Source organism: Pagrus major, chromosome 3, assembly GCF_040436345.1.
Source record: "Pagrus major chromosome 3, Pma_NU_1.0".
Lineage (NCBI taxonomy): Eukaryota > Metazoa > Chordata > Actinopteri > Spariformes > Sparidae > Pagrus > Pagrus major.
This window is the reverse complement of record NC_133217.1, coordinates 22,161,895-22,306,073: the sequence shown is the minus strand read 5'-3', so window position 1 is coordinate 22,306,073 and position 144,179 is coordinate 22,161,895. Positions and strand designations below refer to the sequence as shown.

Below are 144,179 nucleotides of genomic sequence, written 5' to 3'. Positions count from 1 at the left end.
ACAGGAATATGAAAAGACAGATTAGGCTGTCATCATGACCACTGCATTACCTCGTGGCTGTGACTTACATGTTTGTGGGGTTAGATGGGTGTTGACTCATCATGTCCTGGTGAGCGTGACGTGAACGTGAACCCTTGAAACATGGCTGTCAACTGCATCTGCCTTCTCAGGTCGCTCATACTGTGAGCACAGGGATCCAGGGACAGACAGTGCTTTCATTTCAGCGACAAAGGGTGCAGGGTCATGGACGATCTCATTAAAAAGGAGGTCCATAAGCTCAGTGACATATTCTAAAACAAAAGGAGAGAGCACAAAACATAGCACATTGTTAGAGTAAGTAACACAGTCTAAACTTTTGGCACAATGGCAAAAATATAGAATTTTTGTGTTTACAGCCTAGATATTTATACCTTGTCACTCAAGTCTTCCCAAAATGTTGCCAGCTGGGTGAAAGGGTTTTGAATTATACATATTATTATAGAGATGACAACTTAACCTGTAGTATAGCTTGTCTTCACCATGGACACAACATGTTCCCCTCTCTTGGCCTTGGGAAATTTAATATGGAACCGCAGTTCTCCTGAAGCAGTCCTTGCTTGGCTACGTGCAGAATTCTCATTGAAATGCAATGCAGCCAGGTAAAGCCTGATAAAAGAAGGACTTGTATTGGATTACTACAAAAACATTTCAAGTGCCACGGTCACTAGTGTAGACATAAAATGTTATAATGTTTTCACTTGTCAGTTTTTCACTTGCATAACGCACAAGTCAAATTGCATTCTGGAATCTTTTAACTACACAGTATTGACATGATTACAGCACAATTTACCTGCAGAGCATTCCCAGGTATGAGAAGGCCACATTTTTGGGTGCGAAGCACAGAATCAGGCTGTGGAATCCCTACAAGGCGGATGTTTGATAGAGAGGGCTCAGCTTCTTTACATCACTGAGAACGCGCTTGTTCATGAGCACCTTCTCCAGCCTGTAGGTTGGCTTTGTTGCTGGAGGAGGAAAAAGTTGCAAATGTGTTGATTAGTGTATAGCTGCTGAGAACATATTAGACAAGTATAAGTAAAATACATAAATGCTGTTGAATAATGGGATACCAGGCTTCAGCCACTTCTTCTTATCATTGGAAGGGGCGTGGAGGCACTCAGGGAACAGTGGGTTGTCGTGAACATGCACATTCTGAATGTGGTTCAGAAGTGACGTCCACTTTGCCACTGTTACCTCTCCGCTAGGTGAACTACATGCTGACCAGTAGAGGTGATTTTTTATGCTTTTTTGCCACGATTTCACCTTGTGGCAGTCCTCCTTGGAGATGGCTTCCATCTTCTTGGTGAGGACAGTTTGTAAGGATGAGAAGATAATTTTCATACAGTGGGTGTTAAAGTTGCACAGGATTAGCAGTCATACAAATAATAAATAAACTACATTTTCCATATTATCTCACCTTTACATATATGCCACCCATCATAAAAGTGGTCAATGTTTGGTTTCTGTTCCCAAATGAACTTTTGGACCTGCGTGTGTCGGTCTGTCATCAAGGAAGCCACTTTGATTTTTCAAGGAAGTCCAGACTCCGGATCAGCCCTTCCTTTTCCATACACTGCTTCCCACTTCATTGCTCTGTGGATCAACAGACATAACAAAGTTACTTCATTTAAAAATAACAACAAATGTTCAGGAAAATCATCTACTTAGTCTCTGTTTACCTGTACAAGTTGGATATCAACAACTTTGTTTGTTTTGAGATCCATCAAGGAATATGAGCCATACTTTGCACAATGGCCAGGACTGTCAGCACGCATGTCACCAGCAAGAGATACAGTTTCCCTCTGTTTCAGTTCTTCAAGCTGGTTGGTCTGGTGTGATCGCCATTTATGCAGCACGGAAGCCAGAATGTAGTTATGCACATGATTACGGTGTGTCATTCTTGAGAAGGTTCTCACGTGCATTGCATTCAGCACCTGTAATGTAAAATCAGAGTAATCAGTCGCACTCAAACAATGTTCACAACATGCACTACATCTCTAAGTAGCACTGTGGGATACACTGGCCCTAGAATCGGAAATGTGAGTAGAGCAATATTTTAGCAAGGGGGAAAAGAGAAGCAGACATGTATATAAACACACCTTGAGTTTTTTACATTATTTCATTGTTGTAACAAACCTTGTTAGTCTGGATGAAAGAAGAGCCTGTGTAGTATCCAGCGGCTGACAGGTGCAGATTCCCTGCAGGAGAGCTGCCCAGAAGTGGTTGACTCTTCCACTGTCTGCTGTAGAAACAACTCTGGTAGAGGCACTTCTGGGCCACAGAAAGGAATGTTCCTTTTACAAATGTCCCTACCTTGCACACTGTTGAGCAGGTGGGGCAGATTTTAAAAAGCTCAAGCAGACACTCCTCGTACACCAAATACTTCACCATGTCCTGCACTGGCTTGGTTGGTGCTCTATTGACAAAGACAACCACAGGCAACAGTTGTTACAAAGTATTATACATATCAGAAATTAAATGCTGATGTGAGAATTTATATGTTGACAAAGTCATTGTTACTATTATGTAAGATTAGTAAGAATCTATAACAAGCAAAGTTATCTTACTGTTCACTGGTGGTGTCAACTGACTCAGACATGGGGAGGTAGCTGGAGTCATCAGGATCTACAAAGCTCACACTAGGTTCAGACTCCTGAATAGATGGAAACTCCAAGTGAGGACGCTTTGTTGGTGGGTTCTCAGGTACGGCTTTCCGGTTTAGTGGAGTTGAAGATTGTAGTGGAAGAAACTGGAATGTTGTGTCACCCACAGCAACACTCTTAGTCGATACTGTAGCCTGAGAACCTGGAAAATATATATATATTCAAATTATGATTTGTCAAAACGAGATAACAGTAAAAATGACTTGTCTAATAAATCTTGCAGTGATGGAATGTCAATAATACATTTACTTTACAGTTATTTGTACATTACTTGGGCATTTATACTTTAGGCTGTTTTATCTATATCTACTCTTACTTTTCAGAATAAAATTTCCTGTACAGTGAATCTCCACATGATTATGTTGAATGTCTGTGATAAACTGAAGGATTGTATGTAAGCAGATACAATTTTCCTAAATTTTAAATAAAATGTAATATAAAACCCTATTTTTATCAGCTGGAAAGTGCATTGTTACTGAGCTGACATCACGAACAGACCTTTTATAGATACGTGGTTCTCACAGAAAAGCTAACATTTTACAGCAATGAGTACTCTTACTTTCCATACTTCTTTCATACAGTTACTTTTCTGATAGTTATTTTCATCAGTTGTGAGGGATAATACCAGCTGTGGAGTAGCTTTAGTTTTGAAATAACTGAATCATGTATGCTGCATGTGCACAGAAAATGATAACTCACATATTGACTCCGTCTAAGCTAGCTGCTTCCGTCCGTGAAAAAAAAACGCGCTCAGGTCGCTCATTTTAGGTGTCCCTCGGTCCATGTTTTACAATACACACAAACGTAAAACCCCAGTCTACATATAATTCCTTGTCATAGCTATATTGATGCACATAAAATATTACCTGTGGATTATCATTGTGCTGTCAGATGGACTCTGGACTCTCTCTGCTGTCATGAGGCCAAATCATGTCATGATTACATGCAATAACATTTGCTAACATTACATGGGCATGACAGGATGCGCAATGTAAAATCACTTTCAGGATTTGCACCTTCAGCAAAATGCATTTAATTAAACGAATACAATATTTTTTTTTTGTGATCAAGTTTTTATTATTTCATTTTTTCTTTTTTTAATTTTTTTACAATACATTATAATAATAATACAATATACCCACATTAAATCGTATACACAGCCACATAATTCACAAACATATACAACCATTCATCTCGTAAGCATATTGCGGGCAGTGTAGAAAAGAGAAAAGAGGAAAAAAATATAGTAAAAATGTGAGCTATTGTCCCGCCCTTGTCCCACCCATACCTCCCTTACCCCTCTGGCTTACTCCCTTCCCCTCCCCTTGCTAGATTCAGTCATATCTGAACATAAAAAAGGAAATACATAGCAAATAATTTGATTAATTAATAACAGGAGAATTGTATCCCTCCCTCCCTCTCCTTTTTAACTATTAATAACAAAAGCCTGCACAGGTAAAAGAAAATAATGATAACAGTCATGAGAAAAAGGTGATCCCATCAGTTCACACTGCTAGTAGTATCTTCCCAAATACCTACGTACTAAATACAGGTACACATCCATTCGCACCAATCCATATGCAAGGAATAACCTAAACATTTATATCTTCATATATGTATGGGAGATTAAACCTTATTGACCAACCAGTTTCATCTATGAAGCTTAAGTCTAACCTTCTCAATTGCCCTAGACAGGACCTCAATATTGCTTGCTATAGCTCCATTCGATCGAGCAATAGAGAGTTCTAGAGAAATAATGTCATAAAAAAGAGCAGTCCATTGAGAAATATCGAGTGCGTGTGGTGGTCTGTATTAGCATTTTTTTTGTTGCTGTCAGGCCTAAAAACAGTAGTCTTCTCTGAGTGAACTTAAGCAGTAATTGAGAGTCATCATTTAATAGCAAAACAATTGGGTTACAAGGGATACTGACCCCCATTATATCTCCCATCAGGGATGTTACTTGACATCAAAAAAGCTCCACATCCGGACATTGCCACATCATATGAAAATAAGTTCCTATTTGTCTACGATTACACAAGGGGCAGGTGGGAGTGGAGCAGAGGTGAAGTTGACATCGTTTCCGGGGGGGTGAGATAGAATCTATGAATAAATTTGTAATGAATCATTTGATGATTGAAATTCCGTGACGTAACTTTAATATTCCCCCATACTCTCTTCCAGTCAATAACTTGGTTATATTCCTTCAAGTCAACATTCCATACTTTGGTCACCCCCAGTGTATGACTTTTAGCTTCTTGCATTTTTTGGTATAGAGTGGATACCAGACCTCTAGATTTAGATTTAATGCCTAAAAGCTTAAGAAGGGGATGTTCAGAAAGAGAAATATTACAAGGAACTCCATGAGCTAAGATAGCATTCCTCAATTGTAGATAAAAGTAAAAAAACGAATACAATATTTATAACATAAGCACACACTTACACTCTCTGGCGGGCACGTAATGCTAGTGGCGGAGATGAGAGGACGGAGGATGCAAGCCGGGGAGGGAGAGGCTCGGTTCGGCCCCACTGACCAGCGTCAATGGACTCTTTAGAAACCAGACTTTACCTGGTGATAGTTGCTGTAACTATCGGGGGTAAAGTGGACACTGCAGAGACGGGTGTTGGTGGTGATTTTGAACTCTCCACAGTAGCTCCTCTTGACAAAATCGATCCACCGTTTCCTTACGTTGTCGTCGGTAGGAAACTTAAATAAGCTAACTAAGCCGTTACCCTGCACACTGTGGCATCAAGGAAAGATGCACGAGCGACGTAGAGGAGACATGACTGGTTAGCTGACTGGTTGACTGGTTAGCTAGCTGCAAACTATCGTAAGCGATGCTATCTGAGACTCGAAAGCGAGCGGGAAAACCACCTAAGCTAATGCGCTTGAACGTATTTATACCGCTTCTGCAGCAGGGCGGGGTTTATGCTAATCATGCGTTACGTAATGCGGCTATGATTTCTAACCTGCCCATTAAATCCTGAACACAGACATTTTGAAACACAGTTTGGAATCCTAGCTCTACAATAAAATTCTAAATGATTGAATGGCTTTTTACGTGTTTTAAGGAAAGACATTTATGACCTTTTTAATGTGTTTAGAAGAAAATGGCTGAATTTGCTTTACACAGACTTTAAAGGAATAGTTCACTCTAAAACAAAATTCACTTGCACTACGGAAGCTGCACCGGACAAGATGAACGAGACTCGCGATAGATACACACCGGTATTTACTTCCTGCTTTGAGCGACCAAGCGACACACAAACACAAGAGGGATGTGCCTGCACTAGTGATTTGAAACTTTGACACACAGCAGGATGTAAATACCGGTGTGTATCTATCGTGAGTCCTCGTTGAGTTTGTCTGGCGCGGCTTCCGTAGTGCAAACGCTGTGAGGGAGACTCGCGTGCACGCGGAGCGTGCCTCCAGGCAAATATAGCATAGTGACTGTTTAGGCTAGAAAAATGTACTAAATGACATCGTTTCAAGTAAACTCTGGATGTCACCACTTCAGGACACTTGGATTGCAGCGGATGAGCAGTATGGAGGACTATCACAAAGTTTTTGTGTAATTTTATGGACCTTTTCGTCTCGACACCATTAACGCCCGTTATATAGATTATTGCTGCAGGAGGGTACCCCCGCGGGTCTCCAGCTGCACTTTGAGTAATAAGAAACTACATCGGACTTCTCATCAGCATGAGGGTGAGTCGATAATGACTGAATTTTTTTCTAGAGTGAACTATTCCTTTAATCCAGCTTGCTTCCTCGCCATGGATTAAAGGCCTTACAGCGTCCTGCGGTGGCTGTTCAAACAGTGGCGTCGACGTGGGCAAAGAAAACGGGTCAAAGCGGGCGTTTTCTGAGAGGGAAACCTCCTTCTGCAGGGATGAGAAGGCTGGGGTTGCGCATCTCTTCTCCGGATCTGGAATGTGTTTGCTAAACACGAGGCAGTTTTGGCTCGTCCAGCGAGGTTAAAGACTGTGGCCTAGGCGGGTAAAATCCAAATATTTGTGTGCTCCTTTTTTGTAACAGCTGCACAGATGAAAGCTGATGCGCCCAGCAAAACGTTACGATGGGACTGCGATGAAATGAGCGTGTAGCTTTTTTTATCTTTGTGTATCCAGTCGCTGCAGAACTGATGATGTGCGCTCTCAGACAATGGGAGATGGGAGTTATCAAACCTGGGAGGACTGTGACAATCAGGCGCCACCTACTGGACATTAGAGTCGGTGCACTTTCCTTTGCTTACCAGGCTTTGTTAGTGCAAGGAGGCCGCATTTAAGCCTTGGTCTACACACAGGCCGCTCTATTGTCGGAACCATGTGGTGAAGGTCCCATCAAACCCAAGACACTTGGTTAAATTTGTGGCAGCAGTGTTTCTTTTCCCACAGGCCGCTGTTTCGCTCAGTCACGACATTTTTATACACAGTTTTCTTAGCTTAGCTTCCTTGACTAGTAGGCCAAACAAAGCTAAGTTACAGACATGTGGTGCAGAGACAAGGACGCTTTTAAACCTGGCACAGGGATGTATGTGGGTGGTAATGGGAGAGTTTCCTCTGCAGGGTGAGATTTGAGATTCATGTCAGAGCAACGGTAGAAAACAGCAGTGAGCTAATAAGCAACTGCTGCTGTATGACAACACTGAGGGGACACATGGCCTCAAATTCATAAACAATGGTGTCATTGTCCATCACAATGTTTCACTGTAGACATCGTCATATGCCAATTCGGCAGACATTGTCCAACCCTATATACATAAACATACTGTCACCCTTTTTTTCTCTCTCTTGTCTTTCCTTTTTTTGAAACCAGATTTCCTTTTGGAGCATGACCAGGGTGCTCCTCTCAGGGCTCACTGCATGACTTCTATCTGCTAGCAAGCACCGCTCTGGCAAGCACTTTTGCACTCAGGTAGGCCCATTTCATGCAGATACAGGGGGGTGGTCAATATGGATATTTACTTTTTGCAAGTAAAGACGAAGAGACCGTTAGTTTTATTACTATATTTTGAATCAAATATTATATTAATTATGATGGCTTAATAATTCAATATTGTTTTTTGTTTTTCTTACCAAATTTTTGGGGCCCTCTGTCAGTCATGGGGCCCTTAGAATCGTACCCCCCATATGGCGCCAGTGCCTGTTCCTATGTACACATTCTCCATGGCCTCTGGTTTGTCCTGAGATTTGTATTTCTCTTTAGTTTTTTCTTGGACTTTCCTTAGTCTGCCTTTTGTGGCTTGCTCTTTGGATTTGGATTCTGGTCGGCTTGATTTTTTTGGTTTTGGCCACTGGGATGGACTGTAATTTGTGCTGCCTGCATGTTCCAGTAAAGTCACTGTTTTTGCCCAACTGCTGCCTCTATACTGTTATTTCTGTGTGTGGATCTTCTCTGACTTGTAACAGTAGTGGGGTGAAGGTGTTGGTGCTAGAAAAGGGTGAGAGGTCACCAAAAACAATTAGTTACCATTGTTTTTGCTGCCATTTGTTCACAAAGAAATAGAGAAACTGAACATGTGAGACCAGAGATACTGTATATAAACACATAATCCTCCTTTTCTCATCTTCCTAATCACTTTCTACTTTTGTGATCGTAGCTGCTGGAGTTACAAACCCAAAGCCATGTTAAATGCAGCTTTGAGTATAACTCTATTCAGAAGTAGAAGGAATGGGGTTTCTTTATCCACTGTTCAAGTCCAGATACCAGGTGAATCTACATGGATAAGCTGTAGATCATAGGCAGCTGTAATGACACATTCAAGTGTTCTTTCTTCATACAGCTGTGCTATGATATATGGCTCTTTCTGAAAACATCCATCTCTTCCAAGTGGTGGAAACCAAGGAGGAAATCAATAACCTGCAATGAATTAGAGTGATGTGTGCTGAAATGTAATACACACCTTGTAAAAAGCATCACTCAATTTTGGCTCACAAGGCTGCTGAAAGCTTGCAGCAGAAAGAGGTTCATGTTCATATGAATAAAACTGGTTGACTCTACAGGTTGTTTGAGCATTTTGGTCAAAGTGTAAATGTCTTTCAACTTCTTTAAAGAAGTTGTGTTGTAGAACTAACAGCTATCCTCCTTGTGTCCTCTTTCCAAAGGAAAACACAGCTCTCCCAGCTCAAAATGACACAAGGAGGAGAGGGGCTTCCTATAGAGCCTGGGTAGTCACAGTGACTTAAGAGGTTAGCTTAAGTCAGCCTGTCAATGTTTACTTTAAATTCAGGGACATTAGAACTACTATGCAGTTTGAATGATTTATTTCAAAGACAAATACCAATGTATGTGAATTGAAAGTAATTTATATATTGGATGGGTAGTGTGTCCTGTGGCCTCGATAATCTATTTGCAGCCAACTTGATGTCTTGTGAATCGATGCACATATCTTTTTTGCACATATTCATTCATGCAGTTGTCTATAAAAAACATCTGAACTGTACCCTCGTCTCAGTGGAGAAACCCCCCAGCTTTGAAGTAATGATGTTCAAAATCACTCTTAATACCCCCCTGTGTGCTGTATTATTATCTATTGCCCTCCTAAACCAAATGAATGTCAATCATGCAATCCTACTAAACACACTTAAAAACTGGATTGGCCTAGGTGGGACTGCTCTTAACTGATTTTCATCCTACTTATTCAAGTCAGTATTCAAGGTCACTATAGACAACTGTACTTCCTCAACTGCTCTAGTGTCATGTGGGGTCCCACAGGGCTCAGACCTTGGTCCAAATTTGTTTAGTTTGATTTGTTGCCCCTTGGCCATGTAATTTGCCATTTGTGTCGTACCATTGCTACGCTGATGATTCTCAGATGTATGTTTTGTTCAACCCTGAAAACCATAACTAGGGCTGGGCGATAAAACAATCTGATCATTTACATGATAAAATTTTCCATGATAACGATGATAAATTTATGACATTTATTTTCGATAGTTAATTTTGAGTCCGTTTTCCTCTACCGAGAAAAAACTACACCAACAGCCAATCGCACAGCAGAGAAACAAATGCATGTGGTTGATACATTTTTCCAGCCCCTCCCACTCACAACTGCTCAGAATGATGGTGACCACCTGTGTGTCTACACAAGAAAATGAGTGGTCCGACTAGCGAAACCGAGAGGACACTGCAAAAGACGAAGAAATTTTACTGAAGAAAGGTCATACCACTTTGGTTATTTGGAAATAGTTTGGCTACCTGAAGTCTGACAAAAGACAAACCAGCATTAGGTGCAAAATGTGTCTGTGACCAGTCCTCAGCAGAACTGGAAACACCACCAACCTTTTCCATCATCTCAAAAGGTACCGTCTCAAACAGTACTCCGAAAGTGTGAGTTTGAGCTATCATGCTAGTGTCACCCTCCCCTCAAGTAGCCAACAGCCCAGCCCCACTGCTTCTACTAGTCAAACTTCAGTTCAACAACCAACAATTGCCACTGCTTTTTCAGACATTACCCCATATGAAAAGAAACCGAAGTGACACAAAGACATAACCAGCACAGTTACTTACTGTATCGCTAAAGATATGATGCCTATAAGCACGGTGTGGTCTGGTCCACGTCCGAACCACATCAGGTCTTACAGAACAGAAGGCATTAAAGCTGAACTGCACAACTACCTGCAAGCTCAAGAATGTGCAATATTCAAAGAATACAGTAGCATAATCATCCTCAACATTTACCTTTTTACTTATTTTCTTTAATCACTGTTCAGTTCAGTATACTACCTCTAAAATGTTTGAGACACATTTGAAACAAGCAATTTGTTGTACATATTTATAATTTTATTTATTCAGTGTTTAACATAAAGCCATTTGGTTGGTTGGTTCTGTTCAATGTTTGTCACCTATTCATTCTGTATTTTATAAACCATAATTAACTTTCTGGTTTGTTTTGGGTTCTGTCCTAAGGAAAATACTCTTAAAACTGTCAATTCAACATTATTATTGTTAAATATACTGTATATCGTGATAATTATAGACATCGATGTAACAGTTTTGGCTATATCGCCCAGCCCTATAATAACCTGGACTCTTTCCAATGCTGCCTTGCCGCCATTAAAGACATGGATGTCCTCCAACTTCCCACAGCTTAACACAGACAAGACTAAAATACTGGTTATTGGTCCAAATCATATTTCTAATACTGTCACCCCTCACCTTGGACCACGAACAACAAACACAAAACAGTCATCTAGAAACCTAGACGTTGTTTTCAATCACCATTTCCACTTTAATCACCACATTAACAGTCTTATTAGAATTTATTTACAAATAAGAAATATTGCCCAGGTCAAACCTATGCTACCCAGAAACACAGTTAAACAACTCATTCATGCCCTCATTTTCTCCCATCTAAGATTACTGTAACTCATTATTCACCTGTCTAAACACAGCAGTTGCCAGCCTACAGCTGGTACAAAATACTGCAGCAAGACTTCACCCCAGTCCTGGCTGAATTACACTGGTTACCAATCCATTACAGAATTCAACTAAAATTTTACTGATTCCTTTTAAAGCCGTAAATTGTCTTGCTCCACTTAACTTGTCCGGACTGAAAACAAAAGGGGACCGTGCTTTTATGGTTCTCGCCCCAACACTAGGAAACACCGGAAACTCCCCCTAAATATCAGAGCAGCTGAGTCAGTGCCTCAATTTAAAAAGCTTTTGAAAGCACACCTGTACAGACAAGCATTTACATAATGTACTTTCAAAGTTTTAATGTTGCTCTGATGTGCCTCATTATATTCTGCGAAGCACCTTGTAACTTCGGTTTTAAAAGGTGCAATAGAAATAAAGTTTATTATTATATAGTTTATATAGTTTGAGTTTACATTTTAATATTTGGTTTGGGGAGCCAGCCAGGTCTCTCTCCTGGCATTTAAGATTTGTCAGTCAGGCTTTTTGTTTAGACTGTAGTTTTCTTTATATGAAATGTTTCAATTAAACTATGCAATGTACATCAAACAAAATACACAGCCTACACATTGAATGACCCAAGAAGAACAACACAAAACACAAAACCCCCACCACATTCGCTTAAATGCCCACAAACCCTCAAAACCCACAGTCCCAGAATACACAAAAAACTCCAACTTCAAAAATTCCACTTCAGGTTTTCTTTGTTACTTTTAGGCCCATTACCAAAGAAAAAAGAAAATAAAGTCCAATTCAGTTCAGCACGTAAGCAAAATTTAATTCGGTTCCATTTAGGAAAGCAAACAAAAAGAAACTTAAAAAAAATAAATAAAAAAAAAATTTGTAGCACTTACGGAGTCAGTCAGTCCAGTCCAGTCAGTGTGAATTCCAGTCTGGGTTTTTGGGTTGTGGATTATTGACCGGTTTCCCTAAACAGCAAAGCAGAGTGGATATGGAGCGAATGTATAGGATGGATCGTTAATGGATGAATCAACGGTATCGGCAGGGATTAAACAACCTCACTGAGTTTTTTTACCGCACAAAACGAGCGTGTTGCTCCAGTTGTTCCTATCGTTCTGCTCTCCTCCTCTCCTCCTGCCTCAAAGAAACTGAATCCTAGATAAAGGAAGTGAGTTGAATTGCAGTGCGAACCAGGAGACAAATTGTGATGTGATTACATTCAGGCTGTCACACGTGTCGCATTGTAGATGATTTTATGACAGTTTCTATGACTATCAGCCAAGAATCAAGCCATTGAGGGCATACTATCTGAAGCTGAAAACCAAATCAAGGCAAGTGTCTAGTTATAATGAGTCAGGTCGAGTCAATGGTGATAAGACTGAAAAATCAGTTTACAAGCTACTGGACCTGCATTGATGGTAAATCTGGTATACAGCATTGAATCAGCATGTTCTTGCATGAGATTTATGCATGATTTATGTTACCAAAAGAGATTTTGAACACACTCTGTGCGGTGATGTCATCCTGCAACTTCAGCGCTACATGGACCCACATGAGGAAATCAAATTCTAGTCATTCTAGGTCATGCAGCACCGATGCAGCACTCACTTTATCTTCTCTGAATATTTCCACCATTAGGTGGTTATAGGGTGGCCTTTCGCCCGGCTTTAGGCCGGACAGTCCGGCTTTTAAATGCCCTGTCCGGCTGCAGGCGTAGCCTTAAGCCGGACACTCATTTGTCCTCCTTTTGAGAAAATAACAAAAAAGGTCTGCCTTTTGACACATTACCTTGTTAGTTTAATACTTATTGGCTAAAAATGTGTGTCAAAAAAGCTGTGTCAAAATAAGTAATTTCATCATTACATTTTCGTGTCATGACCTATCAACACATGGCTAATTTTAATATTCAAATGAGCCATGTGTTGATTTGCCACAACAGGGCTCACACAGTTGCTACCACCAGGCTGTCAATCAAGCTCTCAGCGACAGAGAACGTAATGTTAGCTAACGTCGATTGTTGGACTGAAATTCTGAAAATGCCGAAGCGCAAGACCTCCTTTAACCCAGAATGGGCAAAAGATCATGGGTTTGTGACAAAAAGTAGAAAGGATGAGTTTCATTTTTTTTGTACATTGTATCGAAGCGACGTAGATGTCAGCAGCAAAGGGAAAGCAGCTATCGACCGACATGCTAGCACTGACAAGCATCGAGCTAACAATCGAAGTGCAGTAGGTGCCTCTTCTCGTAGTTCATTTTTTCACGAACGTTCATCACCTCAGGATGACAAAATCGCTGTTGCAGAACTTACTAAAGTTTATCATGCTGTTAAACACCAACAGTCATACAGGAGTGTAGACTGTGGAACAAAAGTGGACAGAGAGATCTACGACTCCGCAATAGCAAAAGGAGTGACCTGTGGTAAAACAAAAGCTAAGGCTTTGTGCGAAAATGTCTTGGCGCCTTACTCTGTCCAGACATACGTGGACTACATTAAAGAAAATGATCTGCACTACTCAGTGGCAACAGATGCATCAAACAAAGGTACGTCCAAGTGTTTCCCTATTGTACTGAGATATTTCCACTTTGAAGAGGGCATACAACATGCGCTGTTGGATTTTTACAGTGACAGCAATGAATCGTTGGAAGCTATAACAAATCAGCTGCTGGAGAAACTTAAAATGCTAGGCCTAGATTTGGGAAAGATGTCGGCATATGCAGCAGACAATGCCAGTGTTAACTACGGAAAACACAACAGCGTTTATCAGAAACTGAAACTGGCTCAAAAGGATGTGCTTGCTGCAAACTGTTTAGCCCATATCCTACACAATGCCACAAGATATGCTGCAGGCAGCTTGGATATTGATGTTGAGAATGTGGTGCTGAAAGTATACAGCCATTTTAGCATCTCTGCTAGCAGAACGGCACAGCTGAAGGAGTTCTGCGAGTTCGTTGAAGTAGAGGAATGCAATCTGCTGCGGCACATTGTCACTAGATGGTTGAGTCTGCTGCCATCTCTGGACAGAATCCTGAAGTACTGGACGGCCCTGACCAGCTACTTCCAGAGTCTGGGTGAAGAGGAATGCCCCAAGGTTTTGTGGAAATTCTTCAGAGAGGAAGGGACTGAAGTTGCCAAAGTTTATTTTCTTTTTCTCACATTCTTAAAGTGTTTTCAGACTGCATTGAATCACTTGAGGCCAAATCATTCAGCGTCACCTCTTTGTTTTTGGTAATGACTGAACTGAAAGGAAAACTGGAGAGAAGGCTTAAGGATAACTTCTTTGGCTTTGCTGTGAACAACAAACTGAAGCAGCTGACTCCTCATCAGGCTGGGAAGTGTAAGGCTGATTTCCTTGCATTCTATGAAAGAGCCAAGAAATATGTGAGTGAAAGATATGACTTCTCTGAGAACAGCTTTCATAGTAAAGTGTCAAAGCTTAGCCTGACCAGTACTGTGTCTTTTGAAGAATACTCTGATGCTGTCCAGGCCTGCAATCTGAAAGACATTGATCTAGATGAACTCTATGAGGAATATGGCGTGGTGGAAGCTGAACTCAGTTCTCCAGAAATGGAAGGTTGCCACAGTGAGGAGCAGTATCTGAAACTATTTTCCAGAGCAGATGTCCCACTTGAGAATCTGAGGAAGGTCAGTCCCTACATCTTCTCCATCCCATGTAGCAATGCACATACAGAGCGTGTATTTTCAATGATGACCACAGCCTGGAGAAATGAGAGAAATCGACTGGAAGTGGACAGTGTCAAGGCAGAGCTGCAGATTTGCATCAATTTCACAGACCAGTGCACAGAGATATACAAGAAATTCCTTGCGAACAAGAAACTCTTGGAAGCAGCCAGGAAAGGGCTGAAGTATCGCAAATCAGAATCAGAATCAGCTTTATTGGCCAAGTATGTGAAACACGAACAAGGAATTTGACTTGGTTTTTCTTCGCACACAATGTACATAGATGTAAGCATGAACATAAACAAACAAACATTCAACTAGAAAGAACAAGAACAACAAACAACAGTAAGTTAAAAAGTGTTCAGAGGTCTGGTCTATTATAAATATATATTTAAGTATATATATATATTGTATTATTTACAGTGAGGATTTATGTTGTTCAATGTATGTACAGGTAGTAAATATATATATATATATATATATATATATATATATATATATATATATATATATATATATATACACACATATATATACATACATACATACATACATATTTTATATATATATATATACATATAAAGTGCAATTTAGTCTGTACATGTAAAGACTGTGAGTGGATGGTTTTGGAGTCAGGGGGTTACTGACACTGGGTGACTGATCCAAGTGTTCATCAGTGTGACTCTGGATGAGTATAGGTCCTGGATGGTGGGCAGTTTAGCACCAATGATTTTTTCTGCAGTCCTGATTGTCCGTGTCAGTCTGTTCCTGTCCTGTTTGGTGGCTGATCAAAACCAGACGATGATAGAGGTGCAGAGAACAGACTGGACTATTGCCATGTAGAACTGGATCAGCAGCTCCTGGGGCAGGTTGAACTTCCTGAGCTGATGCAGGAAGTACATTCTCTGCTGGGCCTTTTTGATTATGGAGTCTACGTTGGGAGTCCACTTCAGGTCCTGGGAGATGGAAGATCCCAGAAACCTGAAGGTTTCCACAGCAGACACAGAGTTATTGAAGATGGTAATAGGGGGTAGTGTAGTAGTGACTGTCATCTCCACAGTTTTGAGCGTGTTCAGCTCCAAATTGTTCTGACCACACCAGAGGGCCAGCTGTTCCACCTCCCGTCTGTAAGCAGACTCGTCACCATCCCAGATGAGGCCGATGAGCGTTGTGTCGTCTGCAAACTTCAGGAGTTTGACAGATGGGTCTCTCGAGGTGCAGTCGTTTGTGTATAGGGAGAAGAGCAGTGGGTAGAGCACACATCCCTGGGGGGCGCCTGTGCTGATTGACCGGGTGCTGGATGTGATTTTCCCCAACCTCACCTGCTGCCTCCTGTCTGTCAGGAAGTTTGTGATCCACTGACAGGTGGAGGCTGGGACGGTGAGCTGGGTGAGTTTGGAGTGGAGGATGTCTGGGATGATGGTGTGGTTGAACGCCGAGCTGAAGTCCGCAAACTGCAGGGGGTCCAGTAGGGGGCCTGTGATGTCTTTCAGGTGGCTCAACACCAGTCTCTCAAAGGACTTCATGACCACAGACATCAGGGCCATGGGCCTGTAGTCATTTAGTCCTGAGATTGCCGGTTTCTTGGGAACCGGGATTATTGTGGAGCTTTTGGGGGGGATGGTCTCCTGTAGTTGGTGAACTCCTGTAGACCTCTCCACACTGACACAGTCTTGTTAGCTGAGATATGCTGCAATATAGGGGCGGCTGTAGCTCAGTGGGTAGAGCAGGTGACCAGTGACCAGAAAGTTGCTGGTTCGAACCCCGGCTCCCCTGGGCGGAACTGAGCTACATGCCGAAGTATCCTTGAGCAAGATACTGAACCCCGAAACTGCTCCTGATGCGCAGTTGGCCCTTTTTGTGGCAGCCTCTGCCATCAGAGGGCCCTGCGATGAGCTGGCGACTCGTCCAGGGATATACCCTGGCCTCCGCCCCTATGAAAACTGGATTTGGCCCCAGTAACCCCCGCAACCCCCTGAAAGGGGGGATAAAGCGGTAACATCTCCGCGACCTTCACGGAAAAAAGCGGTCAAGATAATGAACTGAACTGATTATATAATATAAAAGATTTTCAATTTATTTATTTCTGTTTTTTTTTTTTCTGTCTTATTTAACAGCAAAATACTGATGGTAATGATGCTGATGAAGGAGCTGAGGAGATGGGGGAAGCGACTTCGCCCAAGAAGCCCAAGAAATCCAGCACCTTGTAGTCTCTCCTTGGGGCATTCTACTTACCAACAGTAAAGGAAAATGCACAGAAAACTCCAGCAACGAGGGCTGAAGATGAAATCAGAAGATACAGCGTGGAAAAACCTACGGGGCTGAATGAAAATGCTCTGACCTGGTGGAGGTCAAATGAAAGGGAGTATCCACTGTTGACTTGTCTTTCGAAGCAATACTTTTGTGTCCCAGGGACCAGTATTGTGTCGGAGAGGGTGTTTTCAACTGCGGGTGATATTGTCACTGCAAAAAGAAGCTGCCTAACCCCAGATCATGTCAATGAGCTCCTTTTCCTAAACAAGAATCTCACAATAACCAAGTGAGAACAATCAAGTCACAATAACAGGACTTGACTTTAGACAGTTTAAGTTTACTTTCAGTTTTGTTACCATTGTTATTATTTTTGCACTTTAAGAAACAATTCCTTAATGCAATTTGCAGTGATGGAATGTTGTAGTTCAAGTACACTTTCACTTGCAATTCCTTTCTAATATCAAAATTGCACTTTTGAGACTTGAGACAGTGTTGTTTACAGTTCAAATTTAAACTGTCCAATTTACAAGTTTGCACTTAAAACCTGTTGTTTATGGTGAGAAGAAAAAATAAAGTACATTTGTATTTTGTAACACAGTTGAGCCATTTCATTATTTAAGAGCAGACTGAACCAAATCGAATCGAATCGAATCGTGATTAATCGATTCAGAACCTTGTGAATTGAAATTGAATCGATTTAGGAAATTGGCCACGATACCCAGCCCCACTGTATATGGATATAATAATAGCTTATGTCTGCATTTAAATTGTGATATATGGAGAATTGAAAATCCACATCAAATCCAGTCCACTTGGAACAACAGAGATCTGTCTAAAAGATCCAGGATTGATTTTTGGCTTGTGTCGAGTTATTTAACAGAACAAGTAAAAGAAACAGAAACATCAATGTTTTCAGACCACAGAATTATTTCCTTAATTTTACAAACACTATTTCAATTAAAACTATGTCAAACTACTGAAAGCTGAATAATAATTGGTTGTGTGATAAACTCTTTAAAGAAACAGCAATAGAGATCAATGAAAACTGGAGGAAAGCTCAGGCAGACAAAGTATATGGCAAACATTGCTAAATTTCAAATTTGCAATATGTCTATCAACAGATAAAAGGAGCTAACTAAAGAAAGATGACTTAAACAAGATGCAAATTTAAAGGCTATAATTTCTATCCTCTCTTTATAACCTCTCTCAAGCAGACATTGATAAGTAAACAAAATTACAATCTGAGCTGGACAAAAAATGTGGTTCGAGGTGTTGACAAAACAAAAGAAGAATGTGATCAAGAAATGTCTTTAGGAGAACTTATATTATAATGGTAAACTGAAACACAATAAATCCTCAGGCAAGGTTGGCCTTACTGGAAAAAGGTTTTTCAAGATCAAATGTCTGAATTTTTTACTGTGTTTTTAAAGGAGGCTATAGAAATCTGTAAGCTTCCCTCATCTTTGTGCCAAGGCTTAATTACTTTGATACCTAAACCTAATAAGGATCGATTAATGCTTGATAATTGGAGGACCATTACCTTGATCAATAATAATGCAACATTATTTGCTCAGACATTTGCACAGAGACTAAAATTGTGTCTAGACACAATTTTTGACAAATGTCAGTGTGGCTTTATGCAAGGAAGACACATTAGTAGCAATATTCGATTGTTTATAGATTTGGTTAACTACAATGATCACATAACAGACAATAGTTACATTTTATTTATAGATATGTATAAAGCCTTTGACACTGTAAACCACAAACTATTTGATATATTAGACCTTTTGGGTTTTGATCAAAACTTCAAAAGGGTGATAAAAACTTTATATAGTGACTGTAATAGTTAAATTAAACTTCCATGGGGAACCACACGCAGGTTCAACATCTCCCAAGTCATAAAACAATCAGATCCTGCAGCACTGTTCTTATTACTATTAGTCATGCAGGTAATGGCTTTACATATTCATGAAGAATCATTTCAAGGCATCACTATTTCAGGACAAGAAATCAAATGCTGTCAGCTTGCTGATGATACAACCATCTTTCTAAAGGATCAAAATGAGGTCAAAAAATGTCTTCTCTGGGATATCAGAGTTGACTTTAAACATTAAAAGTTTGCATTCTTTTTCCACTTAAAAAATGTTATATTTACACAACAGAATTCGAAGGTGTTCCAGTTAAAGCTGGGGCCGGTAAGATGGAAAAACCGTCAAGTCCAGGCTAGATCTTGAAAGTATCCAGCCAATAAACCCCGCCCCCTGCACTCAGGCCTCTCTCCAAAGCCACTCCCCCCAAACCATGAATGTGCACTGTCTGACAACTGCCAAATTCGGCAAGTCCTCATGAGTGGTGGCAATGAGAGTGTATCAGTGCATTATTTTCATCAGAACATCTAACTACAAGTAGCTACCTCATGTCTCATTCACCTGTAAGTAAACACCTATTATCATCATATTGAACGTAAACAACCAACATAGCCATTGCTAGCACTAATAGCCATCAAGCTAGCTTTGTAAGCATTCAGAAATTGTTTTGAAAGTGTATTTTGATGTTGTAACGTTTTGCTGGTTAGCTAGCAGCAGCTGGGTATGGTAACGTTAGATATGGCAAAGCTAAAACAACAACATTAGTGTGGGCCTGCTACATGCTTTTTGTTACCCTCAGTGATTCAAAGACAAACATGAATATTGTATTGGACTCATGATAATATGATGTTTTGCATGTTAGAGCTTCCACAATGAGAGGATCATTGACGATGACACGCCAGAACGAAGCACATCATCACGTCAGAGAGGGCGATGGGAGGGCAACCAGCAAAAAGCACCAGGAAGTGGAGGCAGAGGCTGTGGACGTGGGAGTGGAGTCAGATCAAGGAGCGGATGTTCTCAGAAAAGATGACATACATCAAGTAGAAGATCTTCAAGCTCAATGGATTACACAGGAGCAGTTTTCTAAAGTAGAACATTACTTGTTTTTTTTTTTTCCTGATAAACACCACCTACAACTAAACTATATGTGTTCGTACAGTATATTGACCAGGCATGTAACTTGGACACACAAGTGCCCTAATCAGAATCACATTTTTTGCCAAGTAGTTTTCCACAATTTGAATTTTTGTTTTGGTGCATAACAATAAACACAGTAAGTAGAAAAATGTAAAGAAAGATAAAGGGCTGGTACTTCAAGTCAAAAGCATGAATAGATAAAATGAAAAAAACATGTTATATAAACTGGGACATCTGTACAGTTTTGTCCAGAAATGTCTAAAGTATTGACCAGTGTATATGTTCACAGTAGGGATGCAACAATATTTGGTATTTTACCGAACCGTTCAATATGCCCTGTTCGGTTCAACACACGGCAAAACGGCAAACAACGGTATTTCGGTACGTTTCGGCCCGTCACAAAACTTTATCAAAACTTTGTGCAGCCACGCATGCTGTGTGATCCCCTCAGGAGCAGAGGCATGAGAGCAGCACAGTGTTCAGGCTCAGTGCCATGCGCTTCTCATGCCGCCTACAGAGCCAATCAGAACGTCCCTGAACTTCCTAGGAGCCAATCAGCGCATGCAAAAGTTGAACGCTGAGGAGTGCTGATTGGCTCCTGGGAAACTCAGGGACGTTCTGATTGGCTCTGAAGCCAGCATGAGCAGAGTATTGCACTGAGCCCGAACAGTGCAGAAACAATGGCGAGTGAAATAGACTCCGAAAAAAAAAAGTCTGAAGAGGCACCGTCTTCGTATAGGTCTGCGCTGTGGGATCATTTTGGATTCAGCGTTGACTACGATGAGAATGGGAAAAGGACTGTCAACAAACAAACCACGGTGTGCAAGCATTGCTTTGCAAGCATCGGATATCCAGCAGGTAACACAACCAATATGTCCTCTCACTTACGTCGCCATCACCCGTCTCTTTCACTTGGAGCAGCACGGAGCAGGTCAGTGTCAGCTTCGATGGCTAACAGAGCGCAACCGACAATTGCTGCGGCCTTCCAACAGCTGTATGCAACAAACTCCGAAAAACACAAAACAATAACGAAAGCAGTGGGCGTCTTCATAGTGAAAGACATGCAGCCGTATTCAGTGGTTGAGGACACCGGATTTCGTCACATGATGAAAACAGTTGAACCTCATTATCATGTACCCTCCCGCACCTATTTTACTAGTAAAGTGATCCCAGAACTTTATGAAGTATGCCGGGGGGATATTGAAAACGAACTGAGACAAACACCCTACCTTGCTCTCTCCACCGATCGCTGGACCTCCCGAGCAACAGTAAGCTACCTGACAGTGACTGTACCCTACATACTTGATTGGGAAATGAGGGTCTTTGTGCTGCAGACTTATCCACTGTATGAGAGCCACACAAGTGAACACCTGGCTGAAGAACTAGTGCATGCAGTTACTGAATGAAAGCTAGAGAGAGCAAATATCCCCATTCCTGTAACCACAGACAATGCACAAAACATTGTGAATGCCATCCGTAACGCAGATGCCTTTGGACCACACATTGGCTGTTTGCACACAGCCTGAATCTTGCAGCGAAGAAAGTTGTGTCCCTCAACTCAGTGTCACGCCTCCTGGGGAAGGTCAGAAAAGTGGTGACATTTTTCCACAAAAGTACCACTGCTCACAAAGTTCTGGCTGACAAACAGCTGATATTAAACATACCACAACACAGATTGATCCATGATGTCACAACCCGCTGGAATACAGTACATAACATGCTTGAACGGTATGTGGAGCAACAGCCAGCCATTTACTCTGCCATACTTGACAAAGCTGTGAAAAAGTCTGTGAGAGACATATCCATGCTGACTGACAGTGAGCTGAAGCTGGCAGAGGAACTCATTCAGCTGCTTAACCCTCTCAAGAAAATGACAACTCTGATGAGCAGTGAATCAACTCCCACTTCATCCATGATTCTCCCGCTCAAAACAATGACACTGAAATCCATGGCACCAGATCCTCAGGACAGTCCAACCATCCGGGAGGCCAAGTTAGCAGTCACCTGGGATTTGGAGAAGAGATACACTGATCCAGATCTTCTAGACTACCTGCACAGGGCCACAGTCCTTGACCCATGGTTCAAGTCTTTACCCATCCTTGATTAAGCCATCTGTGACCAAGTCTACAAGCATCTCACAAGTGAAATTATGGAGCATCAGGTATTTGATCTAATTAAATTGTTTTATATATATTGTTCTTATTGTTTTCATAATGTGAATTAAAATGACATAACTGATTTTATTTATTTATTTATTTTTTTTGCAGTTTCAAGCAGTGCAAGAAGGCCCAAGCAACAAGCAAGACCAGGCATCATCAGTATCCCCTCCTCAAAAGAAGACTGCCATGTCAGAGTTATTTGGGGATCTTCTCAAAGCAGAGCAGCAGACCAAAGCATTTCTCCAAAAGATTGAGGAGGAGGTTTCCTCATACAAAGCGGCTGGTGGCCTTCATGTGGATGCTGATACTTTCTGTTGGTGGAAAGAACATCAGGTCACATTCCCCCACATTTCAAAGATTGCACAACGGTACCTCTGTGTCCCTGGAACCTCTGTAGCAAGCGAAAGAGTCTTCTCCACTCGCCTTGATCCAGAGCATGTTGATATGCTCATCTTTTTGCAGAAGAACCTCAACATAAAGAAATAGATCTTTAACTGACTTGATGTTGCACTTTGTGTAATGTTTACAATTTTATATGTTACCTATTTATAACTGAGGGATAGCAGGTCGTCGGTACATACTGCTTATCTAACTTATAGGATCTGTGCTTCCTGCATGGAGCATTGAGCGTTTACTCGACACATCTGGTGGTACATGAGATGTCCAAAATGTGCTGAAATACTCGGCTCTCCTCTGCCCTGCTGACTCCTACTGTCAGATGCGCTTTCAAGTTTGTGGGTGTGTGGCTTTGGACGGAGCACTGATGGGAGGGGGAGGAGGGGGTGGAGCTTAGAGGAGGTTCTACTTTCAAATCTTGCTAGCTCTCCAACGTTACCAGCTATAGCTTTAACGTGATGCACTAATAATAACAACTGAATTAGGCAAGACTCTTGTTAACTGAATTTTTTACACATATAAATAAATAACACTACAAAAATAGGAATTGGTAGGTGCATTGTGTGTTTTCCACATTCTGTTTTGGTCAGCTGACAGTCAGATCATGAATTGAAATGCAAAGTCTATTTTCTCTAAAAATGTATTAATGTAGCACACATTAATAGTCCACCTCTCTCATACAGCTCGTCTGGCTAATGTCCAAACAGCCCAGGGTAGCAGTGTGTGTGTGAACACTGCTGTATGGATTAGATCCACAGTACGTGTGAATGTTGGTCTGCGTTAACAGTAACGTTAAATGTAAATACGTATCATACGGCAGTAGTCGTTCATAGCTAGCTAGCTAACATTAGCTACAAACTAATGATGCTGTTGATGGGCTATTATATATGACAGCATCCTAAGGAGCTAATGTTAGCTACGTTGACTACATAATGCAGAGTAATAATACATGTCCCCCAACCAAAACAAACCAGCTCATTACCTGTCCAACAAAGACACAGCTACCATAGAGTCCGTTTTCAGGCCTTCCACTCCATAAGTTGTCTCCATTGTTGAACAGCCACTCCAATGTTGACTCTTGTTTCACCTCTTGAGCTATCCAACTACTTTTTGTTTGTAGCCTTCTCCAGTTCGGTCTTTCTTGTCTTGCTCTGTTTGGCAGTACAAGCTGCTGTAGGTACAGCTGCTAATGAAAAGTGTGTCTGTACTTTCTCTGCCATTCTTGTCCGTAAACAATGAGCTCACTCCACCACATGTATCCCTGACTGCAGGCCCGTAGACCTCAATGTGGGCGGAGTCAAACGTTTGACCCCGCCCACTGCCCAATGTTTGACTCCGAAGAGGGACAAGAAACCATAATGAATGTGGCGAAATGCAGGGATTCAAACACAATGAACTTAATCTTTGGTTTTACTAATCATGAAACACAATATTGACACGTTTCACAAAATAACAGATTAACTACCTATCAAAACATTAAATTACCTTAATTATTAATAAAATGATAAAAAAGTAATATATTTTAATGTGTATTTATTATAATCAAATGTAACCTGAGATACTTTTTAAATGTTATCAAAATTAAAGGGATCACTAGACTTTTTTTTTTTTTTTTTTTATTGAACAACAAGTTATTTAACAACAAATAACCAAAAACAAACATTAACATTAACATAAAACAAGCAGGCAAACAGTAAAAATGTTAATGTTAAAGCATTACGACAGCATTGTTCAACCTCACACATCAATTTTGGTGTGGGCCCCCAAGTATTTTTGACTACTTGTGTAGGTGTTGCTGGACCACAAAATAATTTTTCAACAGCAAACACCCCATTTTTAGGATCCACACACTCACATGCCAAAAATCTGTCCTTTGAAACAGTCTCAAAGGAATGTGTATGCTTTCTTAATACATGTTTAAACATTTTTCCTGTTTAATTGGAGTTTACAGTGTGGACAAGTTACAGTTCTCCACTTGCCAGTGGAGATTGCTGGTTGCTCTTGGGGGTCTTCAGGGCCCACGGTAGCCTGTTTGGCTAGCCTTATTTGCTTCGCAATAGCAGCAATGAAAGTGTGTTGTCTTTCGACAACTCAAGCCACATTTGATGATTGTGAACTCTGAAAGAGACATAACAGTAAAGTAACAAGGAGACAAGGAGTTAAGGATAGACAAGGGCAGGAGACAGTTATATATTACAGTGAAGGGCTGGGCAATTACTCGAACATTAAGAAAAATTAACACAAATGTGAAATTGGTTCATGTTAGTTACTCATAGTCCAGAGAAATATAGGCTGAATATATGCATAGAGGAACTATAAGTAAAACTGAAAAGAAAACACGCATAATGCGTTTATTGTAATACCATATAATAATATTACAGAGACTCATAAAGAATCCTATTTCTGAGTTGTATAGTTGTGATTTTAAAATCAAAAAGACAAGATATGCTCTTAATAACAAAACAAAAAAAATCACTGTTATATTCATAGAGCATATTTACTGTACATGTAAATATAAAGTATGAACGATGAGGGCAGTGGGGGTCACATCGCACAGCCCTTAATTACAGTGTATTCAATAACTACATTTCAAAAGTAGTACCTTTGTGCCTCACTGAGGCATGGCCCTCAATGTGGTTGTCCACTTGATAGTTTGCAGCTGCTTTGTACTTGCAAAATGGACATGAATACAGGTCACTGCTGCTTTTTTGATTTAGGGAGGTCATCTCCAAGTATCACTGTAATGTGTCTCTATACATAAAAAAAAAAAAGCATAGCATGATTACAAAGCCACAAAATACTGACTATGCATTCAATTTCATTCTTGTACTCTGATTAGTCTCTTAGAAGACTCAATCACTTAGTTATGTTATGTATCATTAAAGTGCATATCCCACCGAATGCACTCTAATATTAGTATTAGACCAGTTCGGTGTTGTGAACAAGCTTGTACACACATGTAATTAAAACGTTAGCATAGCTAAATGGCACCCACTTGTATGTAAGCTAACGTTAGATGTTTAATTGCACACGTGCTTAAATGTTAGTTTAAATATAACATTAGATCATGTGCAGCTAATTCACATAACCTAACGATACACCTAAAATTATATGAACAATATTATAAAAGTCACACTTACTTCCATTATTTATAATACCAAAGCAGGCATCAGAACCAAGGACAGAGACAGGAATAAATGGGAAAACCGAGCAGGAAGCATCACGATGATGGCGGAGTCAAATGTTGGAGAGTGGGCGGAGTTAAACATTTGACTCCGCCCACATTGAGGTCTGCAGGTCTGCAGTCAGGGGCTTCTCCTCCACCACAGCTCCAGCAGTGTGGTGCGTAGACTCCGGTCATGTGCAGTGAGTGGTGGGCGGAGTCAGCAGAGGGTGGGCAGGTAAGGACAGATTGATAGGTAGACTGTCCATACAAAATCTTTGGGCCGCTAAAATTGAAAGGATGACGTTATTACAGGCCTGTCGCTGCCACAGACCATGGATTTTTCTCCTTTTTTCCAAAGCATATTATATTTTGATTGCTGTCTGGATGTTAAGAGATTTTATACAAATATAATTAAAAATGCTTCAGAACACAATTACCAACCCCAGCTTTAAAGAAGAAGTTACTAATTTAGGAATTAAAAACCAGGCAGACAGCGTTCAATTCAATTTCCAACCTCTCATTCCAAGAATTAAAAATAAATTTAATATGTGGCTTGAGAAATTATCACATTTAATTTATCCAGCCAAAGTGTAAGATGTTCCTAAATCATTTACCAAAACAATAGATTCTACTTTATTCAATTTTATATTGAAAAACAAGCCTCACTATTTAAATAGAACTGTGTTATGCAATCCATACAATCAAGGGGGCTTTCACCGGCAGGCTCCATTATATCGGCTTCTTATTTACAAACACAGCTTTTCTCCTCACAAACATTTAATATGAAACAATAAAAATATGAAGTACAAAAATAAGTCAATCTTTCTCGAAAGGTGGGACCAAAATAACATTTTGTTAATGTCACAGTTGATTAATGAGAATGGTCAATTACTTACACATGCTGAATTCCTAAATACATTTGGTTTTCCAGTTCCTGCTCCACAATACTGCATAGTATTTGACGCTGTTCCTGCTTGTTTTAGAAGATTGTTGCAAGGTACTAATGTTTCTGATGAACAGATGTTAAACGCAGATGTTTTACTGAATGGTGTTGATATAAAGGGCAACAAATGTAACACACAATTCTTAGACATATGATACATTGCCCTGCAACTTCTCATAGTAAACACTATTGGTACAATCACTTTGAGAACATCAACTGGAACTCAATTTGGACCTACTACAACAAATGTATTGTACGCAACAAAGCCTGTGAAGTGTACTTTAAAATTATACACTTAATTTTGTGATGGCCTTAGGTAGGCCTGTCACGATAATCAATTAATCAATTAATCGTTTGATAAATTCAAATGAGCTTGATAATTTTGCCGGCCTCGATAATTTCCATTTGCATGCTTGTTTGTTTTCCTCGTGTCAGTCACTAGCCCCATTCACACTGCCGTTTGCATGCGGGGTTCCTGCGCCAATTCTCCGCATCCGCCTTTGTGTGAAAGTTTCAGATGCGGTGAGGGGTGAAATTTCGCTGCGCCTCCGGAGGTATCAGAGGCGCAGTATTGGCGAACTGAGCTGGCGGCGCGGAGCGAGGGTGTGTCGATCTGATGGTGTTGGTGTCTGATAACTGTACAGATCCTTCACTCAACAAAATAAAGATAAATGTCCCACAAAGCAACGTTACAGGACCAAACAACAGTAACGTAGTAACTGGTCGTGTCTTTGGCAACTTATATGAGGAAAAAAATGCCGCAGTTATTCGTGGGTAAGTGTCTGTCAGCCTGCCGGTCCGACCGACTCTTCGTCACATTTCTGGCCGAAAAACAGCGTCACGGCAAAAAACTTTAACTCACCAAGTGTTACCTGCGACGGTCAGTTACTGTTGTCATGGTGACGGTCAGCCCTCCCGACCAAGACTCAGTGAACTTCATGAACCCTGAGAGTGAAATAGTCAGACAGTGTCCAGTTTACTGATGGCGATTATGTAATTAATTAATTAAATTATAGAAAAACGTAACTTTGTCACTTTCCAGGATGTTTGGTGGGTCAGGATCTCAATCACAACACATTATAACAGCATCCATATAATTATAAACAGACAGCTGGTACAGGTTTAGATTAACAGGTGGACACCGGGGAAACACCTTGAAAAAAAACATATACGTCATCATCATGACGTGTACGTCACGCCTCCACATCACTACAGACAATAGTGCTAACATTGTTGCTGCAATAAGGAAGCGTGGCTGGCCATGGCTTAATTGCTTTGGCCACAACCTCCATCTTTATTTATTTTGGATATTTAAAATGTCTTCTTCACATTCCAATGTTAAATATTCTTTAGAAATAAAGGTTTATTGATCTTTGAAAGGGTGTACTTGCATTATTTTGCCATTATCATTATATTAGTTGAAAAATGGTCTCAAAGCGACAATATTATCGTTTATCACAATAATTTCTAGGACAATTTATCGTCCAGCAAAATTTGTTATCGTGACAGGCCTAGCCTTAGGCCAATATCTGTGATGTCCTGTTTCCCTCTTTCCTGCCTGTGCTCCTATTTGGCCATATTCTTCCTGATGGTCTGGCCCCGCCCACCTCGTTGAGGAATTGGTGTCACATGTTCAGAGCTGTTATAAGGTGGGTGATTCCAAGACTGTAGCTGTGTCACAATTCAGGGGCTGCATCCTTCAAAGGGCGCATTTTAAGGCCAATTACGTCACAACGCAGCGTGAAGGCTATCCCAATTCGAAGGCTCCTTCAAATGCAGCCCACAAATGCAGCCTTCTTTCCCTCTTTTCGAGGACGCACCGCTACTAACCTCCGCGGCCTCCCATATTCCAAGCTCTTTGCGCGCAGCTGCTCAGTCCCGAAACAGAAGAGGGAAAGCAAGAGAAAATGGCGACATCAAATGGCGCAGACATGACATACAAATTTAAGTAATGGATTTATACTCGGTTGTTACTCATTTGAACATCCAATGCCAGATATGTTAAACTTCAAGGGACTATAAAACCTCCAAATTTCAACTTTCAGTTAAAAAACGTGATGCTGGTAATGCTATGGTAAATATAGTTGCTATTCACCAGTGGGTTAATGTTTATTTTGTAATGTTGATAATTCAATTTAGATTTGACACATTTTGTCATTCATTTTTGTACACGTTTGATAGATTTGAACCAAAACAGACTTTAATGCATCTCTTCATTCACAATCGTGACGTAAGGGTAAGGGTGGGAACATCTGGTGACGCAACCAGGAAATACTCTGAAGGCTAGACCGTCCCATTTAACAATGGTGGACGCGGCTTTCGAAGGTTGTAGCCCCTGAATTGAGACACAGCCTGTGTGCGCTCTCCCTCCTGGAAGGCTGGTGCCTTTTTTGGGCACTCCATGTTGGTTTTGTTGGGTTGTGATTATGTTTAGTTAGCCTTGGTTCATGTTACATAGTTTAGGTTAGCACCCACAGTTTCATTTCACCCATTACCCACCTTTCACTACTGACTTTACACCTCATAGTTTGCTTCTGTTGGGTTATCTTTCATAAATTATTTGTTTAGTTAAGAGGTTACTGTGTGGACCTACCTTCTTTGTTGTGCTACTGACTGAGCATAACAATTTACCCAACAATCTACTTTTTTAAAAAGATATAGAAATTATATTTCTGAATCCTGTGTATTCTGTAATACTGGCACTGAAACTAAAACATCTATTTTATGAATGTAAAATGTTTTTGAAATGTTATGTAGAACCAAATTTAACTTGAAGAAAAGAGATATAATCTTCTTTAATGAAGAAAACGCAGTTTTGCCACTTAAAGTTGACTAAGAGACCTCATAATATTCACCAGTTCAAACATGATATGAAATTGTACTTGAAAACTCAAAATGACTGACAAATCAGAAAGCCATAAGGACAATGTGCATTTATAATGCCTTGAAATCTTATATGTTTATATCCCCCTTCCTGTTTGTTTTTCTTCTGTTTCTGTGGTTTTTGTTATTTCTTGATGTAAAATAAGCTGAGATCATGGTGACAGCTAGACTAACTCAGCTAGCTCCCTTTGCAGTGGAATAAACACACGCTGTAGGCAGCAACCAGTCTCAAACTCACTCACTTACTCATGTGTTGGTTGACGAACTGTTCACAGTCCAGCAGGAAATAAAAACACTATAAACACGGCACAGTCCGTAACCACGCCCACTCGTTTCTGTCTCTCACTCTTGCTCTACGCCATTGTCCTCCCGTAGCGCTCTTTTTCTTTCCTCGACAGGTGAACCGGAAATACAACTCTTTAGGGTCATTTTTTTCTAAAACGCAACAAGAATTACTTTTAGCTTTTTAAAATACAAAACAAAGCATGAAATATCTTTTTAAAGGCACATATTTAACTAGAAATTGTTTGTGCATTTTAACTTGAAATTTCATTCAAATTTACCTACTTAACACAAACTTAACTATGACAACTGACTATTATTCAGGTCTTATCAAGAACTGGAAATAACCATACCTTTTTAAAGGGAGAACAAATATATATAACTGATATTTATCAGGTTATTACATACACTCGAAAATGTTCTTCATGGTTCGTCTGGGCTTTCACCGAAATTCATTGCACATATTTAAATCACTAAGTATCATATTTTGATTTCTTTGGGGGTGTCATCCCGATAACATTCAGTCCGAGTTTCATGACTTCATTTATTTATCTTATTTTGTATCATGATTTACATGACTCGTGCATTATCATGTTAATCTATGTTTGTTTCTATGTTTATGTTCCAATAATACTTAAGCCTGCCGGCCTTAATTTTCATTGTCACATGACTTTCATTTCTGTCTGGTCCCTTACACTGAACATTCATTCATATTCATGGTCCCCCTGACCTCACGCATTTTTCATGGTATTTCTGACTGGTCGGACCTTAATTTCTATTTAGTCGCCGGACCTTTCATTTCTGTTTGCAATTTATTTTCGTTGGCCCACCGGCCTTAATTTCTGTTTGGTCTTATGACTTTTGATTCTGATTGGTGCTTATGTGACCGTTTATTTATTTGTTCATATTCATGGTTGTCGTGACCTCACACATCATTCATGATATTTGCAGTTAATTTCCATTTGTCATTGCCCTAATTTTCATTTGGTCGTATGATCTTTTATTCAGTTGGGTCCTCACCGACCTTTAATTATTCTGATCATGTCATAAGCATTAAGTTCTATGCAATCTATTCAGGGGGACAGGTCATAATATTTACATCTTTCTTCCCAGCCATGCATGTCTCTATCTGATACTGTTATGTTACTTCCGCTACAAATATGTGGTAAGTATTGATATTCATCTAAAAATTCTGTCCCGTTGTTCTTTTCTAATCTTCACTTTTCTTTAAAGAAATCTACGCACAGCTTCATCACCTCCCCAAATATTACTTCATCATAATGGAGTCGAACCACCAAAGACTTTCTCATTCTCTTTTGTACACACGGCAATAATATAAGATATTAAGATAAGATATTTGGGACAATTTACTGGACTGAATTGTAGGTAATATAGGTGCCAGATTTTGACAACAAAGAATAATGCAATCAAATTTTTAAAAAAGACGGTATCTCTGGTTCTGCTGCTCAAATTTAATCCTTTTCTTTAAATGATCAGCGTAGTCTGTCTTTATTATAGTGGTGCAATTCTGGAGTCAGTGGAGTACTCTTTCAATATTACTCCCCATACCTTTAGCGACCTGCCTGGCAAAAATGTTTGCTCATAATGTTCTTCAAGCAGCCTAGAGACAGAGCCAATCAGATCCAACAAACATGAGTGACTGTGTAAGCTGATCCAGGTGTGTTTCAGTTGTCACATCCTTGGAAGGGAACAGGGCAACACAGCATTTTGTTAAAACATTTGAGCTGACTCAGGGGTTTTAGCTCCCAGCCCCTCTCCGCATGTCACTCAAAGGTGCTAATGAAGCATCAGGTTGTTAGCCCTGCCTCCTCCCTTAGCCCCAAAACCACATCTACCCTTCTGTAGGGCTATGAGTCAACCAGGATGTTCCAACAAAAATAGAATTCAGCCATTTATACTTTGTACAGTATATGAATAATTTCCACACTGAGCTCCAGTTTAACAACTGTCAGTGCAGAAGTGTGTCAGCCACAGAGAGAAATTAAAAAAAAACATCTGCCCCGATTGTTATGCCACCCTTCACTGTTGCTGAGCAGACTTTGGTTGGAGGCAGCATACAGTCAGTGGCACATGGGATGAATTATTGGTTGAGAGGGGAAATGGAAGATTAAATAGTGCTTGAAGCAGGGTGCCTTATTCAGTAATTTTCTGCTCAAATGTTTAAGCAGAGGAACAGGGCAGTGATAAATAAAGATTGTGTAAGGAGGACACAGAAGGAGGATCTGTGAGGTGGACAAAGACTGAAACAAATTTCAGCATCTGTGCAGAACACAGGCCAAGTTATGTAACAGCTTGGAAGGAATACAGATGCATGTACAAATGATAGCTGGGATTTTATTGGGCTGCTTCTAATTAGACTCAGTGACAGTGTGTTTTAGCAAAACAAGGGCGAGGGCTGGGGTGAAGCAACCTGCATGGAGACGAACATTCAAAAGAGGAATGTTTATTCACCATTTGTTTCTGAATGATTTAATCAATCATGTGAATTGACTTGACTGCAGGAGACTATCTTGAATTTGTCCAATAAGAAATTACAGTCATACTGTCTCTAAAAGTAGCCTAAATACATCTTAGATGCCATGAATTGTTCTGAGCATGGGCGTAGGAAGCATTTAAAATGTGGGTGGAGCAATTTTACCTAAGGTTTTAGGGGTTCTCCTTGAGAATGTTTGTGTATTTGTATAAAGTGTATTTGTCACACCATATTCTGGTTTATCTGGCTATAGTAGCAAGAGAAAAATTATCAGTTGGCCTACATTTTACAGGAAATGCCCCAGATCACATATTTGAATATATTAAAAAGTTAAAGTATGTAAACTGATTCAGTGACTAATTTATAATAGCTTGAATAGCTTCTTAAATAAAAATGGTGGTGAAGGCACTAAAATAAAGCTCTTCACAATTGAAATATCCACATAATGAAGTTATGATTGCAATATATCAACCTAAATGATGCAATGATGGAAGCACAGTGCTCTGTAAAGTGTACCAAGTAGATAGACCAATGTGTTTTCAACATAGGAAAAGTGTGTGTGTGTGTGTGTGTGTGTAGGGGGTCCAAACCACTAACTTTAGAAAATGGGTGGGACTTGTCCCAGAGGTTTTTCCAGATGTCCCTCTCATGTATTCTGTTGTCTCTGTGTTTTCTTCTTTGGTGCCAGGTTTTGAAAAGCAGTTTACTGGTCTAGCATTGCTATCCTATAACACTGTTGGACTCTTGGACAGTGTTACAACCCAGCTCATTAGGGGAAGGAAGCAACATAAACCATATATGAAAGTGGGAATTTAAATAATTTATTCGCCACAATTTATCAAAGGAGAAACAATACAAAAACTGAGGATGCTGGACGGGGGGAAAAGGTGGACGGTGGATGCTGCTCAAAACAAATGAATATAACCAAAAAAGACTCTGATTCCAGAGTTATGCCAATTTTAAACAGACAAACAATGAAAATAAAACCCACCCCGACCTCGTCTGGTAATGGCGATAAAACAGAACATACAAGGTGAACAGCACCCCTTAACTCTAGTGAAATCTAATACAAATAATAACCTAACGTGTGTGTGATCTCAATAGCGAAACAATCTAGCCCTGGCCTAGTACCCTGACACCATCCACAGCACACAACCGTGTCAAACAAAGCGAGGCGAGCTGGCCACCGGGATCAGTCGCCACGACTGACAAGCCGACGGACCATTTGTAAACTCCAGTCCCTGATTGTCGCCCTCGGATTGGTGCTCCTGCACCAGACGGAGCCGTGCACCAATCAGGATCTGCCACTGGCACTGGAGACGAGGGAGGAGCCTGGTCCGGGCCGGAGAGCGACTGAGCAAGAGAGAGAGACCAAAACGAGAGACAAGACACATACACACACATACACACACATGCAGGGCCGTAACACCCCTCCCCTTAAGACAAAAGCTAAAAAGCTTTTGATAACACCAGATAACCAGAGTGGGTGCGTTCATGCTCTGGACAGTGCATCGGCCAACACATTTTCTGACCCCTTTTTATGCGTAATTTCTAGGTTGTAGTCCTGCATAAACAATGCCCACCGCATGAGTCGCTGGCTGTGATTATACATGCAGGACAAGAAAACAAGAGGATTATGGTCGGTGTAAACTATGACCGGCAAGGGGCTGGATCCAACATATACCTCAAAATGCTGGAGTGCTAACAGCAGAGCAAGGGTCTCCTTCTCTATGGTAGAGTAGTTTAGTTGGTGCCTATTGAACTTGCGTGAGAAATAACACACCGGATGGTCAACTCCCTCAGCATCCTCCTGCAGCAGGACCGCCCCAGCTCCAACACCGCTGGCATCCAGCTCCAACACCACTGGCATCCACCTCCAGCTTAAACGGTCTGGAGAGGTCAGGAGCAGCGAGCACAGGAGCATGACTTAACAGGGACTTCACACTGTCAAAAGCATACTGACATTCATGAGACCACTTAAAATCTGACTTAGGGCTTAGTAGACTGGTAAGCGGTTGGACGATGGTGGAAAAGTTTCTGCAGAAACTCCTGTAGTACCCAGCCATGCCCTGGAAGCTGCGAAGGGCTTTTCTGGAGACCGGGACGGGACAGTTTGTTATTGCAGATACTTTGGCGTCCACAGGGCGCACCTGACCCTGGCCCACCTGTCTCCCTAAATAGGTGACAGTGGCCTTTCCAAAGTCACATTTCGCCAGATTCAATGTGAGGGATGCTTCCGCGAGGCGAGTGAATACTTGCTCAAGTATCTTTTTGTGTTCCTCCCAGTGATGGTGTATATAATTAGGTCATCCAAAAATGCGTTGCAATTAGTCAGCCCCGCTAAGACGGTATTTACCAGCCTTTGGAAAGTGGCAGGCGCGTTGCACATACCGAATGCCATGACGGTGTATTGCAAAAAGTAGTCGGGAGTCACGAAAGCCGAAATTCTGGAGGCGTGGTCGGTTAAGGGCACCTGCCAGTAACCTTTGAGCAGGTCTAGTTTGCTGACGTATACGGCTGAGCCCAAGTTATCAACACAGTCCTCCATCCGAGGCAGGGGATATGAGTCGGGGACTGTAACAGCGTTCACCTTTCGGTAATCGGTTATAAAATGTGGAGAACCATCCGACTTATTCTCTACCAGACAGGGAGAGCTCCAGGAACTGGAACTGTGTATGGCTAAGCCGTGTTGTAGCAAGTAATCGGCCTCCCTTTTCATCACCTTCCGCTTTACTGGATTTACCCGGTAAGGATGCTGTTTGATGGGCTTGGCATCCTTTACATCAATATTGTGCTTGAGAACGGTAGTTCGGGTTGGAACATCATTAAGGATGCATGGAAAACGGTCTACCAACTCGAGTATATCGCGCTGCTGCACCTCTGACAGATGTCCTAATTGAGCCGGCAAAACTTTTACCATCTCGGAGTTTGACAAACAGGCACTATGATGAGTGGAATGACGTGTCATTAAATCGTTGTCGGACGAATCAGCAGTGCTGTCTGTTACAATCAACGCGCAACTGCTGGGGACTACACGTGACTGAGCTGTTTCAGGCATTTCTTTGGAGTGATATGGTTTCAACATATTGATGTGGCATGCGCAAGTTTTCCACCTTCTTTCTGGTGTCCCAATAACATAGTCGGTGTCACTGAGACGCTCACAGATGTCATAAGGACTGGAGAATTTGGCTGAGAGCGCCGAGCCGGGAATAGGCAGCAAAACCAAAACTTTATCGCCAACTTGGAAATGACGGGGGACAGCACAGCGGTCATAATGATGCTTCATCACCGATTGAGAAGCAGACAGGGACTCCCTGGCTAGCGTGTTAGCACGGTGCAAACGCTCACGGAACTGACTGACATAATCCAACACATTTTTTTTAGCGTCAGACTCAGTCGCGAGGAGTTTTTCTTGCAGGGCTTTTAGTGGACCACGGGGCGTGTGCGCAAAAATGAGCTCTGCAGGACTGAATCTTAAGGATTCCTGAGTGGCCTCACGAACCGCAAACAACACAAACGGGATTCCTTCATCCCAACTTTTCCCAGTTTCTAGGCAATATTTTCGTAGCATAGACTTTAACGTCTGATGCCACCGCTCCAGCGCGCCTTGGGACTCCGGATGGTACGCACTGGAGACTGCGTGTCGCACATCAAGAGTTTTGAGAACTTGTTTAAAAAGTTTCGATTGGAAATTTGTTCCTTGATCGGATTGGATTGTGCGTGGGAGGCCGAAGGTGGAAAAGAATTTGGTCAGGGCTTTGACAACGGAGCTGGCTGTTATTTTGTGCAGTGGGACTGCTTCAGGAAAACGGGTGGCAGCGCACATGATGGTAAGGAGATATTCATTTCCGCTTTTGGTCCGAGGCAAAGGCCCAACACAATCTACTATCACTAGCTCAAACGACTCTCCTAACGCAGGTATCGGATGCAGTGGGGCTGGGGGAATAACCTGATTGGGCTTACCTGCCAGCTGACAAACGTGGCAACACCGACAATATCTAACCACATCAGCTTTTAGACCAGGCCAGAAGAAGTGTCTGAGGATGAGTTGATACGTTTTATTCATGCCTAGATGTCCTGCCCATTGACTTTCGTGAGCCACACACAGAACATGATTACGGTACTCAGCAGGTACTACTATCTGGTAGACTGCACTCCAATCTTTGTTAACAGTGGCGGAAGGAGACCATCTACGCACCAAAATGTTGTCGTTTAGTAAATAAACCACTTTCTCACCCTCGGCTTTGTCAGCACTCACCACATTTGAAAAACACCTCTTTAATGTTGGATCAGCCCCTTGAGCAGCACCCAAACGTTCCCGTGTCACCGGTAAAGATATGCTCTCAGGAAGTGGCATCCCTGGGCTGGTGATTTGCACCTGCTTGGCGCCGTTTTCATGTTCTCTGGGGGTCGCAGCATTACTCTCCATCTCGTTTTCCGCGGCAGCTTCTCCTGAAAAAACGGGCATAAGTATGCTGTCAGATAGCAAAACATCATTATTTCTGCGTGCTTGCGCACGAGTGCCTGCACAGGAGGGAAACAAATCAGTGTGTTTTTGTGTTACTTTGCCTGACTCCATGCTCTGGGGAATGTCTAACACTTCCAGCCCAGGAGTCACTTTGCCACCAGCTATGTCGTTGCCCATTAAAAGAGTTATTCCTGAGATGGGCAGGGCAGGGAAAACAGCTACAGGGAAGAAACCAATGACCAATTTGGATTATATGTGTACGCGGTGTACTGGCCGAGGGATATAACCCATCTCGATGCCACGCAGCACAATACCATAACCGCATGCGGACTGCTCTGAAAAAGACAATGCGCTGGAGAGTATGACAGACTGGGAGCCGCCAGTGTCGCGCAAAATACGCACTGGACACTGGTCACCCGACTCACCTGACAGCGATACAATCCCGTCAAATATGAACGGTTTAAAACAGCCATCGGGGTGATTACAGTCACTGGTGGGAATGCGCGGCTCTGATTTAATTAACCCAATGCCTTTTGGTTGCGACGCACTCGATGAGGGCTGCGGCTGCTCTTTTCTTTTAAGAGTCAGACAGTTGGCGATGACATGTCCAGTTCTGTGGCAATAAAAACACTCTCTCTCTTCTTTCTTTTGGTTGCTCAACTTAGGGGAATTGGTCTGCACAGCCGGTGCGTAACGAGGCTTATCAGCCGAGACTGATGGAAAAATAGACTTGTGGGTAAGCGCATATTCATCGGCTAGTACAGCTGCTGAAGACAGTACATTTACCTTCTGCTCATTTAGATACACCACCACACGGTCAGGCAAACATTTCTTAGACTCTTCCAACAAGATCAACTCCCGTAATGATGCAAAATCATTGGCTTTGCATGTGTTACTCCACTTATCAAAAAGGATTCCCTTTTCCCTGGCGAACTCAGCATAAGTCTGAATCGGGCCTTTTCTGTGGTTTCTAAATTTTTGTCTGTACGCTTCAGGGACCAATTCATAAGTGCGCAGAATAGCAGATTTTACCGAATCATATGTTAAACTATCCCCCACAGGAAGAGCGGCTAAGGCTTCTTGTGCTTTCCCATGTATTTTGCACTGGAACAAAAGAGGCCAAATTTCTGGCGGCCACTGTGGCGGCAATGTGCTCAAAAGCACCAAAATAAGAATCCACTTCAGATTCACGAAATACTGGCACCAAAGCCACATGCTTACTGACATCAAATGCACTATAAGGTACAGTGGAGGTAGATGAAGCTCTCACACCGGCATCAGTAGGTACGTGCAGCACCTGCGTCTCCTTTGAGACTCGAGCTCCAACTGACGCAGCCTGACAGCTTTGTCAGCTTCAATTTCCAGCTTTCTGATTTCGAGCTGGTATTGCAACTGAGCCTGCCGGTTTTGCGCTTTCTCTTGGGCTTCCATTTGGAGACGGGCAAGGCGCCCCGTCTCTGGACCCAGAGCTGGCAGAAGAGAGAGGATCATAGCGAGGCAGCGTGAACAGAGTTTTCGTCCGATCGCCTATCCCACCCTCCAATCCCGAGACTGCTTGCGCACCGGGAGGTTCGTGCGTTTGACTACCAGCCATCACAAGCTGGGTGTAGTCCTTCAGCACAGCGGACTCTGACTGCGCTGGCAATGCAAGAAGCTCCATCTCCACCAATGTATCAACAACTAGAGCCTTAAGTTCTTTCTTAAGTATCTGTTTTGGGTACGCAATACTGAAGTGACTTGCTATTTTGGCCAAATCATCTTTGCGGCATCTGTCAATTTGGATAAGGGAAGGATTGGCTAAGAAAAACTCCAAATCAAACAGGGAAATGGTGTGTAGCTGACCCTTCCTCCTCCGACAAACCTTGGCTATGAACAATTTATTTAATTTTTTTTTTTTTTTATAAGGGATAAACTATCCCGGACGAGCCCCCATTTATGTTACAACCCAGCTCATTAGGGGAAGGAAGCAACATAAAACCAGATATTAAAGTGGGAATTTAAATAATTTATTTGCCACAATTTATCAAAGAGAGAAACAATACAAAAACTGAGGATGCTGGACGGGGGGAAAAGGCCGGTGGATACTGCTCAAAACAACAAATGAATATAACCAAAAGAGACTCTGATTCCAGAGTTATGCCAATTTTAAACAGACAAACAATGAAAATAAAACCCACCCCGACCTCGCCTGGTAATGGCGATAAAACAGAACATACAAGGTGAACAGCACCCCATAACTCTAGTGAAATCCAATACAAATAATAACCTAACGTGTGTGTGATCTCAATAGCGAAACAATCTAGCCCTGGCCCAGTACCCCGACACCATCCACAGAACACAACTGTGTCAAACAAAGCGAGGCGAGCTGGCCACTGGGATCAGTCGCCACGACTGACAAGCCGACGGACCATTTGTAAACTCCAGTCCCTGATTGTCGCCCTCGGATTGGCGCTCCTGCACCAGACGGAGCCGCGCACCAATCAGGATCTGCCACTGGCACCGGAGACGAGGGAGGAGCCTGGTCCGGGCCGGAGAGCGACTGAGCAAGAGAGAGAGACCAAAACGAGAGACAAGACACATACACACACATGCAGGGCCGTAACAGACAGTTTAAAAACAAATAATCAAAACCAATACAGCAGAACCAGAGATATCACCACACATTGTTCCTCCTTTTCAAAAGCTGGTGCCTACATCATCCCCAATAATGAAAATAACAGAGAGAAAGAAAGTATTACCAATCTGCAATTACATGGATGAGGATGAATAATAAATATAAGGTTAATAATAATAACCTCTTCTTATGTAATACTGCTTTTTATTAACTGGGATATTTTAAATGATGCATCATAACTGCACATGTTCCAAATTCTTCTTTCAGTCACAAAAAATTGGAGCATTCAGAGCACAGTCTTCCATGGATGATTAATTTTCCAGTCTGTAATTTCATTGCAACTTCACAACTCCTTCTGTGATGGAATTAGTGGAACACATACTATTTAACAGTTGTGTCACTGCCACGATCAGGAAGAAAATGCAAACTATCACTTGCTGCTGAGAGAAAACTGGTCAGGATAATCTACCAACAGACAAGTCAGTAATGAATAAGAAGCTGCTGGAAGACAGGTGTCACTGTCCACAGTCAAGCATGTTTTGCATTTCCATGGACTGAGAGGCTGCTTTGCAAGAAAGAAGCCCTTGCTCCCAATGCGGCACCTTAAAGCTCAATTGAAGTTTGCCGTTGATCACAAGGACAAAGAAAAAACCTTTTGGGGAAAACTCTGTGGACAGATAAAACAACAACTGAGTTGTTTGGCAACAAGACCAGCAAAAAAACCATACCTACTGTCAAGCATGACTGTGGTAGTATTATGCTGTGGGGCTATTTTGCTCCTGGGGGATCTGGTGCTCTAAAGAAAGTAACTGGAATAACAAAGAAGGACGATTATCTCCAAATTCTTCAGAAAAACCCCAAATTATCAGCCAGAAGATTGAGACTTGGGTGCAGTTGGGTGTTCCAACAGGACAATGATCCCAAACACACATCAAAAGTAGTAAAGGAATGGCTAAATCAGGCTAGAATTGAGAGTTTGGAATGGCCTCCCCAAAGTCCTGATGCAGTAATTTGTGCAAAAGCAGCCCCGTGCTTAAATGAATGTACTTATCAGAAGGTCAAAACTGCATTTTTGATTTTCAGGAGCTGTAAGCTGTAGTCATCAAAATTAAAACAAAAAGAGGTTTGAAATATTTCACTTTATGTGTAATGAATCTAAAATACATGAAAGTTTCGCTTTTTGAATTAAATTACGGGAAAAAAGGATCCATGATATTTAAATGTTTTTAGATGCCCCTGTATATGTGTATAGATGTACTATAGATTGCATAGTTTATCCCATATCTTTTTACCTTGTATTCCATGTGTTTATGGCTTGTGTTGCTCAATAATAAATATACAATAAAACTAAACTTTCATATGTGCATACTATTTCATACCTACTGTACTCCCATCTGAGCAGAGTCAGATCAGGGCCTGTGGTCTTGTCTGTTTTGGAGTGCTTGTTTAAGTATCCGGTGGGACTTTTACTTTGCCCAGCACTTCACTCTCTCCACACTGGCTATGATGTCATCTTCCGCCATCACATGATTTTTTTACTTAAGAGAAAGATTGAAATTCTACAAGAATACCATGCATGGCATTGCTGTTCCCTGTGTAGCTGTGTAATCTGATGAGGTCCTTAATGGTTCCACACTGATTCCTTTGATGAAAAAAAAAGCTGAATATCTGATCCGATAATCAGTCAGGCTGATAATCGGTGGACCCATAGTATACAATATGTCAGAAAATTAGTTTTGATACTGAAGAACATTTATATCATATCAAATACTTTTAAGACCTCTACGAAATATTTGTATGGGTGACTTTTAAAAAAAAAAAAATGTATTAAAGTAATATTTTAACAGAATACCTTTACTTTTATTCAAGTATGGCTTTTGGGTACTTTTTACAACACTAAAGGGTTGCTAGAAGCAGTTCTTCCACAACAATTAAAGTATAAACTAATAAAGTATATCTTCAGTATTTATGTCTGTAAGTCAACTTACAGCAACCTGTACATCTACGTCCATCTTGTCCAAAGCTTTTTTCAGTTTGTGGTCAGTTTTCTGTTGCTATATTTCATGGATGTACCTACCTACAACTTTTAGTATTACTTCACCAGACTTTTTAATCTTGGCGGTGTGGAGAGTGTTATAAAATAATAATTTCCCAGAACCATTGCTTGAAGGAACATCAGGTGCCATATAGGGAAAATAATTCTGAGACTGTTTTGTAATTAGACTTCAAACTTATATACAAACACATCTCTTGGAGGTCTTGCTTGCCAGATTGCCCCCCACAGACACACATTGTAAAGGTGTGAAGGAAGCATACTAACATCTTAAAGCCCTGCTGCAATATCTACAAACAGTGATGGTCTAAAAAATTGAATATTTGTTCTAAGGCTAGTTCAACTGGAAAGTTCCAGGGGTTGGGAGTGGGGTTGCAGTGGCAGACAGCCAGGCTCTTCTCAGGAAACCGAGGCAGGCAGGGCGGGGTTCCTCTTCCCTTATCACCATATCCTGTCCTACGCTCTAACGACTGCGATTGACGTCATCAATCAGCTTGTATGAACATTCACACCCGTCCTGCTGAATACAGACTCTTCAGATGGATGGTTGTGCTTGCAAAGTCCATTTCCTCAGCTGTTACAAAGCAAGGGATCAAAGAGTGGACAACTGAATGTGACTGAAATTCACAAGCTCATTGGTATACTTGTGAGAAGAGAGGGAAAGTGCAAGATCCCGTTGTTTCTATCTTTATCCAAGCTAATATTGTAGTTATATTGTGTCTGACTGTCAAGAACTGGAAAGTAATTGTAAACAGCTGCTGTAAAATAGGAATAGGTATAGGAGTCCAATTTTTATTGAATTATCCAATGAACACAAGTTTACATTCTACAAACACTCTTATGTATGAGATCAAACAGCATACAGTGGACTGACAGGCCCTTGAACAGAGATTGTCCAGACTCAATGGATTAAGGCTTTTGGCTTTGTCCACAGTAATATTTTTCATCGTAAAACAGCATTTTAAAACAAAAATGATATTCATCCACAAGAGCATTTTATCACCATATCAGTACTAATCATCCATACTAACATGCATATCACATGACCATACACAACCAGTTTTGACAGCAAGGTCAGCAATGCCTGTAATTTGTATAATATGTTAAGGTGATAAAGTTATGACGTATCAGTGAAGGACATGGGACTAATAAGACCCAATCAAGAATCGAACGTCGGTATCTGGGCCCCAGCCTGTGGCTGATACCAGCACTGAAAGAATTGGATTTAAGCTGCAGTCAGCTACTTTTATAGATAACTGTCTTTTGATGATTTCTGAGAAATCAGAATGTCTAATGCATCATTTTTTCCTTTAAAAAACTTTAGATTGTGTGTATAATGGAAAGAGGTGAGATGAGAGGAGATGAAGCTGATTTAAAGTGTCTATGATTAAAAAAGTCACACATTTTTTCTTGGTCAATTTGCAGGTACTTTTCGGAAGGTCCCTAACATAATCTGGTCATTTTCCTGTATGCTGTCAAGTTGTGCAGGATTTTCGGAGAGCCAGGTTTTAATATCGGATTATGAGCAGAGTGTAACTCTGGATCTGTGAGACTCAAGGATGACTTTTACTGTGGTCTAAATACAAAAAAAGTAAACGATAGTGACGTCATCCTTAAGTGTCCTAGATCCATGGTTACATTCAAATCTACACCTGTCTAAAGTGGAGATGTTAAGACTGACAATACTTTGTGCCTCAGATCACCCACCTGCTCTCCCACTAATCCAATGTTAATTAGAGCCCAGGATCAAAGTGAGGAGTCGCAGTCAGATTCAGTACAGTTCCAGGAAGTCAGGCGGGCTGATATGGATGTTTGGGAACAAGTGACCCCTGAAGCCCCCTGCTAATGTGCTAAAGCGTATTGGTCATCCTCCAGCCAACGGCCATGGGAAGAGGGAGAGGCTTAACTGGGCACCCCACCAAGCCCTGTGTGAGCTTTGTGTAATGGAAAATATACAGGGCCACTGGGCACACAGCCATATTACAGTGGAGGAAGGATGCTGCAGATGCAGGAAGGGTAGAGGACCAACTGTGTTCAAAGTCAATCCCTGATGAGGATTTCTGCTATTCCATCCATCATTTTACTGTTACTGATACATCCAGAAAGCATGATGATAAAAACATATTTTACTTTATACATTCAATTTAAAGTTAATCTCCATTATTGACCAGGAGGCAGTGTGTGTATGAAGTTAATGTGTGTGCGCCACATGTCACTCTCAAGACCCACCAGAAACCCCAGACAGTTGAAGTGAGTTTAAAGAAATGAGACCATAATTGTTTATGTGCTTCTCCTCTGGCCCTTCCTCACCCTAATCCCCTGCCTTCTTGTGTTTGTGCCTGGTATTGTTCTCAGAGCAGACCCAGTCTGAGCCAGAACTGCCCCCACTGAACACCAAGATAGACAGATACCAAAAGTCAACCAAAGCAGTAACACGTGAAACCTACTGTTTTCTCTCATTGAGAGACACTTTATAGAATTCATACCAAACTCCATTCAAAATCTTACAGTTTAATATGGACTTGCTTCAGTCAACAAAATCTATGAATTATGTGGATCATCCAGTAAATTTGTGCTGTACAAAGCAAAGTGAAACCAGAGCCTTTCTTTTCCAGATAAGAAAACTACAGATATTTGTAAAACCACTAATCCCTAAAAATTCAGACCAGCCAATGTAGGTCATGCAATACATGTGTTTAGCATTTATGAACACCAGGTCCTGTAATCCAAAGACCTTTGTAGGTTCAACATTACCAGCAGCGTTGCCAGTTGTACAATTTATACTATATTTGTACAATAATTTTGCCCTTTCTTTGATGTACAGTCAATACCTTTAAAATTCCCTACATGTACAATCATTTTGTTATAGTTTCACCTTGTTTTACCTCATAGAATGATAATACATAGCTTCTGTAACAAGTCTGATTATTTATTAATGTTTAAGTAGCTATGATAGTCACACACAATTTTTCATCCTATACAGCAGAAAAACAAAAAAAAATGTCATTAATAAAAACAGAATTGCACTCAGTAGAGCGCATACCTCTGCCAAGTCCTAACAGTCCCCTTTAATTCAAACAAGCATCCAATATCAAATTTGATAACCCTGTATCACTCTAAATTTGAAACCACCCATAATTGTGCAACCATAATTTAGGATTAGGGTCTTAAATTAGATCAGATCTAGGGTCCACATCAAATTGCACTCACTCATAGATACAAGCCAAAAATGTCTGATTTTTTTCATTAAGATCCATGCATTATTCCCAGAGAAAGGAAAATGTCACAATGTTAAAGAAATTGAGAAAAAAATTCTGGATCTGTCCCTTTATCTGGATCCAAACCAAAAGTCAAAGGAGTCTGTTCTGAGCTGTGACCTATCCTCCATCCTCCAAATTTCAGACCCACTGCTGATTGATTTTCTGGTTGTTGGCACCTGGCAACACTGCTCACTGCCTTGATAGACTGATTGAGTCCAAACATGGCTGTAATAATGGCAGGACAGGGGGGGCAACTGACATAAATGTTAGCAAGCTAAAAAGTTGAAAAGATATTTGAGGAGAGTGTTGTTAAATGTCTCTCATCACAATGCATTTGTCAATAATGATTACAGGACAACAGCTATGCCAATTCTAAAAACTGTAATGCCATGTACAGGACAAGATGCTGAAACAGTCATGTTCCTCCAGGTATGTGCAATATTAAATATTCACACATTTTTGTGATGAAGATTGGGTTCAATGTGTTCTATAGACCAAACCACTGTCATGTCGCACTACAGTCACTTCCCTGTAGACAACTGGTGGCTAATTTGCGGTACGTAGAGATTTCTGTTGTCATTTTCAGCCGCAACTCTCACATTAGTAGATATAGTTAAACACAGTGGTCCGACCTATCTGGCTTATTTTGCTTTGCTTTGCTTTGCTAGCTAGCGATGTTGCTTTGCATCTTGGACTAACTGCTAGTTTGGGGTAAACTCAAACTGTCATTACTTTGACCCAACGGGCAAATTAGGTCTTAAACCTAACATCAGTGAAATATTTGTAATGAGATATTGAAGCATCAAACATGCATTTTAGATGAATTATTTGTATACACTTTGAATAAACATAATGGAAAAAAGACAATTAAATTGTAAGTAAGCTGATGTGTGATGCAGGGGTTCACTACCTGGAAGTTATTATAAACAAACATGGTGATTGGTTCTATACCAGAAAGAATATATCAGGGCTACACATTACTCGAAACAAGTGGCATCTTTTAACATTCTTTAGAAGCACCGTAGTCTCAGTAATAAACTTTTCATGAGCTTTTACCAAAAAAATATCAATAAATAATTAACTCAAGGTCAATGAGTTAAGATATTGTTTTTAAAGTTAAAAGTTCTATTTTCAAAGACAATACTGAATTTACATACTCATATACATATAATTTTTATTAACTTTTTGACAGGGAGGTTCTTGACTTTTGGGATCTTTAGTAAATTCTAATATCCTCTCAGTATAAAGAGCACACTGCAGTTTGGATTTAAGCTACATCATTCTCAATCCCTCTGGATTTGCAGTCAATATAAATGCACACAGTGTTTCTAAAGTTTAGAATCTGAGAGGATAAACTGGTACACAGTGTAGAGGAACATGACTGTACACTTAGCTCCAGTAAAAGCAACCACCACTGGTGTCTGTATGTTTTACTCTGTTATCTCTTAGTAAGTGGCCTGCCTCACCCTTTTATCTTCTTTAGTGGACAGTTTGTCAGTTACACATAAACCTGCACCCTGTTGCTCTGGACTGATCAGCAGCTACACTGACAAGATAAACAAACAAAACACTGATTACATCACCATCCTTTTGTAGCTTTATTCCAAGTGAACAAAGTGGATGAAACACAGATATGAACACCCTGCTAAAGACATGGGAAGAGAGAAACCTGGGAACAGTACCCAACATATTTTTTATATATGAAAAACGCTTCTTTTGAAGCAATATTTAATTTCTTTCACTTTCAGAATTGTACAGAATTCTGTCAGTGTCCTTTTGAAAGTCAGGAAAAGGACCATTAAAGTGCATTCAGACGCCGGCTTGGATGAACGTGAATGTGTCGTCACATATAGGTGAGTCTGGCTCTGACACCAACCTGGCTCTGAGGGCTGATGCTCGACAGGCAGCTGAGGATTATTTATGCTGAACCATATGGGCCTGTTAATCAACAGAACAACACAATACACATTTACAGGGAGCTATTTCGGTGATGAAGTCACAGCCTCCCCCAGCCAGTGTCACCTTTTACAGCCACACCAGGATAACTGATAGTTCTCTGTTGTTGAAATCACCAGTTTTGTCATTAACTGTTTACTCATGGTTTATCCACTTTCCTTACATTTGTTCCTCTATGACTAGAATAAGTAGCCAACTACAGAGCCTTTTATTACAGTTAATATTACGCATTACATGACACTTTATGTTTTCTTCAGAGTCACTGAATAAATTAAAGATTTTAGATGTTGATGGAATAAAGACTGAAGAAAAATGTGTTGGGCTAAATCCACTGCTGAAAAATAAAATGCAATTAGATTAGCTTGACAAAAATACGTAGGCAACAATAGCTATCTAACAAGCATGGTAGCCAAATCATGGTCATCAACAGCAATTAAGTTATTTCAATGTAAGTGAGTGAGTTAACTACTGTTAGCTAACAAAATGAAATCTAACTTGCTATTAGTGCAAATTAAGTTACGGTAGCTCACTAAGCTAACATTTTAAGAACAACGTGTTATGTAAGTGATCAAAATATTTGAAATTACTCCAGATATTCCATTTGTTAGCTTTTTAGCTAGAATAAAACCTCACTGCTATTTTGTCACTGAAATATTTCCTTAGCAGCACATATAAAATTGTCAAGTGACATTTAGGATTTTAGTGGCATCTTTTGTTAAATGAAAAAGGGTTTGGTAGAACAATGTGCTTCTATTCCTTTAAGTAGAGCACTGAAAAAGTATAATTTTTATCATGGTATTAAACCTCAGTTATCATATCAGCACCATTACAGGAATAATTCAAATGATACCCAGCAAGCTAACATTCCTTTACTGCTGTTAGCTCACTAGCTTGCTCTTCAGGTATCAAGCAACAGAGACAGGCTGACTTATATTGCCAATAACAGTAGCATATTTCTGATTGTTATTTTCTCTAAATTACCTAAATCGTGTCTTTGGCATTTATGCACTTGTTATTTAACAACAGTAATTATTAGCTGTTGCATGGTCTGTAGATGCGAATAACAGTTGTACTCGTGTTGTAGAGGTAATGCATTAATTACTGCAACAAGTCTCCAATCTGGACAGGAGGAGCAATCAGCCATGCCCGCACCTCGAAAAAGTGTGCCTGCACTGCATTATGGTCCTTGGAGGACACTATTCTGCTATTGATATCATGTCTGTATAAGTTGATAACTCCATAAAGAAATCCTTGCCCCTTTTCATTCAGAAGGATTCCCCCCAAAACTCAATGTTAGATGTGATTAACATGTTCTGCTATCAATGTGGATGTGAACATCATGTGACAACATGTTTTAGGGTCATTGTGTATCCTGTTCCAGTCAGTCATTACTCTTCATGTAAACTTGAGGACCAAACTCCTATAGGGCAACATGGTTATAAAATACTTGTCACTTTATTGTCTTATGCAATTTGCTCTAAATGGTCCTGTCTGCAAACTCATCACAAGCTTTGGTAAATACAAATATAAAGATTGATTGTTTCTGAACAAATAAGCAGCATATATTCTAACAATTAAAATAAAATAGAGAAGTCAAAGCTAATTTTCCACTTTTAAGAGTTCAGTGTAAACTTCATAGCTTGCTGTCGTACAGCATAATACTGGACTTTCTTTAGATTGACTTGTTGCCGATTGCATTATTTAAATCCAAAGCCCACTGGGCAAAATCAATCCCACTGTCCTCTGTGGCAGCCAAACACTGGCTGACCTGAACAAACAGTTCCACTCAATGGACAAACTCAGCCAATGAGACTTCGAATGACAGCCAAATGACCTGTCACAATGGACCAGCAGACTATACGCTGCTTACAGTAGTTCTTGTGAAGCTTAAGATCAAGCTCACATATTATATTTCCCACTGGTACAGCACATCATCTCTTCTTCTTCTGTTGCCGCAGCATCTTTCTCCTCTTCATAATCATGGCGTGCAGCTTCTCCAGACCTTCCTGTAGTCCCTCTCCGATGATAGCACAAGCAGGCTGAAGGTGCCAGGGTGTGGCTGTGCTCAGCTCTCCCAGAGCCAACATGCTCTCCATCTCAGCCAAACTGAGGGAATTCCTCAGGTCCTGTTTGTTAGCCACCACCAGAACTGGCACGCCCTGGTTCTCTGCCAGCCGCGTGATCTTGTGCAGCTCTGTTTTGGCTTCCTCGATGCGCTCAGCATCCACTGAGTCCACTACGAACACAATGCCATCAGCACAACGTGTGTATGAGCGCCACAGAGGCCGCAGCTTCTCCTGACCTCCTACATCCCAGAAATGGAAGGATGCATACCGCCGGCTACCTGAGAGCGACACTTTGATCTTCTCCGTGTTGAAACCTTTAGTTGGGACAGTGTTCACAAACTCATTGAAACGCAGGCGGTAGAGAACAGTGGTCTTCCCTGCACAGTCCAGTCCTAGAATGACAATGTGGAGCGCCTGTAAGGGCGGCAGGAATGGGAAGTGCAAGTGATGATCTGATAATCCGTTCCCCATCTTGGTATAAAGAGCAGGAAGAATTGTCACCAAATAATATTCGCTCACTCCACAGGGACTGCAGCGGGAGCCTGGGGAGAAAAGGGGGTGGGTCAAGACCGTATGCATAATGACTCAAAGCACACAAACACCCAGCACTCTTTTGCTTTACCACACCCAACAAGTGAATATCCTTCCCTTTGGACTACACATCCTCACATTATCCTGGCACTGAGAGATGAATGAGAAATAACACCGTAGGGTGGATAGCAGCCCATTTGCACCACAGCAGCCAACGGAATTCATATGCTAATTCCTATTCACTACGTGAATCTGTAAACAGGATGAGGGGTTTTGAATTATAACCAAATCCCAGATTCAACCATCATCCAGTGCTCAGTGACGGGCAGATCAGAGGAGGGCTATTTTTTTAACAACGGAGCAGACTGACATGGAGATATAACAAAAAAGGCGTTGCTCGGCAACATCGCCTTCTCGCATGCTCAAAGGACACGGCGAACTTCAATTCTAAAAATCTGAATATAATAAAACCTTGCTCATTAACGATACACAAGAATCGTAAAATATAATCCCTCAGTTGTAACAAATCATACAGATGTTATAGTATATTCGGCATACATATGGCCCTCGTAAATGCATTCACTTGCAATAAAATCATGAGTTTTGTAATTGGTTTACAGCGACTGCTCCCGTCCCGTCCACTGAGAACTGTTGAGGGAGAGTGAGGATACTGTACACACGTGAATTGTCAAAGTAGCCATTTAAATGAAATTCACAGTAACTCTGTGTATAAGATTTGACCCGAATTGCAGAGCAACCAATGGCATGAAAGAAATATCTATACTTTTTTCGATATGACAGGTAAATCTAGCGTTATATCCGAGGAGAGTCAGTCGCGTTTATTTGCAAGTTTTTTAAATGGAGTCTGGCGCGTACTTTTCTCCAAGTCCTATACTAGACCGGACCAGACTGGACTCGCGGCTATGATGCCAACAAGTGTTGAAAAATCATAAAAGTTAAACTGGTTTTATTTGGCCCAGTGTGGCTGACAGGGCCTGCATATAATATAACGTTAATGAAACGCAACGTTAGCCAACATGGCACTGACTAGTGGTTGACAGTATTTATTTCATTCAGGCAAATTTATTGTAGCTGCCTATAACGTTAAATGTCATTTTGACAGCTGTTATCACGGTGTGTTCAACACTGAAAAGGAAAGGAAACTTACCTTCGCCAACAAGGTTAGTCCATTACAAACTGTCTATGTCCAGCAGCGACGCTCTCCTTCCTCTTTCTGATCATGTTCTCACTCATTGAGACATCTGTCTGAAAGGACTCCGCTATGTGTTCATCAGCGGCGTCAAGCACGACAGAGTAAACAATACCATTTCCGCCAACGATTTTCAAAACAAAGCCCTTGCTGTGTTACTGAGGCTGCATCCAAATGTTCGGACTTTGTGGGCGCGTTCGCGGGAAGTCCGCGAGTCTTGAGGGCCGTCCAAACCCACAATTTATCCGGCCCACAAGGGCTCTCAAGCGGACTCGCTTTAGACTTCCAGAGAGTGAACAATTCATTGCGATATGGGCGTGGCGTTGTAGAACTTATTATGAATGTGTTAAGCAGTTACTTTATTGAAACGTTGCTTGAATCGTCTAAGCCAGAAAAAATATATATTCACATCATGATACAGAAATATGTAGGAGTAAAGGTTATAGGTATAGCTTAAAGGTTATAGAGATAAGCAAATTGATTGTATTTTTGTTGTCTTTAGGGCTGTCTATCAGTGGTATATTTTCCTCGCGGATAACGCATTTGCGGAGTTGACGAGATGACTGTGGGTACTTCTCATTTCACTTAAACCATCCACGTTCCCCTCACTTGCCTCCTCTCCTGACGTCTTAGTCCCGCCCATCGAGGATTTAAATTTAAATTATAACACAGAACTAAAACTTGTCAGAGTTTTAAATAATCAATAAAGTTAAGCTGTAATTGCGCACAGCTCTGCTAAGAGAGAGACGCACTTGGATCGTTTCTTATAGTGCAGGCCACTATTTGTCTACTTATTAATGGTGGTTTGATTTCATATAGCCTATAATCTGATCAGGTGGACAGGCTGTAATTTCCAAATTTACTTAGCACTTTTATTCTGAAGGAGTGATGATAATTCTTCGTTTCTCACTTGGGTGACTTGACGCAACCCTATTTCGCGGTCTGATTGGCGGTGAACAACGCCTGCCGCGGTCACGCGCACACGTGAAGGTGCATAAATAGACGCTCACACACGTCACCTGTTTCTGTCACTCCAACAGTGGAGACCTCCAAAGAAGTACAAATTGAATTGAGGCCACAAGCCTTTTTTTTTCTTTCTTACATTTAGTGTCTCATATTTTTAGATAGGTCTACAGAAGACCTGTCCTATTTATGAATACTCTTCAATTTGGTTCAGATCATGTCTTTTTAACATCCGTTAGTCCAGGCCCACTTTTGTACGTCTCAAGGACGTTCAGACAGGCTTAATATTTGGATGTCTGACTAGTAACCCTTATAGACGTCTGTATACGTGCAACACAGGTTCAATAATTAAACATATGGCTAGTGGACCACTTGGACGTCCTAAGTGCTGTATTGTAGGCAACTGGACTTGTTTCAGTTTGTTGAAGACGTTTCACCTCTCATCCAAGAGGCTTCTTCACTTCTAACTAACTGGAGGGGAGTTGCAGGCTTTTAAACTCTGTGTGGGAGTGTCCTTACAGAGTCTTTAAGGACACGTGTGAGCTCTGAGTTTCAGAGTCTTTAGGGCCACTTGTGGGTCGTTGATCCAACCGGCCTTCATGTGGGTTGCTAAGGCTAGGTGAGCTCAGGTGTGAATGGTTGTTAAGCTGCCTGGGGAGGGAACTCAGTACTGCATTGTAGGTGGATGATAAGAAATGCCGTAGGCCACCTCCTCTGTTCAAAGATCGATCTCTGCTTTCTTCACTTTTTCTTCCCTCTTTCCTCAACTTATGAGCTAAAAATTGCTTGGACAGCGCCAACTAGCTGAAATACCTGGTATATGAATATTAAAACATTAACATTACTGTAAACACTCAAGATTAACTCCAACTCAATAATTTGCATAACCCAAAAGTAAAATACCCAGATAGCAAAAACCTTTTGGCATCATTTTGGCCCAAATCTGGCTGGTCATTTTGGCAAGATTATGGCCAGGCTAAATGGCCCAAAATAGGCAAGCCAAAATCAAACCAAAAGGATGCCAAAACTCACCCAAAACTAATTGTGGCCTTCCAAAATACAGCCATAATTGTCCCAGAAGAGCTCCAAATCCCCACAACCCAGCCAAAGCTAAATAAACCCACCACCCCGCCACCCCCACCCCTCCCCTCCCCATGTCATAATTATTTACTGCTGTATTTGAAAAACAAATACGAAGATTTAAATCATTTGTTCTTTTTTATTATTAGTTGTATGGCCAGGTACACAAAGAGAATGCAGGCCAAAAACAGACAATAACAATAATATTAAATATAACAACTGTATAAACACGGCAAGGCAAGTCAAAAACTTAATTTAATCATGTCAGGCCGAGACTCAATACAGGACTCAATTGCTGAGGTGTCAGTGAGCGATTTTTATTGTTTTTAGACAAGGCTCTCGAGAGAGTGATTTCAAAACAATATTGCTATGAAAATTACTCAAAGAGAGTCTATCGGGAGGGAAAAACTAGGCTAGAACAAAAACTCACTCCAAGGGAGGAAAAACTGGCTATCTAAATCAAAATCGCTCTTAAGGAGGAACTCGAAGTACAAAATCTATCTAAATCAAAATCACTCTTAAGGAGGAACTCAAAGTACAAAATTTATCAAAATCAAAATCACTCACAAGGAGGAAATAAAAAGGCTTCAAAACATTAACCATAAACACAATGAACAGAAAATCACTCACGAAGGAGGCTGACAAAAGAACAAACCTAACGACTATGAAAATTTAACAGAAAATCACTCTCACGAGGAAACAACAAAAACTCACGAAAACGCTTTGGCTTGATTCAGGACTATGGTAGGCTTCTGTGGTCGGACATGGAACGAGACACTTTGGCACAAGACAAAGGGGAACGCAGACTTTTAACACATGAGGGAAATGGGACACAGGTGGACACAATCAGGAATCAGGGGAGACGGGCAGGTGACACAAGAGGAAGGGCAAGTGATCTGAAACGAGAGGAGAGTTAGATTTTCAAAATAAAACAGGAAATGACCAGACAATAACCCAAGACGAGACAACCTCACCGCGGTGTGACAAATCACATCAAAGAACGTATTTGAGATAACTCCGATATATAGAACATATAGCAACTGCTCCTTTCTAACCTAATACTACGGTTTCATGAAAATTACTTTTTGTACTAACCTTAAAATGAAATTTTGGTTTGTTTAATATAACTAAAATTACAATTTTAAGTTGACTGAAAATATGAAAAAAACCCTCAAAATCTGATGGGTTTTTTAATACTTTATTGTATAAATGTAAAGAACCATTAACTTTATCGCCACCAACACAGCTTTTGGGCCAACACATTACACATTTGTTTAAAACACATATGCACAAAATGCATAAGTAACTGTTAGTAGGACCGCAAAGTTATTTTGTCAGCAAAGTGCAAAATAGTGCAACAAAGTATTATACAAATATGCCTAACAATCTCAACACATACAGTGTTATCACAACTATGAAAAAGGGCCAAGAGTATACAGAAACCTCTTTAACCAGCTATAGCCAATGAATATTATGCATCTGAACATTGTAACTGAACAATGGGGATGAAAAAATATGAAGACTTTTTTAGAGTTTTAAATTACACTTCTACACACTGTCACAACTGTTTGTTGTGTAACTGAACACATCAAAACTGAAATGCAACCTTTCCCTACAAACGGAAGGAAATATGTCTGGAGAAAACAACAAACTTCTGCCAAACCCATTACAAAATCTGTAAAAGCACAATATCGCACTCGGCCATTTGTTGTTCCAGAGGAGGAATACATCGTAGTGCGTCGTTACTGCAAGCTCTGAAGTTTGCTATACAGATTATGGACTTTGGGGGACATCTTGTGCTGATCAAGCTGCATGACTATTTTTTGGAGCACTTCAAAAGTGAAGCGAAGGGGTTTTGGGTAAGCTAGGTTGAGCGCATAAATCAAACTTAGAAGCAGGGCACAAGCTGAGGCAACCGAAGGCAGTTCATGCAACACTTCCATGCCCTCAATGACGATGCCAATGTCTTCAGGTGGCTCCTGCAGTCCTTCCCCCTCCTTCCGAATGACAAACACTGCTATGGTGAGCTGCTCCAGGTCCCTCTGAGCATCATCTGCTCCAGAGTCCTACAGAGGGGTACAGGACACAAACACAAATCATCACTTGCCTCACTTCTTACTGTGATGACATTTTTGGGTGATGTACCAATATGTGTTATGTGCTGGGCTATTTCTTGGCTGGGTGTCATCACACACCACAACCAGCAGAGAGAGGTGTATCAATCTGACCATCTAACTGTAAGCAAGAAAGATAAGATTTCCCAAAATGTTTCCCAAAACTATTCCTTTGAACTTGTATAATCAACTAAGCCAGGCAAATCCTTCTTACTTAAAAAAATATTCGATCCATTATGTTGTGTATTGTTGCTGGGAATTGCATTATGTCCAATATGGCCATGATAATAAATACAACATGTCAGCAATCCAACCATGGTTCAGGTGTTATGGTTGTTCTAACAGTTGAGAAAATCTCTCTTTTATAGTACACTAAATCTAGGATATTTTGTGTCCTTTTGACAAGATGTGCTGACATGCAAATAACTGTTGAAACTTACAAGATATTCCTTGATCAGGTCATCTGCATCTTCTCCCAGGAAGATGGTGAGGGCTTTAAGCACACATGCCCTCCATAGATTAATGTCCAGTCTAGAACAACAAACGTTGATTCATTTTATTGTTCTAAATCTCATAAGACAGACATCCTTACTCTTATAGCTTAACTCTTACACTTACTTTATTTAAAAACAGATAGTCATTTACAAGCCCAGAGATTCATTATAGAAAGAAAAAGGGATGAGCTCAGTGGTGTAGTTTTTGAGTCGCTAAAAACATTCATGCATATGAAAGCCATGATCAGCATTGGCCTGCCCATATTAATGTATTTATGAAGGATACATATATATTGTGACAGCCCTCTTAGTTATGAAGGGTCTCGTTTGATGGTACAGATTTACCTTGTCCCAAGTGTCCATGATGTCCACAGTCTTTTGGCGTGTTGCTCCTCCTTTGGCATGGATGACTTTGAACAGCTGACTTGAGTGCATGTCTAACTGGGCCATGAACTTCTCCTCAAGAGGAACAGCCATGAGCCTCTTGAACTCTGTATTAATCTAAAAACAAAACAAATGACAGTAGATATTGTATTATGGAAAAAAAATGCAACTAGTCTCATCCTGTATACAAACTCAGAACACACAAAGTAACCACTGAAGCATACCTGCCAAAATGTCAATACCCCCAAAAGTATAACATGTGGAAATTAAAAATGTAAATTCTGTCTTTAAGTTCAGTGTTATACGATCTCAACCACATCAAATTATGACCAATTCATGAAAGCTCACTGTTATAAATCCTGAAGCATACAGACTTTGATCACTTCAGTTCCATTCTTACTTCTTTCTGTGTGAAGAGTGCAGGCCATCTGTCCTTGAAGTCCTGAATGCTTGGTTCTTGGTTTACCACCTCATGTCATCTGTAGGCAAACGTGTTAGCCATTTTGTCTGCGATGACCCTTTCGTTGTTCCTTATCCCGATCTCTGTCAAAAGTTCTAGTCTCACTTTTTCCAGGCTGTCCAGAGTCTCACCAGTAGGCAAGGATGGATAAAAGTTAACTTCAGACCATTTTGGCTTCTTCACTTTTTTAGCAGGGAAAGCATCTGTAGTAGCTTTAGATTTCAGGGAGTTTACACAGTTTTACCCCTCTCTAGCTGTAGCTCTGTGTCATATGAAAATTGGGGAATTGCAAAGTCCTCTGGCCACTGTTGTGTTCGAGATGACACAGACTCAGGGGATGAGAGGATTATTGTGTCATTTGATGCCAACGAAGCACCGTCATCAGACTCAAACGAAAGAGACAGAGATGAAGTGGACTGAGCGGCACTGATCAAAGGTGGATTTGTTTGCTGGTGGATCACCTTGATTGTCCCCATATCCTGAAGTTCAGTGGTGCAATTCAGATTGAAGAAGTCATTGCCAAAATCTTGGTCCATGTATTGCAGTCTGAGGTTACCCTTTAACCCAAAGGCAGTCTTTACTTCGCTGAGAAGGTCATCTAGTGACTCTGGGATGCCATTTGTAAGAGTCAGTTTTTCAATGTTGTTCTCCCCTAAAATCACCTTCAGCCTTGCAGGTGTCGAACCAGCCATGGTGGTCTGAGAAGAGAGCACAAGCACAGTTATTAAGGATCAGAATGTAAAGCAAATCCCCTCTAGGGGTACCACTTATTTCCGATTAGGAGAATTTACTGTCGAACTATTGTATCAGACTGCGTTAATTTTAACTAGGTGGACTTAATAAAGTGGCAACTGAGTTTAGATATTATATTATAAAAATGGGTTTAGCAAATGTAGGAAAGGAGGGTAGGAAAGAAGAGGAGGAAGAGGAGAAGGCAGGGGAAGAGGAGAAGAAGAAGAGAAGAGGGGAGAAGAGGAGAAGAGGAGAGGTGGAGAATAGAGGAGGAGAAGAGAGGAGAAGAGGAGACGAGAGACGGCAAAGAGAGAAGAAGGAGAGGAGACAAGGAGAAGAGGAGACGAGGAAGAGAAAAGAGAAGGCAAAGAGAGGAGGAGAGGGGAGAAGAAGAAGAGGAGAGGTGGAGGATAGAGGAGGAGAAGAGAGGAGACGAGGAGAAGAGAGAAGGCAAAGAGAGGAGACAAGGAGGAGAAGGAGAGGGGAGGAGGAGAAGAAGAGGAGGCGAGGAGAAGGAGAGGAGACGAGGAGAAGAGAGAAGGCAAAGAGAGGAGGAGAGGGGAGAAGAAGAAGAGGAGAGGTGGAGGAGAAGAGAGGAGGCGAGGAGAGGAGAGGGGAGGAGAGCAGAGGATTTACATTTACTGACTGGAATCCAGCAACCTATATTAATGCCTACCCTAGAGCTGCAACTATTTGGTGATTAACTGATTAGTCACATCGTCAAACCATTTTGGCTTACAGTATGAAATAAATATGTTTTGAGAACACATTAGTATTGTATGAGTCTGGCTTTTGTTTTCCCACTTAATAAAATAACCTATAACATTCAGAGGCCTCACCCTTTAAACATGGACATATCTTTTCAAAGTGACAAGACGCTTTCCTCTAATTTTGTAGTCTGCCAGTGGGTAGGTATCATGTAGTTCTTGTGGCTCAACAAGTTCCACTTCCTTGCTTGGCGATGTTTTGAGATCATAAGCTCTGTAGTGTTCCATATACCATCCACCAAGCTTCTTCACAACGAAGATTAGTTTGTCCTGCAGTATCACCATTTGGATGATTTCACTAAACTCTGGCAGTCCTCCCAGTGAGCCGTGGATCAAGATCATCCCACACTTAGTCCATTATATGCTACACTTTTAGCCAAGCACACATTGTCCATATCTGGAGACTTCTGTCTCAGTGCATTTGAGATGTCCTTGTTAAGAACATCAATGTGAACAGTGGAAACATCTGTTACTTCCAATGGGGGTTTGGTAAGGCTACTTGCAGTCAAATGATGTGCAATCTGATACTGATGTCTCCGTGAAAGGGAAAGAAGCACATTTTTGAAGCATCTGATATTCCTCGCTACTCTTTTAAAAAAGCTATGCTTTGCTTCAAAACGCATGGTCCATAGGGCAACTAGTGGCCCAAGCTTACGGATCAAATATTGATAATGCTCCAAGAAATGGTGCTTTGGTTTAAGCTGACAGTCTGGGAAAACCTCTTGAAATCTAATTCTGTGCTTAGAGATCTTAAAACCAAGATATGCAATTGAGTCCTCGGTATGAACAGGACTGACAACGAGATCAACAATGTCCTTCAGGTCTGTTAAGATCTTCCAAGTAGGCTCCTCACAGGGAACACTCTGCCCAATTTACAAAGGCAAAAATCTTATTAGACTCCAGTTCTCATGTGCATTTCCCCCAACAGTTTTTTTGGATGCAAAACTGAGAGCCACAGGATGAGGTCGATTTGTTTTGTCAGCCCAGTTGAAAGATGATATTGCTTCATTCAATGTACATAATGTGAAATACTTTTTTTTGATTAACAAACTGAGGCAAAGTGCAAGTTCAAAAGGAACAATTCCTTCAAAAAGATCATGTACAATATCTGGTGGAAACCCAGTGGTAACATCAAAATATGAGAGGTGCTTTGACAAAATACATTTTGATTTCACACCATAATAACTGGGCAATTTGTTTTCCTCAAGGATTCATAAATGATCTGCATGAATGTCTTTTGTTCTCAAAGTAAAGACTTCACTTCTGACTTCTTTAGTCTGGAACTCTGATCTTTCTGCAGTGCAAAATCTACATACGTATGTCCCTGAGAAATTTTCAACAAATCTAGCAATACTGTGTGCACCAAGGTTGTCGGCGACCACACACTGAACTGTGCCTTTTACTGTTCTGCCTGACTTTGACAGAAATATCCCACTCTGTTCTAAAATTACAAGATCATTAATTGCAGGTTTTAACACTTTCTCATACCCATAGCACTTCAGATCATTACTTTTGATTAAAGCAGCCAAATAGATCGAGGATAAAGCAGAATTACAGCCTGGTGGCAAATTACCCAGAATCCAATACAAACCACAAATTTTATGCTTCCTCCTGGATGTACCAAGGGGATTACATATTTCAAATTCATCAATGTATAATATCAATGAAATGCTTTCCTGCTTAGACAACAGTCCATTTTCATTGAAGAAGGCACCACGGTAGATAGTTTTGTATAAATGCACACAAGTTCTCTGAGGCTGATTATCTACAGTATTCAAATTAACAGCCTGATCCAAGATTGTCTGGCAGTCAAGAATATGCTGCAAAGACTTTAAAATTGAAATATACTGGAATGACTTATGATTCTTTCGGTCAAGTATATATTCCACTGGTTCCACTACATTAAAGTGGCTCTTATAGTAAGCTTTTCACCTCCAAGCACTGGAAAGTGGACCTTTATCTCCAATTGCTTTTTTTACAGGGTTTGTCTCACAGAGTACACTGGCTAGCTTTTCAACCACGGACTGGTCAAATTGGCATCCATTGTCTTGTAATACTTGGCTAATGGTCTTTTGGGTAATCGCCACAGAAACAGAACCAATCAAATAGTTTAACTCCTGCAAAGGCTTGAGGTTGCCATGTTACGCTTTCAGCATATTTTGTTTAGCATGTAGTAACTTTGAGGTTATTCTAGAGAATATTCTGGACAGTATTTGACATTGTTTCGGATTGTTGCAATAATAATAATGATAATAATAATAATAATAACACACATTTGCATAAAACTAGCATATTTGTCCACATCCATGTTGCAAGAGTATTAAAAACTTGAAAAATATATTTTTAAGGTACATTTAGAACAGATGAAAAAATGTGCAATTAATTTGTGATTAATCCCAAGTTAACTATGGACCATCATGCAATTAATTGTGAATAAATATTTGGTCGCACTTTATTTTACAGTACATTAATAAGACGTAACAGGCCGTACTTTGTATCAAATTAGACAATTCAATTCAGTCAATTCAATCAATTGACAGCCCTAATATATATACAGTACTGTGCAAAAGTTTTAGGCAGGTGTGAAAAAATGCTGTAAACTAAGAATGCTTTCAAAAATGGAAGTGTTAATAGTTCATTTTCACCAATTAACAAAATGCAGTGAATGAACAGAAGAGAAATCTAAATCAAATCAATATTTGGTGTGACCACCCTTTGCCTTCAAAATAGCATCAATTCTTCCTAGTTACACTTGCACACAGTTTTTGAAGGAACTCGGCTGGTAGGTTGTTCCAAACATCTTGGATAACTAATAACAGGTCTTCTGTGGATGTAGGCTTCCTCAAATCCTTCTGTCTCTTCATGTAATCCCAGACAGACTCGATGATGTTGAGATCAGGGCTCTGTGGGGGCAATACCATCACTTCTAGGACTTCTTGTTCTTCTTTACGCTGAAGATAGTTCTTAATGACATTGGCTGTATGTTTGGGGTTGTGTCCTGCTGCAGAATAAATTTGTTTTTTTTGTTTTTTTTAATACTTTATTGTGTTCATTTCAGTCAATTTGAGTCACCATCCCTATTTCCCCATCCCATCACCAGTGTTAATAACAGTAATAATAATGATAACTATTAAATAAATAAAAAATTTAAAAAAATACAATAATATAAATAAGTAAATAAATAAAAAAGAACCTCTTCGGCTTTCTGTATAAATCTGGTTTCAATAGACAACTTAATACCTTCATAAATGTATACATAATAATAATAATAATAAGAAGAAGAAAAATCCTACTAATTCCCCTTGATAAGAATTTAAAAAAACAGAAAAAAAACAAACAAAAAAAACAAACAATAACAATGATAATAGACAAATAAATCAGTTAGAAATAATCTATAATAATAATAATAATAATAATAATAATAATAATAATAATGATGTCCTATGGCTTTGTCCGCTTATTGTTATTATTAACTTACATTATTATTTTCTTCTTTTTTTTTTTTTCTCTCCTTTTTTTTCCCTCCTTTCCTTCCTCCTTTCCCTTCTTTTCTCTCAAGTGCTGTTCCTATTACCTTAACTAAAAAGCTTATAAAGGGCCCATTTCTTTTCAAATAATTTTTCCTTATTAATGACTCTATAAGAGACTTTTTCCATTGTGTTCATTTCTTCCAAAATTTCTAACCACTTGTAAATCTTAGGTGGTTCATTTTTTTTCCAGTTCCTTGTTATCTGTTTAAGTGCTGTGGTTCTCAGAGCTTCAAAGAAGTATATATGTTCATTCTGTAATACTTTAGGTCGTATACCCAGTAAGCACTCACCACAAAATAGTGTGTGTTGTGTCTGGGAAAACAGCATTGGTGATGCTGCCAGTAAACACCGACAGAGTGTTGCAGCATTGTGTTGGTTAAAGTGGACCATTTCTTTTCAAACGATGTTAATCTGGCCACACAAAATGTTTGTGTGGGTGCGTGGGCACACAATTGAGCATTTTTTGGAAAAAGCTTACCTTAAGTTCATCTTCCAAGCATACTCCTGCCAGAAGGGAGATCTTATGTAGGCTACAATGTCTTTAAAACTTTGCTTCCACTCACTGTCTAATATTCTTATTTTCAACTCCTTTTCCCATTTCTCTTTGATACCGTTCAAGTCCTCAATTTCATTGCATTGTAATATTTGATAGACTTGTCCAATTATCTTTAGTGTGTTTTTACTCTGGCATTGTGTTACCATACATGCAATTAATGGATGGAGGTTTTCAAGACTTGTTAATTGGACATTTTCATTTAAATAATTTCTTACTTGTAAATATCTATAAAAGTGAGTCTTTGGGAGCTGATATGTATTAACTATATTATCAAATGACTCGATTCCTTTATTACAATAAATTTGACAATACATTATGAGGCCTCTGTTTCTCCAAATTTTGAAAGCATCATCTATCTTGTTTGGAGTAAAGAAAGGGTCTTCCTGTATTTCTCTCAGGCAAATCAGCTCTCTGTCTTTAACATTTGTTATTTTACACAGTCTTTTCCAAATTCTAACTGTATTATTCAATGTAAAACAGTTTGCCTTCATTTGCCTTGAAGAGATCAATGTATGAAATGAGCCTACTGATTTCCTCTCTATAGTTTTCCATTTGGGGCCCAAGTTTTGGTTAATCATTACTGCTATTGATTTTACTTGTGCAACATAAAAATAATTAGTTAAATTAGGTAATGCGAGCCCCCCTTCACTTCTTTTTCGCTGTATAATTTTAAGTTTGACCCTTGGTTTCTTCTCATCCCATATGAACTTTCTCAGCAGGTTTTCCCAATATTTGAAACATTTCTGTGATATGTACAGGGGTAGATTCTGAAAGAAAAATAGAAAACGTGGCAAAACATTCATTTTAAGAACACTAATTTTTTCCGATAATGATAAAGGTAAGTATTTCCACCTTTGTAGATCTTGTTTTACTGATTTTTCCAATTTTCCATAATTGTAGTCATATAAGTTATCCAATGTATTTGATATATTCACCCCCAGGTATCTTACTTTGTTTTGGTCCCATTTAATATCAAATTGTTTTTTAAAGTGATTTTCTAGTTGACACCCAATTTGCATGGCTTCCGTTTTATTCAAATTCAACTTATATCCTGACAGAATGCTATAGTCTTTAATTTCAACTAACAATTCCGGTAGGGAGTTGTAAATGTCTGTTACATACATGGCTATATCATCTGCATATAATGCTAATTTCTGTTCTTCCTCTATTATATTAAGACCTTTTATTGCAATATTTTGTCTTATTCTTTCTGCTAGAGGTTCTATACATAAAGCAAACAATTGTGGTGATAATGGGTCTCCTTGTTTGATTCCCCTTTTTATAACAAATGTGTCAGAGAGAGTTCCATTTACCTTTACTCTTGCATTTGGTTCTTTATACATTCCTCTTATCAAATTAATAAATGTCTCATCAAATCCATATTTCTTACATACTTCAATTAGGAAAGGCCATGATACCCTGTCAAAAGCTTTTTCCGCATCTAGCATTAAAATCAGCATTTGTGTCTTTGTTTTTAGAGCATAGTCTATGACATCAAGAGTACGGCGGACATTATCCCCAAGTAAACGGTCCTTAATAAATCCTGTCTGATCTAAGTGGATAATTTTTGGCAAAATATTTGAAAATCTATTAGCTATTATTGCTGTAAAAAATTTTTGGTCAACATTTAATAATGATATTGGTCTATACGATGAACAGTTTTCTGGGTCTTTCCCCTCTTTATGTATGACAGAGATAATAGCTGTATTCCATGTATTTGGCCAATTTCCTGTTTTCAGGATCTCATTGAATACCCTGCATAACAAGGGCGTCAGCAGTTCTTTAAATTCTTTATAAAATCATAGGTGAATCCATCGCTTCCCGGACTTCTTCCGGTTTTCCCTTTATGAATTACTATTGAAATTTCCATTTTTTCTATTGAGTGTCTTAAGTTGCTGTTTTGCTCCTTATTTATGATTGGTAAGTTAAATGATTCCAAGTAATTTTTAATTTCTTGTGTGTTAGCCGTATTTTCCGGGGTATAAAGTTCCTGATAGAAATTCTTGAAACATAAAGCCATATTTGATTTGCCCCTTTTATATATACCATATTTATCCCTAATAGTAACAATTGTTGATTTCTCTTGTTGTTTCTTTAACTTAAATGCCAACTTTTTCAATGCCTTTGGGCTGTTATCATAGTAACTTTGTCTGCAGAATAAATTTGGGGCCAATCATACACCTCCCTGATGGTATTACATGATGGATAATCTGCCTGTATTTCTCAGCATTGAGGACACCTGGATCCTGACCAAATCTCCAACTCCATTTGCAGAAATGCGGCTCCAAACTTGCAAGGAACTTCCACCATGCTTCACTGTTGCCTGCAGACACTCATTATTGTACCGCTCTCCAGCCCTTGGGTGAACAAACTGCCTTCTGCTACAGCCAAATATTTCAGATTTTGACTCATCAGTCCAGAGCACCTGCTGCCATTTTTCTACACCCCAGTTCCTATGTTTTCATGCATAGTTGAGTTGCTTGGCCTTGTTTCCATGTCGGAGGTATGGCTTTTTGGCTGCAACTCTTCCATGAAGACCACTTCTGGCCAGACTTCTCTGGACAGTAGATGGGTTTACCTGGGTTCCACTGATTTCTGCCAGTTCTGAGCTGATGGCACTGCTGGACATCTTCCGATTTTGAAGGGAAATAAACTTGATGTGTTTTTCATCTGCTGCGCTAAGTTTCCTTGGCCGACCACTGCGTCTACGATCCTCAACATTGCCCGTTTCTTTGTGCTTCTTCAAAAGAGCTTGAGCAGCACATCTTGAAACCCCAGTCTGCTTTGAAATCTTTGTCTGGGAGAGACCTTGCTGATGCAGTATAACTACCTTGTGTCTTGTTGCTGTGCTCAGTCTTGCCATGGTGTATGACCTGTGACATGAAACTGTCTTCCACAACCTCACCTTGGTAGCAGAGTTTGGCTGTTCCTCACCCAGTTTTAAGCCTCCTACACAGCTGTTTCTGTTTCAGTTAACAGCTGTGTTTCAACCTACATGTGAAATTGATGATCATTAGCACCTGTTTGGTATAATTGGTTGATCGTACACCTGACTATAATCCTACAAAATCCCTGACTTTGTGCAAGTGTACTGAGTGAATCGATGCTGGTTTGGGGTAGACAAGGGTAGTAACACCAAATATTGATTTTATTTAGATTTTTCTTTTGTTCTCTCACTTTGCATTTTGTAAATTGATAAAAATGAACAGTTATTGTTTATATATTTTAAAAAAGCATTCTTAGTTTACAGCATTTTTTCACACCTGCCTAAAACTTTTGCACAGTTATATTGCAGTTATATTATGTATATATATACTATATGTATATGTATGCATATATATATATATATATATATATATATATATATATATATATATATATATATATATATATATATATATATATATATATATATATATATATATATATACATACATACATATAGTATATTTATATACTAGAAAACTACGTGTAGGCTGGCACCATGCATTTTAGTTACATACATATATAATATAATATTATTGCAACAATCCAAAACACAATCTGAGTATTTCTGTTATGATGGACATTATTAAGCAACAGATGCTTCAATCTAACACTACACAGACTCACACAGTCAATATGTGCCACGCTGATACTTCCCATGATTAATCACATGTTGAAGAGGATGTTAGTTTCCTGTGAATAATAACTGTGTTCTGTCACATACCACTGGTTGGGATCACTCACGGCTGACAGGACAGCTTTGAGGAACACAGCAAGTTGAGTGCTGCTAAATGTTCTTCATGAAAATACAGTATATTCACATAAACAAAACAAAGTAGGTTATTGACTTTCACAGGGGGAAAGAAATAAAACCTGAAATGCTAGATGGTTTGTTTCACAAAATGGCTTGTTTGACAAAAACATTGTTTCAGCAACCATCAAAACAGGGGCAGCTGTGGAGGAGGAACAGCAGGTCACCCAGCAAACTGAATGTTGGTGGTTCAATCCCTGGATCCTTGAATGGGCAAGATGCTGATCCCCAAAGTGCTCCTGATTGCTGTTCCACTGGTCTGTGTTTTGTGTGAGCATAGAGCACAGAAATACTGTGGGGCTCTTTGGATAGGAAGCTGCTTTTGTATTGCTCCTGGTGAGTAGGAGCAATCAGGAGCAACCCTATGCACACATCTAGCACAAAAAAAGCCATCAACAGTTGTTGTCTACAGCTGAGACTAGGAGAAGCTCTGCGCTGGGAGAAAACAGATCTGCTGCTCGCTGCAGAGATTACTGATAGCAGCTTGATGAAATAGGTCTGTCACCATATGTCGTCTGAAACGGTGTCTGTTGGGTTGTTTCTAATTTTATGGTGATAAAATCTGTTTTTGATCTTGCGTCTATTCTCCCTCCCATCCTCACAACTTCTCGCCTACATTGCATTCACTTGTACCTAGAGTTTCGATCTTGTAAATTTCAAGGGTCAAGTTTCATGGTGATTTATTTGTCATTATACTCAACAGGGTTGCATTGTCGGCCATACGGTATATACACCAATCAGCCACAACATTAAAACCACTGACAGGTGAGGTGAATAACATTGATCATCTCATCACAATGCGATATTCTGGGAAACCTTGGGTGCTGGCATTCATGTGAATGCCACTTGACACACACCATCCATCCAAACACTGTTGTGGACCAAGTACACCCCCTCATCACAACAACACTACACGATGGCAGTGGCCCCCCAGCAGGACAATGTGCCCTGACACACTGCAAACACTGCTCAGGAACAGCTCGAGGAACACAATAAAGGGCCCGAGGTGTTGACCGGGCCTCGAAACAGGCGATATAATACAGTAATACAGTGGTCAATTTCTTTGCAGTTTTGCAGGCGCTAGAGAGAATGGATTTATTTGGTTCCTTTTGCTCTTCACATTGTGTAGGTCATACTATTGGGTCATAACCACCATCTAAATAATGTTAATAATAATGATCAATCTTTCAAATCGTAGACCATAGCTTTAAGTCCATGTCTTGACAGGTCAGAGCTGTTTTGGCTGCACAAGGGGAACCTTCACAATATAAGGCAGGTGGTCATAATGTTATGCCTGATTGGTGTGTATATATTTTTAAAATAGATCATCCAAAACTGGTGCAGCATCCCATACCAATCCAGGAGATCTGCCCCTGCCTTTACTGATTTTAGGACATTGACTGGTCACAAAGATGCTGCTTTTGGTGTGTGCATGCATTTAGGAAGATGGTGCCCAGGGCTTGCTTTAAGCTCCCTTTGAAGTCAAGCTTTATCGAGATTTCAGTTCACCTTTAATATTCTTCAGATGCGTGATACTGAAATTGAAATTGTTCAGTTATATAAAACTAGATAGACAGGGTTCTCACTTTGAAACTGCATGTAGAGCTACTGGCTGAGAAGCTTAAGATATAAACTATTATGTGAGAATAAAGAAAGTTTCTGTTTTCCAATTTTAACCTTTAACTTCCAAGTAGGTTTATGGATCCGGCTGTGTGATGCTAGATGTGCTTTTGTTAAGTCTTGCCATGTATGCCAAATAACAAATTATAATGACATCAGCTATAGTGCTTTTCATAATAATGGTAGTACAACAAGAATAAGGTTGTTTACATTGATGCTTTATTTTTGCAATAAAAAATCCCTGCACAGATAATCGTTTTAAAACTTTATTCGTGCTCCCACAACAATCACTATGAATAATAATGACCAACAAAATGTTTAAAATGACATTAGAGGTAGGAGTCTAAAATAGCTTTTCAAATGTTAGATGTTAATAGAGATTGTTAACCAAGTCAAGGGTGTATGTCAGAATTAAAAAGCAAATTATATGTGTGCTTTCTTTTATATCTTTTGGAGTATGTTTCTGTTGTAGCTGATCAAAGTTTGTATGAAGATCTTCAAAACAATTTCTAAGTACTGTATTTACAGGATGTTGACATAAATCGTACACATTTCTAGATATGTCAGATGTTTTTCAATTCAAAATAGGTTTATACAACAGGATGATTTTCAGTCAAAGATGAAAAAATATACAGCTTTTTAGAGTTTCATCAGTCATTCACAAGATGGGAAATGTATGACAAAATATTCCTATTCATATTTTTAAGGTAGAAAAATTAAGAACACCATTCCCAAGGACAGACCAACACAGGTAAAAGAATGTGAAAGTGATTGGATAGCATGACATGCAAATCAACATGAAAATTCATAACATTAAATTATAGGATGCCCTAAAATTTAAGATAAGCACTTATCAGTAGGACAGGGAGGGCAGAATATCAAAGACACATTCAAGATATGTTTGAAAGTTTGAAATTCTGATTTTATAAATTCTACCACAACTACTACTACTACTACTAATAATAATAACAATAAAATTATAATTAATCAGCCCTTCATGATTTATTGACCTCAAGACTTCAGTGGTCTGATTTTCTGTCAACATGTCTGCTTTGTTTCTAACATGTGACATATACAATAAACACTCACTCTAATTTCAAATCTTGTACAGCCTTGAATAAAACTGAAAAACAAAATGATAATAAACATTACATTGAAATGCAAATCATAATCTGTTGGAGGGGCACCAGGAGTTTATGAGTAGTTAATGCACCACTTTTGAAAATGTCAAATATTTGCCGGTTGTTGCTTTTGATTGCGAGGATTGGCAATTTTTCTGACAGATTAATCATTAATTTAAACTATTGTCAGTTGCAGCCCTATACCAGTCCACCATTTTAGAAAATACACTTGTTTGCCATCTTACTTTGATGGGGGGAAACTGCTAGCCTCGCTTTCTGTGATAAGTTATAAAACCTCTGCTAATCAAAGAGTAACTATCTAATAATTGTGCTTGTACTACCAACTAGTGGCGCCCTCATGCTCTTTGCACTCTCTGTGCAGCATTGATGTTGTGTATATCTTCTCTGTCTACAGTGGAGTTCACAGCTGCTAACACCAGAAAGTGACAATGAAATTCATCCTCATGAAACAGGTCACTGGTGGTAACTTGCTGGGGTAGTTGAAATAGCTAGCAAGGTAACTGCATGTTAACAAGCCAAGACATTCTAATTAGTCTTAAGAGCTCTCTAAGCTAGCTAGATTGCTCGCTATATGGAATGAGTTCATACCTGTCTCACAACAGTCTACAAACCATGCCTCATTTGTGGAGGAGTTTTTACTTCTCTAGGGTTATATCCAAGTGCATGAAGCCCCACAGCTGGCAGACTATGATAACTTCCCTGCTCTCCATTTCCTTAAAGATCAACCTTTTTAATATAGTTTGCCATTGTTCAGTGGTGCAAAAACATTTGTCAAATTTCATCATGTTGGACTGATGCAAAAGGTTTGCATAAAAATGCACTGCCTGTACAAATCAAATGTTTGTGCGGATTCAATTGAAATTTAATTATTTTACTCTGCAATGTATTTGTGTTTAAACCCTGGTGTGACTGTCCCTTAAGTCTTTAAATAGCAAACATGAGTTTAAAAAAAATCACAAATAAGTAATTATAAAAATGTTTAAAAAAGCATATTTCCCAAAACGTCTAAAGATAGACCACAGGGATGTGAACCCCAACCTACCAGGAGTGCCTTTATTTTATCAGAGAGCTGGAAACAAAATGGAAAAAACGGCACTGTAGAAGCTATAAAGTGAGCACCTGACAAAAAAATACTACAGTAGTTAACACAACAGATTGTACACTTCATAGCAGACAGTGCAGTCAGAAAGAAACATTATGAGCAAAATTAGCTTATCTCAGAATCAGACACAGCAGTAGAGCAGAAAACTCTAAAGCATGTAATGATACCACTTTTTGTTGATTCTTCGCCACAACACACTGTGGTGGAGGAACAGGCTTCAGAGAGCTTGGGATTGCTAATTGAGTGTGCATTTTAAATAGAGATAAAGTGCACTATGGTTTGGTAGGTAGTCAAATACCATCAAGTTTTTTTTATTCCCTCCCCTTGCTTCAAATCATATATCATAGATCAGGGTTAAAGAAGAAACACAGGAAAGACAAGACATAATTTACAGTATTGTCACGATAACTGAAATTATGATGCCACTGCAATATTCTTGAAAAAAATCCATACAAAATCATATCAAGGCAGGCCTGGCGCCAGGATGAAGTGACTGAGGGTGCTTTTTTTGGTTATAATATAAAATTAATTCATTTAGTCTTGCAATGACAACATAAGGGTACTGTTTCAAAATTGAAGAATAACAGCCAAAAAACTTGACGTGTTTTTACGTGGGAAACTAGAGATCTGGGAAACACGTATTTTTTGATCGATGTCTAAGGTCAAACAGAGGGGTCAAAATACAACTGAGGGGAGCTAAGCCCCCTTAATCCCCCTTAAACCACCTTGTGGCGCGGGTCTGTATCAAGGATACTTTTTAAGCTCAATATCTCTTTAAGCTGACTTTTTCAAATGAGAAGTAGTAGGTCTACACATAATGTTACAGACCATTTCATCTACATATAAAACTTAAGTATTTTTGGAATACTGTCTGAAATTTGTCCATAGAATTACATATTGAATACTGACCAGCATTAAAACTTGGCACAGAATGTACTGTTATGCAAAATCTGATATTGTCGTGTTGGTGTTGTTCCTAGAACACCATAATTTATCTCGCTCAAGGACCAACATTGTAACTGTACAATTATGTTTTTGTAATGTCATAGTTTAGTGTCTCAGGGAAAAACACTGCAAAAATATCCACATGGTAGAAGTTATTCTTTGAAGCACATATTTAACTATGTGAAAGGGTCAATTTTAACCCAAACCATGTTTTCCTAAACCTAAATTTGGTTGTTTTTTTGTCATCTAAACCTAACCAAGTATTTTTTTCACCTTTGTCGCCTTAACCAAACCAAGAATCTTTGTCGCCTAAATCTAACAAAGTATTTCTGCTGCCTAAACCCAACCAAACTGCAACAGAAAACTGAAAAGAAACGGAAAACAATGGTGAACTTAGTGTAAAAACAACAGGTGAAGAGTACAATAGAGTGTTCCAAACAGGATACGAACCCCCCTCTCCTGAGATGATATAAGTCGCAGTATTGTTGTTGGAGTTTATGTGGCGAAATGCTTCAATCTCCCAAAGTATTTTATGATGTCACACTGTCTGTTCTGTGTTAAGTGCATTCATTGTGCAGCCATAATGTTACGCCAGGTTCAGACAGGACGCCGAAGCACCACGAAGTGCCGCACTCGGAAATTCGCGCGCGAGCCACAGCCCTTCTGTTCACACCAGACACGAATTTCTCCGCCAGGTCGGCAAACAGCTCTGCTCCTCAGCTGTTCTGTAGTCACACTTGGAGCTGTTTTTTCACCATAGGATAGTTAATAACCGCATAAAATTACGCCATGTTTTCCTGACAACTGTAAATGTATGTCCACTTCATAGTAATGAGTAGTTTTCTGTCAATCGGGGTGTTTAATTATTGAAAATTGTTTTGAAATTTGTTTTATTTTGAAAATCGACCGGATTCTCTCGTTGTTGCTTTGTTTGACTTCCTGCCCGGCTTGACACATTCGGCCGTGGCACGCGGAGAAAATAGACCAGACGCCGAAACGATCAGAGCGCCGCAGCGCTTCCTATGTGAACGACACCATTGGTTAACATGGGCGCCGAATCGAAAATGTCTGGAGTCTGGAGCAAGGGCTTCTTTCTTGCATGGCAGTCTCTCAGCTCATGGCGATGCAAACCACGCTTGACTGTGGACACTGACACCTGCCTTCCAGCAGCTTCTAATTCATTGCAGACTTGCTTTTTGGTGGTTTTTGGTTGACTCTTGACCATCCTGACCAGTTTTCTCTCAGCAGCAGGTGATAGTTTGTGTTTTCTTCCTGATCGTGTCAGTGACACAACTGTGCAATGCACTTTATACTTACAAACAGTAGTTTGAACAGTTGATCTTTCAGCCCTTTCAGATCAATGCTGAGCTCCTTAGACTTTCCCATTGTGTTTGTGGCTGAGTCTAATGGGTGTATAAAACAAGTTCTATTAAAATGGGCCCACAAAAGTCATCAGCTGTTATCAATCAGAATCACTCAGAAGAAGAGACCATGCTACAAAGAAAATTTGATTCATGTGTACTTTTGAGCCAGTAGATTTTGATCTCATTTTCAGAAGACCCATAATAAATTCAGATTTCAAACTTCATGAATGTTTTTTGTGACAAAGTAGTTTGTGTTCCACTCATTCCATCACAGAAAAATGAGAGTTGTAGAAATCATTGGAACTGAAGACTGACATTATATACATTTTTTTCCCAAGTGCATGTAAACTTTTGACCAAGACTATAAATGCTGTTTTTTAAACAGGTCAATACACTGAAAGTAGCAGGACTGTAGCAAGAAGCAGGTCACATACCTCATCAGACTACATCCAGAAAATCTAAGTCTTAATCAATAGCACTCAAAAGTAGACACGCTTTTTCTGGAGCTGACGATGGAAGTTGCTGAGCAGCCAGACATCTCGCTTCTTTTTCATCTCTGTTGAGAACTGCACATGTACAGTACTAATCAGATAGCTGACAAGGCTCATGTAGTGACACAGAAGCCAGTGACAATTAAACAGTGGTTACTTTTTAATATCCTTTACTTCAGTCTCTCTTTAAATACTCAGCGCAGACTAAATGATGTATGAGCTGCTTGAACAGAGACAGATGGAAAAGTATTAACAAGCCAGCGTGCTTAACTTCAACACAGGTCATAGCATCAAGCATGACAAGGGTTAAAAACTAGCGTGTTTTGGCGGGTGTTGTCTTTCCATCACAACTGAGTAGGGCTGGAGCCGATAAACACCGGTGACTACCGCAGAGTGTTTGACGTGGGAGTGAATGCCAATTGAACAAATAACATAAAAGGCAAAAGCCATATGTTAGAGGGTGTTGGTGGGTTTTTTGTCCAGTGTGAAAGGGGTGAGTTTTAAACCATGACTGTGGGATAGTCTCTTGAGAATTACATTTGAACAACACATCAAGATCATTTACTATCTTAACAAAATCAGACTATTCAGTGATGGTCTCAACAAGCAGTCTCTTACCTTGAGATAAACGGCGTAAAAATGAATAGCTAATACAGGTGCTCTATGCTTCCACAGCGTGGTAAGTGGTAATTATGAGATATGGATATCATATTATGTCTAGCATTTTGAAGTTGTGACATGAAAAGTTGTAATTCCGCGCTTCCATAAGAAACAATATCTGTTTCTGATCTTGGTGTTGATTTCTTCTCGTATTGATATTGAAGGAAACACTGTGGTATCATGACAACAGCAGTTTGTCAGAGACTGCAGGTGGAGGAGAAAGGAAAAGAGTGGGCCAGCTTCCAGGCCTGAGTTAGGGCTTGTCACGAGGACAGTGGTGGGGTCATTCAGCAGCATGTGGGATGCTGAACGCCTTGGGCACTGCTTTGATAGATGTGGTGTTTCCACCACAGTCCACATACTGATACATCTCCTGAGACACTTGCTCTGCATGACCAAAGTACGTCGTGGTGACGGTCACTCTGCAGAGGGTGGAGAGGGACGAGGTGAGGTCACAAACACACACTACACAAAGTAAGCTCAAATGTTTAGATTAAGATGACAATAAATGAAAGAGGATCAACACAACTTACTGCATCATGACGACAATGTTGTGGACCTTGATGGTTTGCAGAGTACAGTAGTCACTGGAAAATAAGTGTTGGTAAATATGAACTAACTGAAAAATAATTGACAGTGTTTAAATGTGTGAAGTAATCCCTTTTTAGCCTGGTAACTCTACAGTCTGGACAGGGCTTGATGAAAGTAATGATTATAAAAGAGTTGAAACGCCTCATGTAGGGTGGCAATCTCACATTCACTGTTAGGGGTGTTGGTAACACTTATGTGCATAAACTAACACTGATATGACACCTGTCTTGAACATGGAAGAGCTTTTATGAATGTTTGTGACATGGAATTTAATACAATACAATATGAAAATACCACAGCATTGTGATGCATGTCAACATACAGGTGGTATCTGATGTGTTTTGCTGTAATGTTTGGCATTTGTTTCTATGTGAATTGTAAACTGTCTGCACAATGATTAGCTGATGAGAAAATGTATAGGCAACAATTTTGATAAGCCGATATGTAATAGAGACACTGTTTCCAAATGATCTCAACAACATCTCTGTCATTACAGGGATAAATATCACCTTGGCCTGTGGTACTTTTGACAAATGTTTATCATTATTATTGACAATGCTAGATTAAACTATTCATCCAATAAATTATTAATAGATGAAATAATAATGAATCCAATAATTACATCTAGCCATAGTATCATCACATCTAAAGTATGTGTTTCTTGTTTTTAATGTGGTGTTTTTCAGATGAAAAACGGCATTTCTGAGATATTGCATCAACGAGAATCTGGGGCCATGAGGTCACAATGACCTTGACCTTTGAACACCAAAATGTAATCAGTTCACCCTTGAGTCACAGTAGACACATGTATGAATGGACGGACGTATGGAGCCAGATCAAGGCCAAAAGGTTTGTTAATTTAAAAAAAAAAAAGTAATTATCCAAAAAAAAAAAAAATCAAAAACTATATTAATTCCGATATTCTTTTGAATAAATTATTTATTTAAAATTTTCACTTATATATAAATTCAAATTTGAGGTCTTATTTTTTCTGTTGCAGATTGTATGTTTCAGATTCAGATCTTATTTTATTCGCATTCAAATCTCATTTCTTTGGTTTCAGATTTTTTTTTTCACTTTCAGATCCTTCATTTTCAACTTTCAGAGTTTTGGCCCTGATCTGGCGTGGAGGACATGTCATCAACTGAGAGGGGCGTGGGATTGTGAGTGACAGCATAAGGAAGAAGGCTCATGGCTACGTTGCCTTCAAGAAAAATGTGGGCACTTTAAGATATATGACTCAATGTTTTCTATACACTGTATTATTCACCTGATTAGCAGTGCATTAAGTGATGCTCAAGACAAAGTTAGATTTAACAAGCTGTTTTAGACCACTCTTGGCAATTATCAATATATAAGAGCAGTGAAATATGCCAGGTTTAACAGCCCATTGTTTCCCATTTGCACATAAGACTGTAGCCCCATTCACACTGCCCTTTCAAGGCGGGAATCATGCACTGATACTCCACCTCGCTGTCTGAAAGTTACAGAGGCGGAGAGGGGGGACAGTTTCATTCTGCCTCTGATCCGCCAGCGGAGGTATAAGCAGAGGCGAGACAGCGTCTGTGTAAATGGAGCTAAGCTGGCGGCTTGGGACAGGGGTGTGACGGTCTGATTTTGTTCACAGTCTCACAACTCAACAGATCCTTCACTCCTCAAATAAAAGAGAAATGTCCCACACTTCAACCCGCAAAGCAACGTTACAGGACCAACAACAGTAATGTGGTAGCAGGTAGTCTCTTCAGCATCTTATATGAGGAAAAGAATACCGCATTTATACGTGGAAAAGTGTCATCCTGTCTGTCCTACCTACTCTTCGTCACATATCTGCCCCAAAAACAGCGTCTGTCCCCGGTAGCGCAAGCCAGGCGGCTCCCACAGTTGAATAGTGGTGATTATGTGACGGGATTTAGAGCAAAATACTTTAATTCACATGTCTTTGTCACCTTCCACTACTGTGTTGCTGTAGTTGCTGTCTCTGACAACTTGTACTGAAAAAAATCTCCAAGACAGTCAGCCCTACTGACCTAGACTTCAGTGAACATTCCCCCACAAAACAGCTTCCCTCCTCCTGAGTAAGAGTTGTTTAGTGGTGGTGGGTATGTAATTATGTTATTTAGAACAAAAAAAGGAACTTTGTCACTTTCTACATGCATGGTGTGTCAGGATCTCAATCACAACACTTTATAACAGCATCCATATGATTATAAACAGCCAGTGGATACACGTTTAGATTAACAGGTGGAAACCGGGGGAAACACATTAAAAAAAAACACACACACAGATGTCAATGTTATGATGTTTACCGTCAGGCCGGCATAATGTATGAAATGACACACTGGAGCTGCTTTACGCCGGTGCTGCTTGGTTCAGCGTGAACAAACAAAGGCAGCGTAAATACGAGGCGCACAGGTAAGAAATGCTATTTTTAGAAGGGGTACTGTGGAAATTATCCTAAATATTGTAATGCTGGGTAATTTTTGAAACACAGGAACATACAAAAAGACATCTTTATGTGGGTAGTTTGTCAAAGCTGTAAACTTTTAAAGAATGTTATGGTCTTTAAAATGTCTTGCTCAAACTTAATTCTTAAATTGTCTTTGTTAACATCTGTGTTTCAGTCGGTTGTGCAGCAGCACAGCTGGTATGAGCACTTCTTAATGTGCTCACATAGAATCTCAATACATTTAAACCAGTGCAATAATTTAAAGTATTTTAAGGACCATAACATTCATTAACAGCAGCTAACAGCATAAAGCTAGTTAATGCTAACCTTACAGGTTTGACACACTCCCCACATAAAGGTGTCTATATTCTGGTTTAGTATATACAATGCTTACTACATGTAGTTCATCTCATCAGCGAGGGTGGTGGCTACCATGTAATCAATCTGAAAACAGAAATGGAGACAACAATATAGAGTCAGAGTTGTACCCACACAGAGAACTAGTTAACTTAACAGACTCTGACCTTTACCTGTTTCATGTCCAGAGGACTGATGGCAGTGGTGTTACTGATGCGAGATTTACCGATCACCGTCTTGGCAAACTGCACCTGAGCTGTGATGTTGGCCACCTCCACTGAGTAGTAGTTATTGTTAGTGATATTGAGAGTGTTCTAGAGAAGAAGTAGAAATTGGAACAGTTCATTGTATACTTCTAGCAGCATTTCCTTACCCCAATACACCACAAAAACACTTCCTTTAAAATGTTTTATCATGGGTACATGTTTGTGGGTGAGACAGGTGTGGGTGGAGGCCATAAGTCCTCTAAAGCTCCATTTGCATCTCTGTATTTACTGGGCCCCACCCACTTTTCAGTGATCAAATCAAATGTTAATACCGGTACCTAGAATTCGATACCGGTACCCATCGGTACCGTTTTTTCGGTGCTTTAATCTCTCCATGATAAAAAAAAGCTTAATTTCAGTTCTAACCATGGAAAAATTTCTACATTTCTAGAGATAATATATCATATTAGTCATATTATATTGCATATAAAACTGGTAAATATACAAAATTTTGAAGTAAACGACTACATTTAGCTTCCCCTGCTGCCTTAAGAAAATAAATAATATCTGATGTTAATCATGTCTGATGGGCGCAAGTGACATAAACAGCGGCACCCTGGAGTAGGCCTGGGCGATATGGCTGAAAAGTCTATCACGATAGTGAAGTTTCTTATCGTTCGATATTGTTAATTATTGATATTTTTTTAATGATCTGTCATTTTCGAACATATGGCGAAAAAAGGTTGAATTAAACCTCTTTATTTGGAATTAACCACATTGCCAAGGCACACAAGTAATACTTTTTTATGTTTTTTATGTATGAAAAACACACAAATAAACAAAAATACTGCCATACCAGTAAGATGACCTGACAAAGTGGAAATTGCTGACAGAGAGGAAATTGTGAATAAAAACATATTCACAATTTCCTCTCTATCAGCACTTATTTCCTCACTCTGGTGCTAATAGGTTGTGTTTGTTTTTTTTCTCACAGTTGGTAAAACAATCAGCCAGCAATGGAGCTGGTGCAGCGGATTGTGAGCCGTAGTTGCCCCAATGGTCACTACAACCACCTTGGCTGTCGCAACTGCAGTGTCTCCAGGCTTGTAGTTAAAGCAACCAGGCCGGGTGGCGGAGGTATCAAATCATTCTTGATGCAAGCCAGTGAAGTTAGAAACTGATGCTTGACAGTTGACACTGTGTGATGGGCATGACTCACTGAAATCCAAAAGCTGGCCTCAACTTTAAATGGCGACTTGGCGACAGTGTGGCTGGCTACTATTGGCCATTTTGTAACTTTTATCACTTGTAGTTTGAGTTTGAATATTAGACAACCACCTCCATCATCAAAACAAATATCTTTTGAAAGACTTTTGGTGTTCCATCCCTCCAGTAGACTACCAGACTTGTAAATTTAATGCCAAGCTGCACTGAAACTGTTTTGGTGGCACGTGGTGGCCTGGCTGAGACACTTCATGTTGTTTATTTCCTTTAATTTGTCACTACTCTGTATATCAAAACAAAGAAATTAAAACATCACTGGTAAATCTTAGGGACCCTATTGCTGTGCTTTGCCAACTGAGTAACTTACTATTATTTGCTGTCATTATCAAAATTAATTAAAGTCAAAGATGGGATTTGCATGTTTATACTTGACTGACATGGTTTCTGTATTGTCAGCTCTCCGTCATCTGCAGCTGTGCCCCCAGCTGACATTTCTTCATCTTTTGAGCTGTTATCCGAATGAGAGTTAATCTGGGTGTGGCTGCCATCAGAGTCAGTTATACAGTGCATACTGTAGTACATACACACATCTAAAGTCCTATCTACTATTTCATGGCGGAACTAATGTTCTGCTGTTACAGGGAGGGGTGGGTCATTGTTATTAGCTACGCTCTATGCATTGCCATGTGGCAGTGAGCACCTGCCAGGTTAAGCGGAGGAGGATGCTTAGAGTAGTAACGCTCAGGAAGATTTGGGATTAAGCGAAGACGTGTTATGCCAGAAGTTTTCTTTGATACTCCCCTTGAGTTAACACGGCCAATGAGGTATGCAAGATTATCTGTTTGTTTCTGTAATATGTGATTTACTGGCAGTGTAGTTAGTGACTAATGTGCTAGCTGAGTTTATTGGATAATCGTTTGATAGCCAATTTATGTTTCTGTAAATGTAAATTTGAGTTTGAACGCTTATATCCTTTAAAAGTAATAGATTATGCAAGCTATGTGTTTGTGAAATTTCTTTTAATGTCTGTTGTCCATGAGAATGCTATTTTTGCATTAGAGTTGTACCAAACGCCCTTTATGATTTTGTGTAATTTTATTTCATCTAGTTCTCATGGCATGCTTGACAACAAGGATGTGCAAATAAATGCCTGTGACCAAAAGAACACTTTGTGTTTGTGATTTCGGCTAGACGGGGGCTATACTGGGCAAATCAGAATTAAATCAAAGATGTGATTAGTTGCATTCTGTAAACTTTCAGGTAATTGCCCTTCCCTTCTGAGCCCTTACCTAGGCCCTTAAAGCTAAACATTATCCAATTGATGATCATCAGCAAACTGACTCAAAGGTACACAGTTTATCCAGGGACATACCAAACTATCAGCACCTGCACCTTACACCACCAAATCACTTTTCTCGGTATCTTTCTGAGGTTATTAATCATTTATCCACAAGGAGGCAGCACAGACTCCAGTTTGGAGATTATGTTCTTAAGCAGACAGGGTTTTTAATAATGGACACAACAAAGGGATGTCTGCTTTGATACATTCTCATGCTTGGGAAAAAGCTGAAAAAATACTTTCCTAAGCATACTTTTATACCATCCTTTTCTAGTCAAGCTACCCTTTTTACTGAACAGAAACATGACATATACACTGTTTTTCTGCTTTTATTTTGTTTCTGACCTTTGACAAGGCTAAAAGCCCAAGCTCACCGTGATGTTGAGATAGACGCTGCGCTTTTCTTGGTCGTAGCTGACAAAAACCGACTTCACCCCGACGTAGGACACATCAATGGAGCGAGGGAAGAGGAAGAAGACAGCCAGACTGGACAGTAACAGGCAGACCACCACTGATGCGGATACATACAACTTCCTGAGAAGGACACAAGACAATGTTACACAGATTTCATTTCACATTTTATCCGTACTATCAATGTCACATCACTCTATAGAAGAAAATGATTATTTACCACAACATGAATGATGCGGTAATGATAGACCATTTAAACAGTGGAATTAGCCTGTTAACATCAACAGTTATCTACCAAGAATATATTTTTTGGTGTATTTGATTGGCCAATGCACTTATTTGCTGGAGGATGTAATTTTCTGTTGCAGCAAATGATGAGCAAGATTATTTGCTGAACAACATTTTTTCCCTGGATGCCTCTGCATTAACACAAAGGGGGCTTGGTCTTTAAATACAGCGGTATTATTAAAGGAACAGTTCAACAGAAGATATTTCTAAATTCACAGTATGAACCGACAATATCTGACTAGTGGTAGACAGGAAGTGGATTGAGCCATGTGATTAAAAAACTACTGCACAATTGGATGGTTAAGAACCTCTGCTTGAAAGGCATTGTTCATCATTGGGTGAAAGACCCGTATTCACCTCCTTCCTTAAAAGTGAGAAAAGAAATCAATATGGTTTGTTCAGTACACTGCAGGATTTAGGGCATGGTTTGCCTAGCTTAGCATAAAGATTGGTAACACGGGCTGAGATGGCTCTGTGAAATGTTCAAAAACACACCTACCAGCACCTTTGAAGCTCACTGATTCTGTTTTGTTGAATCAACACTAACAGAAATGTAAATATGTCAGTTTGTGGTTAAAGTCAGATGTCAAGTTGGTAATCAAGTTGCCAGGGGCCGGTTGCACCAATAAGGGCTTGCAACTAGTCCTCAGCTAAGTCGGTCGTAACTTGGGGTTCTAAGTTCGACTTGACATTCCGCTAGTTGCACCATCGGAGCTTAAGCCTTTTTCTCGCTAACAGTGGGTGAAAATCATATGCAAAGTCAGGAGCAGACGTAAAGTGAAAATTTAGACCATTTGGTAAACTCATCTTTGCAGCTAATCAGCCATTAATGACACATATTATCCATCTAGTCACAGAGTAGCCAACACAATGCTAAACTGTTGTTTACCAAGAACTACTCTGCTCAAAAAAATGTAGGGAACACTTTAATCACACATCAGATTTTGATGAACGAATTATTCAAGTTGAAAATCTCTACTGATGTACATTTTAAAATTTGTTGAGAACAAAATGATGTAACAACGGTCAATGGAAACCAAAATCATCAACCCATTGAGGGCTGGATGCAAAATCACACTGCAAATCAAAGTAAAAAATTAAATTCACAGTCTGATCCAACTTATGTGAATTTTATTACAGCAACTCATAATGTGACTCAGTAGTGTGTATGGCCCCAGCGTGCCTGTATGCACTCCCGACAATGACTGGGCATGCTCCTGATGAGTTGGTGGATGGTCCTAGGGGATCTCCTCCCACACCTGGATCAGGGCATCAATGAGTTCCTGGACAGTCTATGGCGGTACTTGGTGGTGTCGGATGCACCGATACATAACGTTCCATAGGTGCTCAATTGGATTTAGGTCAGGGAAACGAGAGGGCTGGTCAATGGCATCAATGTCTTCGTCATCCAGGAACTGCCTACACACTCACATTAGGCCATTGTCCTGCACCAGGAGGAACCCAGGACCCACCACACCAGCGTAAGGTCTGACCTGATTGGACTGCAGGTACCGCCTCATGCTACCAGTAGTGACAAGGACACTAGCATTTCCAGATCCCCACAAGAGGAACAAATATCCTGGACCAAATATGTATATAAATATTAACAAATATTTCAGCTACAAAGCCCTCCCACATCCTCACTTTGGCCTGTCAGGTCAGATTTCTCTGCTACTTCTGCCTGCTTACTCTCAGACTGTCAAAATGTTCAGGGATGCTGCCATTCAGGATAAAAGTCTTGAAAATTATACATCGTCAGTGACATCATATATCAACAAATGTGTTGGTGACGTGGTGATCATAAAGACTGCAAGATCATTCCCCAACCAGAAGGCCTCGATGAATGGAGAGGTGAGAGAGGAGAGAGAGGGAGAGGTTTTCAGAGCCAAAATAACTGCCAGTCAGTCAGGTGACAAGGAAGCATACAACACTGCCAGAGCAAGAGTGAAAGCTGGAATCAAGGAGGGAAAGAGGAGACATCAGCAGAGACTGGAGAGGGACCTCAACACCAACAGCAACATATTCAAAATGTCACAGGCTACAAACGCAGGAGTGCCCCCATCATGTGCTTGAGGCCATGTTGCCGGATATGCTGAACACATTTTATGCTTTGATCTCCTAAAGAAATAGTCAGCTGTGAAGTCTACTCCGCTTCCAGAGGACTGGCCATTGTCAGTAACCACAGTTGGTGTGAGAAAAATCCTGTTGAGACTGAATATAAATAAGGCTGCTGGTCCAGATGATATACCTGGCTGTGTACTAAAAACATCTGCCAGCCAGCTAACTGATGTTATTAGTGACATTTTTAACATCTCACTCTCACGGGAGACTGCTCCCTCCTGCCTCAAGACAACCATCATCTTTCCTGTACCTAAATAATCTGCTGTGTGCAGTCTTAATGACTACCACCCTGTGGCTCTCACCCCCATTCTGATGAAGTGCTTCAAGAAACTGCTTTCCCAGTATGGGTGGGAATCACAGGGCACCTCAAGATATGATATGATACAATACGATAGGTTACGCAATACATGGTCAACGATACTGATTATATCACAATACAGTGATTCTGCGATAATCGGGTTAGGGTTATTCTCTATTTATTCATTGCAATTTGGTGTCAATTTCACACAATTTGACACAAATTGAGATGAAACACTGAACAAAAAGTGCATTAAGTCTTAGTATAGTGCCTCTTTTACAAACACACTGACTAACTTATCATTGTCCACATGTGCCATCACAAACTGGCAAAAGTCCAAATTGTTAGAAAACAGCACAGTTCTGCAGCAGAACAAGTTTTTCAGTCTGTACATTAAATTTACAGAACTATAAAACAACTATGAAGACAAACTAGTGTAAAACATTTTTACACATTTCATTGTAAAGGCACATATAAAAATACAAATTTTAGTGCTTTGCAAGCATAACCAACTTGTGTATGTGAACCTGTACACATTTTTTCTTATACTTTTAGAAGCTTAACAAACTTGTCTTTATGTAAACCTTGACACATTTTAGTGCTTTAACTTTCTAAAGCATGACAAACGTGTTTTTGTGTATATCGGGACACACTGAACTGCTTAACAACTTTTTTTCAATGTTTTATATAGACCTGGAACATTTCAGCGTTTACCAGCTTGCTTTACATAAACCTGAGCACATTTCAATTCATCCTCAAATATGCATGTTCTTCTTCAGGAACAGCAACTGATCAGCATGCTCAGAGGTTAGTGCACTTCTCTGAATGGTGATTAGTACCGATATGAATCCCCGTGCATCCCCCTTGTTTGTAGCACCTCGGAGTGCATTTCCCACTCATTATCAATAAAAGGGACAGTGACTGTCACATAGGACTCTGTGGCCCGTGAAGTCCATCCATCGTAGGTGAGCACAATTCTCTCTGCACACTGTAGTGCATCCTCCACCTTTCCTCTCGTCTCATCATAAAGAGCTGGAATAGCTTTTATGGTGAAATATTTTCTGCTCTGTATTTCATTCCTTGGTTTCAGTGTTTGTAGTATTTGGCAAAAACCTTAATTTTCAGCCACATTGTAAGCGCCGAGGTCATTGCAACGAAACCCAGTGATGGACGTAATACTGGCAGCTACAGTAGGGGTGTGATGAGATCTCATGCTCGATATTAAAACGTAACAATATTTCTTGTCGAGGTGACAATCTATGGAGCCAGATCAAGGCCAAAAGGTTTGTTAGATTGAAAATATATATATATATATATATTAAAAATGTTTTATTTGAAACTGAAAGTTCAAGTTTTGATCTTGAATAACAAAAAAATAAAAAACAATTTCAAAATAAAAATAAGTGTAGGAAAAGGTTGATTTCAATGTAAATATAATTTTGATTTAATTCTGATATTCTTTTGAATCAATGATTTGTTTTTAATTTTCACTTATAAATAATTTCATATTTGAGGGGTTTTTTTTCAGTTGCAGATTTTATGTTTTCAGATTCAGATCTTATTTTTTTCACAATCAAATCTAATTTTTTGGTTTCAGATTTTTTTTCCCCTTATCAGATCGAAGTTTCAGACTTTTGGCCCTGATTTGGTGCTGGGGGCGTGGCATCAACTGAAATGGGCGTGGGATTGTGAGTAACAGCATGATAAAGAAGGCTCAGGGCCTTCCCCAATTATGTTGCCTTCCGGAAATGTGGGTACTTTGAGAAATATGACTCAACACTTTCTATACACTGCACCTGGTTAGCAGTGAAAGTGATGCTCAGAACAAAGATACATTTAACAATTTCTAATCCACTCTTGGCAGACGATAGTTTTCATTATTGATCTGTCACATGTTTATATTGTCAAGGCTTCACATCTGAATCCGCACATACTGACTAACCACAAGTTTTTGTGTTGTTAAATATTATACAGGCTGATTTGAATTAGTCAAATGCTAAAATAGACAACAATTATTTATTGTGTGCTGTTTATAATATGAATGTGGGCTATTTAGTCTCCACACCGGCCACACAGCATGTATTCTAAGCCTTCAAAATCAGACAAATAAGAACAAAATTTCTCCAATTCAGCTAAAATAAAACGTTTCTATAAAACATCATAAAGCTGAGTCAACATTTAAGACAATAAGCTGTTAGATCAGGCAGAGCCAGGCATTTGTAGTTGGTGGAGAGCAACTGCAGCGCCTGGCTCCATAAACTTCAGCTGCCTCGACTCCGTGAGATTACCGTTGCCCACATGTGCATGGCTTAAGAGCAAGTCTGGATCAAGTCGGACACATATTTAACCGGCATGCATTGTGCAGCGATCGCTGCTGATAGATTCTGAAACTGCGCTGCATTCACAGTCCTATGTGCAAATAAGAAACATCATTTTTTAGAGCATGGTTATTAAACTTCACAATCTGGCATATTTCACTGCTCTTATATATTGATAATTGCCAAGAGTGGTCTAAAATAGCTTGTTAAATGTAACTTTGTCCTGAGCATCAATTCACTGCTAATCAGGTGAATACAGTGTATACAGTATAGAAAGCATTGAGTCATATTTCTCAAAGTACCCACATTTCCTGGCAACATAATTGGGGAAGGCCCTGAGCCTTCTTTATTACGCTGTCGCTCACAACCCCCTCTCACCCCATCGCCCCTCTCAGGTGATGCCAGATCAGGGCTGGAACTCTGAAGATCCTATTTTTCCAAAGTTTCTCTCAATGAGATTTGAATGCAAAAAAATAAAAAGATAAGAATCTGAAAACATAAAATCTGCAACTGAAAAGATAAGACCACAAATATGAAATTACATACAAGTTAAAATTAAAAATAAATAATTTATTCAAAAGAATATCAGAATTAAATCCAAATGATCCTTTTCCTACTTATTTTTATTTTTTATTTTTTAATTTATAATTCAAGGCCAAAACTTGAACTTTCAGTTTAATTTTTTTTTTTCAAATTAACAAACCTTTTGGCCTTGGTCTGGCTCCATTAAAAGCTGTCTCATGATATCAGTACATTACAGAGGCAGAGCAGCAGCCAGCATGGTGGAGTCTGACGTTGAACCATTGTAATATAACGTCCTTGCGTTGAACTCGAAATTAGCATAGAAGATGCCCCTGCCACTTGTAAATCGTTTGTGTGGCAGCATTTTGGGTACCCGGTGTAAACAATGAACGGCAACAGAGTGACAGACAAGACATGAACAACATGTATGCACTGTAAGAAAATAGTGCTGTATACCGCGGCTAACACGAGCACTATGCAAAGACACCTATAGAACCACCACACCTCTCTACTAAATTCAACTGCACCTGTGAAGAAAACACTGAAAGGCCAGACAATGCTGACAAATGCCTGGGAAATGGTAAATATTGTACTGCAGACTTGCCCACTTTTCAAGTCCCACACAGGGCAAACATAGCCAAGATTTTTCAAGCAGCTGTCACTGAGTGGAAGCTTAAAAGGCCAAACCATGGCATCATTATTGTGACTGACAATGCACGCAATAGCCTAGAATATCTGAGGCTGGGCAGTGTAGTTGTAGCCAGTTCCCAGCTCTTTATCATGCTTGATGAAAAAATTGGTCAGTCTCTGTTTGCACTTAAAGTATTGAGAGAGTACTACTTTGATTATGGTTTGCACCTATTGTTTGCACTTACAAAATAAGACTAAGAAAACTTACTATTGTTATTCATACTGTTTTTATTTTTTACTTTCAATTTGTGGAAAGGTTTTCAGTAAGAAGGTCGCACACAGCTTCAGTTAGAAGTTCGAAGCTCACGCATAGTTGAAGAGACTTACTGCATATGATAATTCATACTCAGTCAGAAAGTAGAACTGAAGTGACATTCATGACAAGATGATTACTAGCTAAAACATTTCAATATGGATCTACATTGTTTTGCAGTTTGTGACTTTCAATAGAATAAAAGACTATATTTCCAGTCATATATTTCTTCATTGATGTTTTCGTAAAAATAGTGTTAAAATATCGTGTCGTTCTCGTGAACCCAATATCGTGTGTCGTGCATCTATTAATGTAACTTTCTTAACATTGCTGTCCGCCATTATCCCACTGTAAATGTCCTATTCTTCGGCCAATTAACTTCTGTTCAAGTTCCCCTCATTCATGTGATAAGTGCTACCATGAGAAGCCATGGAGTAGCGACGCTGGGGAGTCAAATTGGCAGGGAAATCTGTTTAGAGCGCCTTATTTTTTAAATTAAAATATCGATATTTGGCGTCCGCGTATTGATACTCATATCGCATGAGGAAGGATGATGATATATTGCCATATGTATATTTTGTCCCACTCCTAATCTCCAGCACACCAAAAATCAACATCTCTATCGGCCTGGACCCTCACCAGTATGCTTTCAGAACCAACAGATCCACACAGGATGCCATATCTACTGCTCTAAACTCAGTCTTCATGCACCTGGAGAATAAGAATGGCTACATCAGAATGCTGTTAGGTGACTTCAGCTAAGCATTCAACACAATCTTACCCATGAAGCTGATTGCAAAACCATACACTCTGGGCTTTAGTGCAACACTCAACTGGATATTTAAGTTCCTCACAGGCAGACCCCTGAGAGTTTGGATTGGCAGTCACACCTCCTCCACATTAGTTCTCAGCACCAGAGCCCCCCAGGGCTGTGTGCTCACTGACATCAAGATAACTCTATTGTCAAGAATGCACACAACACCACCATCATCAACTGCATTATAAACAATACTGAGAGTTCATATCGGGAGGAAATCAACAATCTTGCAGAGTGGTGCACAGAGAACAATCTACTGCTCAACATTAGCAAAACCAAGGAGCTGATTGTTGATTGTTGACTGCCTACATCAGTGGAGCTGAAGTGGAGTAGGTGAACAGTTATAGGTTCCTTGGAATTACTATTACTGAGAACCTATCTTGGTCAAGCATCAAGGCACAGAGACCTCAGTACAAAGACTGAGAGCTGAGACTATGTCCTATTTCATTTTTTTAAATTCTATTTTTTACAGTTTAGAGCTAACTTTTCATTTTGTTTTGAACCCATTTCTTTTAATCAATACAAAATATATATAATGATTTATTTCAACATTTTAATGATGGTTTTGCCATGTCACTAATAACTAAAAAACATGCATGACAAAGTGAAGAAACTGATCTGATCGTGCTTGTTTGTGCTTATTAAAAGGCCATTTTTTCTCGCCACTGTCACCAAGTGCTTGCTCATGGGGGATATCATGGGTCTTTGTAAATAAATTAATCATTGGGTGTGGTGTAGACCAGCTCAATTTGGAGTGTCATGAGATGACTTGTTGTGAATTGGTGCTATAAATATAAAGATCGATTGATTAATTATTTATTTATATTCAATCTCAGCAAGATTTTTCTCACATCTGCTGTGGTTAATGACAGTGGCCCATCCTCTGGAGGTGGAGTAGACGTCCCAGCTGAGTCTTTGTTGAGGAGTGAGCATAAAATGTGTTCAGCTCATCTAGGAGCTGGATGCTCCTGCTTTTGCAGCCTGTGGCATTGTGAATCACCTGCCACATATCTTTAGTGCTGTTGGTGTTAAGGTCCCTCTTCAGTCTCTGCTGATGTCTCCTCATTTGCCAGTCTGTGCACTCAAAACAGTCCTGTAGGGCTGCTGTAGCTTCATCTGTCCACATTTTAACAGTTTTACTGATGGTTTGACCCTCTTTATCAACTGTGAGTATGTAGGCAGAAGTGGGGAAATATGATCTGATCTGCCAGAGTGAGTACATGGGAGGGCTTTGTAGCTGCCAGGAATATTTGTATACACATGGTCCAGGATATTTCTCCCTCTGGTGGGGATGTGTAGGCGGAATTTAGGTAAAACACGAGGTTTGTTTGATTAAAATCACCAGCTACAATGAAATTCCATCCATTTGTTTAGTCATTTTGCTGCTGATGACATCATACAACAACATTTCAGCATCAGAAATTCGACATCTGGTGAACACTGTCCATCAACTTTAACTGCGTTTGTATTTATGAAGGCACACTCAGTCAAATCAATATCCATTTTATGTGGAAAAGGTTTCTATGCAAAAAAAAAAAAAGAAATTCTAAACACAAATTATTTTTCAGTTTAACAGTGTTTCTGAAAGATAAAGTACTCACGTCCTCCTGGGTCGCAGTCTTTGGTCACTGTATGGAATCAATGCCACAAGTTGATTTTCTTGTCCTGAAACAGGCCAAAATCAATGATGAGTGAACTATGTTTGTGATGTAACTAAACCCTATTCCATCATCCCCCTGGTTAACTTTGGGATCATAACTGGATATTGCAAAATCATACGGCTATGGAAAAAAGGCAACTTTTCAGTCTTCAGTCTGCTTGTTTAACAGCACCTCTGGGAATCCTCCCGGTGCCCTGACATGTGGGACATGTCACACTGTCCCGTCCTGTGAATTCAACATAGGGAAACGATGAGACGTCTCCACCCTTCCCGTCCTCATTCTGAGTGTCCTCCAGAGGAGAGGTCATACTGTCCTGACCATTGTCTTCTGTCTGCTTAGTGAGCTGGGAAAAAGACTTCCCCATAGTCACACCTAGAAAACACAAGAACAGTCTGTAATCCACACTGTCAGCTGGCTAGCTGTTCATACTTGAGCTCAGTGATTGGCTCAGGTAATCAACAGGGACCAATGGAAAGCAATGATGAATGGGTCACAAGAAGAAGCGAGTAAAGTTGCCAAGATTAGATTTTTTTCATCTTTATTATTGATTAAGTCAATTTTGTAGGGATAAAATCCCAAACTCTCTGGTTCCAGCTTCTCAAATGTGAGAACTCACTGCTTTTTTTTCTGATAGTAAATCTAAAATTTGGGGTTTGTGGGATGGCTGGTCAAACAAAACCTTTGATGACATGATCTTGTTCTCTCAGATATAGGCATTTTTCTTATGTTTAATGGACCAAATGAGTAATCGATAATGTGTTATTTTCTCGAACCAGTTTGAATTTGAGTTTGAATCCCGTAAAATATATGGGCCTATACATTTTTTATTTTGGGCTGAATGGTTCTGCTATGTGATATATCTTTACTCAGACAGGCTTTAGAGACAAACAGGTGTATTTAGAACATTTATTAGAGACACACACATTCACAGAGCAACTTTCTCTTTTCCTGTTTCCATCTTCTGTTACGAGTATTAGTACAAGACACGTTTCCCCAAACAAGACTCCAAAGATGAATCTGGTGTGTTTTGTAATGGAAATCTAAACAAAGAGGCATTAACGAGAACAGCTACGTCCTCTATAACTGTTTTCAACATCTGCTGTAGCTACCACAACCACAGACGCATTCAGATGAACGTCGCCAGTTAACATAGTCGCGTGGTCAAACAAGGTTAATTATCACATGTGGTATCACATGGGAGTTCCTTGTGCCAAGCGGCTGTTGGCAACAGTTGTGACACTTTCACTGGTGTTCATTTTAACAAGTGAGGGTTCTCGGTGAGTTAATCCTTCTTTTTTATCCTCAGACACATACAGTGATCAACCCTCTGACTTGAGCATAAAACACGATGTTAGCTCAGGATCATTCAATTAATCACAACTTGATAGAACAGATACAATTCTGTGTGTAGGCTGCACATTTTTACTGTTGGAGAATGTAAGAATCACTGTTGGCCTGTTTACCTTCATTATAAGACACAAATATGTTTTGCGGCTCCAGACAGATTTTTGTGGTGAGGGACGGGGGCAAAAATGTCTCTTTTGATAGTAAAGGTTGCTGACACCTGCCCTAACTTCTGGTAAGAAGTCATCCTCTCCCTTCTGATATTCATCTTTACACCTTGAGCAGTGTGAGATACATGCCTGGACTTTGCTATGAACCATGATCGACGGTCTTTACAGGTGTTTGTATCACAAGTTGATCTGGGCGTCTCACACTTTGACACAGCTAACAGCGCTCTCCACACTGCGCTCGAGCCGCTCGGCGTAAACAAATGCCTCAGACTGTTCCACCCATGAGCTGTATGTGAGTACAGACATTCATGACAAAGATATAAGGCCGACAACATGCACTTTTGGACGATTTATTGACAGTTGCGGGGTTTTTTTGGACAGGCATCGACACAGTCACCTACACTGTCATTGTGGGCTCTGTAGCGTTCGTTGTGAAGTGGTTTGCAGGTCGCAGACTCCGGCATCTCCGTGTGGAATAGAAGTGTACAAGCCACGTCAAAATTAATATACATATACATGACTTGGATCAATGAGTAGGGTGATCGGAATGTTTTTCCTGGTTAGCGGACAGGGCCGAGAACCCTTCTCGAGACGGGATTCTCAAACCACTCCTCCAGCACATCTGGGACCCTCACTAGTTAAAATGGACACCAGTTAAACTGTCACGGCCTACACGGTGTAGTATTTAGCAAGTTACCTCTAACGCTATTTAAGCAAACATCAGGCCTTCAGGCTTCAGGCCTATTAACTTGAAGTTGGAGCTAGCAGCTGAAGAATCCACGAAGGCAGTTAATACTAGTAATATATTCACAGAAGAGTCAATGTCGAAAGTGAAATTAAACAATAAAAGAAAGTGAAAGGGGAAGGGGAAGCTGTAAAGATGCTCTCTTGATAGAAAACCGTACATGACTGACAGTCAACCTTTAGCTAACTAGCGAACAGCTAATAAACTGTCAAAAATGAACATACGCCGTTGCCAATATTAGCTAGGGTTATACAGTGGCTAGTTTAATATCAAGCACTGACAATAGCAATCGGAAGTGAATGTGCGACATGCTGCAATAACATGTACTTTGAATGGAATATGGTCAGAGAGATTTACCTGAATGTGACTTTGTTTACAAATTTACTGCTGGTCGGTCATACAGTTTTGTTTATCCAATAAAAACAGACATGCGCGGATGCTTCTTCTTCTTCTTCTTCTTCTTCTTCTTCTTCGGCTGCATCCAAATGTTCGGACTTCACTGCACTTGCATACTCGCGGACGCGCTCGCGGGAAGTCTTGAGGGCAGCTGCAACCCACTATTTATCAAGCTCACAAGGGCTCTCGGGTGGAGTATGTGCTCACTTCCAAAGAGTCCGCTAGAGGAGCGGACTAAAGCGGACTTCAGTGATTTAATTATCCACAATTCAATGCTATAGAACTTATTATGAATGTGTAACACATTTACTTTATTCAAACGTTATTTGAATCGTCTAGGCCAGAAATAATATTGAATCACACCGTGATAGAGAAATATGTAAAAGTAGAGGTAACCAAATGGATTTTATTTTTGCAGTCTTTCGGGCTGTCTATCAGCGGTACAGTTGTGTGTATTTGTGATGACAATGAACACATCACGGGTACGTAGGACTCAAGTCCACGAGGGCTGAGTAAGAAAGTTCCTGCTCTTCTTCTCCTTCTTCTTCTTATTCTTCTTCTTCTTCTTCTTCTCTAATTTAATGGCGGATCGCAAACCAACGTGTAAAGGTGCATACCGCCACCTACTGTACCGGAGTGTGTAGCCTCAGGTCTTCATGTACTTCAGGTTACATTCTACAAGTAAATGATTGATAATAAAGACTTAAAGCAACACTAGATAGTTTTTCGACCTTAAAATAATGTTTCTAAACTTAGTTAAGTGGTAGAAAAACCTTTAATAGGATGAATGGTGACGTCTCTGCAGCCTGAGGGGGGTCGCGCCGGCAGAAACCGCACTGTGTAACTTCTCAGAGCGGGTCGGAACCTATCTGACGTAAAGGCGTCTAGTGCGACCTGCTTTACGGCATACGTCACGTTTATTCATCGGTGGACTTAGCCAGCAGCTACTTGGATTTTTCGTAAACCAACGCCATGGCCCAGCCAGCGAAAACAGCCAAGAAGGTATTGTCTGAGGAGGCGAAGAAAAGAAAAAGAGAAAGTGATACAACACGAGCCCGGACACGGATAAATATTGGACCAGCTTACACTCGGTGGCGCGAGCTGAGTAAGAAATGGGTTTCAAGACTGATGGCGACCTAGCCTTGATGCTACTGGATGTGTAAGTCATATATTACATATATACATATTTATTATCTTACCGACTTTTCTTTGAGTTGATATGTTGTTCTGTGGTGTTCATTGGGGCACTATTTGTCCACAGTTTATAACCGTAATAAAGCCGGGAGATAATCTAATGCTGTCCGTTTCAATAGCTTGCACGTTTTCATGTAGTGACTTAAACGATGACTAACTTACTAAAACACTATGAACGTCTTGTCTTGAAAAGTTGCAGATTCCTTAGTTCATGCAGATAATCAACGTAATTGTTGAATAGTGTGGTCGGGAGGTAACGTTAGGCTATTGTTGTTATCGGTAACGTTAGCATGCTACTTATTGTTGTCGTACCGAGTTGGTTGTAGTTATTACACCAAACACAGCGTCAACTTGCGATTGTATTTAGTAACTCCCGAAAACAGTTATATATTCAGACGTTACTAAACACATTCACGCCCAAGCGTCGTGTTTTGGAATTCTAACATGCTAATGTGCTGTGTAGCCTATATGCTAACAAACTACCAACTGCTATCTCTGAATCTAGCTTGTTGTTGGCACTCAATTGAGGTTTTTTCAGACGATTTTGTGATTCGCCAGCTCCGTCAACAAATTTACGTGTATTCATTTTTCCCAGGGATGCTCGTACAGCGACAGCATTTACGACACTGGTAACAGATAATTGTGCTTCTCAACCAGCTGGGGGTAGTAATGAGTCCAAACTACCTAGTGTTGCTTTAAGATTCTGTTGTCTTATACTTTAGTAAAAAAAAAAAATCCACAGTCAAGTTTTCCTCATCTCTGTTATACATTCGGTCTCTTAGTTGTCTTATTGAGAGCTGTCAGTTTAATATGCAGAGACAGTGGAGTAGTGTAGCCAAAAACTGTACTCAAGTATTAGTACTGTTACTTTACAAAAACAAGCAGGCCTGCAAGTAGAAATAAAGGTAGTGATCAAAGTAGCTACATCAAGTAGAGTACAAAAGTACTAAAAATTAGTCATGAATAATTTCAAGATTAGTCTTTTATTTTATGTGAATCTGACTGATCTGATTATTTCAACCACATGGTCCACAGATGGTCCTCTATGGGTAAAGAGGTGAACAGATGTCTGTATTTATTTGTGATGAAATGACAAATTATCATCTCCTGGTTAGACCAAATGCCTCATATACACCAGGACAATATTCACAGTTTGTATCTCTCAAGTGTGAACAAAATATTACATTATGTTTAAACTCTATTAAGTTGAAATGATATTGTTTGTTTGTAATCTTCTATATTATATTATGATCCTGAGAATACATTAGCAAATAGTGTGTATGTGCATAATAGATCGTGTCTGTTATGCCAAAGAGTATCTATAAAGAGTGTCAAAATGTTAGTGTCCTTAAACTTTGATGAGTCCAGTACATGTCCCAAGTCCCAGGGTGACCCCCTACAACTGGTCTTTCCAATCACAAGACAATGAAAATGAGATTAGAGATGTGGCCACATCAGTAATCTTTCTGAAAATGTCTCATATCAGACGACTCATCTGACTTCACATCTTCACTTTCACCTGAAGACCCTCTGCGGTTGAAACATTACATCAGTAGTTCGTCTCTGTTTCATGTGCATAATTTGGTCTCTGCTTTTCTCTTCATCAGGCTACACCACTGAGCGTGACTAATTAAATTCACTTTAGCTTGAATATTTCGCTACATTACGGCAGAAAGCAGGAGTAATAGTAGTTCTGAAACATGGACAGTGAGTATACATTAAAAATTATACGTTTTAACACAACAGACACACTTAGTGCTCTGTCAGCATGGTGCTCTGATGACTTCACAGCTGCAGCCTGCTGCACTGTACACTGGTAACTCAATTGTAAATATTAGCAGTCAGTGCGATTTGAAAACCATCCTCCTGCTGCAGCTTCTGCCATTATGCGGCTTTGATGTGGATGCGTGGCTGTGGTAGAACAGAGCGCCACCTGGGACTAGCTGACCAATTCTTGACATACTGTGCATGAATTTATAAATAATGGATTATTAAAAGAAGAGCTGCCATACAGACATGTAAAGGACTGACCAGACGTTTCAACTCCTGATTATACAGTTATATAGCGCAGATGTTTTTATTTTAATATTTATGAAATAATAACCCAGGTCTGGACCTCGGTGACCTCATAGTTGACGACGGCCATGATCATGGGTGTGTGACAGAGGACAAGGTCCAAAGGGGGTCCAGACCATAATAAACAAAGTCTTTTTGAAATGACAAAAGTTTCCTGGAACTGTTAGAACTTTTGCTTATAATCGCCTGTACACATGAGACAATTGTTTAGCATGAAACTACTAAATATTTTTTAAGGGATGTCATAGACAGTTTCCAGCTCTAATTATAATATCTATTTTCTGTATTTTTATGTGCATGTTAATTTTGATGTGTCTTCTCATTGTTTTATTATTTTCTGTGTTACACCTGTTGTTAATATCTGGGTCATGTGATTGACTCTGATTGGCTGTTGCTACTATATAGGTGAGACCACATTGTGTTCTTTGTCGCACTTACAGTATGAAGACCTAATGGTCAAACCATGTTGTTTTATTTATTATATATTGTCACCACTAATTTAGCCACTATAATAAAGGATTTTCATTATTTCTTCATAGTTTGATACATTTTCTTGTATTTGGAGTGCATGGATTGCCTCTGGTTTTTGTACATACTTCTTTTACCATTTTCCAAGAGCACCAAACACAGTTTCTATCTACATTTTATTACAGAGAGCAACTAATCATCTGACAAATCAGATGTCAACACAGTAATGGCTTTAAGTAGAGGTTGACAGCGCCTCCTCAGATTTCGGCTGATTAGCTGGGCTTGCTGAAGCAGTTATTATTTATGGCTGCAGACGTTAATTTCAGGTGAAAATGGCTAATGTGATTAGTAGTTGTTGTGAGGTCGAAGTCTCGTCCAGTTTGTGTTTCCCAGCAAGTTCATAAAATCTGATGTGTCCCCCGAGATGTCCGTTATAAAAATACTAGGTGAGTTTTTTTTAACACTTGCAGATGATCTCTGCCTCTGCCTGTATGGCAGCTCTGACGTAGCTACTTCCGCCATCTTGAACACTCTGTGACGTCATCTTCTAAGAAATTGCATTGGCCATCTTGGCTCTCTCTCTCTCGCACGCACACACACACACACACACACACACACACACCACAACACATGCTTGTTTGTTGTTTGTTGCTGGAGTTTGTCTTAGTGTTTTAGTTTCATAGTTTAGCTGCTGTAGTTGAACGACAGATGTTTGCTATTTAAGTATTATTGATTATTGATCAATTTGCTAACAATAATAAATTCTATTATATTGTACAGAGCAGTTTCTGGGATTATTTTGTGCATATGCTTTGTGGTAACTGCTGGTTGTGATGGTCAGTGCTCCCCCTCCTGTTCATAATTTACAGCCATGACTGCACTCCCAGACATCAGGAGAACTCTATTGTGAAGTATGTGGACAACTCCACCATCATCGGTCGTATTATAAACAATGATGAGAGCTCACATTGAGAGGAAATCAACAATCTTGCAGAGTGGTGCACAGATAACAATCTACTGTTCAACGTCAGCTAAATCAAAAGGAGCTGATTGTTGATTTCAGAGAAAATGAGGCAAAGACACACACCCCTGTCTACATCAGTGGAGCTGGGGTGCAGCAGGTGAACAGTTACAGGTCCCTTGGAATTACTGTCACTGAGAACCTATCTTGGTCATCACACATATAAGGGAAATTCTCCTTGTTGAGGTATAGAGAGTTGCTAATTCTCTGAAAAATTTTAGACTCGGTATGATGAATCAGATCTCTGATCTCTAACCCACAGGGGCCCCATTCACACTGCCCTTTGAGTGCGGGGATCCTGCGCCAATTCTCCGGTGCTCCTCTGTGTGAAAGTCTCAGATGTGGCGAGGGGTGAAATTTCGCTGCGCCTCTGATGCGCCTCCGGAGGTAGTATCAGAGGTAGTATCAGAGGTAGTGTCAGAGGCGCAGCATTGGCGAACCGTACCTGTGTGAATGGATAAGCTGGAGGAGCGAGGGCATGTCGATCTGACAGTCTGATAACTAAACAGGTCCTTAACTCAACAAAATAAAGAGACGTGTCCCACAAAGCAACATTCCATGACCACCAGTAATGTGGTAAATGGTAGTGTCTTTGGCAACTTATATGAGGAAAAAAATGCTGCAGTTATACGTGGAAAAGTGTCTGTCATCCTGTCCTCCCGACTCTTCATCACATTTCTGCCTGGCAAAAAACTTTAACTCACCATGTGTTTGTCTCCTTCCACTATTGTGTTGTTGTAGTTACTGTCTCATGGGGACGGTCAGCACTCCCGACCGAGACTTCAGTGAACTTTCCCCCAGGAAACAGCATCCCTCCCCGCGAGTGAGAGTCAGACAGCGTCCTGTTTACTGATGGTGATTATGTAATTATGTAATTTAGAGCGAAAAACATAACTTTGTCACTTTCCAGGATGTATGGTGGGTCAGGATCTCAATCACAACACATTATAACTGCATCCTTATGATTATAAACATTCAGCGGTACATGTTTAGATTAACAGGAGGACACCAGGGGAAACACGTTAAAAAAAAAACACAGACGTCGACATCATGACGTGTACCGTCACGCCTCTTTTAGATCCGAAGCGCCGGCTTTCTGTGTGAATTACACACTGGTTCGTCTTTATGCTGGAGCTGCTTGGCTCTGTGTGAACAAACAACAGCGGAGAATTGGCAAACTGCCGCTGCAGCGATAATGCAGCGTCTGCATTAGCGTGTGAAAAGGGCTAGTGTTCTCTCCAGTCTTCCAAATGCGTCCGACTTAAATACAACAGAACAGGGGTTACATACTTTACGACAGTTGTTAATTACTCCTTCCCCAAACAGTGACCCCCTGATGTTTGTTTTGATCATGCCTTTCCCAGGGCAGTGACCCTTTGATGTTTTGTTGGACAGTAAATGTCATCCTATCTACCGTCCTGTTAACACCTCAGGCGAAGAGAACTGCCCCTCATATGACTTCCTGACCTGTTCTTATACTAACAAACGCCCACACATTAGGTGAAGGGGAATCTCCCCTCCTCTCACATCCTGATATGTTCTCTACCATACATTGATTTCTGAATTTAAAACTATTTAATTCCCACACACGTCACCACCCTGGTTTCAAAAAGGACAGAAAAGGCTCTACTTGCCACTGTTGTCCAAGAACCTCAAACACGGAAGTTGGGTTGATTTAGTAATGTTTTCAGCACAATACTCTGCTTTCAAGGAAGACATCTCTGAGAGAACAGCAGCAAAGTTGCTCATGGTTTGGTGTTATCCTGGTTAGACTTTCTGTGTTGGCATCTTTTTTCCTGGTGTTTGTGTGGGTTTCCTTCACATGTTATGGTGTTCTGCCACAGTCCAAAGTCAAGCCGCTCAGGTGAAGTGGAAACATTTCAGTTCACGTAAATATACTGGATGTGTGTGAGCAGATGATCTGTTGGTGTTTATGCTGGGAGACCGCAGTTTTTAGTGATACAGTAGACAACGACATGACATTTTTTTGCAAATAGTGCATGAATAAAAAGCTACATACATACATTATACACTTGTGACCACACACACATCTGCACAGGCTTTTCTCTGAGCTGAAGTGGAGGAGGACATCATGTCCTTGATCCTGTAAGTGAAGGTGAAGAAATAAATGCTGTCACATTGCTTTCTGTCCTACTCAGACAGCACTCAGAGATCCACTGATTTACTCAGATACTCCCTCTGACACAAACACTGCCTACTTGTATGATCAATGGAAATGACAAGGGCTGCAATTTTAGCATTTTGACAAATCAGAAGCTAATATGGTAGCTGCTGATTTGAACTGCAGACTAGAGCTCATCAGAGACACTTAGAATAAAAAGAGTCACTCAAACAGCAGTGAGGAGGTCAAACAGGACATGTAGTCCTGTGGATACATGTTCTGTATGTACTTCCAATTATCACAGTCAGTAATTTTTCAAATGAAATGACACTGTCTGGTTCCAGCTTATTTGACAATTTTCTGCTTTTCCCTATTTTATTTTATTGTAAACTAAATATTTTTGATTTCGCTTGCACAAAATAAATAACAAGACATCGTCCGTGGTTCTGTTAAATTGTTACGGCCATTTTCCACTATCTTCTGAGATGGCTAGGCTAAACAATTAAGTTAAAGTTAAAACAAGTTAAAACAAGACCAAATTTCAAAAATGGTGAAGGTATTGTCTATTCAGTATGTCTTAAGTGTATTTGTTATGAATGCTGCTTCAAAGCTTTCTGCAAACTGACAGAAGAATTATTCTTGTAAAGAAATAGAAGACCCCTTAGTTTAATTTGAATCAAATCACTTTGAAAATCAGTTTAAATAAATCTGTGTGTAATTTTTGAGTAATTACAGAATGTTTGTGTCTCCTCATGTGGTTATAGACCCATACTGAAGGCGACTGGTGTAAACAATGGTAGCTACAGCCCTGGATGATTTAGTAGAAAATTACACACCTTGAAAGTAACAACAGCTATATCCGATTGCCGTTTGTTGATTTCAGCCCAGCATTCAATACAGGCTCACCTGTGTAACTGATTGGAAAATGTAACACTCCGGGCTTGACCTCCTCTACATTAATGCCCTGAGTCCCCAGGGCTGTGTGCTCAGCTCTCTCCTGTTCACACTGTTCATGCTATCCTACAGCATTAGAAACATCAGTGAAGTGAGGTGTCTGCTCAGAGCCCAAAGGATACTGAAAGACAACATCCACCCCAGCCACAGTCTGTTCACCCTGCTGCCACCTGGAAAAAAGATTATTTATGCGGTTCACCACTTTCTTTTGCTTGGTGAAGTTTGGATTACATATGCCTGTAGGTACTGCAAAGATGTTATAGTTTGTCTGCAGCACATTGGTAAGGTTATTTTTTATCAATTTTTTACAGTTTTCAGTTGTTATTATGGAGAATTGTTGAAAGCCTCAATTAAGCTAATTAAGAGCTAACAGGGTTTTACATGTCAGCTGCAATATTTTACATATTTGGTTTTTGTTTAGACAAGTTTGAATACTCACCAGCATGCAGTATTGTTTATTATGGCAGACATACAGATATGTATGCTTGTAAGGAAATTGTCCTGAGAGTATAGTATAGTAGTAGCAGTGATAGTACAGTACAGAGCACTGTATAAATGTCAACACTTAAATGTACAACTGCAGTGTATTTATGTAACATAATTCCTACTGTACTACTCTGTTTCAGTTTTACAGTTTGTTCAATTAAACCAGAAGTGTTGCAACAGCATCCTCTATGGCACACCATCCAAACTCTTAAATAAAATCCAGTACACACACCCGCACCTGTGACCACATCACCCACATCCTCCAGAAACTCCACTGGCTCCCTGTCCCACAACAGATCCAATTCAAAATCCTCCTCCTCACACACAAAGCCCTCCACAACCAGGGCCCCCCCACCTCACCGAACTGTTCCACCGCCACACCCCATCCCGTAGCCTCTGCTCCTCCGATGCAAACCTCCTCACTCCACCACACAAGACCAAGCACCGAACCTGGAGTGACAGAGCCTTGTCAATAACTGTTTATTGGAATCTGTTAGCTATCTGTCTTGTCTGTCTTGAGGACAGAATAATTCATTTTGAATCTAATGTAGTTTTCCAGAAAGTGGAGAAAGTGACTTGGACAAAAACACACAGTCACTATAGTATAACATCAATAGACAGTCTTAATCCTATATATAATTTTACTTTACTCACCAAAATGACCATTTAAGTTTCAGATTTGAAATATTACAAGAGATAAAATAAAGTCAACCTGCCTGCCTTCCAGGCAGTGTACACTGGGTTTCATGAGTGAGGTTGTATAGAAATTGAGCGTATAACTGGCTGCATGCACTGTGGATGAAAGGGCTTAGCAACAAAAAGTGCTGCTGGATTTACTGCTGGATATTGACGATGACTCTTACAAGCGACAGCTGCTCCTCAGCTGCTGACAAGTTAGCCCATGAAAGGTTGAAAACCTCTGACTATATTTGATGAAGGGTGGCTGTCGTGTTGCATATTCCTGGATGAAATATGATATCTTTCAACTGCAGAAATCCATAAAACCATAATACTTTTTTGTTATTACCCGAGGTAAGATTACCTAGAGATTAAAATACCAGTACAGTCTGCAGATCATTGTCTTACTTTTTACAATTGACTTCAAATTATGTAAATTGAGATGATGTGTTATTAATGTATCTTATTAATGTGTTTTTCTGCTAAACACCAAGCCAGTTTGTCGCCTGCATTAAAGCTAGAGGTGTTGAAATTTATCAATTACAAGATGCATTGCTATGCGGACGTGGAAGATTCTGTATGAATAATCTGCCGGCTGATTTAATCTTAATCTGCTGGCTGATTTAATCGGCTGATTATAGCCTATGTGAGAATAAAAGTTATCGACCAAAAGTTGGCCAATAAACGCCAAAGTTAACTTTTTTTATTTTTCCTAATAAAGTGCAGGGAATATGACTTGGTTTATTTAGAAATTGTTTTGTTATGCTATTCATCCAGTAGAGAGTGTCCAAAGGGACTGGGGAATGGGCCAGATGGGTCTTGGTACTTGGTCCAACACTTTACCAAATAGTAGTCTTCAGTGTAGGCTGGAGTCAAGAAATAGGCTCAAAGAAGATCACCCTAGAGGTGCAGAGTCTGGTACAAAGGAGTTTATTAGGTTCTACAAGGCAGCAACACCAACAAACAGTGAGTTCAGCCCCAGGAGTGAACTATACAAGTTCTCTCTGCACTCCTGCTTTTATGCTGAAGGGTCTCCACCTATTTCCTTAACACCCGCCCCTGAGGGCCAATTCTAATGGTGGTTGACATCGCCAAATTTGTCTATGGCCCTTGTCATTGGTTGATCCTTCTCTCACATCCAATGCCTGCCTCCATTAGCTTTGTACATTAGCCAATAGTATCTTTCCTAAAAAGTATAAATAGCCAGTTTGCTGTTAAAACGTAGTTTGTTTGTTGCAAAGCAGCTGGACACTGACCAATGGAAAATTGAGTGATCATCAAGACGATGACTATCACTTTTGGGATTTTTTCTTTTTAACAGGATGTAAACATAGCAAATAATTACCATTAACACACAAATAATATTCAATAAATCCGGGGTGAAATGGATAAGGCATCATGTTGTGAGCTGTTTTCAACAGATTTTTCTTTGTGTGGAGCAAGCCTGACTACAGCCATGTCACCGGGATTGACTCAGTGCAAACATTCCAAAGCATAGTGTCATTCATCAAACAATGAATCAATCAATATGATTGTGCGCATGCAAATGAAAGATGTGATCCAGAACAATGGAGTGTTACTCCTAGTCCTCCATAAAGGGAAAAGGGCATCTTCAAACACCTCTCAGGTGCTGGTAAGCACCCAAAATCTGTGAGAGCTTAGCCAAACGCCTGTAGTCATGAATGCTCTCCAGGTTGAGGTTGACCACCATTACCATCCTAATTGGTGCATTTTAACTGTAGTGCCTGGCACTGGGAGTCACTTAAACATGTCAACAACGCCACCTCCTATTAAAGGACAGGAGGAACCCTTGATTAGCAATAGATTTCTCTTTGTGTTGTGTGGCCCATACTTCCCCAGAACAGGAACAACTTACAAGAAGCCAGTACTGTATGAAAAATAATCTCTTTTTATTACAATCAGATCAATCTATGTTGAGGGCGCAATATGGTATAGGAGTGAGGCAAAATAACAAACAAAATGTGGATGGCGACAAACTAACGTCTCCTTATGCTCAGAAGGTCGGGTCTGCTGTGCTCACCAGCTGAAAGATGAAGCTGTGGAAGACAGAAAGAGGGGACAGCAAGTCTAGCACCGCAAACATGCACTACAAACTCTACATCCAATTACTTTAAAGATATCATGCAGTGTCACTAGGCAATATATATACACACCACTACAATGTGTCACCCTGTGCAGTCCCACCACAGACAGGAGCAGTGTGTCGGTGCAGACCCTGCCTTGGACACTCAAGCTGCAGACAAAGAGGGGAGACAGAAAATCAAACTCTCAAATCACCATCCAAGAGAATACACATTTCGTAAACCATAAAAATAAATAGCCTCAAACCTATGCTTATGAGATCACATATTCAGGAACTAAACCAATAAATGAACACACAAAAGAAAAATTTAATCATAGAAAACAGTGGCTGGGCTGGTCTTTGCCAGGTATGAGTTCATACACCCTGGTTCACATGGCAATTTTCTGCTTGGGCAGAGGGCAGGTCCCAGTGTGTGAGACTCTCTTTAGCCACAGTCGCTCTGTCATGGTCATGTCATCCCTCGACGTGAGGTCGTTCTTATCCCTGAGGCACGGGAATTGTGAAGTCCGGCTATCTCTCGCTACGTGAGCGAGCTGCCCAACCGCCTCACCAGAACAAAGAAAAGGGCCCTCTGCCACTACCTGCTGAGATTTATCTCTTCCTGGTCACATGACTTGTCATGTCATGTGACATGCATCTTCTACCCTCCCACACTCACCCCCACCAAAAAGTGTCGTCGTCCCGACGATCAACTAACTCATAACCATGGCCTAAACTGACAGTAGTTAGCCACCTCAGGGTACTGAGAGGCAGCAGTCCTTACCACCACCAGATTGTTGTGTGCAGCTGTTGACCGTGGTAGGTTGTATGGATTAGGATTCTGCCCAGCAGTTGCCCGGGTGGTCCGCCGAAGGCCTGGCCTCTCCTTTTGGGGTGGTGGTGTTGGTCCAACGGAGCCTGCTATGTCAGGGATAGCAGGTGTGACATGTCCTGGGGGTTCCACAACAATTGGTCGACGTATTTCTTCACTTACCCACATCAGGGTTTCTTCATATCCACTGCTATCCAGGTCATTGTCCTGATGGCTCGGTGGTGGGGCTGGTTTGGCAGCCACTGGCACAGTTGGCGGGGTGTCAAGCTGTGCTGCCCTCATCTCGGTCCTATGTACCCGTCGCACGACGCCGGTACCATCAGCCAATTTGATGGTGTATGGCCCACCAGGTTTAGTTGGAACTCTGACCACTTGGTAAAGAACTGGCGACCAGACGTCCTGGATCTTCCGGCGCCCTTGACAACGATGGTCTTTCAAGTAGATTAGCTGTCCCTCTTTAAAACCAGGGTCGTGTACCTGTTGATTGTGATGTTGTTGGCGGTACTCTGCAGCTTCCTCTAGGTTCTTCAGGGCCACTTCCCGTGCCACCTGGAGTTGTTCTAGGTGTTGCTGAACCCACTCCTCCAAAGAGCCTGTCCTTTCTTCAGTGACCTCTGACCCGAGGAGGAAATCCACAGGGAGCCGTGGTGACACACCGAACATCAGGGCATAGGGAGAGTGGCCAGTAGAGCGGTGGGTTGAGGTGTTATATGCCCACACCAGCTGAGAGATGTGTTTTGGCCATGTTCGTTTCTTGTCAGGGGGAAGTGACCGTAGCAAGTCATGAAGTGTTCTATTAAATCTTTCACATTGGCCATTCCCTTGCGGGTGATATGTTGTGGTTCTGTACTTCTCAATCCCATAAAATTGACAGAGCTGCCGGATAAGGGTGCTCTCAAAATTTCTTCCCTGGTCTGAGTGGATCCTCTTAGGCACTCCAAATCGGGTGAACCAGCTGTCCACCAGAACCTTCGCCACTGTCGCAGCACTTTGATCCTTGGTTGGTATGGCCTGGGTAAATTTAGAGAAAACGTCAGTAATAACAAGGACATTTTCCTTTCCATCTGTCGCCGGCTCGAGCAGGGTAAAATCAATGGCGAGAATTTCCAATGGCTGCTGGGCAAGAAGCACACCCTGGTAAGTTTTCACTCCAGGCTGAACAGCCTTGGATAGTACACAGCGCTGACAGGCCTGACAGTACCTCTCTATCTCTGCTCCCATCCCTGGCCAATAGCACCTTTTTCTCGCCAGGTCAGTGGTCCGCCGTACCCCTTGGTGTCCATGTTGGTTATGGAGACCATGTAGGAGTTCCTGCTTAAGACATTGAGGCAGAAGTAGTTGATTACATCTCTCACCATGTGGGGCGTTAATCTGTCTGTACAGCAGACCGTCCTCCTCCCGGATCCGGTCCCATTGCCGGAGCAAGTGCTGGGTCTCTACGGGGAGTTGTCGCCGCTCTTCTTTAGTGGGTAGCCGTCCTGCTTTCCAAAATGAAAGAAACATATTCAAAATGGGGTCAGCGTTTTGTAGAGTTACCAGTTCAGTCTTTGATCGACCAGGGAAGGCTTCAATTTGCTGTTGGAACACCACCCCAGGCCCCTCTGGTTCACACTGAAGGTCTGGGGGGTCCAGGGTCTGCTGCTCGGGCACCTTGCTCTGTTCTGGTTGATCACTGTACTGTCGAGAGAGAGAGTCAGCATTTCCATTATTCCTCCCTGGTTTGTAATGCACAGTAAAATCAAACGCCGCCAATTGGGCTACCCACCGCTGCTCCGTGGCCCCCAGCTTGAGAGAGTGAAAATGGCTTAGGGCATTGTTGTCAGTATATACTGTGCACTTACTGCCTAGTATATACTCCCTAAACTTCTCTGATATCGCCGACTTCAAGGCCAGGAACTCCAGTTTAGTAGAGCTATAATTCTCCATATTACGCTCAGAACCCCGCAATGATCGGCTAGCATAGGCCACTGGCTTCAACTTGCCCTTCTGGTCTTGTGAGAGGACAGCTCCTAATCCCTGGTGGCTAGCATCAATCTCCAAAACAAAGGGTTTGGTGAAATCTGCAAACGCTAAAATGGAGGCACTAGTGAGCATTTTTTTTCAAATCATGGAAACTCTGTTCACACTCATCATTCCACATAGCAGGCAGAATTTCAGCTGGTCTTATCCTTTTCTGTTTGGCTACTTTGATGACATTAGCCACAAGCTGGTGCAAGGGGGTAGCTAACTGTGCAAAACCTTTCACAAAGCGACGGTAGTAGCTACAGAAACCCAGAAAGGATCGGACCTCTGTCACATCTCTGGGTCGCCGCCAATTTGCCACTGCAGCAAGTTTTTCTGGGTCCGTGGCTACTCCTTCACTGGACACACGGTGCCCAAGATACTGGACTTCTTTGCTAAAGAAATGGCACTTACTTAATTTGGCTTTTAGGCCCTTCTGATGGAGGCGGCTGAGAACCATTTCCAACCTTTGTAAGTGTTGTTCTATGGAAGAAGAGAAAACAATGACATCATCCAAATAAAGGAGGACCGACTGAAGACTCTGGTCACCAAATATCCTCTCCATGAGCCTCTGAAATGTTCCAGGAGCGTTGCACAACCCAAAGGGCATCCGCTCAAACTCAAAGAGGCCAAACGGTGTACAAAAAGCAGTCTTGGCTTTATCTCCTTCAGCTACTGGGACCTGATTGTAGCCACTTGCCAGGTCAAGTGTAGAGAACCACTGTGCGCCAGCAAGTGCATCCAAGGACTCCTCTATGCGAGGCAGTGGGTATGCATCCTTCCTTGTTTTAGAGTTCAGCTGTCGGTAATCAACGCACATCCTCAGCTCTCCTGTCTTCTTTTGTACCAAGACAATTGGTGATGCATAAGGACTGCTGCTCTCCCTAATAACTTTGCTTTCAAGGAGCTGTTTAATGTGATCTTTTACAGCCTGCCACTGTGTAGGGGGTATTCTTCTATACCTCTGACGGACTGGGGCCTCATCTAGGAGTGGTATCTCATGTACAATTTCACCAGTGCACCCTAGGTCCCCCTCATATTTAGCAAATATGTGACTATACTTATGCAATAGAGCTTTTGCCTGTCGTTCTTCTACAGGTGAAAGCTCCGGCCAATGCAAAGCTGTAATGGTATCTGAGATGGTAGGTGTGGGCTGTGTGTGGGCCTGTGCACTAACTTGCATTACCTGGGCAACCTCTTCGCCTTCTTCCTTAAAAGCCCACTCCTCTCCCTCTATCCCTTGAACCTGATGTAATGTTCCCAACACTTGTTTTGAGTGAACTGTAGCTCCTGTGGCACCCACATTAACCACTGGCACATGAGCTATCCCATTATCAATGATCACTAAGGAGGGAGATAACAGCAGGCCTGGGGCGAGATCTGAGCCTCCTGGTTCTAACAACATAGTGGTGGGCGGGGCATAGGGTACTTTTGGGCAGGTAACCTTTACAAACTTTACTGATTCAGCTGGTATAAACTCTCCAGTTTTTTTCAAGACCCGGACACGGCCCTCAGGGAGTACTGGGAATGCTTCCAACCTGTGGCAGTGATGGAGAGCTGCCTCCCAACATGCCCCTGTTTGAGTGGCAGCCACAGAGGCAAACAGTGTCTCCCCTTGTTGTGCAAATAGCTCTCTGTAGCATTCTATGATGACTTTCATCCCTAACAATCCTGGAACTGTTTGTGACTGTGATGCACAGGGGGTATCCTTTACAACCAAAATCCCACGACCTGGTACCTTCTTACCCAACACCTGAATGTCTAGCTCCAGATAGCCCACATAAGGGATATCCAGGCCATTTGCTGCTTTCAAAGCCAACCACCCACATGATCTAAGTTTGGGAGAACCCCAGGGTTTGAATGTTTCTTTAAAGAATGACTCTGTAATAGTACTGACCATGGAACCTGTATCCAACAAACATTTCACCATTACCCCACCCATCTCCACCTCTACCACAGGGCATCTACCTATGAGGGGTCGTGAAGTAGTTGAAATAGGGGGAACCTGTACTACATAATCATTTCCACTAGGCTCATTAACATTGACTTGGTTTATATTGGCCATACCTGGAGGTCCTGCACCAGTTGGAGCTGAGCTTGGTTCTGGTTGCATGCTGGGTAAACTAGATGCTCGTTGCCTCGTCCCCTGGCGACACTGACGGAAGACATGTCCAGGCTTCCGGCAGCGGAGGCAGATGGGCTGGCCCTCTGAAGTAAACTGGTAATTTGGTTTAGTAACATGGGAAACAGACTGATGAAGTACAGATTCTAGTTTAGATAGACTTCGCATGATACCCTCAATTTGTAACTGTTGTTTCTTAAATTGTTCTTGCAAAACAGAGAGTTCGGACCCCCTTCCAACCCCCACTGCATGACAGGCACCCTCAACATCATCAACGCCAACATGATGCAGCCCGGCGCGGGTCTGCCCAGGAGGTCTCTCACCCTCCTCTGCCCACCTTATAGCCTCTTGTCGCAGAGCTAAGAAGGAAATTGAAGGACGCTGTCGTACAATGCTTTTTAACTCCCTCCGCAATGACACATCACGCACATGCTCCACAAACTGGTCTCTGACCAGAACATCTGGATCTGTTAATCGGTTTGGATAGGCTCGCTGAATGTCTTCAATCAATGCCCTGAGAGAATGGGAAAACTCTTTTAAAGATTCCCCTTCCTTCTGTTTGCGATCAAAAAATTGTTTTTGCAGGCTAACAAAGGAAAAGGAGGAACCATACAGCTCTTTCAGAATGTTTAAAATAGTGTCTGGATTCTCCCACTCTGCCAAAGAACGAAATCTGATCTCTGTTTTTGCTTCCCCCTCCAGGTGATCATAAAGGAAGAGTGCCTTCTCTCTGGCAGTCATCTGCCTCCCTCCCCAGGATGACTCTATGTTCTCAATCCAATCATAAATTGACAAGTCAGATCTGGATTTAGAACCTGAAAAGTGGGGACACTTCCTTTCTCTTTGAATGTAAACAAATCGTTCAACATGTGGTGCAAGCAAATTTGGTGAAGCTGAACTGCCACCGGGAGGTGGGTCTACGGCGCTAGTACTAGAAGTACCAGTAGTACCTGCCTCTATCCTGGTGAGTTGTTCATTGGCCACTCGCAGCCTCTGTACTTCTTCACGCAGAGCCAAAAGTTCCTCCATTTCCTGATCCACACTCATGTCAGCGGTTCAGTTTATGGTTTGGCTACAATGAGAACAAGGAGTAGATAAAAAAAACAGTCTTTTGCTATGTTTTTCTTTTAACGAGAAAAAAAAAGGTAAATGACGAAGTCGAGTGGCCTTCACTGGTCCGTGGATCCCGTTACAGGTTCGCTGTTGCACCCCCAAGAGGCTTCTCTCGTAGTCCAGCCCCAGCCACTGTTTCTACTAAAAAAAAATATAAACAAGATACAAATTGTTCCTGACAGAAAAAAGAAAAAGAGAAAAAAAAAAAAAAAAGATCCTGCCAACAACGCCAGAAATGTAGTGCCTGGCACTGGGAGTCACTTAAACATGTCAACAACACCACCTCCTATTAAAGGACAGGAGGAACCCTTGATTAGCAATAGATTTATCTTTGTGTTGTGTGGCCCATACTTCCCCAGAACAGGAACAACTTACAAGAAGCCAGTACTGTATGCAAAATAATCTCTTTTTATTACAATCAGATCAATCTATGTTGAGGGCGCAATATGGTATAGGAGTGAGGCAAAATAACAAACAAAATGTGGATGGCGACAAACTAACGTCTCCTTATGCTCAGAAGGTCGGGTCTGCTGTGCTCACCAGCTGAAAGATGAAGCTGTGGAAGACAGAAAGAGGGGACAGCAAGTCTAGCACCGCAAACATGCACTACAAACTCTACATCCAATTACTTTAAAGATATCATGCAGTGTCACTAGGCAATATATATACACACCACTACAATGTGTCACCCTTTGCAGTCCCACTACAGACAGGAGCAGTGTGTCGGTGCAGACCCGGCCTTGGACACTCAAGCTGCAGACAAAGAGGGGAGACAGAAAATCAAACTCTCAAATCACCATCCAAGAGAATACACATTTCGTAAACCATAAAAATAAATAGCCTCAAACCTATGCTTATGAGATCACATATTCAGGAACTAAACCAATAAATGAACACACAAAAGAAAAATTTAATCATAGAAAACAGTGGCTGGGCTGGTCTTTGCCAGGTATGAGTTCATACACCCTGGTTCACGTGGCAATTTTCTGCTTGGGCAGAGGGCAGGTCCCAGTGTGTGAGACTCTCTTTAGCCACAGTCGCTCTGTCATGGTCATGTCATCCCTCGACGTGAGGTCGTTCTTATCCCTGAGGCACGGGAATTGTGAAGTCCGGCTATCTCTCGCTACGTGAGCGAGCTGCCCAACCGCCTCACCAGAACAAAGAAAAGGGCCCTCTGCCACTACCTGCTGAGATTTATCTCTTCCTGGTCACATGACTTGTCATGTCATGTGACATGCATCTTCTACCCTCCCACACAACTTAGTAATCTTTCTTCTCAAATCTCACCTGGAGGCCTTTTGGCTGAATGCAGCCTTTCTCAGTCTGCAACTAGCGGCCTTCAGGGTGAGGTTGTTTTTTTCTAACTCCAGATTGGTTGCCCTCTGCTCAAGGTTAACCTTCTCCAACTCTTGCACGGTGTCCTCCAATCCTTGCCAGTATTGCTTTCATTTCTGACAATAGACAGCAGTATATCTGCGTCTCATCCTCTGTCATGCGGTGGTCACCAACTTGTACAGCGACAGGGCCAATTTAGTTTTCTTGAGAAAATAGTTCTCAACAAGGATGTCAGCTACGGCCTCCTCCAGATCCCTGAAAGTTGCCGTGCTGACTCAGGTGCTAGCATCATCGACTGGGAGATACTGAGCAAGTAGGAGTAGGTTGGCAGGGGAAAGTGGGACGGTGTCCTGGGGAGGGGGGCTTGGTTCGGACAAAGTGGGGAGGAAACCACACTATTTGATGGCTCTATGGCAAGCTTGGTGATGCTCGATCCATATGGATGATGAGGGCTGTGGTGTTGAGTCCTAATCTGAAGAATCCACAGTGGCCAATGACGCCTTGTGGGAAGGGTTCTCGGTGGGCCCAGCTAGTATTCTGGTTGTGGATCCTGGATCAGCTGGGTCAGGTATGGGGTGTGCGGAGGACACATCGCCTGGGGGTACATCTAGCTCGGTCCAGGTTGGGGTGAGACTGCTGGTCTGGGCAGACCTCCTGTGGTGAATGGATAGGTAGCCTTGTATCTTGGAGGTGGCAGAACTGGCAGTTCGGGTGATGGTGGCATGAAGTTGGCCAGTTGGTCCACCCGGAGGCCTTGGTCCCACTGATTCTCCCTGCGAGCCCACCCAGACAGTACAGGAAGGAGCATAGCTTGAACTTACACTGGGAGGGTTAGTTGGATGCATGAAGGGCTGGACAGATTGGTATTCTGTATAGGGGGCTTGATGCTCAATGGGCTGCCCATGTGGGTATGGCAGTTGTGAATGGTATGGATGAGAATCCCTCTAATCGATTCCCTTATTTTAAGCCATGCTTCGTCTATCCCAGGATATGCCAATGGTGTGTATTCAGGTATATTTTGAAGCACTGTTTGCCTGTACAAGTGATTTCCACTCTCACCATCCCCTGTGTGCAACATATGGTCGTAGGAAAGCCATTCAGTTTAGTATCGTTTGGACCTAGAGTTAGTATTTAGCTAATTTAATGTAGGTGAGGGTTAGGGTCTCTCTTACAGCTAAGTGTCCTTGCCTGGTAGCTACTACCCCCATAGCTAAAGCACACTCAACTAGTTGTTCCTGCTCTGTTCTGAATTTCTTGTCTAAAGCTTCCTGCCTCTGACTTTTCCCACTTATAGGTAGCAGTATTCTCGTATTCTCCGCGGAATACTCAACAAGCTGTGACGCTGCTTCCTGTGACACCCCCCTGTGACTTCCGTGAGATCGAAAGCTGTTGTTAACTGTGTCGCTCTCCTTGTCTATCTGTCTTAGAAATCAAAAAGTAAACAACTGAGTCTTAGTCAGTCCCACTGTATTTGTATCGTAGCTAACTTTAGGCTTTTATAACATGCGTATTTTGTTGAACCATTCTTCTGTTACTGGGTAGTCTGTTGCTGCCTGGTTAGCTTCCCTCAACCTAGCCTAGCTCACTGTTTTTGCCTTTCACTGCAGTTAACACAGCCTCGACAAACAAGTGTTACGATGGTTTGTGCTAACTGTTCTGCAGTTGCAGATAGGATGTCTCTATTAGAGAGACGTGTCCGTGAGTAAGCGCAGCTTCTCTCAGTTAGAAACATGGCCACTGCAGATAGTGTTAGCCCCGGGCCTGATAGCAGGCCTGCTAGCCTTAGCATTAGCTCAGTCTCGTCGGCAGCTGCTGTGGAGCTTGTCCCCGCTCGACTACGGCATCGGAGAGGGTGCAGGAGGTCAGCAGGCACCTCTCCCGACTGCTAACCAGTTTTCTGTCCTTGCTAGCCCAGTTGTTAATCCTGCTGGCTCGAGTGCCTCCCCAGCCCCCGCTGACGGGGCTAAACTCCACACGCTAGTGATAGGAGACACCATTACCCGCAAAGTTAAGTTAGCGTCGTCAGCCACTGTATACTGTTTACCTGGGGCCAGAGCTTCCAACATAGAGGCTAATCTTAGGGTGCTGGCATCACGCAGGAAGAAACAGGGAACCCAGGCACACAGCACCACAAGCTACAGCAACACTGTAATTCATGCTGGCGCCAACTATATCCATCTGATGCAGTCTGAGATCACAAAAGATAGCCCAGCCAGGACTTTTCAGGCTGCTAGAAAGATGTGTCAGCATCGATAAATTGTCTCTGGTCATTACCCCAGTGGGTAATGGGTAATGATGAGACGTACAGTAGGCTTACAGCTATGAATCGCTGGCTGGCGTGTCACTGTAGGGAGCAGGGATACAGGTTCGTGGCCCTCCTTCTGGGGTTGCCCCCACCTGCTGAGAGCAGACAGCCTTCATCCTACTGGAGTTGGCGCTGCTGTTTTATCTAGCAATATAGAGTGGTGTTTGACGCAGGTTTGACACTAGGGATGTTGCACTCGGCAGGTCGCAGGTGACTAGAGAGCCTGCTAGTGATACAGTTAGTGCTGGTATGGAGTCTACTAGCCTAGTTAATATGGCTAGTCAGGGATGTAGTGTAGAATATCAGACTGATAGTTTAGTTTACAACTTTGGGACTGTCACCTTCCCTCGCCACTCTCTCATTGAATCATCCTCTAAATGTGTAAATCACAATAATCTAATCTCTATCTCCACCTCTGACAGTGGGGAAATGTCTCAGCATGCACCTTACACAGTCTTGCATAATAAAATACCAAAGCTAATCACTACTGCATCCCGTCATCCTTACCTGCTTAGGCAGCCAAAACATACTACTACTAAAAGGTACCTTGTTCCAATTCATAAATTATGTACCATGCGCTCCACTGAATGGCCTGTCACTGGAAACTGCCTCTCCAATGAGCTTAAAACCCTCAAATTTGGCTTCATTAATATTAGACCACCAAAGCCTTACTGATTAATGATTTAGTTACTGAGCATACGCTGGACATGGTTGGCTTATGTGAAACATGGCTGAAACCTAATACTTTTCCCCCATGTTGCTTGGGCCTCTAAACAGGGAGGAGGTGTTGCTCTAATCTACAAATCTATTTTCAGTTTACCCTCCAACAAGGATATAAAATTTACTTCATTTGAGGCTCTGGTTTTAAAACCATCTACATTTAGTAGTAACAGCCTTGTCCAGGGAACAGGGTTTCACCTGGTGGTAATCTAAAGACCTCCAGGGCCTTACTCCCAATTCCTAGAAGAATTTGGTGAATTTCTTGCAGATCTTGTGACTCGTTCAGATAAGATCCTAATTATTGGGGATTTCAATATCCACTAATAAGCCTTCTGACCCTCTAAGTAAAGTTTTTCTGGAACCCTTGATATTTCTGGCTTCATTCAGCTTGTTCATGAACCTTCTCATTCCAGTGGTAACACTCTGGACTTGATCCTTTCCCATGGACTAGATGTGTCAGCCCTTAATGTCGCTTCTGTCTCTTTCTGCTGTGTCGGACCACTTTCTTATTACATTTGAAGCATCATTAGCCTGTCCTTGTAGGGGTGACACAAATGTTTTTACTTCTCGTCATATCCTACAATGTTAAATATTGTTAATTTATCACTCATGACCGATGTTGTCCCTGCTAGTTTTAAGTCTGCTGTGGTTAAGCATCTACTTAAGAAACCACATCTTGACCCAGGATCTCTAAATAATTATAGACCAGTATCCAACCTTCCCTTCTTCTCTAAAGTCTTGGAAAGAGTTGTGTCCCAGCAGCTTTCAGGCTACCTTCTTAATAATAATCTTCTGCAACCTTTTCAATCAGCTTTCAGAGCCTGTCATTCCACTGAAACTGCCCTCACTAAAGTGGTAAATGACATTCTACTTACTTTGGACTCAAACTCTACCTCAGTGCTTCTGTTACTGGATCTCAGTGCTGCATTTGATACCATAGATCATGGCATATTGTCAGACCGACTCGAAAGTCAATTTGGCATCTTTGGCCTGGCTCTCGCTTGGCTAAAGTCTCACCTAGCTGAAAGAACTCAATGTGTTTCTTACAATAATACTACATCAATATTTGCTGATGTGAAGTGTGGAGTTCCCCAAGGCTCTGTTCTTGGCCTTTTGGTTTTCTCTCCATATCTATTTCATCTCTTGGCCAAATTATCCGGAGTTATGGAATACATTTCCACTGCTATGCGGACAACACTCAGCTGTATGTGCTCATAAAAGCTGATGATAAATCTCAAATCACGAAATTAGAGATCTGCTTGTATGCAGTGAAGAAATGGATGTCTGAAACCTTCCTGCTCCTGAATTTGGATAAAACTGAGATGCTGATCATTGCCCCTGCTCGACAGAGACACCACTTTGATCAGGTGACGGTAACTCTTGACAACTGTTTTATTTCTCAAAGTTCAACTGTCAAGAACCTTGGTGTCACTTTTGATTCTACCCTCTCTTTCGATCAGCACATCTAAGAAATTACCAAGATCGCTTTTTACCACCTGCACAACATAGCTAAAATTAGGTCCTTCTTGACGCAGAGATCCTGTTTCATGCCTTTGCTTTGTCTAGGCTGGATTATTGCAATGCCTTATTTTCGGGTCTTCCGCGTGAGTGCACTAAAAGTCTTTAGATGGTTCAGAATGTTGCAGCTAGAATCTTAACACGGACAAGAAAATTTGATCATATTACACCAATCCTAGCCTCACTGCATTGGCTCCTAATTAATATAAGATCAGACTTTAGCGTGCTGCTGATGACATACAAAACTGTACACAGCCTTGCCCCGTCGTATATGTCAGATCTCATTATACCATATATTCCAACTCGTGCATTACGCTCTCAAAATTCAGGGCTCCTGATGGTTCAGGTCAGCTGGCTACAGGACTTTTATAATCCTAATATGCCCCCTTCCTCTGGAATAACCTCCCAGCTAACATCAGACAATCTGACTCTATTGACGCCTTTAAATCTAAACTCAAAACTTACTTCTTTGACTTAGCCATCATTGCTGTCCTCTGTTTTACTATCTCCTTATATATGTATTTCTGTAAAATTTGATGCCTCTTCACTCTGATCTCTCTGTTTTACTGCTAATTATCTTGTGTGGCCTGCCCTCTTCCAGGTCACCACAGTGGAGAGGAGGTCGTGTGGCTTGGTCGCCACTTGGCGATGCCTCGGCCTGCTCGGCTGTCTCCTGGATCCACACACTTTACTTATAATTTGTATCAGATATTCTGTCAATGCAACTTCTTAACTGTGATTTTGTTGTTCTTTTCTGTATATGCAACATCTATTGCATGTCTGTCCGTCCTGGGAGAGGGATCCCTCCTCTGTGGCTCTTCCTGAGGTTTCTTTCTTCTTCTTTTTTTCCCCCGTTAAAAGGGTTGTTTTTCCCTCAACATGGCACTCGAATCGAGGGTCTAAGGACAAAGGATGTTGTTCACTGTACAGATTATAAAGCCCATTGAGGCAATGTGATTGTGATTTTGGGCTATACAAATAACATTCATTTGATTTGATGATTTTGCAGTAGTATTAGTAGCAGAAAAAATGCTAGCTTGTTGCACCTAGTGTGACTAGGTCCCTGCAGGTCAGCATGGCCCAGCAGCAGCTGCTCTGCCTGGTTAGATTGTGTGCTCTGCAGCAGTGGTTGAAACCAAACATCCTTACGGTCAACTTTCAATGTTGTTTGGGTTGCTAAGGTGACCTTAAAGGGACCTTCACATCGAGGTTGATTTCACCTCCTTTTGAACACCTTGACGTATACCCGATTTCCATATCCTCTGTCTCTCTGTCCTCAGTGGCTCCTTTGACCTGTTGGAATATAACCTTGTGGACAAGAGTTAGGTATTGCAAGTCTTTGATTATTTTGGGCACACACTTCACACTCACTCAGTACTCTGTCAACAGTTGCTGCCATAATCGGTGACCACCATACTCTGGTAAGTCTTCGTATAATCTCCCCCCTTGCGCAATGGTCACTGCCATACGCCAAGAGAATAGCGTGATGCAATAGTGCCCTGTCAATACAAAGAGCCCCTGAATATTTCTCCATTTTCCACGTGCAACGCCTTGGCATATAGTTCGGTATGCCCCACATTTTTTGTCTGCGGGTTTTCTATTTTGGGCCCTCACAAGTGATTGTATGTTGATGAGGGGTAGCAATCTTGTATATGCTATATTAATGCCATGATGTTGCCTACCAAATCAGTGTAGACATGTTTTTCAGCTGCCAGCTGCCAACTTGCAGGCAGCCGTCAAGGCTTTGATTTCTGCTAGCTGGGCAGAGCATGGCTGATCAACTTTCTGTGTTTGTAGTGTCATGAAATTAACACCATCATCCTTTAACTGTACAATGCCATAGCCTGCGTGATCACCCGTTTCATCTCGAAAACAAGGACCATCACAAAATAAGGTAAGATCGGCAGTGATTGGCTGATTATGTAGATCTTCACGGGCATGCATACTTTTTTCTGTGTTGCTCACAGTCATGAGGTGTACTGAGTTCTGTCTATGACCGACGGGCTGCATTGCTAGTTTGTCCTGCTGCCTTTATCAGGGCTCGTAATGGTGCTGTCTTGATAGCAAAATCACATATCCATGGCCGACTGTATCCTGTCATTCCCAGGAAGGAAAGCATTTGTCCTACTGTGTGTGGCTGTGGAGCTTTGGTTACTGCTTCCATCTGTGGGGGAGCAATCTGTCTCTTATCCCCACACAACTATCTGCCAACATACTCAACTTTTTACTGGCAAAACTGCAGTTTGTCTCAGCTGACTTTGTGTCTTCCTATTGCCAAGACAGTTAGTACTGTGACAGAGTGCTCTTCACATTGCTTTCTGGATGGGCTGCAAACAAGTAACTCATCCGCATGCTGTAATATAGTATAGAATGTCAAGGTGTTGCAGGTCTTGTGTCAACACCCTGTTGAATATTGATGGGCTGTCAGAAAAACCCTGTGGTAGTCGGGTGTAAGTGTACTGCTCACCTTGGTATGTAAAGGCAAACAGATGTAGTGGCACACTGAAAAATTTGGAATATAGATCAATCACTGTGTACCACTTTGCGTCAGGAGGGATGTTTTAGTGCAATGTGTGTGGGTCAGGAACGACTGAGGTTTCAGCCTCTACCATGGAGTTAATTGCTCTTAAATCATGTACCAATCCATAATCAGAGGTGTGTGGCTTTTTAATTTTTTGTATTTTTAGGAAAAATTAGGGGCTCTTGGTTTTGAACAGGACCCCTGCTTTCACTAAACCCTCAATAGTGGGTTGTATCCCTTCATTGGTGTGTTGCTTGAGTGGATATTGTCTCTGGTACGGCAGTCTGGCCCCTGGTTTTACTTTGATCTGTGCTGGCAGTGCTGAGTTGACAAATCCGACATCTGTCTGACCACAGTTGGGCTGACCACAGTTGGTGAGGGACTTGATCTAGCAGCTGCTGCTCATGCTCTGTTGTCACCGACATGTGCGTGTGTGGCTTTTTTCCTCCACCAGAACTTTTTCCATCATTACTTCGTCACCGATTTTTATTGATATTCTGAGGTACTGTCTGTCTGGAAAAATGTGAATTGGTTTATTTTCAGTGGGGTTCCACTCCTGTATGTGGGTGGCAGCTTTCATCTTTTGGCCTTAGCTCATGGGATTCATGTCCTTCTGCTATCAGTAGAGAGATGTGTGGTACTGAGTTTTGGACCTGGAACCATTCTTGCAATTTTGTGGGGAGCTTGACAGCTGCTGCAGCTCCTTGGTGGCCCAAGTATATATCTTCACGTGATGAGAAATGATTTTTTGTTGATCCATTCGTCCCAACATAACTCATAGTCTGTGTGACTCTAGTCCTTATCGTACACCATTGTACAATGTAATGGTAATGTTGGTGTTCTGCCTTTAAGGGTTAAAAAGTTAAAATGTTAAGTTAAAGTTCATACATTAAGCATTGAGCAGGTTTAAAAAGTCTATATTCTTTGGTTGTGAAAAACCGCGTCAGAGTGAGTGGTCTTTTCTTTGGTTTAGAGAAACTGCGTCGGAGTGAGCGCTCTTTTCGTTAGTTCCAGCTATGTTGTGTTTTTCCGATGCATGCTCAGGTGAGCACACGCAAGCTAAACAGACTACTGAGATAACATTGTTGGAGTTTTTTGACGCTTTTGCCTTGGAGAATATTTATCTGTAAGTATTATTTGTGGACAATTGTCAAATAATTGTGTATTTCTGCAAGGAATTTATTATGTTTTCCAACAATGTATTCTGCTAGCTTTCAACAGACGCTAACTCTTTTAATTTTGTTAATTGATGGATGCTAATTGAAATGTACTTATGCAATGCTTTGCTTGTCCAGTGTTTAAGTAAATCGTGTTTATATCTTTGTATGATTTTCAGTTTTACGGATTGGATTGAAATAGAAGACTCCATTAAAGGACAGGAAAAGTCAAGCCTTGTGGTTTTTTTGAAGGATTCTATCCGTTATCTGACTGTCTAGCTTTGCATAAGCACACGGCACTGCGAGGGCAGTACAGTTGGGGTGTGGGCCATTCCCATTTTCTGTCTTATCCAGGGTTCATCAATCGGCAACCATAGGCCAATGACTGTACCTGGTCAGTGGTTTCTTGTTGTTACATCGCCAACATCATCCCTGTTGGTGGATCCTCAGGAAAGTGTAGGTAGAGACCGTCCTGTGTGCACATAATCTTGGTTTGTAGTGGACACAGTATGTCTCTTCCCAGTAGGTTGACCGGTGTGTTGGAGTAACGGTGCAAGTACAGTCTTTCCAGTGATCAGCATTGGGACGGGCTTGTGTGAGGGGTATTATCTGTGATTCCCCCAGAGAAGCCTATCATCTTTATAGATGAATTTGAGAGAGAGAGTCTGGAGCCATCTTTCCCAATGTATGTACGTGGCACCTGTATCCACCATGAAAGAGTGTTCTTGTTCTTGGATCAGAACTGGTATGATGTGTTCGTCATCTGGCTGTGATGAAATGACTGGTGACATTACCTCCCGCTCACTGCTAGCCAGTGCTCTAGGGATTTCTGGCTGATCGTTTTTCTGGCTGAGTCTTTTGTTCATATCAACACAATTATCTTCTTAGCTATGACACCTGATTTGTATATAGATTTTCTCCACCAGTCATATGCTACTTCACATGTTCACTTAATGATGTCCCCATATAGAGCTGTACTTATCCTGTTGATTGATGAGATTGATACAAGCATTGACCCCATGTTATGAAGGGTTAAGACATTGGAGAAACAAGCCAGGATAAGAAAGAGAACACAGCTGCCTTTGTCTCTGTAACAAAGTTGCCTGCACATGATGACCTTGTAATGAGAGGTATCTGTCTGTAGAATGATAGCAAAGTGTGCCTTAGAGGAACTCAAAGTAGTGCAGAGCAGTGCAGGATGAGACAGGAAGAGAACAGGAAGAGGGAGGTCTTTCCACAGGGCGATGTCTTCATGGATTGGAGGAATTGTGTTGCCAAGGGATCAGCCTGTGCACCAACGACAGGAGAGCCAAGTCTAAACCACGGCCTCCTCACCTTTTTGACCAATGAGAAGTTACAGCACCTAAACAGCAAAATATAACTGTTATTGTAAAGTGGATATCTTCCTTTTTCTGGGTGATGGGTTACATCGTCGTTGCGTCGGTTACGTCGTTGTATGTCTTCACTCAAACAAACGAACATGCCGACAGCACCCCTATTGCCAGTTTGGGCAATCCCTTTGGCAATGGCCTGGTTGATCACAAGCCCAGCTCTTTTCCTCTCCTTTGCTTGTTTGTTAATCTCATATCGTATTTCTGGCTTCCATTTCATTCTCAACTTTGTCACAGCACGCCACATTGAAGGCGCCATCAGCCCAACGAAATTTTCCAGTTGTTCTTCTATGCAGTTTTTTTCATGCAATATTGGATTTGCTTCTTGCGACCAGGTTGTTGTTGCAGTATTAACTCCACTGGTGCTGTCTCCCTCCTGTCTTTTTTTCCCTGTCCAGCCCCTATGTAGCCTTGTCTAGCACTGCTAGCCAGTGCTCTAGGGATTTCTGGCGGATCGTTTTTCTGGCTGAGTCTTTTGTTCGTATCAACACAATTTTCTTCTTAGCTATGACACCTGATTTGTATATTTCTTCCCTCCAAGGATTGTACTCTAATCTATCCGTCCCATCTTCCTCTGGGACCTTGGTAATACAGCAAAATTTACCTGTTTCCCACTCAACTTACCTTGGAACAACAGAGAGACGCAATTGTGAAGTCACAACCTCCCTGTGTAGTCGAATTGTGGTCACTGCGTTGGGATTTCTGCACAGTTGCTCCAACACCAAACCCAAAACCTCATATCTCCAAAACCAGCATAGCACTTGTTCCAATGGTATCTCTGGAAATTCCTCTTTTACTCATTCCAAATTAATAAACTTTGTGATTTGCCAAAGCATTAAATTGATCAGTGGTGCGTCTTGCCACTGTTCTATTCCTTCTTGATCTTTATATGTTCTCTCAAGCCAAACATGTGTTCGTATTCCCTGTGTCTCTTTTGAGACTGTAATGCTCTGATGCAATTACTTCTTCTTCACTATTTCCCTCTTCCATTTACTTTTATCATTACCTTTTTGCAATGTTTTATGTACCTTCAGTGTCTTTATTTTATTTTTTGTTTGCTTGCCAATTTTATTTTATCTCATATTTTATATCACCAACGCTCTTTTTTCACTTTATTTACTTTGTTTAACCTATTTATTTATTTATATTAAGCTATTTTATTTATTTATTTTTCTATTTTATGTATTTATTTTATTTAAATGATGATGATACTCCTTTCTCTTAGGCCAAGTACTCCAAGGTGTACAACAAAAAGTCCAGCAAGTAGAGCTTGTACACACTACTGTCAAAATGCATTGAAAAAATAATGAGAACGTGAAACTATGTCAATTACTCTGAAAGTGACATTTTGCTAACCCCCCAAAAAGTAGAATTGGGAAATATGAAATGACTGTAAATGGTGTAATTCTGATGTAACAGACTATTTCTGGTTGTTTTCAGGAATATTTGTCACTGCATAAAATGCAACTCAAGTTGTAGTGTTATAATAAATTGAAAGTAATTTCAAGGTCCTTGAAAAGCTGCATTAACTGTCAGATAAGTAATTGTGCTATTCATTTTACAGGACAATCACTGCCAAAACAGTAGAGGATTAAGACAGCACCGACATCAGCAGGCTAACCAGTCCAGAAACCTCTGGACGTCCTTCCTGTATATAGTTGTTTATGCTAATTGTACTGTATATTGTCTAAACGATAAAAGGAATACTATATTTGTAGTGTTATCTATTTACACGTGTTCCAAGAAATGGAATAAATAAGTCTTGCCTAATTCAGTTGTTATTATTAGTGCATCACGTAAAGTGTAAGAACTGTAATGGGATGGTTGTTTATGCTGGAAGTGTAAATAAAATGCATTTATCATTTTCAAGACTTTATTCAAACAATTTAGAGATAATGCAAAACAAGGAGTAAATACAGAATGAGAAATAAATAGGTGTCAGGCAGAGTTCAGCACTTGATGTGATTGCTCCAAACGTAGTCCTTGAATTCTGGCCTGTAAAGCAACAGATGAGCAACATGATTAGATATTTTTATGGAACAGAGCTCGACTGTCCTCAGCATACTGTGAACATATACACTTTCAATGGTCAATACTTTAGACATTCCTGGACAAATGTACAGATGTCCCAGTTTATATAAAAAAAATTTGAAGTACCAGCCCTTTATCTTTACATTTTTCTACTTACTGTGTTTATTGTTTGCACCAAAACACAAATTCAAATGGTGAACAACTACTTGGCAAAAAATGTGATTCTGATTAGGGCACATGTGTCCAAGTTACATGCCTGGTCAATATACTGTACAAACACAAATAGTTGTAGGTGGTGTTTATCAGAAAAAAAGCACCAGTAATGTTCTACTTTAGATGCTGACCTGCTCATGTGCAATCCTTTGAGCTTGAAGATCTTCTACTCGACCTATGAACACCCGCTTCTCGACCTGTCGCCCTCCCACATCCACGGCCTCTGCCTCCACTCATGTCCTCCTCTGACGGGATGATGTGCTTCGCTCTGGCGTGTCTTCGTCATCGGAGTCAACGATGCTCTCATCGTGGAAGCTCTAACATCATATCATCACGAGTTCAATACAATATTCACGTTTGTCTGTGAATCACTGAGGGAAACAAAAAAATAAAACATGTAGGAGGCCCACCACTAATCTTGATGTTTTAGCTTTTCCATATCTAATATTACCATAGACAGCTGCTGTTAGATAACCACCAATGAGTTACAACATGAAAATACACTTTCAAACCAATGTCTGAAAGCTAAAAAAAAAAGCTAGCTTGACAGCTATCAGTGCTAGCAATGGCAATGTTGGTTGTTTTCATCACAACATCTAACAACAAGTAGCTACGTCATGTCTCATTCACCTGTAAGTAAACACCTAATATTATCAAATTGAACGTAAACAATGCACTGGTACTCTTCTTCACATCACTCGTGAGGGCTCGGACTCCGATGGCGGTATTCGGCAGTTGTCGGACGGTGCGCGTTCATGGTTTGGGGGGGAGTGGCTTTGGAGAGAGGCCTGAGTGCAGGGGGCGGGGTTTACTGGCTGGATACTTTCAAAATCTAACCTGGACTCGACAGTTTTTCCAACTTACCGACCCCAGCTTTAAGACCTCTGAGGGTGTCCTGTGGTGTCTGGCACCAGGGTGTTTTGTAGTGGATCCTCTGGGTCCTGAGTGTTGGGGGGTGGGGCCTACATGGATCAGACCTGCTCCAGCACGTCTTACAGATGCTCGATCAGATTGGGATCTGGGGAATTTAGAGGCCGGTCAACACCTTGGGCCCTTTATTGTGTTCCTCGAGCAGTTCCTGAGCAGTGTTTGCAGTGTGTTAGGGCACATTGTCTTGCTGGGGGGCCAGTGTTGTTGTGATGAGGGGGTGTACTTGGTCAGTGTTTGTATGGGTGGTGCGTGTCAAGTGGCATTCACATGAATGCCAGCACCCAAGGTTTCCCTGCAGAACATTGCATTGTGCTGAGATAATCAATGTGATTCACATCACCTGTCAGTGGTTTTAATGTTGTGGCTGATTGGTGTATATATATATATATATATATATATATATATATACATATATATATATATATATATATATACAAACATGTACACCAAACAACAAATGGTAAGATATTCACTTGTTTCATTGATTTCAAGAAAGCTTTCGACTATTTGGCATGAAGGGCTCTATTACAGGCTTCTACACTGTGGTATAGGGGGCAAAATGTATGATCTGGTTAAATCAATGTATTTGGAAAATATGTGTGCTGTTAAAATTGGAGACAAACAAACTGAATTCTTCACCCAGAGAAGAGGTGTACGCCAGGGTTGCAATTTAAGTACGACTTTATTTAACATGTATATAAATGAACTTGCTGTTGGATCAATGTGCTGCTCCTGGCCTCTCCCTCCAAGATAGAGAGGTGAAGTCTCTGTTTTATGCTGATGACCTTGTTCTACTGTCTCCTACTGAACAAGGACTACAGCAACAGCTGGACATAGTAGAAAAGTACTGTCAGAACTGGGCCCTGGCAGTAAATATGAAGAAAAATAATGTCATGATCTTTCAAAAACGCCCCAGATGTCAGGAGAACAAACACCAATTTACCATAAATAATCATATCATTGAACATAGTATGAGTTATACCTACCTTGGTATAACCATTACAGCATCAGGGAGTTTCAACATGGCAGTGAATGCACTAAAAAAAATAGCTGGAAGAGCCCTACATGCAATTAAGAGAAAATTTTAGAATTTCCAAATTCCAGTCAAAATCTGGCTTAAAATATTTGATAGTGTCATCCAGCCCATTGCGCTGTACGGTAGTGAAGTCTGGGGTCCACTCAGTCATCAGAGCTATACCCACTGGGACAAACATCCAACAGAGTCTTTACATGCAGAATTCTGCAGACACATTTTACACGTACACAGAAACACACCAACAAATGCATGTAGGGCAGAATTAGGCAGATACCCACTGATAATTAACATTCAAAAGAGAACGCTCAACTTTTTTTAACCACCTGAAATCCAGCCCCCGAGACACACTCCACTCCAAAGCCCTCCAAACCCAAGAGCTGAGCCCAGAAAAGAGTCCCCTATGTCAGTTGGTACTGAGGCTAACTGCCCCCTCTCAGACACAGTCTGACCAGCCTCACAACAACACTGCTCTCCAAACACCAATCAGAGTAAAGCAAATTATAACACAATGTAAAGAAACCTACCTGGAACATTGGAAAGAGGAAACTAAAAGCCAAAGTAGATTAGAATGTTATCTAGCCCTAAAAAGAGATTATGAATTAGCAGAATATCTCTCTACTGTCAGAGATAGAAAGCAGAGACAGATCCTCACCAAGTACAGGCTCAGTGACCGCAAACTGACAATCCAAACAGGAAGACACAAACAATCATGGCAACCAAAAGAAAACACAACATGTGGTCACTGCTCGACAGGTGAGGCTGAGACAGAGATGCACTTTCTCCTACAATGTAAAACATTCAACGAAACCAGGAACATTTATTTTAACAAGTTTAATTCGGTAATCTCAGATTTCAAAGAGCTGAACGACATATCAAAATTAAAAATACTCCTGGGAGAAGGAGACAGGGCATATCTTGCTGCCCAATATGTGTCAACATGCCACAACCTGAGGGACAGTGAATGACCGACACACACACACACACACACACACACACACACACACACACACACACACACACACACAGGCACACACACACTGTATATACTGTATATATAATTAATGTAAATCAATCTTGGTGTTGTGTTTGTGTTGTTATTTGTTATGTTCTGTCTGAATGTTTGGACAAGTTGTGTTTTGATGCTTTGGCAACATTGTTGTAAAACTTTCATGCCAATAAAGCCCCTTTGAGTTGAATTGAATTGAATTGAATTGAATTGAGAGAGAGAGAGAGAGAGAGAGAGAGAGAGAGAGAGAGAGAGAGAGAGAGATAGTACAGTATATAGAGATATATAGAGAGATATATCTCTAACGTTTCATGATGTAAAGTGTCTTTCACTCCCATTCAGTCTACATCCCCCCCCCATGTATGTGTACATGTGCTCTCTGTCTCACTCAAACACAAGTGCACACACAGTGTGCTGTTCTGTGACTCTGTGCCTAGATCTAAACATGAGTGTTGAAATTAAAATTACTTTTCAACCAGAGTTGTGTGTGGCTGAATACAGTACTGTTTATGAAGACTCTTTTTCACCCTGAAGTCAGGCAGATTGTCTGCATTAACTATATACAGAGATATACATCTCTTTAAAAAGAGATGTATATCTCTATAAATAGAGATATACATCTCTTTAAAAAGAGATATATATCTCTATAGAGATATATATTGCTCTATATAGATCTATATAAAGATATACATCTCTTTAATAAATAGAGATATATATCGCTCTCTATATCTCTATATGAAGAGATATATCTCTATATATAAAAAGATCTGTATATCTCTATATATAGATATATACATCTCTCTCTATATATATCTATATAGATATCTCTCGCTCTCTCTCTCTATATATATGTATATATATATATATATATATATATATACATATATATATATATATATATATATATATACATATATATATATATATACATATATATATATATATATATATATATATACATATATATATATATATATATATATACACACACACACACATATATAGTGATATATCTCTAACGCATACATGTGCTCTCTGTCTCACTCAAACATATATATATATATCTCTATATATAAATATCTCTCTGTCTCTGTCTCTCTCTCAAATTCAAATTCAATTCAAAATGTTGCTTTGGCAACATTGCTGTTAAACTTTCATGCCAATAAAGCCCCTTTGAATTTGAATTTAAATTTGATATCTCTATATAGAAATATATATATATATCTCTATATAAAGAGATATATCTCTATATAGATTTTCTTTCTATTAATTTCGATCTAAAGTTCAAGTGTTCAAGTGTTCAAGCGGTTGTCCAATGGAGGACACAGGCTTGAGTTGGGAGACTGTCTGCATTAACTATATACAGAGATATACATCTCTTTAAAAAGAGATGTATATCTCTATAAATAGAGATATACATCTCTTTAAAAAGAGATATATATCTCTATAGAGATATATATTGCTCTATATAGATCTATATAAAGATATACATCTCTTTAATAAATAGAGATATATATCGCTCTCTATATCTCTATATGAAGAGATATATCTCTATATATAAAAAGATCTGTATATCTCTATATATAGATATATACATCTCTCTCTATATATATCTATATAGATATCTCTCGCTCTCTCTCTATATATATATGTATATATATATATATATATATATACATATATATATATATATATATATATATATATACATATATATATATATATATATACACACACACACATATATAGTGATATATCTCTAACGCATACATGTGCTCTCTGTCTCACTCAAACATATATATATATATCTCTATATATAAATATCTCTGTCTCTGTCTCTCTCTCAAATTCAAATTCAATTCAAAATGTTGCTTTGGCAACATTGCTGTTAAACTTTCATGCCAATAAAGCCCCTTTGAATTTGAATTTAAATTTGATATCTCTATATAGAAATATATATATATATATCTATATAAAGAGATATATCTCTATATAGATTTTCTTTCTATTAATTTCGATCTAAAGTTCAAGTGTTCAAGTGTTCAAGCGGTTGTCCAATGGAGGACACAGGCTTGAGTTGGGAGACATGAAACGTGGGGTGAACAGGTAAGGATGCATGCAGCTTTCTGGCGGACGGCGGAGCACCTCCTCTCCGGTTGAGGAGTCTGCTCAGACTCAAGGCTGTCCCTCCCTGCACTTAAAATATTGTGTTTCACCAGCCAATAGGGACACAGCTAGAGTGTGGACCAATCAAATGACAGATACCGCCTTGGGTGCGTTCCTTCGCACTTTTTTTGAGTGCTCTGTAGGGGCGGGTATATGGTCTGTTTGTAAAACTGCTTCTCTCAAAATACACCAATTTACCATATTAGCCAGCTATTTGAATCGTCACCTATTTAAGACGCCAGCATATTTATGTATAATTAATCTTAAGGAATCCTAAAAAGAATTATCGTAGTTTAGATTTTTTTCAATTTAATATCAGCGGATATATGTTATATACCTAGTATAAATACTCACAACAGCATAGGAATGTTACGATAGTTGAGTGGTTTAGTACAATGTTAAATGTTGCATTTTAAACCATGGGACGCTGGTTCGCATCCTGGCCGCCGCACTAGCCCTTTTCACAATATACACTGTATATACTGTATATATAATTAATGTAAATCAATCTTGGTGTTGTGTTTGTGTTGTTATTTGTTATGTTCTGTCCGAATGTTTGGACAAGTTGTGTTTTGATGCTTTGGCAACATTGTTGTAAAACTTTCATGCCAATAAAGCCCCTTTGAATTGAATTGAATTGAATTGAGAGAGAGAGAGAGAAAGAGAGAGAGAGAGAGAGAGAGAGATAGTACAGTATATAGAGATATATAGAGAGATATATCTCTAACGTTTCATGATGTAAAGTGTCTTTCACTCCCATTCAGTCTACATCCCCCCCCCCCCCCCCCCCCCCCCCATGTATGTGTACATGTGCTCTCTGTCTCACTCAAACACAAGTGCACACACAGTGTGCTGTTCTGTGACTCTGTGCCTAGATCTAAACATGAGTGTTGAAATTAAAATTACTTTTCAACCAGAGTTGTGTGTGGCTGAATACAGTACTGTTTATGAAGACTCTTTTTCACCCTGAAGTCAGGCAGATTGTCTGCATTAACTATATACAGAGATATACATCTCTTTAAAAAGAGATGTATATCTCTATAAATAGAGATATACATCTCTTTAAAAAGAGATATATATCTCTATAAATGGAGATATATATTGCTCTATATATCTCTATATAAAGATATACATCTCTTTAATAAATAGAGATATATATCGCTCTCTATATCTCTATATGAAGAGATATATCTCTATATATAAAGAGAGAGAGAAAAAGATCTGTATATCTTTATATATAGATATATACATCTCTCTATATAAATCTATATAGAGATATCTCTCTCTCTCTCTCTCTATATATATATATATATATATACATACACATACACACACACACACACACACACACACACACACATATATAGTGATATATTTCTAACATTTCATGACGTAAAGTGTCTTTCACTCCCATTCAGTCTACAGCCCCGCCCCCTTCTGTATGCATACATGTGCTCTCTGTCTCACTCAAACATATATATATCTCTATATATAAATATCTCTCTGTCTCTGTCTGTCTAAAAGGCTGCCAGACCTTGAAGTATCTCTTAGTGTTGCCCTGCAAAGCAAATCTAAGATGCTCTAATTTAAGGGCAAGTCGGATCAGCCCCCTGATAAATTCTTGCCAGTTTGTCCCTTGATAAATGAAGTCTGTGTAACACCTTAAACTGTATCAATCCGTGTCTAACACATACAGAAGAAGAGTGTATTAGCTCCACTGCCCATCTCCAATCAACATCCAATATGTCCAACTCTAACTCTTCCTCCATTTACTTTTAATGTAATCAAGGGATGGGGAAGCCACCTTCTGGATACTCACATAGAGCATGGAAACCATCCCTTTATGAGTTGGATTCATGTCCAGAAGCCATCTATCCATCCACTTTGTGGTAACTTGAAGGATGAGGAGACTGTCTTTTTCACAAAATCTCGAACCTGAAAGTATCTGAAGTAATTAGTTTTTGAGGGGATTCCATACTCCTTCTCCAGCTGAGCAGCAGACATGAATACACCATCTTTAAAAAGATTTTTGACGCATTCCACCCCAGCTCTATACCATTCCCTGAACGCTGTTCCCCCAAGGGTCAGGGAAAACAAACAAAGGTGTTTGCTTAAGGGCAGAGGAGCGCAGACCAGGGAGCGTAGGGACACCGGGCTAGATGCATATCTTTCCATATGTACCCACACTGGAGTTTCATCATCATCTAACTTTGAGACCCAAAACAACAGCTTATGTATATTAGCAGCCCAATAATAGTGCACATAAATTGGTAGGGCCAGGCCTCCCTCCTCTCTCTGTCTCTCAAGGAACTCTCTTCTTATCCGAGGGACTGTTTTTTTCCAAATAAAGGTGGACGTACATTTATTCAGTTCTTTAAAAAATGATTTAGGAATGAAAATTGGAATTGTCTGGAACAAATAGAAGAACCGTTGCATTACATTCATTTTAACAGAATTTATCTTCCCTGCTGTTACTTTAAAGTTATGATTAAATAAATCTTTATACTTACTTGTTACATTAACACCTAAATAGGTGAATTTTTTCCTTATTTGTTGTGAAAGGATAGGCTTGGAATGATAGTCTCCTCGCCTGCTTATTAAAAAAGAACACTTTTCTCTAGGTTGATTTTATAACCCGACACCCTCCCAAAGTCCTCGATAATACCAAGAGCCACCGGGATGCTCGTAACAGGATTCGACAGAAAGAGGAGGAGGTCATCAGCATACAGCGAGAGCTTATGATTTTGCGTCCCCCTGTGTATTCCCCCCAGTCCAGCAGCATTCCTCAGCATTATTGCAAAGGGTTCAATTGCCACATCAAAGAGCAGGGGTGACAAGGGGCATCCCAGACCTGGTTCCCAGAAACAGAGAAAAAGGTTCAGATATTATATTGTTTGTTCTTACCATAGCCTGGGGGTTCGCATAGATTATCTCAATCCACGAACGGAATTTAGGACCAAATCCGAATCTCTCAAGGGCCGTGAACAGATAGAAATACTCTATTCTATCGAAGGCTTTGTGGGCATCTAGGGAGATCACAATCTCAGGCTCAATGTTACCTTCAGCAGTGTACATCACATTAAACAGGCGACAGAGATTACCGGAAAGTTGTCTACCAGCAACAAACCCTGTCTGGTCAGGATGTATTATCTTATTTATAACAGGCTCAATCCTAGCTGCCAATACTTTGGTCAATATCTTATAATCACAGCCAAGTAAACTCACTGGACGGTATGATTCACATTTAAGCGGATCCTTATTTTTCTTAAGGAGTACAGAGATTATAGCCTGTGACATCGTTTGGGGCAAAGCTTTTTTATCAAGGACCTCCCCATATACTCTACGGAGCAGGGGTATTGCCAGTAAGACAAAGGAGGTGGTGATCGATTTCAGGATGAAGGCTCTTCAAACCGCACCGGTGAACATCCAGGGTTTTGACATTGAGATCATAGAGGAGTACAAATACCTGGGTGTTCACATAAACAATAAACTGGACTGGACACACAACACAGATGTCCTGTACAAGAAGGGCCAAAGTCGTCTCCATCTGTTGAGGAGACTGAGGTCCTTTGGTGTGTGCAGGTCACTGCTAAAAACTTTTTATGACTCTGTGGTAGCATCAGTGATCTTCTACGCTGTGGTCTGCTGGGGCTGTGGAAGCTCAGTGAGGGACAGGAAGAGACTCAATAAGCTGGTCAAAAGGGCTGGCTACGTGAGACTGTGGGGGCCCTAAGCAGCTCCTTCAGTAACAGACTGCTCCACCCACGGTGTAAAACAGAATGCTATCGCAGGTCGTTCATTCCATCTGCAGTCAGACTGTACAACACCAAAAACTCTTAACGTAGCACCATAGGCACCTTAAACACCTCCATATCTTGCACTATTACCACTTCTACCTCCGCCATATTGTGCAATTACCGCGTGCAATAATACCTTGTTAATACCTTTTTTATTTTATTTTTCTACACATTTATATTTTCTGTCTCTTATTTAAATCCTTTTTAGTATTTTAAGTCTACTTGTTTTGTGTCCCCTGTACGTATTGAATGTCTGTCTACCTGCTGCTGTAACGAGTAAATTTCCCTGATGTGGGATAAATAAAAGTCTAAAGTCTAAAAGTATCAGTTTAGGAGCAAATGTTTTATAAAACTCACTTGGGAACCCATCAGGGCCCGGCGCTTTACCTGTCTTCATATTCCGAATCGCATTCTCTACCTCCCTTGCAGTCAGGGGTTCCTCTAATCTATCCCTATCCTATTCCAGATTTTCTAAATAATTCTTCACTCGTAAAGTAAGGTTTCAATATGACTGGGCTGTGGTCAGATATTACTATACCCGAGTATTCTATATCTGTTACTATAGAGGTCAGTTTATTATCTAATAAGAAATAGTCAATTCTAGTATACGTCTGATGTGGTGGGGAGTAAAAGGAGTACTGCCTGGAGGTTGGGTTTATGAATCTCCACGGATCAGATATACCATATGCCTTACAAAAAGAGTTAATGCATTGTGCTGATTTACTTAATACATTGGATGTTGGGCTAGAGCAGTCCAAAGTTGAATCTAGGACACAGTTCAGGTCTCCCCCTAGAATCAGATTATGAGTATGCAAATTAGGTAATAATGAGAATGAGTCCGTAAAAAATTTAACATTATCCCAATTGGGTGCATATACGTTTGCCAACACTACTGGCATATTGAATAGTTTTCCAACCACAATAATATACCGACCATGTTTATCTTTTATAGTAGTTGTTTCTACAAATTGTACATTCCTGTGTATGAGGATGGCCACTCCCCGACTCCTACTATTGAAGTTTGAGTGATAAATCTGATTAAATCCCCCCCATAGAGCCTGAGGTGGTCCTTGTTCAACAAATGTGTCTCCTGTCAATAAACTATCTCTACTCCGTGGTCTCTTAAATGTGAAAATACCTTATTCCGTTCAGCCGGCTTATTGACCGCCCTTACATTCCAGCTCATCAATTTTGTATCCATTCTGCTCGCATCCATGTTTCATGCCATGTCAGGAGTCTGCAGCCCAATGTCCCCATTGCACCCCTATGGTACCCACTATCCGGATCACACCTTGAAGATTTGGCAGCAAAAGCAAAAAGGTTAAAAAAAGAGGGCCTGGGAAGGAAGGGGGGGCATCACACACACAGACACAGACACAGCCAACACAAAACACATAACATATATAAACGTTAACCCAAACACAGTGCTCTGTAACGAGCTCTCTCGTGGCCAACCGGTCCACCATCTCCTGCACACCAAGCCTACCGTGTGCGGCTCCGTGTATATCACCCCCTTAGTCCTAAAAGTATAACATCACCCCTTTGACTTAATCACCTGATGGGAAAAACAAATAGGGGGGGGCTCTCAACAACAAAATCCTGAGTAAGGTAAAATGATAAAATAAAAGCCAAGGGGGAACAATCAACCCTTAAACCTTGAACAAAATAAAACAGTAATATGAGGGAGGACAACAATAGCTCCTGGAAAGAGATGCAGGTTATATAAACAAAATATATGTATACATTCCCACCTAAATATACACTGAAGTCAAATATTACTTTGTCAATATTGTCAAGCCTAATCAACAATATCTTGCCTACATTAGTCATCCCATTTCAACAGTGTAGGCATGTGTAAATTTCTACTTAGCCAAGTTCAAACCAGTCCATAGGCTTCACCTGGGGCTCAGTTTCTTGTTGATGTAATCCACGGCTCTCGAAGATTTTCGTCAGTCCTCCTTCTGGCGTAATCACCAAGGCTGCCGGGTATCGCAGCCCATATCTGACCCCCGTGCAGGTCCACAGGAGGCTTCTTGCTTCTGTGAAGGCTGCTTGCTTACTGTTTACCTCCTGGGTACGACGAAGGACGAAGACAAAGGCTCTCGGTGGAATTCCGTTCCCGTCTCGTCTCGCGCCGAGTGTCCGGTGTGCTCTGTCCAGCGTCGGTGTTACTGTTAGTCCCAATTTTTCTTTCAGTAAGCTAGCCACAAAGTCTGACGGCTTTTTGCCTGCCTCGGCCCCTTCTCTTATCCCCACGACACGTATATTGTTGCGTCGTGATCGCGCTTCGAGATCTTCACTCCGTCCCCTCAGCTTCAGTATCTCTTTCTCCATTTCTTTCAGTCTTGTCCCCATGTTGGTAATGGAGTCAGACTGACCATTCAACATTTCATCCACCTCTTTTTCCCTTTCATCCATCCTATTAGCCAGACTGCTAGTTTTGTCGCCAACCAGTCTCACTTCCCCACGTAACAACTCAAACTGGGCTTTAGTATTTTCTTCCAAACTCTTCCATCGTCCATTTTTCCATCTCGGCCTTCGTCTCTTTTCTTCCTTTTTCTATTTCTTCTTTACACCTCGCGATCTCAGTCTTTGTCTCCTCTCTGTATTTCATAATCTCAACATTGCCTTTTTTAATCTCGGACATCATATCCTTAGCCCACTGAGGCACGTTGTCGGCATTTGTTGGACTAACATCGCCCTTGCTAGGTGAGGAGGCTAGGTTGCTAGCCACCTGCGGCTTCTCTCCACCCATCCGAGTTAATCGAGAAGTCATTTTCGGTCTTAAACTGCACTGAAAGCGCACTCGTTCACTCCCAAAACAGAACCTTATTCGTCCAGCCCCCCAAAATGATAGAAATATGGCGATATTAATGATTTTTGACTACTTTTACACGGAGCCTCTGCACGTATGTCCTCACACGGCAAAGCACATCCAGAAGTCCTCTAAATAAATAAAAATTAATAAAATTAATTTTCAAATCGTTAAAACGGGGCACCACCCTGGAATCAGGGACCAATAACCAGACCAAAAATAGTCTCAAAAGAAGGGTTCACTTTAAATGTAAATATTTGTAAAATATTTACAATTAAAGGAACAGTGAAGGAAATGAATCTGAGCACTAACCATCACAACCAATAAATACCACAAGACATATGCACAAAATAATCACAGAAAACTGCTATGTACAATATAATAGACTTTATTATTGTTAGCAAATTGATCAATAATCAATAATACAATAAACAAAAATCAATCACTCAACTAAAGCAGCTAAACTATGAAACTAAAACTAAGACAAACTCAAGTCACATAAACAAGCATAGATGTGTGTGTGTGTGTGTGTGTGTGTGTGTTGGAGAGATAAAGAAAGAGGAGCCAAGATGGCGGACGTAGTCAAAGAATCAAGATGGCGGAGAGCCAAAATGGCGGTCACACTCTCTCGGAAGGTGACGTCATTGGCTGTGTCCCAATTCAGACACAACGCCGCGCGAAGGCTGTCCCAATTCGAAGGCTCCTCCAAATGCACCCCACAAATGCAGCCTTCTTTTCCCTCTTTTTGGAGGACGCACCGCTACTGTCCTTCGCGGCCTCCCATATCCCAAGATTCTTTGCGTGCTGCTGCTCAGTCCCAAAAGAGAAGAAAGAAAGAAAGAAAATGGTGACATCAAGTGGCGCAAATTTGACATTTGGTGACAAATGGTGACATTTAAATGTAAGTATTGGGTTTATACTCATTTTACTCATTTGAACATCCAACGCCAGATATGTTAAACTTCAAGGGACCTTAAAACCTCCAACTTTTTTCAGTCAAACTCTCTACTCGTATTTTCACTTTTGCGGGCCTGAGCATCAGAAATCGTGACATAAGGGTAAGGACGGGAACATCTGGTGACGCAACCAGGAAATACTCCAAAGACTAGACCGTCCCATTTAACAACGGTTGCCGCGGCCTTCGAAGGTCCCTCTGAAGGACTCGCCTTCGAAGGCCACGTCCTTCGAAGGATGCAGCCCCTGAATTGGGACACAGCTACTGAGTGTTCCGTTGAGAGGACTGCAAAAATTGCCGAAACGTGACTTGGAGAAGTCACGCATGGACACAAATTCAAAAATGCTGATTTTGCTGAATCATGTGTCTAGAATCCACATCAAAATGGTGGATGTGAATACACGTCACCTAAAGGTAGTCAAATTAATGAAAGCGCAAGATTTGAACAACGGCAATGGTAACAACGGCAATGGTAACACCGCCGTTGGCCTCGTGTGCACTTTGATTGCACGCAAGATGAATTTAGATGGAAAGTGACCTACTGGTACACAAAGGTAGTCGTGCTACCACGAGGCATCCGTCTCTGAAATCATTACCAGGAGATATCACGAGACACACGTATCTCATGTTATAGCGAGGTCATCAACCATAAGTCTCCAACAGGTGGCTCATAAGATTACATGTGTGCGCACGTAACCCCTAATGTGTGTATACATGTGGGTTAGTTAGAGAGAGAGAGAGAGAGGAAGGCAAAGACAAAGGGCTAACGCCCTTAGCAGCAGCTAGGCTAACACTTCCACTCCACAGAGTGCTCAAATCAGCTTGTGTGTTGTTGTGTACGACGTAAAACTAACAGCAAATAAAAGGGGACACGGCGGTCCACAAACTCACAAACAAACAATGTAGCTTACAAGCATACAGTACACACTAACTTATAGTATCTGCCCAGACACTAATTAAGCCTCACTTGTAGTCGTGTCTTCCTTAATCCAGCTCGCTTCCTCGCGTGGATTATAGGCGGTTGCAGCGTCCTGCGTTGGCTGTTAAGACAGCGTAGTCGATGTGGGCATTTAGAAAACAGGCAAGAGCGGGCGTTTTCCTCCTTCTGCAGGCAGGTAAAGAGAGGCTGGTTGCACAGCTTCTTTTCTGGGTCCGGAGCGTGTTTGGTGAACAAGAGGCAGTTTTGGCTCGTCCAGCGAGATGAAAGACTGCAGTCTAGGCGGGTAAAATCCAGACGTCTGTATGCTCCCTTTGAGTAATGGTTGTGTAGGTGAAAGCTGATGCTTCCAGCAACACGTAACTCTGGGACTGCTATGAAATGAGTCTGCAGCTGTACTTATCTCCTTCGATGCGTTCAGGTGCGCTCACAGACAATGGGAGATGGGAGCTTTCAAACCTGGGAGGACTGTGACAAGCAGGCGCCACCTACATTAGGGTCGGTGCACTTTCCTTTGTTTACCAAGCTTTGTTAGTGCAAGGAGGCCGCATTTTAGCGTTGAGCTACACGCGGGCCGATCTGATGTCAGAACCATGTGGACGGTCCCAACAAAGTATTGCAGTGAACAAAGGCATTCAATCGTGTCATCAAACATAAGGCTTCATCCGTTCAATTAATTGCCACAGAGATAAATCCCTTGTAAACGTGCATCAATATTCGTGATTCATTTATTTGTAATTCTGGTAATCCGCTTCATTCATATAAACAAAGTTCCTTTTGGCAAGGTCCGACAAACATCGTTTTTTATCCATCCGATGTGCTTTTAGAGCTGTTTTCAACTTTGTGTCAAGGCTTTCAGTCCTCTATTCAAGCCCAAGGGACGCCCTAGGATGGATTTGTTTCAACACGCCTCCTATATATAAACATAAACTCTGCAGCACTTACTTGTTGTTGACTGAAGGTCTGGGTTGGGATGAGTGACTGATGAATGTCGATGAATGGTGATGAATGTCAATGAATGTTTGTGCGGCGCGTTGCGCTAAACGAGAATATAAATGAAAATATTAGATTGCATGCACCAAAACAAAACGCATGTGGATTCAAAGGTGTTTCAAATTCTAATAAACAACCTTTCTTTTAATAAAACAAACATCTTTCTATTAATTTTCGATCTAAAGTTCAAGCATTCAAGTGTTCAAGCGGTTGAAAACAATTGCTCCTTGGCTTCCCTGTCGTCACATACACCTGTGTCCTTTGTCCTAAATGACGATGTGATTGCGTCCTGCTTAAATTAAATGCGTTGCCTTTGTAGTTCTTTAATAAAAAACAACAAAAATGGCTCCTACACACACTGTCCGAAAACTGCCAAATACCGCTGTCTGAGTCTGAGTCCTCATGAGCGGCAGGAAGAAGAGTACCATTGCATCATTTTCATCACAACATCTAACAAGTAGCTACCTCATGTCTCATTCACCTGTAATTAAAAACCTAATATTATCATATTGAATGTAAACAACCAACATAGCCATTGCTAGCACTGATAGCTGTCAAGCTAGCTTTTTTTTTATCATTCAGACATTGTTTTGAAAGTGTATTTTGATGTTGTAACTTATTGCTGGTTAGCTAGCAGCAGCTGGCTATGGTAACGTTAGATATGGCAAAGCTAAAACATCAAGATTAGTGGTGGGCCTGCTACATGTTTTATTTTTTGTTTCCCTCAGTGATTCACAGACGAACGTGAATATTGTATTGGACTCATGATTGTTGTAAGGTGAGGTGCAGGATAGCATGGTGGAAGATAAAACATCACGCTGGCAGGGAGTTGTACAGAAAAAAATAGTCAGACTTTTATTAATAGTCTCAAAAAAATCATGTTACAAAGAAAACATTCACACAGCTCAGGACAGCTCTGGTGCTACTCTTCAAAAAAACCAAAACAGTCCATTCTCTCCCCTTCCACTCATAATATAGCATGTGAGTCTGCCTTTCCAGTTCAAACTGGCCTATCAGGGCAGATCTCTACAATGGAGAGTTGACAAGGTTAATTAACAAATACATATTGTTTTCTTAACTTGCTCATACCAACAATATCTAAATTAATTATTCAACATGTTGAGATAAGTACTGTACATTCAAAATAAACAAATCATTTGTACATCATTCAGTATTTATCTTAGTTACCTGAAATTTCCTCACATCCACTACCACATCAAATCTGAGCACACGCCTACTCATACACCACATAAAAAGGCTACTGTTGAGGGCGCGCTTCCTCTTTCATCACCAGCACAAGATGGCCACCACAAAGGACTCAAACTGACAGGTTATTGCTTTGATTACAGCCTGTCTTTTAATATATTTTGAGAAATAAACTTCTTCCCTTCTCAAACTCTAATGCTGAGTACAATTGTTTGTCTTTATCAATAATATTTTGGAACTATAATTTAAATAAAGTGTGAGTGTATGTCCACCTTTCTGAACAAAAAAAGGGTTAAGCAAATAGTGAGGGAGCTGGTGCTTCATCACAATGATGATATCATGTTTTGCATGTAAGAGCTTCCACGATGAGAGCATAGTTGACTCTGATGACGATGACACATCATCCCATCAGAGGACGACGGGATGACAACCAGCAGTGTCCGAGGAAGTGTAGGCAGAGGCCGTGGACGTGGGAGGGCGACAGGTCAAGGAGTAGATGTTCATATGTCCAGTAGAAGATCTTCAAGCTCAAAGGATTGCACATGAGCAGGTCAGCGTCTGAAGCAGAACATTACTGGTGCTTTTTCCTGATAAACACCACCTACAACTATTTGTGTTTGTACAGTATATTGACCAGGCATGTAACTTGGACACATAAGTGCTGTAATCAGAATCACATTTTTTGCCAAATAGTTTTTCACCATTTGAATTTGTGTTTTGGTGCATAACAATAAACACAGCAAGTAGAAAAATGTAAAGAAAGATAAAGGGCTGGTACTTCAAATTTTTTTTATATAAACTGGGACATCTGTACATTTGTCCAGGAATGTCTAAAGTATTGACCATTGAAAGTGTATATGTTCACAGTATGCTGAGGACAGTCGAGCTCTGTTCCATAAAAATATCTCATCATGTGGCTCATCTGTTGCTTTACAGGCCAGAATTCAAGGACTACGTTTGGAACAATCACATCAAGTGCTGGAACTCTGTCGTTCTGTATTTACTCCTTGTTTTGCATTATCTCTAAATTGTTTGAATAAAGTCTTGAAAATGATAAATGCATTTTATTTACACTTCCAGCATAAACAACCATCCCATTACAGTTCTTACACTTTATGTGATGCACTAATAATAACAACTGAATTAGGCAAGACTCTTATTTATTCCATTTCTTGGAACACGTGTAAATAGATAACACTACAAATATAGTATTCCTTTTATCATTTAGACAATATACAGTACAATTAGCATAAACAACTATATGCAGGCAGGACATCCAGAGGTTTCTTGACTGATTATAAACACAGATCAGTGTTGGCCAACAGGTTAGGCTGTTGATGTCAGTGCTGTCTCAATCCTCTACTGTTTTGGCAGTGATTGTTCTGTAGAAAGAAGAGCACAATTACTTATCTGACAGTAAATACAACTTTTCAAGGACCTTGAAATTACTTTCAATTTATTATAACACCACAACTTGAGTTGCATTTTATGCAGTGACAAATATCCCTGAAAACAACCAGAAATAGCCTTTGTTACATCAGAATTGTGCCATTTACAGTCATTTCATATTTACCAATAATTACACATTCTTATTACTTTTTCTATGCACTTTGACAGTAGTGTGTACAAGCTCTACTTGCTGGACTTTTTGTTCTACACCTTGGAATACTTGGAAAAGTAGTTCCATCATCTCTGCAAAAATTATAATAATTACAGAAAACTGGATAAGGATGGAGAACCAAATGTGTTTACAGGACATAAAGTTACATCTAAATGTGTTTATGGGGCATAACAATTGATTCTGTCAAAGACAACACAGGACTGTTGCTATGTAAAAACAAATGAAGTCTGGAGTTAGGTGGGTGATGGGAAGCTTATGTGATGGGTGGCAAGCGATTATCTATAGGGATTGTTGGGTGCATTCTGTTTGCCACATTCTACTGTGGTCAGCTGACAGTCAGATCATGAACTGAAATGCAAAGTCTGTTTTCTTTTAAAAAATGTCTTACTAATATGCAGTAGTCTCAAGGAGTAGGCTAACACGTGACTGCTAGGACCAGTGCTAGAAGCATTTTCCTGGTGCAGCTAATGAATGATGCCATTTCTTTTTGTATTGTATCCCTGCTAAGGAGCACATTGATGCACATGAAGCAAACCAACATGATATAAAAAGAAGGACACGTCTATGAAATGTATCGATCAAAGACACATATTACATGAATAACAGTGGTCTGATCCATGTTGCTATCAGCATCAAGTTACACTCACCTGTCAGAGAGAGACTCTGCAGAAATAGTGGAAACATCAGGGCATGGTTCTGCTGTGAACTGACGCTTCAAGGCTGGAAGTTGATGCGCCCCTCTCATAACTATAGGACACAGAAATAGGCAACATCAGCACATTTGTAAAACATCCAGTTCAAAGTCTATATGAATGACGTCACATAAGTACCATGTAACAACATCGGCTCACAAATACAATGCAAACCACATTCACAGATATATGTGATCTTCCCAGGACCTCTGAACAGTGGACCTGGCCTTTCACACGTGTAGCACACAAGAATTAGTCTGCCCCTCACATACAGCTCGTCTGGCTAATGTCCAAACAGCCCAGGGTAGCAGTGCATGTGTGAACACTGCTACATGGATTAGATCCACAGTACGTGTAAACGTTGGCCTGCGTGTGACGTTACATGTGGATATGGCAGGATAATAGCAGCAGTCTGCTATTTTAGCTAGGTAGCTAGCTAACGTCAGCTACAAACTGCTAACGTTAGTGTTGGGTGAATACATATGACAGCAACATAAGGAGCTAATGTTAGCTACGTTGACCACATAATGCAGAGTAATAATACATTTCCCCAACAAAGCAAACCAGCTCATTACCCAACAGAGACACAGCTACCATGGCGTCCGTGTTCGGGTCTTCGACTGCTTCAGTTGTCGCCATCGCTGAAAAGCCACTCCGATGTTGACTCGTTTTACTTCTTGCGCTGTCTAACTTCTTTCTTGGTAGCCTTCTCGAGTTCAGTCTTTCTTTTCTTTCTTTGTTCAGCAGTGTAAGCTGCTGTAGGTACCGCTGGTGATGAGAAGTGTGGCTGTAGTTTCTCTGCCATTCTCGTCGTAAACAGTCTGTCACAGCTCCAGCAGTGTGTTTCATAGACCCGGTCACGTGCGAGTCAGCACAGGGTGGGCAGGGTGATCAGGTAAGGGCAGATTGATTGACAGGTAGTCTGTCCATACAAAATTGACGGGCCGGTAAAATTGATTGAATGAAGTTTTTACAGCTGCCAGAGACCATTTGTTTTTTTTTTTTCAAATCATTTCATATTTTGAATGCTGTCAGGATGTTAAGAAATGTTATACAAATATGATAGAAAATGCTTTTGAACAGAATTACCTACCCCAGCTTTAAGCTGTGGAAAATGTAAGTGGCAGTAACCAAATAAGAGAGAACTGTTTTTGTGTTGTTCTACTGGTCAATATGTAATGCAAGTGCAGCTGAAGAACAAGGACGCATATGGACATTAATTTTGTTTATTTCATGGTGCTATGGTTACATGTATATTTTCTGAAGATATTGCAATATCTGGCACACTTGAAGATACTGTAATGAATGTTGGGTTCAGTCAAAAGATGGCAGACTTGTCACCAGGTCAGAGCCGTCCAATAACACTCAGAGAGAGCAGTGGGTACAAAATACAATAATCTTTATTACAATAGGACACAATTATAAAATAGGGGACTGAGGGGTGGGTTGTGGCCAGGAGAAGCCTGCGCTAGCTGTCAGGAGAAAAGGGCTCCCACTATTACCCACTACAAATCACTGCAAGCTTAAGGCACACTATAACACAGCACGCTATCACCCTCTACTGGAGGCACTGCAACTACACTCTGCTCGGCCACAAAACCTGTGACCTATTAACACTGCAACTCACGTGACGTCACCAAAGAAATGGCAGCCCCCCCTCGCTACGCTGCGCAGGTGAGTCCCCCGACTGAGCTCCCGCCCCCACTGTCCAATACATTACAATAACCTACAAGTAAATATAGTAAAAGGGTACTCAACTCGCCGTCTGGCGAGACCCCCCCCCGGGGTCTGAGCTTGAGACGCCGTCCAACTCCCCGGGGAAGACGGCTTCGTTGGACGGCGCAGATCAGTCCGTCCGGTGGCAGAGACGCTCCAGCGGAGACGGTGGCAAGGAGCGGCAGGAGTAGCAGCAGGCTCAAACGCTACAACTGAGAAGGTGGCAAGGGCAGCAGCAGACTCCCACTCTCTAAACCCGGCCCTGACTATACTACAGGAGGCGCCCAGCCTCCCCTCCTATCGCTGGAACCACTAACCCCCTGCTCTGGCTGTCTTCATCGCCGGTGGCCCTAACCAGCCACGAATGACACCCTCCCCACCAAAGAGTTCCAGCCGCCAGACTCAAAAAGCTCCCTCTCCACACACAGCCGAACTCCTTTTTCTCTGCACCCAGCGTCTCCCTCCTCTAATTACCACCCCTGGTCTCTCCCCGCACCTGTTTCTCATCTCCTCCACCTCCCCAGCCCACGCCCCTCCTCAGTCACATCACAATACTGTAACTTACCTGATGCTACACTGAGCATTTTTGTTTATTACCTCAGGAAGTAATTTGTCAAATATGTCCTTTTGTTAAGAAAGCAGAATAAATCCTGCAGTCAAGCTGAATGCAAGCTTAAGTTTTCTGCATCTTTGTTTCTACATACAGCGGTAGTAGTAGACAGTGGTAGCAGGGACCAATCAGCTAACTCTCCTGTCCTAACCAATCAGCAACTCTCTTCATGTTGACAAAATCTGTCCACAGACAGAAAGACGGACAGACAGAAACACCAAGCAAAAAATTCAAAACCACTTCTGTGGTAGAAGTGGTACAAGCCTGCATGTTGAGGTTTTTTGTGTATCTCTGTGATATGGTGACAACAGTCAGGGTTTAGCATGTGTTGAAATTACAGACTGTCCATTTAACATGTGTTCTTCTCAGTTCATGATGTTTCATTAAGTACAGCGTCTGTATGTTAATACTGTCTTTCCAGGGCACCTGAGCTTCAAGATCTAGGTCGATGGGCAAAATCATTGATGTGTATGTGCTGACAGTGAAGTAGGCTATCCATGATTGAATCAGACTAATATAAGTCAAATGTAGACTGAATGAATCTCTGCCGTGTGGTCAGTCTAAATCTCTCTGGCCTGAACGAATGTCAAAGAAACAATCATCCTTCCGGCCTTTATCCTGAATCTGAAATTAAGCTTTTGTCCTGCCTGCGAAGGGGTGGTGAACTCCATAAAATCTCCTGCCAGGAAATATATATACTTGACATAACAAATTAACATACAGTTATTAACATACAAGTTCCTGGTACTTGTACAGTCTGGTGCTGAAAAAAACACTTGATGGGAAATAGTTTTAAGCACTTTCTTAGAGAGTGAAATGATCAGATGGATATCAATCTCATGTCCGTGTATTATAGTGCAGGGCTAGATTCAGGAAATAATTAGCCTAGTTTAGCATAAAGAATGGAAATAGGAGGAGACAGCTGTCTTTGTTGAAGGTGAACAAAGCCTTTATGCACAGATTAACTAGTGTGGTTCTTGGTGAATAGCAGCGTGTTCAGTGGCAGCTGCTTTCTGAAAGTTTTGTCTTTGAGTTTGTCAGATTTGATAGGCTACCATTTTGTCTGGAAAAAGTACTGAAACCAAATCTCTAGCTTTCTATAAGCAACCCAGGCTGTAGCTAGGGATACTTAACAGAACTGCTGAGAGGATGGATTAACTGTTGTTAATCAACAAATAGTAACAGCCCGTGACTCCCTTACTCCCTTACTAATACTTTAGCGATGAAACAAATGACATACGGTAAGCATGAACAGCCAAGGTAGCTGTTTCCCCCTGCTTCAAGTCTTTAATCTAACAGGCTAACAGTGTCTAGATGCAAGCTCTGTACCTAACTTACACACATTAGATTCTTATCAATCATATCTCTCTCTCTCAAGAAGAAAACAGCATATTTTAGTTTCATCTGAATCTTGCTCACTTGCTCAAACAATTTTTTGTGAGTTTCTTGGGTCTATGCTAGTTTTGTATGCAAAAGCTATAACTTGAAAGTAATAATTTGTAGGATATGGACAGATTCAAAGGTAGTTCCAAAAGGATAGGGGGCAGCAGATTAACTGACAACTGATATATTTAATAGCTATCCTTGGCTGTAGCTAGCTACTCTTAACTAATTAGCTCATGGCTCAATTAGCTGTGGAGCCAGTCATGCTAAAGTTTGCCCTTACAAGACTTTGGATCAAGGTTCTTTCTTGACTTTTTGTAAGAGTATTTCTTTAATTAATTACAGCATAAAGCTAAGAGAACCTACTGAACTTGCTGTCGGCATACATTTCCCAGCAGAAACTCGCCTCTTGCAGTACGAAGTGGTTTTAGGAGATTAGACAGGCCGGGGCTTGCTTGTTAGCATGCTACCTTCAGTAGACATCTCTTCAACACAGTACATATACGTCTTTGACATACCATCGACACTCTTGTTTCTTCACACTCTGTTGATAATGTTCATTATTTTTTTAATGTTTTGAACTAAAATTCTGCCCAAATTTTACAAATTGCTCTTGAGAATGAAAAAAATGCTTTTAAAGTTCATATATTATAACATAGCTTTATATCAGACATGGCAAGTTACTGTAATAGATGTACATCCTTAAGCATTTCAGAGTGTTCTTATAGGGACAGAACATTAAAATTGCAGATGAAAAATATAGAGAAAAAAATGCATGAAATGATGAGAATAGAAGAAATAACAGAATAGTTAAAAAAACACATAGCCTACATTAAAAAGCAAAAGTACTGATGGGATTAGATTTCTACAATGTCCTCTAGCTGTGGAGAACAAATACTGTTTTAACATATCTGAGATGCTTTTGGCCCAAAAACCACTAAAACACAGAAGAGACTCCGAAATCAATATTGAGTGTCTAACTGGACTGAAAAGTGGAGTTAATGAACTCCACCAGCGCTACTGTGAGTTCTCTGAACCTCATCTGCAGAAAGCCACCAGCCTGAGCCTGAGCTCTCTA

General features: G+C 40.8%; 2 protein-coding genes and 2 long non-coding RNA genes across 4 annotated transcripts; all 4 read right to left on the bottom strand.

The window, feature by feature from the left end:
* Positions 1-48,129: 48,129 nt before the first annotated feature.
* LOC140993996 (ADP-ribosylation factor-like protein 4A) lies at positions 48,130-50,574 on the bottom strand. The gene is made up of 2 exons (XM_073463561.1): positions 50,459-50,574; positions 48,130-49,301 (listed from the first exon to the last, which is right to left on the bottom strand). The coding sequence occupies exon 2, from the start codon at positions 49,228-49,230 to the stop codon at positions 48,625-48,627; it is 606 nt and encodes a 201-aa protein (XP_073319662.1). The 5' UTR covers positions 49,231-49,301; positions 50,459-50,574; the 3' UTR covers positions 48,130-48,624.
* Positions 50,575-72,176: 21,602 nt separating this feature from the next.
* Positions 72,177-91,012, bottom strand: LOC140993466 (transmembrane protein 106B-like). The gene is made up of 8 exons (XM_073462906.1): positions 90,859-91,012; positions 88,414-88,614; positions 88,183-88,246; positions 79,238-79,397; positions 76,268-76,408; positions 76,132-76,181; positions 73,234-73,287; positions 72,177-73,122 (listed from the first exon to the last, which is right to left on the bottom strand). Exons 2-8 carry the CDS (start codon positions 88,604-88,606, stop codon positions 72,984-72,986), a joined length of 801 nt encoding a protein of 266 aa, XP_073319007.1. The 5' UTR covers positions 88,607-88,614; positions 90,859-91,012; the 3' UTR covers positions 72,177-72,983.
* A 10,770-nt stretch (positions 91,013-101,782) lies between these two features.
* Positions 101,783-102,344, bottom strand: LOC140994013 (uncharacterized). Its single transcript, XR_012178701.1, has 2 exons — positions 102,071-102,344; positions 101,783-101,953 (listed from the first exon to the last, which is right to left on the bottom strand). It is a non-coding gene; the product is annotated as an uncharacterized lncRNA (long non-coding RNA).
* Positions 102,345-138,299: 35,955 nt separating this feature from the next.
* Positions 138,300-140,183, bottom strand: LOC140993418 (uncharacterized). Its single transcript, XR_012178664.1, has 3 exons — positions 139,968-140,183; positions 139,348-139,447; positions 138,300-138,461 (listed from the first exon to the last, which is right to left on the bottom strand). It is a non-coding gene; the product is annotated as an uncharacterized lncRNA (long non-coding RNA).
* Positions 140,184-144,179: the final 3,996 nt, after the last annotated feature.

Bases quoted from the DNA above. Each gene is read 5' to 3' on its own strand.
- LOC140993466 (XM_073462906.1), bottom strand. From the start codon at position 88,606: ATGGGGAAGTCTTTTTCCCAGCTCACTAAGCAGACAGAAGACAATGGT. The intron at 76,182-76,267 runs GTAAAGGTCAGA...TTCTGTTTTCAG, and splicing joins GTCCTCTGGACATGAAACAG to ATTGATTACATGGTAGCCAC. The intron at 73,123-73,233 runs GTAAGTTGTGTT...CACCCTCTGCAG, and splicing joins AACATTGTCGTCATGATGCA to AGTGACCGTCACCACGACGT.
- LOC140993996 (XM_073463561.1), bottom strand. From the start codon at position 49,230: ATGGGGAACGGATTATCAGATCATCACTTGCACTTCCCATTCCTGCCG.